Genomic DNA, 144179 nt, shown 5'->3' on the forward strand with positions numbered 1-144179 from the left:
ACATGCATTCTAAATGACATTACCATATCACACTTCACTGCATCCTAATATGTATAGAACAAATGCAGATATCTTTAGCTTTCCACTCTAAAGGGATCCTAAACCAACACAAGGTTGAAATTTAGTCATGGTGTGGCAGCTATGTGTGACTCTACAATGGATGCATAGCCGTGATAACTTTTCCATATGTTGTCGCAATAGTAATGTTACACACATTGGACGATACAAAAGAGGTCCTCGCTTATTTCGCTTTTTTTCGCTATGCTTCTTTCTTGTCTCTTCTTGCCATGTGCTCCTCCTCACTGTTCAAGGCGCAAGAGTAGTGGGCAAACAAACACGTATTTAAAGAAAGTTTTGTTGTAAGGTGAGCACTGAGGGGCTGAATACTTCCAAAAGGCTCAAAGAGGTAAAGGTATTGTTTGTACCTGCTTTTTGGGCACCCATTGCTATTTTTACTGCTGCAGTTGTCATTGTTGATCAGCACACTATTTTGAAGTCGTTGCACCCATTTGCTTGAAATGTTAAAAAAATAATTGGAGGTGGTTTGGCACCCTTTATTGCAGTTACATACAGAACTAGGTTTCAATGTGTAAGGCAAATCTGTTCACTATAAATCAATCCTATTGATATCGGAAATTCAGGAAATATTCACAGAAAAGCTCAGGAAAAGGCTAAGTGGTTGTCCCTTGAACATGAAGAAGATATTCTTCTTCTAAAAGGTCAATAGACAGTCTAGTAGTCTCGATAATACATGCACTTTGAGATATTCCGGTGTGGTGCTTTTCAGGCATGTAATAATGAGAGGAATTTTTAATAGAACTGTTGTCACTTTGCCTTGTGTTGCTGAAACTGTTCACATAGTTATAATACATGAATCACTTCACGCCTTTTGATTTTATGCAAATATTTTGGTTACCCAGTCCGTATAATTTGATTTGGATAAAATCATAAATGCTCTCAATTTTTTTTACTATACAGCAGGTTTATTTTTAAAGTACGCGACCATATATATATGTGAATGCAGTTGGTGGCATGCTTGATTATTGCTTCTATATCAGCACTCTAACTACATCGGCTACAGTGCATAGTGTGACAAACATCATGGTACTTAACATTACTGGCACCATACACTTTTATGTCTCAAAATGTGTTAGAAAGCCTGGTAAAAATGTGTGTACTTTTTTTGCTCCAACTAAATAATAAAGTCTACTGAAAGCAGCTTCCGCTCTTTTAACGTCCTCAAACTATTTGGTGTTCAAAAGAAGTATCAATGCCATATCCTTCCTTTGTCGGCCTACTCACCACTCTAATAATGAGAATTACCCGACAACATTACCCAGGAATATATATGGGGATGTTATAAAAAGTAATGTCAATTCAATTGTCAAAAAACGTGAACCCATTAGTAACTTGTCGCCAAGGTACGTTTTCGTTCACTTTTGTTTTCACAATTTTGTTAAAGTTATTTTTGATAACATGCCCTACAGCTTGTTTGGCATCATTGTCTGTTAGTTCTCATGAAAGACATGTTAGTGTTCAGGAAAGACAACGAACCCTGAAATTTATAGTTCTTTCCTTTACTCGTGATTCTGAAACAGTGAATCTCAGTAATCTTAGCAGTGTGTGACTTGTTTTTTTTATCAGTTGTACGTATGTTCGTGTACGTGCATTTAGGTGGGAGGGCGAACCATTGCCACCTCCTATGACTAGCAGATTTTCTGAGAACTAACAGATGCATAATGCTGCCAAAGAAGAATAGGGATATTGGAAGTAATCGTAATGTAATTGTCAAGAAAGAAAATTGGAATAAAAGATAACTTGCCATGGCGAGGGACTGAACCTACCACCTACGAATAAAGCATGCGGTGCTCTACCAACTGTGCTACGTACCACAGCAGCTATTGCCCCTTCCGTTTGGCAAGGCATATATGTGTACCTAATTGTCGGAGAGACAGTCAGCCCCGCTTGTTGCCATCATGGCTAGTTTGGGACACTTTTTCTTTTCTATTGGCATCACGTAGCATGTGATGTTATTACAAGCTGGCAGCTTGACTAACGCCCCTGTGCTTAATGCACATATACACCCCATAAGTGGACGGGTAGATAACTGTCACAGTTAGTAGTAGGGCATCAGATGCATTATTCAAAAGTTTCTAGATTCGGTTATTCCGCATGACTAGTTACCTTTATTCCACGTTACTTTATTGTGAATTACATCACAAATACTTACATTATTATCCCTAGTACTTTTTGTGGCAGCATTGTCAATTCTCAATAATATCGTTTCTAACAAAGAAAAACGAGCCCTTTTATTTCCTTCATTCGTAGTGAGCCCCGCCGCGGTGGTCTAGTGGCCAAGGTACTCGGCTGCTGACCCGCCGGTCGCGCGTTCAAATCCCGGCTGGGGCGGCTGCATTTCCTATGGAGACCTAAGTGTCGTAGGCCCGTGTGCTCAGATTTGGGTGCACGTTAAAGAACCCCAGGTGGTAAAAATCTCCGGAACCCTCCACTACGGCGTCTCTCATAATCATATGGTTGTTTTGGGACGTTAAACCCCCGCAAATCAATCAATCAATTCATTCGTAAAGAGGAACTTGTTATGGAAGGCTTGGTGCCATGAGGTTGTATATGAGGGATAGTTAGTCTGCTGTGGGCTCATGTAATAATAGCGCGTGCTGCGTGCCGCCAGTAGGCAAAAAAAAAGGTGTCCCACACTCGCCATAATGTTAGCAGGCAGCGCTGACTGACTCTACCATGATGAAATGCACATATATACCGTACAATGTAAAAGGGGGATAGCCGCCATGGTAGCTCAGTTGATAGAGCATCGGGCATGTTATTCGAAGTTCGCAGGCTCGGTCCCTGTCCAGGGCAGGTCATCTTTTTTCCTTCTACTTTTCTTTCTTCACAATTACAACACCTCTATTCTTCTTGAAGAATTTCTGGTGTAAAAAAGGTACCTTATAATCTGAAGAGGCAAACAGAATGTGCCAGTGTACGAGTTAGCTCTTGTAGTGGTTACAAGTGGGATATGTTTTGAAGAATAAATCATTCTGCCACTTGCCTAAAGAATGCATACAGGACGTGGTGCTGGATGCACTTTGTTATTTTTGAATCGAGCTATCTTGTATTCTATTTTTATACATTACATGGGCTACACATGACGGTATCACAAAATTTGATGCCACAAAGAATATGCAGTGAGCAATTTTATAAATGCGAAATTGCATAAGGATAAGGGGAAAACTGCACCCTCAATGAGAATGTACAGGGAGCAAAGGGTGCAGGAGTCATTCCTTCTGCCCGTCCTTTTCAAGTGCGAGCTGTTTTCACCTCGTTTTGACCAACTAACTAGATTGAGATGTGTTGTTATAGTGCAAAAGGATGCTACACGGCAAACTAGGTTTGTCTCAAACTCTGTGTGTGTCTTTCAACCTATATTGTGCCCGGTTCAAGAGTTCATGCAGACCAGACCATGTAAAACCGGACACTCATTTAACATAATAACATGGCTTAAAGCATGAAGCAGTTAATGGGACCGAATATCAATTTTTATGGTAGCTGTTTTTTTTTCCTGCAGTAGAAAGCTAACTGGTCTAAGTGTATGATCATGCCGTGAAAGAAGAGAATTTTCGGGACTTGTTTCTTTTTGTGTGACATAGCTTTCATGATTACATTTAATGGTAGCACAGAAAGTGCTGGAAACATTTTAAGAATTTTCGGGTCTCTGACTGCTAAGAAGTGTTACACAACACAGGCTGCAAACAGTGGGAGGTCAGCATAAGAGCTTTATATGTTTGTGCATTGCAGTTTGCTGCGAAAGCATGCATTTCACGTGCGTGTGAAATGCACATAATTCGCACTGTTTGCCACGATGGCAGTGCTGCTTTTTGAGGGTTGACTCCTCTGCATAGGCAGCACAGAATAATGTTGACACAGGTAATATGGATATATGCTGTAACTTTGGCCAGTAATCTTTTTGCATGTTAAAGCATCAAACTATTTACAGTGAAAATACAGGCTGCATGACATACTGATTTTCAGGATTTCTAAGTGGAATTTTAAAAGGAAACGCCACTCAACTTTTAAAAAAGAATGCAGTCCAATTCACGAATTATGATTTCCACCTCCAATCACACATTCTGGCGACTTGTCAGTCTCTATATTGAAGAAATCCTAATCAAAATTTTCAGCTGAATGGGTTAGTAATGATGTTGAATTTTGCGCATTGCTCATGAGTAGAATGATAGATTCGTGCCATACCCTTCAGTACTGCCTGAAATCGATCAGGCAATCTTTGCATATTTTTAGTATCGTTGCACGATCAGTGTCAGCTTAAGCTATGCCATGAAAGCTGCCCACAGCGTCCAGCTAATGTTATTTCCGTGTGCAACTGTAGTTGTGACTGTGCTGAATGACATTTCTTTATATACACTACATAACAAACTTGCTCCTTTAGAGTCAAGTGCATCTTCGGATCGATTGTAAATGTTTGCATATGCGAGGCCTTAAGTTTTATGAGAAATTCCTCAGTATGCCACGAGTAAATGTGTGTTCTGCAAAAATTTGTATATCATTATATACAACTCTTAAAGCCTCGTCTACAACTTTGTGCAGGTTGGCCTTGAGCAGAAAACAAGGAGCGGCAGCAGCCCCCAGAAAAGAGCAAGCACCCTCCAAGCTCCCGAAGCTCTCTTCAACAGGAACAGGATGGTCACTGTGTGGCATTGAAAACCATTGCAAGGAGTGCCTTATCGGTACACTGTGCTGCTCTTTCATCGCAGAAGACGAAGTTGACCACTCCAGAGGAACTTCACGCTGTGTATTGTGAGTGCTTCAGTGGTTTTGGTCTTGTCCAGCCAGCAGCCAAGAAATCATGTGTCAGATTCAGTTGACATGGCCAGAGGGTGTCGGGCAGGCGTGTTTGGACATTTGTCTAGCCAAGTAGTGCCGATTTTCGCACGGGTCCTTTTGAAGTTACTGCCACAAATGACAGAAGCTTCGTCACCTCTGTAAATGTACAGATATGTCGGGGAAGATTAGCTGCGTTAGTTTTTTCTATAACTTATAGCTGCCAACATTCTTCATTGTACAGGAGTTTTGTTCCTCACTTATGGGTGTAAAGCCCTCCACAGAACTAATGCTACACGTCTGTTTACAGAAGGCCCCAAGGCCATACTTGCAGGTTTTTTCGGCTTCTAATCATAAGTACCTCGTTTGGGTGAACATGAACAATTTAAACGTGTACAGCGAAAAAATTTGGGTGGCTGGTCGTTTCGTCATTATCATGCTTCTCGCAATATTATTAAGCATGTTGTGCATTACGTTGTCAATCTGGTTCATGTGCATAGAAGACATTACGCAGTTTCAGGCTAGTTCAAGCACCGTATTGTAGTATAAAAAAGCCTGGAAGCAAACTATCAATAATTTTTTAACACAGTTGCTTAATCTCATGCATTATACATCACTAAACTTTCGTGCGTATTCATCAGTGTGAGCTCGTCTTAGTGTTATCCAAAATGAAGATGCGAGTCCACAGATGACAGCATCTAGTGGGGTAATCAGAGTGAACACTGGAAGTGCCTCAGACAGGCTGGCCGATGTTGCGATAGGAGGACCTATTTTTTAGAAGTCGCTTTGTAATCCTTGGCGTGTTAGTTTAAATGAGGTTAGTAATGACTTGTCTTTTGGCGTAGGCGTGTGTGCCTGTTGGAATTGTTTGCCTGAAAACAAAAAAAACCTATAATACAGAAGAGTGCAGCCCTCGCTTCCTTTCAAGTTAGGTTGCGATGATACAAAGTGTTTTCCTGTCGGAGGTTGAGAGTAAGGGAAGCAAAAAAAAGGTAGAAGAAAGAAAAATGAAGAAAGAAAAGGGAGATGCAAAGTAAAAGTAGTGTGCTACAATGCTACTACTTTGCAACCCCCTTTTCTTGTTTGTTTCCTTCTTTTCTTTTTTCCCCTTTTTTTACATTTGCATTGACCCATCTAGTGCATGAATCAATGACACATGACTTTGCTATAGCAAAGATGCCTATGTGGTATTGGATGAAACACTGCATTTACTTCATTCAGTTTAATTACAGGCTGATCAGTCTTGCAATAAGTGCTTCCTGTCTATCACCACACATGATCAAATGAAAAGTTTGCGCTTGGCTCTTAGTATACTGGTATATAGCTTGTCTCTTGGACTACACAAAATGAATGTTATTTTGCTGCTGTTTATGGTAATGAATTTATCCAACATGAAAATATCTTGCATTGTGAACTTTGTCAGAGCTGCCTTTGTTTTTCTTTCCTATGCAGGCATTGTATGTAAGGATGGCAGTAACAGAGAGGTAATAGCTTGAGCTTCGGAAGATTAAATACTGGCACTGAGGCAACCCCACATCGAACATTCCAGCCATTTTGCCTACCATCCTAAATGTGTTTTGAAAAAAAAGATATTGTGCTCGTTTACTGTATTAAAAACAGCAAAAGGCTAAAATATATCGCAGAGAACAAAATATTAGCCCACCATGGTGCCTTCTGGACTTACCAGGATGTCGCCTGGGTGTTGTTTGTAAAAAAAGTATTTCAAAGATACTGCTTCTTCTACACCAAATTTGGTCTAGGTATTAAGTAAAGGTGATTGTGTGTAGTGCATGAAGCTCAGTAATATTAGTGAAATTTTCTTTGCCACATCAAAAGCAAGAAAGCAGTTCTCTTTATATGGCAAGTTATGGGATTACACTTTTTGTTTTAAAGAAGAAAATAATTTTTAAAGTTTCCTAATGATGGCTGTTTTCGCATTTTATATACGACAGCTTCCGTTCCCAAGTTCCCCATGGCCCTCAATAGGAGACTTCAAAAGTCGTTTTCTTCATTGAAACAAAAATTATAATGATAACACTTGCCATATAACAAAAACTGTTTATTTGCTTTCAACTTACACATAAAAGTAGTTTTCAATTATACAAACACAAAGTGCAAATTGCATCTCAATGTGGACAAAAAGGATTATATAGTGATATTTGTAATCTGAACCTAACTTAAGTTTTTTTTCGTGAAATATACCTTCTGTGGAATGAGTATTTATGGCTCAAATATTCATACAAAGTGCAGTATTGCCATACAAGAAATGCAAAAGATAAACAGTTTGGCTGAATTCTTCAAAGCCTATGTTGCGGAAAAATTGCACTAATGTTACTCGGCTTCAAATACTTTAAAGAAGCACCTTTACTTAATATGTACATCAAATTTGATATGGCAAGAAAAAGTGGTACTTTTAAATTTTTCTCAAAAACAACACCCCCACAACATTCTGCGAAATTCTGAAGGCACCCACGTGACCACTACTTTTTTCTCTTCCAAAGATTTCAACAAATAACTGTTTTCAAAAGAGTAAATTACCACCATTTTTTAAACTATATATCTGTGATGCTTGTCAGGCAGTATGGTTTGGATGTTTGGTGTAAAATGACCCAGTGGGAAAAACAACAAATGTCTGAGCATCCTTTGATGCTCGGGCAATTTAAAAAGCAATTTTTTGTTAGCAGCAATTCAATTAAGGCCTTGTCTACATGCCTAGGCTCAGAAACAAAACACAAGTAACCAAAGTAGTCCTAAGAGTCATGCAGTCTCGCTGTTTCAAGGCTTCCGGAGCCTAATTTAGTGCAAGCTTCACCATTTTTTAAAAAAATCAGATTCAGCCAACAGGTTTGGGAGGCACAGTGCATTTTCAACTAAATTGTTTCACACCAGTTACTTAGATAAAAAGTGGGAAGTAGAGGCAAAAATACCATCTTAAAGGCATTGTAGGTAATAACAAAAAGGTCTGCATTCTTTTTTGTGTGGTGCTTTGCCTGACCGCTGTGCTTTTTGGGGTATAATTCATTGTCTAGTGAGCATAGGCCTTAAAGACTAACATTAGCCTTGTTGAGCTGTATTTCTTGGTTATATTTATAATAGCCATAATAAAAATTATGACTTCAAACTTGATTGTTCTTTTGAAGATTTTTTCTTGCATAATGACATTTTGGAGTCTTGGTCAATATTGTTATAAGAAAACGTGATGTCATAATAGGGTCACTTTTTGTTGAGTCGTTCAGTTCTACCTCAACTTTTACATTCCTAATATAGCAAGTATTTTCAATATCGGTATTTAAAATGGAATGAGAATGCTGTATGTAGTAAGGTGTAAGCACGTATAGATAGCCCACGCACCCAACGTTTCTGTTGGCAGTCTATTTCTGTTATTCTTGATTGATATGTAGGGTTTCACGTCCCAAAACCACTATAAGATTATGAGAGACGCTGTAGTGGAGGGCTCTTGAAATTTTGGCCACTTGGGGTTCTTTAACGTGCACACAAATCTGAGCACACGTGCCTACAGCATTTCTGCCTCCATCGGAAATTCAGCCAATGCAGCCGGGATTCGATACCACGTCCTGCGGATCAGCAGCCAAATTTCTGTTACTCTCGCTCCCCTATTTCTGTGAAGTTCGATTATAGTAGTGTGGCTTGCACAGATTTTTATTGGCACCTGCCTGATCCTGCTTGGTTTTACGGTCATTTTAACCTTCATAAGTTGCATAGTTTCACGTGTCAAAATTGTTCCAGATGCTAATTCTGTACACAAACTGTATAGTTTGAAGGCAGCAAATGTACATGTACGCACTATTAAATGTACATTGAGAGCTTTCACTGGCAGTTCCTAAAGTTTTAGTGTGCAGGAAGCATTTAAACCATAACTTTATAAGGACATATCAATAGATTATCTCTATCATTGATAATCCTGTCATAATAATAAGGTGGTTTTGGGACGTTAAACCCAACAAATCAATCAATCAATCTATTATTGATAATCGTGAAAACAACCTAGTTATTTTCACTGTGATAAGCTTGGTGTTTTATTTAATGTAGCAGGTCTAATTTATACATTTTCTCTTCTAATATTCACATATGCATAACATGAAGGATTGTGTGCCTTACGATTTCAGTTTCATTCTGTGTGTTATATTTCTTGTGCATGTGAACTAAGGTGCCAACATGTGTATCTGACATTATATGTGCCAATTATTTACATTTTCAGGTGCTTATAAAGGACACATAAGTTCTATGGCAATGACCTGCCAAATCTACAGTGCTGCGGGAGCCTCAAGCAGCATTTGCCGATCTCCACAAGGCGTTCATGAGATAAACACAGCGCCACGCTTTCACAGTGCTATGATTATTATTTATGTTTAAAGATTTCGTTCCGAAATTACTATTACATTGTGTTTTGTGCCACCGTCCTGTGGCTTAGGTGGAGCTTGTAAAGTTACGGTGCAGTCACCTCATTTGCGTACCATCAACACTGCAATGTCGCTATTCACAGCTGTAGCATACAGACAAATAAAAAATATATTGATTGTAGCAGGGCTGATGTGTATATTAATGCTTCTATATTGCAAGTTCTTTAAGTCTTGCATAGAACACTGCATTAATGTGTTGCAATGTAACCACCATTTATGATTGCTAGCACGTTAATTCAGTAGCTTCTTAACGTATTTTAATTAAAAGCTAATTTTGCTTCCACATCACGACAATTAAAAAGATGCGATGATTCAATCCCCCATCATGCATCTTTAAAAAATATTGTGATTTCTTCACAGTATTGCATGTACTCAAGATATGGACGTCTATTCAATTCACACATTATATTGTTTTGCACTAGACTCGGACGGTCAGTTCATTTCCGCATAATCAATACGCCTTCCATATCTGCGGAGCTTTCCGCATCATGCGGCTTTCCTTATCTGCGGACCTTTCCGCATCATGCGGCCTTCCTTATCTGCGGACCTTTTCGCATCCTGGGCTTTACTTATATGCGGAACTTTCCCTATCATATGCCTTTCCGTAGTCCAATAATGGCGTATGTGCGGAGCCGCACATACGAAAATTTTCAGTAGGAAATCAAAGCTAATTATGAAGGTAGAAGCAGTCATCGTCAATTTATTTTTAATGTTACCAGCTACAGCGCTGTCACACACCTTACTACAATCTTTTTAATTCATGTAAACAGATTGTACAAACGTGTGGACTTTGACGGATCATATTTTTGTATTACGTACTACACAGCCAGCCGATTAGTGGAAAGTGGAGTCATCAAGGCATGGATGGAAACTCAGAGGGGTGACTGGCAGTCCTGTTTTTTGGCAAAACCAGAAGAGACGTACAGCGCAATGTCTCTTTTCGAGGCACAGTCAGTGTTCCTGCTGTTTCTTCTCACTGCCGGCATGTCCTTCTTCGCATTCCTAGCGGAGATCGTTATCGGAGGTAAATATCGACTTTCTGGTTAACTCATCCAGATAGTTTAGCTGTATTGTAAGTGATTAGAAGCATACCATGATTTTCCATAGGAACCTTACAAGAAAAACAGTTTCATTGTCGCGAAGCGCACCAGAAATGTTTTGTTCGTGTTTGTGACATGAAGTGTGGACGCGCGTCGCATCGGCTCCGAATATTTTTATAGTTTACGGCATTTGCTTGCTGCTATTTTGTTTACACACCCTACTGAAACGTTCCGCATATACGGATCCGTACATACGCAATTATTGGACTACGGAAAGCCGCATCATGCGGAAAGATGCGAACATCCGCAGCCCTCGGTAAGCGCCATATCATGCGAAAAGATGCGGACATCCGCAGCTTACGGAAAGCGTCATATCGTGCGGAAAGATGCGGACATCCGCAGCTTACGGAAAGTGCCATATCATGCTAAATTACCCGATAAGCAGCTTAAGGAAATCAGCATAATACGGAAACCATGCAGCTATCTGCTGCATCATGCAAAGATTAAATGGACATCCTAGATCGAGTAAAAACAATTGGCCATTCACGTTGTTTGCAAAAGCAAGTACTGTGTAGAAATGTATATGAATATTTCATTTTTAATATGTTGCATGAAGGAGAAATATGTTTGCTATCTGAAACAGCCTTGATGAGTAAACAAAGGCTTGAAAGAAACAAATGTGTTATGAAGCTACCTAATGAGGGATTGAATCATCGGCATCTTTTAATTGTCGTGACGCGGAAGCAAAATTACCTTTCAAATAAAATACATTACAAAACTACTAAATTAACCTGCTAGCGATCATAAATGGTGGTTACATTGCAACACATTAATGCAGTGTTCTATGCAAGACCTAAAGAACTTATAAAGTTATTATTATCAATAGAGAAGCCTTATTATACACACCAGCCCTGCTACAATCAATATATTTTTTTATTTGTCTGTATGCTCCAGCTGTGAGTAGTGACATTGCAGTGTTGATGGTACACAAATGAGGTCACTACACCGTAGTTTTACGATCTCCACCTAAACCACAGGAAGGTGGCACAAAACACAATGTAACAGCAATTTTAGAACGAAATGTTTGAACATAAATAATAATCATAGCACTGTGAAAGTGTGGCGCTGTGTTTGTCTCATGAACGCCTTGTGGAGATCGGCGAAATGCTGCTTGAGGCTCCGGCACCACTGTAAATTTGGAAGGTCACTGCCATAGAACTTATTTGTCCTTCATAAGCACCTGGAAATCAAAATAATTGGCACAAATAATGTCAGACACACATGTTAGCACATTAGTTCACATGCACAAGAAATATAACACACAGAATGAAACTGAGAATGTAAGGCACACAATCCTCCATGTTATGCATATGTGAATAATAGAAGGAATGAGTGTATAAATTAGTTCTGCCACATCAAAGAAAACAGCATACTTATCACAGTGAAAATAACTAGGTTGTCGCTATTTTCAATGGTAGAGATAATCGATTAACATGTCCTTATGAAATTATAATTTAAATGCTTCTTGCACAGTAAAACTTTAGAAACTGCAAGTGAAAGCTCTCAATGTACATTTAATAGTGTGTGAATGTACATCTGCTGCCTTTATACTATACAGTTTGTGCACAAAATTGGCATCTTCAACAATTTTGAGAGTTAAACCTATGCAACTTATGAAGGTTAAAATCACCATGAAAGCAAGCAAGACCAGGCAGGTGCCATTAAAAATCTGTGCAAGCCAGATAACTATAACCGAACTGCACACATATAGAGGAGCAAGAGTAACAGAACTTCGGCTGCTGACCCGCAGGTCGCAGTATCAAATCCCGGCTCCATTTCCGATGGAGGCAGAAATGCTGTAGGCACGTATGCTCAGATTTGGGTGTACGTTAAAGAACCCCAAGTGGTCGAAGTTTCCAGTGCCCTCCACTACGGCGTCTCTCATAATCATATCGTGGTTTTCGGACGTGAAACCCCACATATAAATCAAGAATAACAGAAATAAACTGCCAACAGAAAAGTTGGGTGCATGTGCTATCTGTAAGTGCTTACACCTTACTACATACAGCATGCTCATTCCATTTTAAATAACGATATTGAAAATAACTGCTATATTAGGAATGTAAAAGTTGAGGTAGAACTGAACGACTCAACAAAAAGTGACCCTATTATGACATCACGTTTTCTTATAAAAAAATTGACTAAGACTCTGAAATGTCAATATGCAAGAAAAAATCTTCAAAAGAAGAATCAAGTTTGAAGTCATATATTTTTAATATGGCTACTATGACTATAACCAAGAAATCGACCTCAACATGGCTAATTTTAGTTTTTAAGGCCTATGTTCACTAGACAATGAACTATACCACAAAAAGCACAGCGTTCAGGCAAAGCACCACACAAAAAAAGAAAGCAGTCCTTTTTGTTATTACCTACAATGCCTTTAAAATGGTATTTTTACCTGTACTTTCCGCTTTTTATCTAAGTAACTGGTATGAAACAAGTTAGCTGAAAATGCACTGTGCCTCCAAAACCTGTTGGTTAAATCTGATTTTTTAAAAAATGGTGAAGCTTTCTCTAAATTAGGCTCCACAAGCCTTGGAACAGCGAGACTGCACGACTCTTAGGACTACTTTGGTTACTTGTGTTTTGTTTCTGGGACTAAGCATAAAGACAAGGGCTTAACTGAATCGCTGCTAACAAACAAATGCTTTCGAAATTGCCCGAGCGTCAAAGGATGCTCAGACATTTGGTATTTTTCGCACTGGGCTATTCTACACCAAACATACAAACCATACTGCCTGGCGACCATCATAGATGTATAGTTTAAAGAATTATGGTAATTTACTCTTCTGCAAATATATATTTGCAGAAATGTTTTGAAGAGAAAAAAGTAGTGGTCACGTGGGTACCTTCAGGATTTCGAAGAATGTCGTGCGGGTGTTATTTGTGAGAAAATTTTCAAAGTACCGCTTTTTCTTGCCATATCAAATTTGATCTACATATTAAGTAAAGGTGCTTCTTAAATATTTGAAGCCGAGTAACATTAGTGCAATTTTTCCTCCACATAGGCTTTGAAGATTTCAGCCAAACTGTTTATCGTTTGCATTCCATGTATGGCAATACTGCACTTTGTATCAATATTTGAGCCACAAATACCCACTGCACAGAAGTTATATTTCACAAAAAAATAATGTTAGGTCCAGATTACAAATATCACTATATAATCGTTTTTGTCCACATTGAGATGCAATTTGAGCTGTGTGTTTGTCTAATTGAAAATTACTTTTATGTGTAAGTTGAAAGCAAATAAACAGTCCTTGTTACATGGCAAGTGTTATCATTACAATTTTTGTTTAAATGAGGAAAATGATTTTTGAAGTCTCCTATTGAGGGCCATGGGGAACTTCGGAGTGGAAGCTGTCGTATATCAAATGCAGAAAATAGCTATCTTAAGAAAACTTCAAAAATTCACTTTACTTTAAGACAAACTGTAATCCCATAACTTGCCATATAAAGAGAACTGCTTCCTTGCTTTTGATGTGGCAAAAAATTGCACTAATATTACTGAGCTTCATGCACTACACACAATCACCTTTACTTAATACCTAGACCAAATTTGGTGTAGAAGAGGCAGTATTTTTGAAACACTTTTTATTTTTTTACAAACAACACCCAGACGACATCCTGGGAAGTCCAAAAACCACCAACGTGGCCTAATATTTTGTTCTCTGCGATATATTTTAGCATTTTGCTGTTTTTAATACAGCAAACGAGCAATATATTTTTTTCAAAACTCATTTAGGACGGTTGGCAAAATGGCTGGGATGCTTGATGTGTAATTGCTTCACTGCCAGCATTTATTTTTCTGAAGCTCAAGCTATCACCTTTCTGTTACTGCCTCCCTCACATACAATGCCTGCATAGGAAAGGAAAAGAAAGGCAGGTGCGACAAAGTTCGCAAGGCAAGATATTTTCATGTTGGATAAATTCATTACCATAAACAGCAGCAAAATAACATTCATTTTGAGTAGTTCAAGACACAAGCTATATACCAGCATACTAAGAGCCAAGCACAAACTTTTCAATTGAACATGTGTGGTGATAGACAGGAAGTACTTATTGCAAGACTGATCAGTCTGTAATTAACTGAATGAAGTACAATGCACTGTTCAATCCAACACCACATAGGCATCTTTGCTATAGCAAAGCCATGTGTCGTTGATTTATGCACTAGATGGGACAATGCAAATGTAACAAAAAAAGGTGAAAAAAGAAAACAAGGAAAAAAAAGAAGAAAAGGGGGGATGCAAAGTAGGAGCAGTGTAGCACTACTTTTACTTTGCATCCCCCCTTTCTTTCTTCTTTTTTTCTTCTTTTCTATCATTTATGTTTTTTTTTGCTTCTCTTACCCCCATCTCCGACAGGAGAACACTTTGTATCAGCGCAACCTAACTTGAAAAGAAGCAAGGGCTGCACTCTTCTGCGTTATAGGTTTTTTTTTTTCAGATAAACATTTCCAACAGGCACACACGCCTACACCGAAAGATGATGTCATTACTGACCCCATTTAAACTAACACGCCAAGAATGACAAGGAGACTTCTAAAAAATAGGTCCTCCTATCGCAACATCGGCCAGCCTGTCTGAGGCACTTCCACTGTTCACCCTGATTAACCCACTAGATGTTTCCATCTGTCGACTCACATCTTCATTTTGGATAACACTAAGACGAGCTTACATTGATGAAAACGCACGAAATTTTAGTGATGTATCATGTATCAGATTAAGCAACTATGTTAAAAAATTATTGATAGCTTGCTTCGAGGCTTTTTATACTGTAGCCTGAAACTTCGTAATGTCCTCTATGCACATGAACCAGATTGACAACGTAATGCACAACATGCTTAAGAATACTGCGAGGAACATGATAACGACAAAACCACCGGCCACCCAAATTTTTTGCTGTACATGTTTATAAAATGTTCATGTACACCCAAACGAGGTGCTTATGATACAAGCCGAAAAAAGCTACAAGTAGGGCCTTGGAGCCTGCTGGAAGTAGACGTGTTGCATTTTTTCTGTGGAGGGCTTTACATCCATAAGTGAGGAACAAAACTCCTGTATAATAAAAACGTTGGCACCTATCAGTTATAGAAAAACCTAATGCAGCTAATCTTCCCCGACACATCTGTACATTTAGAGAGGTGACGCAGCTTCTGTGATTGTGGCAGTAACTCCAACAGGACCAGTGCGAAAATTGGCACTACTTGGCTAGACAAATGTCCAAATATGCCTGCCCGACTCCCTCTTGCCATCGCGGCTGATCGGACACATGATTTCTTAACTGCTGGCTGGACAAAGCAAAACCTCTGAAGCACTCACAATACACAGCGTGAAGTTCCTCTGGAGTGGTCAACTTCGTCTTCTGCGATGAAAGAGCAGCACAGTGTACTGATAAGGCACTCCTTGCAATGGTTTTCAATGCCACACAATGACCATGCTGTTCCTGTTGAAGAGAGCTTCGGGAGCTTGGAGGGTGCTTGCTCTTTTCTGGAGGCTGCTGCCGCTCCTCGTTTTCTGCTCAAGGTCAACCTGCACAAAGTTGTAGACGAGGCGTTAAGAGTTGTATATAATGATATAAAAATTTTCGCTGAACACACATTTCCTCGTGGCACACTGAGGAATTTCTTATAAAACTTAAGGCCTCGCATATGCAAACATTTACAATCGATCCGAAGATGCACTCGACTCTAAAGGTGCGAGTTTTTTATGTAGTGTATATAAAAAAAGGTCATTCAGCACAACCACAACTACGGTTGCACACGAAAACAACATTTTACACGATCCTGTTTATTTACATGGTTCATTTTATTTTATTTACACGGTCCATTTTACACGGTCCTGTTTTACACGATCTGGTCTGCATGAACTCTTGAACCGGGCATCATATAGATTGAAAGACACACACAGAGTTTGAGCGAAACCCAGTTTCCCATGGAGCATCCTCTTGCACTATAACAACACATCTCAATTTAGTTAGTTGGTCAGAACGAGGTGAAAACAGCTCGCACTTGAAAAGCACGGGCAGAAGGAATGACGCCTGCACCCTGTGCTCCCTGTACAATCTCGTTGAGGGTGCAGTTTTCACCTTATCCTTATGCAACTTCGCATTTATAACATTGCTCACTGCATATTTTTTGTGGCATTAAAGTGTGTGATACCGTCATGTGTATCCCATGTAATTTATAAAGATAGAATAGAAGATAGCTTGATTCAAAAATAACAAAGTGCATCCAGTGCCATGTCCTGTAGCCATTCTTTAGGCAAGTGGCAGAATGATTTATTCTTCAAAACAAATCTTACTTGTAACCACTACAAGAGCTAACTCGTACACTGGCACATTCTGTTTGCCTCTTCAGATTATAAGGTACCTTTTTTACACCAGAAATTCTTCAAGAAGAATAGAAGTGTTGTAATTGTGAAGAAAGAAAAGTAGAACGAAAAAAAGATAACCTGCCCAGTACAGGGAATGAGCCTGCGAACTTCGAATAACATGTCCAATGCTCTATCAACAGAGCTACAATGGCGGCTATCCCTCTTCCATTTTGTACGGTATATATGTGCATTTATACATGGAAGAGTCAGTCAGCCCTGCCTGTTACTATTATGGCGAGTGTGGGACACGTTTTTTTGCCTACTGGCAATTACATTAAGATTGCAATTACGTTACGATTACTTCCAATATCCCTATACTTCATTGGCAGCATTATGCATCTGTCAGTTTTCAGAAAATCTGCTAGTCACAGGAGGTGGCAATGGTTCGCCCTCCCACCTAAATGCATGTACTTGAACACATGCACAACTGATAAAAAAAAAACAAATGACACACCGCTAAGACTACTGGGATTCACTTTTTCAGATTCTTGAGTAAAGGAAAGAAGTATAAATTTAAGGGATTGTTGTCTTTGTTGAACACATCATAATGAGAACTAGTAGAAAATGATGCCAAAAAACTATAGAGGATGTTATCAAAAGTAACTTTAACAAAATTGTGAAAAGAAAAGTGAACAGAAACGTAACTTGGCAACGTTTTTTGACAATTGAATTGACATTAATTTTTATAACATTCCTATATTTTACTGGGTAATGTTGTCGGGTAATTCTCACTATTAGAGTGGTGAGTAGGCTGACAAAAAAAGCATATGGCATTGATACTTCTTTTGAACACCTAATAGTTTGAGGAACTTAAAAGAGCAGAAGCTACTTTGAGTAGACCAGAATATTCAGTTGGAGCGAAAAAAAAAACGTACACGCATTTTTACCAGGCTTTTTAACACATTTTGAGACATAAAAGTGTATGCTGCCAGTAATGTTAGGTGCCATTACTTTTGTCACACTATGCACTGTAGCAGGTGTAGTTAGAGTGGTGATAGTGAAGGATTAATCAAGCACGCCACAAACTGCGTTCACATCAATGGTCGCGTATTTTAAAAATAAACCTGCTGTATAAATAAAATAAAGTTTAGAGCATTTATGTTTTTATCAAAATCAAGTTAAGATGACTGGGTAAGCAAACCATTTGCACAAAATCAAAAGGCATAAAGTGATTCTTGTATTATAACTATGTGAACAATTTCAGCAACGCAGGGCAAAGTGACAACAGTTCTATTAAAAACCCCTCTCATTATAACATGCATGAAAAGCACCACACCAGAATATTTTATAGTGCATGTAATATCGAGACTACTAGACTGTCTATTGACCTTTTAGAAGAAGGGTATCTCCTTCACGTTCAAGGGGCAACCACTTAACCTTTTCCTGAGGTTTTCTGTGAATATTTCCTGAATTTCAGATATCATTAAGATTGATTTAGAAAGAACAGATTTTGCTTACGCATTGAAACCTAGTTCTGTATGTAACTGCAATTATGGGTGCCAAACCACCTTCAATTAATTTTTAACATTTAACTTATTTTTATTTGCAGCAGCACAACTAGCTATGGGTGCCCGAAAAGTAGCTAGAAACAATACCATTACCTCTTTGAGCTTTTTGGAAGTGTTCAGCTTCTCAGTGCTCACCTTACAACATTTTTTTAAAATACGTCTTTGTGTGCCCACTACTCTTGCTCCTTGTACAGTGAGGAGGAGCACATGGCAAGAAGAGACAAGAAAGAAGCATAGCGAAAAAAAGCGAAATAAGCGAGGACCTCATTTGTATCGTACAATGTGTGTAACATTACTATTGCGACAACATATAGACAAAATATCACGGCTATGCATCCATTGTAGAGTCATACACAGCTGCAACACCACGACTAAATTTCAACCTTGTGTTGGTTTAGGATCCCTTTATAGTGGCAAGCTAATGATATCTGCATTTGTTTGGCACACATTGAGATGCAGCGAAATGTGATATGGTAATCTCATTTAGAATGCACGTCATGTGGCTTCATTGTATATGTTGCCACAAGTAACTCTGGTTGCAAAGCATAATGGCAGAGCCTAAACAGACGTCACCCACCACTCCAATCTGAACTTGCCTTTGCTACTTGCCCCATATCATCCCAGCAAAAAATGAATAAATGAATCTGCTACAGATATGTGCTAGCTTATGCTAAGGACCAAGTATGAAGGGTGTTTTGTCATTATTGAGATCAGTTATTTGTTCAAGAACACTTGCTGTCAAACACAAATCATTGCTGTTGAAGCATCAAGACTCAAATATAAAGCAAAAAGAAGTGTCTCTTTAAGAAAACAGGCCACAAGGTGCAAGGTAAATATTTGATATACTTGGGATGTAAGGCACGCACAAGAGGTGCTGCCATATTATACTTTTCCTTGTGTTGAAACCTGCTTGCTTACTCACCAAACACATCTGTAAAGATGCCGTGAAAACACCAAGGAGCTGATGCAGCAAGGTTGAACACATAGGTTGAGCTCCTAGAACAAGAACCAAGTACGGAAAACAAAGTATTGCTTACCAGGTACCTCAGGTTTTCAATACCCTTGCAGATCAATTGAACTTTAGGGCTAGTAGTGTGACTTTCAAGAAACAAATAAAGAACTTATTCATAACCACCGGTCTACACTATCGAAACTACGTAATGGAGTCTCATGCCTCTGCAAATGCTTAAATTGTTCATAAACTTCTATGTCAATTATACGAGTGTATACAGCGGAATTCATTGTATCCGCATGCGTTTTGTGTCTGTTTTCGATGTTGTTTCATTGATATTGTTTAGTTGTGAATTATAACGAGAGTGACCTCTAATTCTTAAAATGTGTTATGTAAACTTCTTGTGATATTTATGTTTGAATTTTCTGTTTACAATTTCAGGTTGCTTGAAACCAATGTATTGAATATATATATTGTTTAAGCTTTGCACTGTCACGGACTGCGGAGGGACAAGGGCCTTTGTCAGGCTGTTCGCCTTTAGCCCTTTGCCCCTGCAGTGAGCTTTGTATCCGGCTTACTGTAAATAAAAATCCTACTACTACTACATGTCCAGAGATTCTACCATTCCTAAGCAGCCCTACAGCCTCCACACTCCTGCAACCATTTGTAAGATAAATATAGTTCTACTCAAAGTTCTTGGTTTACAGACACATATGCAAGCGCATAACCACTCTATAGGAAGTTTGCATGATAATGCGCTGGGTACCAAAACGGATGCCAATATCAAGTATCCCAGCCTGCCGCTTCTTTCTTTCCCTTCTTAAAAATTAATCAATCCATGGTTAATAAATGTTCCCACAATGTGAAGTATACTGGCAGTCCGGTGAAGAATTGCAATGTATTTCAAACACAGTCCAATTCATGGCAAGTAAGCATGCAATAGCGTTTTGTCAGCTGTTCGAGAAAAGAGCATGAAGTTTAGCTAAAACCCATGTTTTTTATAAACACCATTTAATTTGATATAAAAGTTGTGAGAATTATGTGAAGGAACACGGATTAATGTTTAATCAATGATTTCTTATAATGTACTCATATGAATGCTACTAACTGAATATAAAACGTAAATTTTTGCTAGAGAATTTAGAGTTATGAACACTATCGCACTTGCCAGCTGCATCTTGTTCAAAACAGCAGCAAGATAGGCTAGTTTCTGTAGGTGAGCAGTAATGCGCAGTGCAAAGTAACAACAAGAAACACCAGTAACAACAGTGTGGAGCAAGCACAGACTGCCAACTGTATAATTTATTGCAGAAAAGTTCGCCTGAATATCAGTCAGACAACTCGTGCAAATAATGATCCAGTTGGGAATGAACAACTTAGGAAATCAACAATGCCTGCTTTCACTAACAGGACCCTCATTCACATAAAGTATGCAGCGATAGGCCCCTACCGAAGTACGTCACAGCATGATGTCACTGGCACATGTAAAAGGTGTGGTAGGAAAAACACTCCCGCTGGTGGCTGAGCCCGGTACAGTCCTGCGGTGTTTGGTGCAAGTTTTAATTTTTCAAAGCTTACACTTCACGTTACAATGTCGATATTAGCTGTAGTATGTGTCAGCAAACATCTAGCTGTGTGGTAAACTGTGTGGTGAAATATTTGCCACGCTGTCTGTTTATCTTGAAGAAGTGAACACTCGTGGTGGCCTGTGCGAGGAACAGCGGCATAGTCTTCAAAAATGTGCACTGTTGATCGCGGCATGTAGTGTGCATTGAAAGGTATTGAGAATATCGGTTCAACTGAGAATATTGTGTGTGGTGTGTGCAGTGTCAATAACAATGTGTCTTGTTTGCGAAGACGTTAGCACTCATGGCAGAGACCGGTCGATGAAAAAACTTGATTCGACATTTTATTCAAGGTAAATATGCACTTGACGCGACCATCTGCGAGTAGGTACATCTCGGTGTTTGCGCTCTGCGCAGAAAAACATTGCATAGTCACCGGGCTGGAAGATATCATTTGCTGATGCTGCATGTATGAATCGCCCCGACGAGTACGCAAGCCCAATAAAGATATAACTCGTTTTATCGAAGGACTCATATGTCTTCATGTGATAAGCAGAGATTCTTGTTTCACATATATTCTGTACCTTTAGCGCTCGATATTCATGAAGTGACAATGCAAACAACAAGTTTGTGTGTTAGGTCCTAAGGGAGCAATGTAAATATGCAAATAAATTATAGGTGACAGATGCAGCGATGTAACTGCACAAAAGATTACGTATATATTAGGCTACAGGTTTAGAATCGCATACATCTCAGTGGTCTATCAGGAACGTCACAAACAACTTCTTTGCCAACCAGCCCTTGCACAGAGGGAGGGAATGGCTGGCACGGTGCTCGAAGTGACGTCACACTATTTGCAAACATAGAGAGGTTTCTTACTTAGGCAACATTTTGCACAATATAATTTTTAGATGCAAGACTGTATTCGTCCACATTGATCATACTGATGTCTTTTGTTGTTACTTTGTGCTGGGAATTACTAGGCATTTAGTCACCATGATCTTTAAAAGCTAATTTCAGTGTTCTCTCTCATATTGCTGACAACTGTGTTGTTGCATAAATTGGGCAAAAAAGCAACACAGAAAGGCTGTCACAATAAATACACCAACATGGGTATTCTCCTGCAAACAAAAGTCGGCACTGGTCCTGTCATTACCCGTCTTCCTTCTCTCTTTGCCTTGTTTGTGCTGAAACAGCCAAACACCTGATGAGTTAGATGAGAAATATTAACGCATCGAAACTATAAGTGCTTGCATCAGCAACTACACAACAGCGTGATAACCGCAACCCTGCCACACAGCAGCGAAACATATTTTGAACATGCTGGCAGTGTATTGTTTTATAAAGAGCAACTCTGGCAGATTACAAAATCTCACATTGTGCATGCAAGTTTTCTTCAAAGTCAGGCGTACAATGTAGGTGCTGGCCGGTACATTATTCGTTACAAGCAAAAGCGTCTTGCAGGTACATATGCAGACAGCACGAACACCTCTCTCTCTCTCTACACTAGGCACACACATTATATCTTTTAACAAGCACACGCCACTGTTTAGGGGCATAATAACGCTCTACCGTGAACGTATGCTTATCGACCCACTTAGGCGGTTGGCTAGGTGAATCGAGCCAAGTTACAAATTGTATCGCCCGCGAACGTAAACAAAATGCTGCTTTGCATCAAATGGCACTGCAGGCTTCGTTTAATCAACAACGTAGCAAGCGCTGTATGCGTCTTCCTCACTACATTGCACATATGAAAAAATCGATCACCATACACATGCATGTTGCCGCAGTTGTCTCGAATTAGCTCCAGTAAGGTCGCGCTGATGCGCCATGGCTCTGCTGGCGTTAGCGTTGTCAAAGCAAATCGGCAACCGCACTCGCAAAGGCGCGTAAGGTTGCCGTTTCACGACGCCTCGTTCGAGTGCAGCAACACAAACTTGCACTGAGTGACATACTTGGTCTACATAAAAAAGTGTCCCCCTTACCTTTTGTTTCTTTCACACTGTCCTGAAGGAAGCAATCACAGGCGTCAGCCGTCACCTCGGAATCCTTCGACTGCCCGCCCAAGCCGCCGATTCCTTGGACGACTCGCAATTGATCCGCACTCGAACAACCGCGGGAATAGGGCGCAATCTTAGCACATCACACGAACGAGGAACGGCGCTTCCTTGCGTAAATTTAACATTTCGTGCTCTCGTGTGTAGCAGCGTGAACACATGAGAGACGCACCGAAACGGCATCCCCACGGAAACAAAGACAAACAACATGTGGCTTTAGCTGCGAATGGATTGGGCTTGGATATGTGTGTGAGAAAAAAAAACATCTGTCGCTGCTCTGAACTGGAAAAAAATGTATGTTATCTGGCAAAATAACTTTAAAAGTGATAAACGGTTATTCAAAAAACAAGTTACAACTTATGAATATTTTCGCAGGTCTTTGTTTTGTTTTTGGTCTAGCAGACGACAGCCTCCTACTGCTTCTACGACAGACGTAGTGCGGTTTCACGTTCGGTGCGTGTCGCCGACGCAAAGCTCTACAGTAGTGATATCAGAGTTATCAATTCTCAATGAATCATAGCATGGCTACAAATCAGTAACATTTTGACATAGTGCTGTACGCAATCTTTCAAGGTATGACATTTCTTTGCTCTGAAGCAAATCGAAGCAAGCGGGCCGGCGCAATCAGCTGATGTCGCCACTACGCGAGGCATGGTCGTGCGCAATAGCGTCGCGCTCCGCGCTCGATTTGTCATCAAGCGATAGAGCTACGAGGTGGAATACAGCTAGATGCAGGGATTAATAGCGTATCACTCTAATTCTCTGTGGTGGCCGACTCAATCGCAAGAGAGCCTCGTGAAACAACCGTCAACTGCTCAAGCTTGTGTGTGGGTGTAAAAATACTTGTTTTCATCCGCGGCGGGGCAGCAATGTATAGTTGAAAGACATGCGAAAAGCATGTGACGTATATACAATCACAAAACATATGCACACAACAATAGATACGATCGCATATCGTACATAAATATGCCAACACATAGCGTGTAAAAAGCAAATTTATATACACAACTTAAACTCACGTGCACTGTTCAGCGCGAATAGCTTAGCAAACATTCTTTCGCCGGCACTCGCACGCGCCGGACGCAGGAATCATGGGCTCCCGCGGAGCGGCAAAGGCGGTCCTTGTTGGCCGCGAAAATAGGATTACAGACGAAAGTGACAAGGATTTTGAGATCATCTTGCCGAATCTGCCAAAAGGACGTATTGTTTCGAACACAGTGTTTTTGTACGGTGATATTCGAATGAGGCCTTTCAAGGTCGAAGATTTCCGAGACCCCCTAGACAAGGAACGACTGCTTCCCGACGTAATTGCATTGAGCTCCTACTAGACCAACCATGTGTGGGCCGTCACCTTTAGCAGCCAGGAGGCGACGAAGAGGTTGACTGAACTGAAAGAACTCCAGGTCAAGGGACGCCGCTGCCTCGTTATCGACCCTCAGGCGCAGATGGTGAGGCTGCGGCTTCACTGGATGTTACGCGACGTTTCGGACAAAGCTGTCCGCACGGCGTTGGCAGCCTTCGGGAAGGTTACAGAAGTGACCCGGGAACGCTGGCGTGTGGAAGGAGTAAATGAGAAGAATTCGACAACCCGCACTGTTTTCATTAAGCTGAAAAGCAGTATGAAAGTCGAGGACCTGCCTCATCAGATACGAGTCGCCGGTGAATTAGCCTTAGTGGTAGCCCAAGTCGGCCTATGCAATGCCTGCGTTTAGCGGAACAGGACATATGCGTCGCGAGTGTAAGGTGCCACGGTGCTCTCGCTGCCGGCGTTTCGGGCACGGGGACGCGGAATGCGTCTGTTCGTACGCCGCAGTGACCGCGTCAGTGGAGGTCGAAGATGCGTCAGAACACATTATGGACGTGACAGAAGCAGAGGACGCGGCTGAAGGTTGCGGAGATCAAGTCGCAGAAAATTTGAACTGCACATTTGCAACATCAGTAGACGAATCTACAATGGCACCTGTGGACACTCGACCAGGTTCTGCAGCTGTATCGATCGAGACAGCTGACAATGCAGTGACAGACGCAGGCTGTGAAGTAGCCGGAGCGTCTTCCCAAGCATCGGAACAAGGTCAAGTAGTCGATGGTGCCTCCTGTAGCGTTGGTTTCGACATGAACATAGACGGAAACGCGTGCAAGGCCAGCTGCGTCTCTTGGCCCAGCGGTGCCGTTCAAGCCATTAAAAGACCATTGGAAGAACCTGTGAAGACGAGAGACAAGAACAGTGCAAGTAGCGTGGAAGAACCACCGGAAAAGACGCCGACTTGCAGACGCACCAGCATGAGAGCAAGAGCTGGTGGCAGCACGGACAAGAAAGCTGTGAACAATTCAATTCTACTGTGCAGTGAAACCGGGCGGTCAGCCGGTTCTGGAAGCGTCTAGCGTGGCGCTGGACGTTCAAGGTAAGCGCCATGCTCCGGGCCTAACGCCACGCTGAATGTTAGAGGCTTGGCATCAAAGAAGAAGCAAAGCCAAGTCTACCGGTTGTTATTGGAAGAAATTCTGGATGTGCTTGCAGTGCAGGAGACGAAAGTTGAAGGCGAGGAGGAGACTGGAAGAATGGTGCCTAAGTTTAAATCATGGTATTTTGCCACTGTGAGCCAGGCCATAGGCACATCAGGGGGATGTGTTCTTTTCGTTAGAAAACTGCCAGGATTAGTCATAGAAAATGTCTTTTCTTGCTCTTCAGGCCGAGTAGTACGGTGTAATATTGTTTATTGCGACACTGAATGGCGTAATATATGTGTTTATGCTCCAACTATTGGCCAGGAAAGATCGGGTTTTTTTCAATTTATGACAACTTACGTGTACCGGTAGGAAACTCTTATTGGTGGGTGATTTCAACTGTGTCTCGAAGGAAAGTGATAGATCAAGCAGGCGCAACGTTAAAGATAGAAGCAGTGATGTCCTGGCACAGGTGATTATCGAACACGAATTAGCAGATGTAGCGGAGTGTTTGCATAGCTCCCGATATGTGAAGTATGCCCACTTTCAAGGCACAAGTAATGCCCGATTGGATCGACTTTACCTTACTGCAGATGCGATATCCCAATGTAGCAGTTCTAATGTAGTCCCTGTTTCCCTTTCCGATCACTGTCTCGTAAAATGCAATATCGGATCAAAAAAAAAGGAATGCCTTTTCTTGGGAACAGTGGAAAAATGAACTCTAACCTCTTAAGGGATGAGTCGTTGAGCGCATCAATTATTAAAGAAATAAGTAAAATTAACATAGAGTGTATGGACAAACTAGGAAAAATATGGGAGCTATTCAAGCAGCGAATCAAAATAAAAACAATAGAGAGATCTAGCGTTTTATCTTTTGAATCTAAGAAGAACGATAAAGAGCTTAGACGAACACTTGAGAGGCTAACAGCTCTTGAATGTGAAAAACCTGGAGTATATGGTGACGATTTGCGGAGTATCAAACAGAGGATAGAGGTATATGAGGAGGAACGCTATCACCAAGCGCTAGTGCGAGCCAGAGCAACATCAATGACTGTGGATGATCGCCCGACAAAGCGAGCGCTAGGATTAGAGAAGAGTCATGCCAGACGAAATCATATAGATGCCATTGAAGTCAACGGTATCAAAGTTTCAGACAATGAGAGCATAGGACGAGCGTTTGGCAAACACTACGAAGGACTCTTCGCTGCCACGCTCATTGATTCAGAGGCATTTAAGCAGGAGTTCTATAGCAGAATGCCGAAGCTCTCAGATAACACCAAATCAGCTTTAGAGCTTTCTATAACGCCAACGGAAGTAGAAAGGGCTGTAGATAAAATGAATCCTGGTAAATCTCCGGGGCCGGACGGGCTTTGTGCTTCGTTTTATAGGGAGTTCAAAAATGATTTATCGCAAGTACTTGCAGATGTCTTCAATTAAGCTTATAAACTTAATGGCCTCCCTAGGACCTTTAGTGAAGCACATACAGTTTTGATACCTAAGACAGAACACTCGGAGAAGTTAAAATTAGTTTCTTCGTATAGACCGATATCACTAACTAATTGTGATTACAAAATTTTAATGAAAGTACTAGCACGGTTACTTGAAGGGGTAATCGAACAATTGGTAGGGCCTCACCAAACATGCGGGATTATGGGACGCTCCATTGTGACTAATATACACAAGATGCGCTGCGTGCTCGAGTGTAGCGATGCCAATCAAGTAGAGGTAGCCATTCTACAGATTGATCTCGAGAAAGCTTTTGATTGTGTTTCCCACAACCTTCTGCTTGCCATTCTTGACCATGTCAACGTTGGTTTTGTAATCAGAGATGGAGTATCTATGGCATACCGGAACTGCACAACCCGACTGGTAATCAATAAGACGCTAGGAGATACAATTAACATAAAGCGTTCTGTCCGTCAGGGCTGTCCGCTGAGTCCCCTACTTTTCAGTTCATATTTAGAATCGTTGTGCTTAGCAATAGCTCAAAACAGTTGCATTCGTGGCTTTAGATTACAAGAAACCGAAGTTAAAATTTTGGCATATGCCGACGATGTGGCTGTTTGTTGTATCGATCAAGATAGTGTTACCACTACCATCAGTGTGGTTAAAAGGTTCTGCAAGGCAACTGGCAGTCTAGTGAACTGGGAAAAGTGTTTGGGTTTCTGGCATGGAGAGTGGTCGTCAAAACCAGACCATTTTGCCAATGTTAAATGGGTGACCACACCTGTCAAGTACTTAGGGGTGCCACTGGAATTTTATAGAGATAATGAGAACTACTGGCAAGAACAAGCGACAGAAATCCAGACGAAAGCTTACAGATGCAACGGTAATCATCTGTCAGTGTTTGCTAGGGCGACTGTCTGTAATCTTTTCTTTGCTTCAAAACTTTGGTATGTGATGCAAGTATTGCATTGTTCAAGGGCAAACATACAGAAGTTCCATCGCATCTTCGCAGTGTTTGTGTGGGCTTCGAACTGGGAGAGATGCAGTCGAACTAATCTGTCTCTAAAAGTGAAACATGGAGGGCTTGGTTTAACACATCTTTTCATAAACAAAGTCGTAAATAGGTTCTTTTTTTTCACTACACAATGGACCCTTTCTTACGTACAGTGTGCCAAATGAGACTGATGCGGGCTTTACCTGGATATGTGGTTAGCAGGAATGACATGACCGGTGCTGTGCGCGGGTATCTTAAAGAGGTTATTCTAAGTTTACGGTTGTTATCTGTTAGATTTTCCAATGAATATTTGTTTTCAGTGACTCGAAAGAAGTTGTACAAAGATGTATGCGATGTTGTTTTACCTGAACCGCTGTACCCTGCCATGTACGCCGGAGGTGAAGGGAAAGATGTGCTTAAACGACTGAAGAGAATGCAAGTGGCTTTTGGCACGAAGTCTTTCTTTTTCAAGCTGCACACAGGTACATTATCAGTCAGGACATTTACACCATACCGTGGTTTTTACTTACCTTGGGGGACAAATTGTCTTATCGGTAAAAAACTGGAAACTATTGACCATGTTTTCTTACATTGTTGGGAGGGAGTATATTTTTGAGATGTACTTCAAAGGACGTTAAAGACGGAATTACTTTTAAATGGTATAAGATTTCTGCCAATAGTGGACGAAGAGGGTATGCCTTTTGATTCAATTAGGCTATGTGGGCTTCACTGTTTATGGCGGGCCCGTATGGTGGGTTTCTATCGCGATCAGGATGCACGGCCTGCACGAATGTATTTCCGTGAATGTACGGCCAAGTATGTTGAACTGCAGAAAACTCAGGAGATTTTACCTGAGTGGTTGTCGAGGGTGAAGCCCTTGGCAGCACTTAGGGAATTTTAAAGTTCTGTCAGACTGTTACTGCTAGTTTTTGTTCTGCTTGTGGTTTGATGTATGCGCCTATAAACAGTTAATAAAGCAAAAAAAAGTGAATAGCTTAGCGAGTTAACGCACTCAGTTCACGTACGCGAGCACAACTGAGTAGTGCAGGTTCTGATCCCGCCAAGTCTTAATTTATTGTGTTTTTTAAATGTTTTTTATGTACTGCTATCTTTTCTACAGCGGTAGGTACTAAAACAAAATAAAAGCAATATTGCGATCAAGTACGTATGTGGGACTGTGTTTTTTGCACAACAGTTATTAGTATTTTCATTTTCATTATTACATGTTTTTATTTTTTTTTCATAATATAACAAAATTAAGGACGAAAGGGAACATTGGGTCTGCTTGATTGTGAAGGGACTCGAGAAGTGAGAAAATTCAAACCAAAAAACTTTATTGCAGAAAAAACTGAGCATTTCACAGCCGGACCAGCTTTTTCAAGGGTGGACCCTAGGTATGCGCGAGACTTGCTATGACTCATCTCAAGCTGTGGCAGTTGAGGGAAGGCAATATCACAGAGAAGCAGTTCCAAAATATATTTTGGTTGATGTTTTCTGATTCCTCCAAAATAAGGGCTGCACAATTGTGATCGAGCCAAATCAAGAATGGCGGGCACGAAGTCATGAGACAGAAAATGAATAATGTTGATTGTTTCGAAAATTGGCCTTAATAAAAGGAAGAATCATGGAGTGCTACGTAGCGTAACTCGCAGTAGGAATTTTAGATATACATATAGATAGTTTAAAATGGACAATGTTGCACACACAAACATTGGTTAAATTTCTTTGCAGCACAGTTGAAGCACCCATGTAGAACTGAAGCGTCAAAAGAAGCTCATGGGTCCTCACTTTATCGCGCTTTCCATTGCTTGTATGCGTTCATGCAGCCATGATATATTTTAAAGCATTTGTTTCACCTATAATCTTCTTATTCCTTAAAGCTGGCCCATAAGTTGTGTCTTATCTAGCACTACAATTGAAGCGTAATCTGCATGGTGGTCTGAAACAATGCTTTCGAAAATCTCAAAATGACCCAGCTCTATACACGACCATCTGAGCATCAATCATAATCACCATTATGTGTCCGAACATATCAGTTGTGCTCTCATGCCTAATTATTTTTCTGACCACTCCCTCTACCCCTACCTACGCTGTAGGGCAGCAATTTAAATCATCAACCTGGTTGAGATACCTGCCTTTCTTCTGCCTTCTTCCTCTCTTTTTTCTCTGTTCTACTTCATTTTCCTGTGTACTTCAGAGAGGCATTATTCATGTGCATGAAGATTCACTGCCTATCGTAAAGTAAAGCAGAGAGGCAATTTTGCTTTATGCATCTGTATTTTAAATTTGCTGTCTTGATAACTTGCATGAAAGATAATAACCAAGTAGCTCGACATGTGTGCAGTCGCACCACAAGATACCAGGTGCTTATCTGTTACTTCGCGTTCTAGAAAACCTGAATAGACCCGAGACGTCCATTTTGCCATTTAGTTTTTTTCGTCACGCCGCGCACACCGTGTTGCTTGTGGTTATTTTATAGGCTGTGTGTATACTGGTTCAGCGGGTCATCTTGGCTTATGGCCACCATTTATTCTGCGATATAAAATTTCTATGTGTATTTATTTAGCGAATTAGCATGTTTTAAGAGAAATAACTAAAAAAATAAACTTTGCAAGTGAGCTCTCGTCCTGTAGGCGTTTTTTTTTTCGTTTATGTGCTCGTCATTTTGGCACGAGACTAATTATTTCTGTATATATTCACTTTTTTACCACTCTACATTTTCCTTCTTCAATTTTTGCGGCCATTTATTTCTGGACTGTCGACATTGACATCACGTACAATCACAATGACATTACTTTTTCTGGAAGCGGTGTAGCACCACCACAGATCGAAAGTTATTCGTATCTCAGACTCCCATTTGAATGTAGTGACATGAACATCTCCGGTCTTATTAGTCGGCTCGCACTCCTTATTTTGCCATATTTCCGTAAGAAAATTTGCGTATGCTCCATAGAACTTCCTTAAAGAAGTTTCCGTATACTCTATAAAGCATTCCATATTTTCACATATTTCCATATTTTCCGTAAGTAATATTCCGTATATACCACATGACTTCTGTATCGTTCCATATCTTCCATAAGAAATTTTCTGTATGTTCCATGTAATTTCCGTATTCTTCCATTTTTTCCTTAAAAAGTCTTCCGTAGACGCCATACAACTTTCGTATGTTTCCATAAATCCGTATCTTTTCCGCATAGCTCATAAGGAAATCGTAAGGAGTCCATCTGTCTACCGGTAAGATTTCATACGGAATTTTTCAGTAGAGATTTACTCGATCTCGACCCACATACGAGGACGTCGTTGCTCAGAAGAACTTCTCTATCCAGTCGCCGTCACCTCATGGTCGCCAATCACGTTCTCCTTGGCGCAATTGTACTCCGTCACCGACTCATTCTAGTCATCTCCCGGAAAACTTGCAAGTGCAGCTCCTGGAGGGGGCGCTGCACTGACGACGAGCACCCGAAACCCTGTACCGACACCTAACCCGAAACGAAGTTTTCTGGCTCTCCTCATCGATGGTCTGGCCGTTACAGCACTGATAGACACTGACGCTCATTTATCTGTGATAAGTTCTAAGCTTCGATGCCGCCTCAAGAAAGTCCTGACCCCTGCTGTGTTGTCAACAGTGCACGTATCTAACGAAAGCCTAACACCAGTCCTTGGTTTGTGCACTGCCCGTGTTACTGTTGCCGGCCTCTAACTTTCAGTACTCTTTGCTGTTTTTGCCACTTGCCCAAACGATTTTATTTTTGGTATAATTTCTTGACCAGTTGCACTGCCCTCATCGATTTCTCATCCGGTTTTTCGAGGCTCTAATGGCCTTTGTATGATGATGCCCCTTCTGCAAGTTGCACGTGGCTACGGCCTATGGTGTAGGCCGTAGCCACGTGGCCTTTGTATGATGATGCTCCTTCTGCAAGTTGCACGTGGCTACGGCCTATGGTGGTACTACGACTTCCACCTCAAGCTGCTGTGTACGTCCCTATGTCAACTTTTCCGTCAGTCCCTGATGGCGACTACTTTGTAGCTCCCTTGATTGACCGCACTCTTGCCCGCAACATAGCTCTTCCATGTACTGTTGGGGTTGTCACCAACAAAAAGATGCTACTTCCTGTCCTAAACTTCTCCCCGTCAGTCCATGTTTTTTCCCAAGGCATCTCGCTAGCACAGCTTTCAACTGTCGAAGAATGCACAATTTTTTCTTTCACCCCTGATGCAAACACTGTGTCCAAAATGTCGTAGCCTCACACAATTAGGTATTCTTGACAAAATGATATCTAGGTATTTTTTTCTTTCACAAGTCGAAGCCCTGTGCAGTGGTTTGCGTTCCTACATCAATATTTTTGACATTCACGAGCATCCACTGGGACACACAAGTGTTGTAGCCCACCATATCGACACTGGCGACGCCTTTCCCCTTCACAAACGCCGCTACCATGTGTCGCACGCTAAGTGGCATGTTGTTCAGATGGACGTAGAAAACCTGCTCGAAAAAGACATCATAGGGCCTACATGCAGCCCTCAGGCATCTCCTGTGGTGCTAGATAAGAAAAAAAAGAGAACAACTGGCACTTTTGCCTCGACTATCGTCATCTAAATGAAATCATTAAAAAGGACGTCTATTTCCTGCCTCGAATCGACGACGGACTCGACTGCCTCGCCTCTATGGTACAGTGTATTTTTCGTCAGTCGATCTTCAATACGGATATTGGCAAATTTCAGTAAATGACCACACCATGATAAGACAGCAATCGTCACACCCGATGGCTTTTACCAATTAAAAGTCATGCCGTTTGGGTTGTGTAATGCTCCTGCAACTTTCGAGCACATGATGGACTCTCTCCTACGCGGTTTTAAATGGTCAACCTGCCTTTGCTATCTGGACGATGTCATCGTGTTTCCGCCCACATTTGAAAGCCACCTCTCACGTCTGTTGGTCATTCTTAACGTATTCCGCCGTGCTGGCCGCTAGCTTAAATCACATAAGTGCGTTTTTGGGCGCCGTTAAATTAAGCTACTTGGCCACCTTGACCATGCTGCTAAAGTCCGGCCTGACGCCGTCAAAGTCCGCGCCGTTCGAAAGTTTTCTGTTTCGAGTTCTACAAAAGAGGTACGCAGTTTCCTGGGACTTTGCTCGTACTTTTGCTGTTTTGTCGCCAGCTTCGTGGATATTACTCGGCCCCTCTCGAATCTTTTCAAAAGAGACAGGGCTTTTTCTTGGGGTGCGAACTAAGCACATTCCTTCGCATCAATAACTTACGCTCTCACTTCCCACCAGTGCTGGCACACTTCGACTCAGCTGCACAAACAGAGGTTCGCACTGACGCAAGTGGCCTTGGCATTGAGGTTATACTCGCACAGTTACAGTGTGGCACAAAACGTGTAGTAGCATATCCCAGTCACATTCTGTCACAGTTAGAAAAGAATTATTCCATTACCGAGCGGGAATGTCTAGCCTTCGTCTGAGCCGTCACTAAATTTCATCATTACCTCAATGGACGCCCGTCTGCAGTCATCACAAATCACCACGCACTGTGCTCGCCGTCAAGATTGAAGGACATTACTGGAAGATTCAGCCGCCGGGCATTAATACTGCACGAGTACACGTTCTCGATGATGTACAAATCTGGAAGTTGCACAGCGATGCGACTGCTTATCCCGCCAGCCGGTGGAACCACCCGACTCCGCTTGTAGTGGAAGCTCACGCCTGTATTCTCGCCATCACAGACTTTCTGCACGTGGCGTTAAACAATGGCGAGATCCAGCACTACTCCTCATCATCCTAAAAGCCGGCAATGCCAACCCTTCTTTCAGCATGTTCTTGCTACAAGAAAACGTTTTGTATCACTGTATTTACACCCAGAGGAGCACAGAACCTTTACTCGTCATTCCACTTCATCTGCACAAAGGCGTACTTCAAGAGCTTCTCGACGTCCCGACTTCAGGACTCTTAGGCGTGACCCAAACCTACGACCACGCTCTGCGACAGTTTTTCCGAAAAGGCCTGTATCGCTTCGTTCGTCGCTACATTGTGGCTTGTGACCTCTGCCAACGTCAAAAGAAACCTACGACTCCCCCTGCCAGCCGCTTCCAGCCTATCGAAGTCTTAGCTGAGCCTTTTCATCGACTGGGATTGGACTTGCTTGGTTGTTTTCCAACTTCGACAACTGGAAATAAATGGTTCGCTGTAGCCACTGATTATGCCACTCGGTACGAATCTTTCGAGTGCTACCGACCAGTTAGGCGACCAGTGTTGCTGAATTTTTTTCATTACGACGTCATTCTTCAGCATGGTGCTCCTTCTCATCTACTCACAGACCGTAGTCGCTGCTTCCTCTCTTGGGTTGTCGACGACCTACTGCGATCTTGTGCATCTCGTCATACCTTTACCACGTCTTATTACCCCAGACTAAAGGGCTGACTAAACGCCTCAAACGTACATCGACAGAAAAGCTGTCAATGAATGCTTCCGACGACCACACCAATTGGGACATTGTCCTTCCGTTGATAACCTTTGCCTATATTTCATCGTGCCACGAAACTGCCAGCTACTAACCCATTTATCTTCTCTTTGGGCGTGATGCTTTGTTATCATTTCATACTCTGCTTCCACTTGATTTAACATCGACGATTCATACGCTAAGGATGCCAACATCCGAGCTCTAACCGCACGCACGGTAGCCCATACTCACACTCACTGTCCCTGGCTAAACAAAATACCCTCTAAGATAGTGGACACAGGGACACTGATTTTCCTCCGGGCTCCCTCGTCCTACTGTGGCTCCGATCTTGTCGAGTTGGCCTCAGCGAGAAGCTTCTCTCGCGATACGTCGGTCCCTACCAAGTAGTGCGCTAGGTGACACCTGTCAGCTATGAGATTTCTCTGAAAACCAGATCATCAAACTCATCAACCACTGCTCTCAAAACTGGCATAGTACACGTCTCTCACCTGAAGGTTTACAATGGTGGCATGCCCTTTTAGTCCTAACTGGCACCGAGACGGTGAATTTACATGCCGACGTAATGTCACGGGTGTGGAAATGCCTCTCCCGTGGGGCAGCTGAAATGGCAGCAGCTGAAAGAAGACGACGACATTGATGTTGTGGGGCTCAGCCGCGGTTGCCCTGTTGTCTGGCCATCTGTGCCCCATGTGCGTGGTGATCCCGCTCTCTTACATATTAACGACTGCTAAATAAGTGCTCGCCGTGACAAACTCCCCATATATATATATATATATATATATATATATATATATATATATATATATATATATATATATATATATATATATCGGCTTCCGCTGACATGTAGGCGGCAGTAGTGGCAAAGACTTGGAGAAATAAACAAAGATCCCGGTCTGGCTCCGCATATTCCCAGCCGAGTGTAGGGCTGAGCAGCCCCGAAACGCCTACATTTGACTCCCGACGTCAGGCACCTTAAAATCCTACATGCCCTACAACCCCTACAATGTAGAAAAATAACATATCTTATTCCATAAAGAGTGAGACTTGAAAGACGCTATAAAAAATAAAGAAAGAGCGCAGGACCACGTGTGTTTACATAAACATTTTAAAAATGTTTATGTGAAACTTCGGAGAGGCTAAAAAGATTCATTGGAAGACTGCGATGGAAAAGAAGTTTGTTCCTAGTAACTGCCTCCTAGGAGACAAGACAAGACAAGAAACGGCAAAGCCGAAAAAAGCAGGGAGACGTTTCATGATAATTCAAGGAGAAGCGATTTGCTGTTCAAAGCGAGGTCGGGTTGCATTAGAACGCGTAGTCACATGACGACATTCACTAATGAACAACAATATGCATGCTGTGGGAAGCTAAGAAAACGATGGAACATGTTCCATTATAGTTGACGATATCTACGCAGCTATACGTGTGGGCAATAGCCTGCATGGTGCTGTGTGTTTAAAAGACAACCATAGAAATTTGAACGCGCCCGCTATAGAAGCAAATAAAAGGCAATTAGAATATTGGTGGTAGAAAAGTAGAGACAAATAAGAGAAATAGTGTGACAATGATTACAGTCTGTCCGAAGAGGCTAAGAGATGGACCATGAATTTATAGTTTTCTTTGTTATAATAAGATCAATTTGGTCGAAGTAGATAAGCCGATAGGTCAACACAAAAAGAAAGTGTTTTATTGAGAGCCAGTTGGCAACCGTATCACCGCCACGTTTCAAATAGAACAATCAAAGCATCTATTCATCCACTTTTAAATAATATCAATAGATGGCATCAGCGGCTTTCGTATAGTTGATTTAGTAGAGTTGACGGATAGAGTGACGAACAGGCAGACAGACAGACAGATGAACGGACGAGTGGACGGAATATTTTGTGTAGTTCACAGACGAACAGAGAGACGGACAGATGAACGGACGGACAGATAACAGGAAGATTTTGTGTAGTTCACGCATGAACGAGCGAACGGACAGACAGACAGACAGACAGACAGACAGACAGACAGATAGACAGACAGACCGACAGACAGACAGACAGACAGACAGACAGACAGACAGACAGACAGACAGACGAATGAACGCTTCGCCCTAGTCATAATCATCCTCTCCGTGTAAATGCAGTGAATTTTCTCATTTAGCGTTTCACAAAAAGATAGCGTTGAACCGAGTTTCAGATGTTTGTATGTAGTGTGAACAATGCGCAAGTTGTGTAGTGGTACAGTTTTTCTCCCTGTGAATGGTGGATTCCACAGCTTCAAAGAACCTAAACCGTCAAAAGTTTTAGTTTGAATGCATTTTATTGACTCGTTCACAACAAATGTGAAGTAGTCAAAGCGAAAAACAAGAAATCAGAAAGTGGCAGAAACTTCCTATCAATGCGGCGAAAGCGGGCAGTAAAAGGGGCTCTGATTAGCATCACTCGTGGACGAACGTTTACCACCCGTCGAAGGTATGCGCCTATCCATAGCAAGTACGGACACTATGCGGTGGTGGCCCTGGTGGAAACATCCGGTGGAGCTACATCAGTGCAGGTAGTGTCTCCTAGCCATTATTTCGCTTACAAGGTAGGTACTGGAGTGAGTCAGCGAGATATCTTTAAATCATGGTTATAAGCATCGTGCCTCGTATAGTCGAAGCAAGTATATTACCAGTCCTTCAAATATGAATAACATATCAGCGAGAGGTGGTAGATGGGCCGAAACGTGGCCTCTAATATAGCCTGGTGCTCCATTCAGGCATCGCGTGGGAGTAGATCTGAAGCATTCGTTAATGAGGCTTTTATTCTTTTCATGTGAGGCTAATGATAGACGAAGATGTAAAAAGGACGCTAATTTCTGTCTCCCGTCGCGGGGGCATGGCTCAGCGCCATTTATTTGTTTTGCAGGCTGTGCAAGAAGTCAAGTGTGACCTCGATCATTATTGAGTTGATACGTAATGAGACGCGTGTAATCGGTAAGCACATCACACGTCATTGAGGGGAAGTGAAAGCTATTGTTGACTATTGAGGAGACTTGTGCTTATGGTCGGCAATTACGCTGCTATGCGTTAGTGAGCACTTGTGAATCTATCTATCATGATTCAAAACAAGGTGCATGTGCGCTACATGCGTGGTGTATGAAGGTGGACTTAGCAACAATAAGCAATCACTTCCACTCCGATTTTGGGACCACTCTCTTGCTCTTTGTAGTCACCGCAGGTACCGATCTTTCGGCTGTCTCCATTGGGGTCGGGTTTTCATTGGTCTCTCAATCCTGGTACGTTGACTTTCTCGGCGATTGTGAGGGACCCACTTTATTCGGCGGACCACATTTCGTTTTCTGCTTTTGAGCATGTAGGCTGAAAAAAAACAAGTAGAAAGAGAGTGTGTGCCAGAGAAAATGCAAAGTTACCAAGTACGTCGAATGGCTGCGAGAATGATTGTGCCTAGGTGAATTTCTTCTGCAATGATCTGTAAGCAACATGCCAAGACAATTAAGATGTTTTCAAAACAGATTCAGTTTGCGTGTACAGTTTAAATTTTCACAAGAAATATCTTGTTTGCCTCCCTTTGAAAACAAGCTACAGCCACTAATACCAAGGCAATAAATGGGCTTTATACAAGTTTTTGAGGGCAGAATTTAAAGTTCATTCGCATTTTTTTGCAATTCGGGTAATCTAAAAAGTTTTTGTTTTTCTGCACGTGATCACGTTTAGCCGGATTTGAAAAGCACCTCTCTCCCACGGTCTTTGCTGTTTTTGGCAATTTGAGCCCACAACACCACTTTTGAACTCAAATACTTCTTGCGACATCGAATGATCTAGCCTAATAATGCATCCGGTTGACTTAACCAGCTCATCTGAAATAATTTGTCGTCAGGAAAAAAATTAGTGCCCCCATTATGTACCCTGCCTAAATGCGACCATGCAAAGTGTTAGACGAAAACATGTATGATTCGCATATATTTACCGCGTCTACAAAGACATGATAGTGCCCATTTCATGGCTAAGTGACTTTATGTAGTTTACGCTGAAGAGAACGCAACACTTCATGTTGGCAGTAAATAGTGGTAGCGTGTTCTTTGCTGATGTGTAAATTGTCATTTGTGCTGGCAAAGCAGCAAGTCTTTTTTTTTCCAGAAACACACTTAAGACGGTACACGATCGCCGAGTAGTGATATGGCATTTTTCACCTCCAATCAGAAGCTCGCTGATGAACACGATGATCGAAAAAGAGGCAAAGGTTAGGAAAAGAAAAAAGACCGATTGCACATCGGATAGAGAGAGTGCGCTGTAGTTCTCTTCGCTCTCTTGAAACAAGCACGACTGCCAGTCACCAAGCTGCTTTTCTATCCACGCTTTCAGCACACCGGTTTCGAAGAGCCAGCCAACCCTGCATAAAGCAGTTGAATGATTACGTACAACCACTGTGTAAAGAAAGCTGCAATGTAATTAAAACGTATCTTTGTGACTTTGCGAATATTGAAATCTCGTGAGTTGCTTTCATGCATAACCCGATCAGTGTTTGAGTGTAATGACAAGAAAGGAAAATTGTACTTGCTAGCGAGACATCTTACAGTCTTGTTAGTCGTGCCCCAGAATGGGAATAAAAAATAGAGCATAAACACTCACAAACTAGAAGCATACCATCAAATCGATGCTTGCACATGGTCGGGCGTGCTAATGCGCTGCACTACTCATGAATGCCTCCAGATGCACACTTTGCGTGGCTGGTTAGTCCTTACTCATGTAGAAGCCACAAGTGTGGGGCCATGTTAGCGCCAAGAAATAATCAGGAAAGGGGTCAAGGAGGGCTGAAATTTTAGCTGTTTGTTCGTCCTATACTGTATTTCAATATATAGAGACAGCCATCCACAGCATTCCAGGCACACATCGAGCGCATACCACGCTGGCAATAACCTGTGCTTTAACAAGTTGCTGTTCACCTGCGAGAGAGACAATACAGTATCACTGGTATATAAGGAACGCCATACTTTTATGTGGAATCCTCTAAGAGTTCCCGAGCCCTAGTATCTCTGCTTTTACTGAGGATGCGAGCTTTATTCAGGCCCAGCTCTCTTTCATGTCTATTGCAGTGAGTTGGCCAATGTGCCAGTTTTTTATCTATACCGAAAGCTCGTGTTCGCGCACTCACTAATTCGTGCATATTTTAATTGAGAAATTCTTGTGCATACTACGTGAGCATGACCTTTAAAATACAGACTACAAATAGGGTAAAGCTATGGTGCTTTCACAATTTTTATTGCGGCGACTTCTACAACAGCAATTTTTCTGTACACCTGTAGGGCCAACAAGTGTGACAACAATGCAGGACAATTTGTAAATATATCAACTGCAGTGAGCCACAAGCTGGCAACTAGTGTGTAAACACCAATTCCTTCTCGAATCAGGAAAAAGCCACTAAAGAATTGTTAATAATGAGATATATAATAGTAGTTAGTTGTGCTAAAGTATTAAAATGTCGATTTATCTGAAGCTATCGAATATTTTATACCAATAGAAAGGTGGGGAGGAGCATGGTCAGTAAACATAGGAAGAAATCGCACAGCACAAGAACGATGCAAGGGCCTATAAAAAGGCTTTGTTTATGGACATAAAAATCTGTATTAAAACATATATACTGTCTCTAAAAGCTCAAGAAAGAAAGTAAAAACTGCAATCATGCCCGCTCCTTTGCTAGGAGCAACAAAAGCATTCTCGTCTCAGCAATATACTCGTTAAGCAGTCCATTGTGTGGAACAGAATAATATATGTCCTGAACATTAGTTGATAACATCTACCATGTTTAAAGATTCGTTTCAAGAGAATGGGAGGCAAAAAAAGCATTTTAAGTCCAAAATTATTGATTCCTTACAACACAGTTTAGCTCTTTTATTAAACACTGACTTATGAAATTCTCCTATGTACCTTATTGAATCCCAGCCACCCTGAAAGGAACGTCCTGTTTATGCATCTTGGCCTTAACTAACGCAAAAAAGGCATTTATGCTAGCTGCAATGGACCATGCAAGTTTTGCATGTTGCGAATTTTTTCACACAGCCACTACCTTGATTTTCATTGCGTAGTATTGGTTTTCATCTTGCAGATCTTGTTGACGGCCCATCGTGCTGTGAAAGTGCACGAATCAGCAGTTTTGCCATTAGGCCACCGCTTTCATCCTGCTAAAGCTGAAACAAATTGTTGCATTTAAAAAATGATGCACCAGCTGTCACAGGGTAATTATAACGTAAAACCAAAGGCCTCTACTAGAGCTTCCATACTCACTTGTATGTAACGCTACCAAACTTCCACAACGACTTTTGCAGCAACGCAACGGTTCATTACCAGTGATTCCCGAGCCTGCAAGGAGAACTTATGGCCAAATGTCGAGAACGCACCTTATGTTTTCTGCAATGTGATCATTTTTCAGAACAACGAGGTCTTCAGAGCTGTATGAGCAGGCTTATTTGAGATTCAACGACTAAAAATGCTCAACGACTAAAAACGACTAAAAATGTGAGCTTGAAAATCCTCACATTTCAGAAAATCTACGCTTTGTAGTCAACTAAAGTTTCAAATTTAGCCATGACCTAGCAATGCCGGCTCATGAACTAGAATGAAATGACGAGCTGCTGAAAAGGCTGATGCTGAAGTTATGGTCTATTCCTTACAACAGGGCATGAAACTTCAAGCCAGAACCGGGCAACGAACTTTTGCTTACGTCACAAGGAGTGCACGGCAGCTGTTGTGTCAATCATGTGCAACGATTTCTTCTGCTTCCAGCGAATAAAAGTGGTAGCTTTGTGGAAATAGAAGCATGCTCGTAAAATTTCTGTGCGAGACAGGCAGTCGACAAGAACTTCGTCGAAATAAGAGTCATATAAGGTGGTGGCTTTGTATAAAGATTTTCACTCAAACATTGCACTGTTTATTGCAGCTAGTGAGAACAACGCCCTTTTGTATACATTACCTCCAAGACGCACTTGCTGGATGTTCCTTTAAGAACGATTGTTAGTGAACAAGATAAGTGACTGATTGTGATTAGTGGGTTTTTCATGAAGCGTCTTAGCTCCGTAGCCATAAAACAGCCGTTTCAGATTGAAAATTCCACTTCTGTCATTCCCTTGCACAAATTGAATTCTTTTATAGTGTACTTTTTCTCAATTTGTGTTACTGACCTATTTTACTTTGTTCTGTACAATAAATTGTTTTTCCGCGTGAAAACTTGCATGGACAACAGTTACCCCCTTCAATTATTCACTCCGGCTGCCAGCTAGCGCACAGCCCAAGACATTTGTTTTTTCTCGGGCACTTATCGGGCAGCCCAGAAGCTCCACCCACCCTCCGGAACGCCGCCACAAACGCGTTCATTTTTCCATCTCCGGCAGCGAGCGGGCTGCCCGCGGACTCACTCTCCTAACGGAACGATTTTGCGCTGGCAGGATGCTGGCAGCGAGCAGACTACGCGCTTTTGCGTATTTTTTAAGAATATCTTGGGAACCTTCAACGCAAAAATTTGGTCTCCGCCCTTAACAGTACCCTAAACGGCACCAAAGTGGCCAAACGATGTTTCAAACGTCCAACCCCATCCGCAGCGCCCACCAATATTGCTCAAGGTTCAGCGTACATACTTGTGCGATTGTTAAATAAAAACCAATTATTGTGCACATTTGAGGCAATATAACAACACGTAAGTATTCTGTATGTGTGTCTCTTAATAGAAAAGGCACACATTAGTAATTCTAAGCACCGCTATGTTTATCATGTTGCACTGACCATGCAACGCTTGCACGAAATGGCGAGTGTTTCAAACGTTTTGCTAAGAAGACACGGCAGTGGCACCTACCCGTTACCTTGCGTTCTACACCTTATCACCTCCAAGACGGGTGCACAGAGCACGCGCACTTCGTTTTCCAAGATAACTGCCCGATAGCACGCGTGTATCACGTGTGACGTGACTTGATGCGCTCGTTCACCTCCGCTGCACGCTCAAGGCACTCTAACGCAGTGCCTCCAGAATGCCATTCTCTGATTTTTTTGCGCAGAACTTCAAATAAGCGTTTTGTTCACTCATTCCAGACGTAAGGCGGCCGTCCTTTTACGAGATTTGCAGTCTAACTGCAAATAAGGGGCCAATCATTTTTTTTTCGTCACGTCATCAGCTCGTGAGCGTCGTCTCTGCAAAAGTTCAGCGCTCGGTTTGAGAACCTTTTTAGATTTGCTGTTTTTATGTTTGTTAGACGTGCATTTAAGTTTTAGCCTTACCTTGTTATGATGTCTCATAACGCCACAAAATATATATTTTTAAACGAGATACATATCAAAGTGTGCCTTGTCAGTAAAAACGGAGGCTTTGTGCTGCTCGATGGTAGCGCCAGGTATGTGAACAAAGGTAAGACATTTCATTGCCGCGCGAGTAATTTTCCTGTTGTCTAGGTTTAATTCTTGTCCTCTGACTGCGATCAGGCTTGCCTTGGTTATAGCTCTACTCCAAATCTGGTGGTTGGTGTATGTGAATGTGACAGCCGTCCACATCCCTGATATGGCGTCTCGAGTGCCCTCTTCCACCCCTTGGCGTTGATACAGCACACCAAATGCTCGCTTGTTTCGTGCGATGCCGTTGCTGTCCAGCCTTTGTACCTCTCTCAGGCTAATAGGCAAGAGCCCGACGCATTGCGACGTGACCACTCGGATCTCCTCAAGTCGAATTTGTCCAGAATTCTATGAATTGTAAGTTGAGTGGCGAGATAGCTAGCTTACTCCCATCAGCACAGCCTTCTCAGCTGACACTCTCATTCATCCGGTGCGAGCATTGAGGATAAAAAACACACCTTTCAATTTCTTCTGCAAGATCTACAGATGTGCTTTTGGATAGTTAAAACATTTTTCTGAACTCTAGGTCTACATACGCTGGCATAACCCGCTCGACGTATAACGAAACACGGTGCCGTTCCTGCCTCACTACCAGGGCCAACAACAGGCTGATAGTGTGATGCTCCCCTCCATACTGTTCTATCGCGCCGTGAGCATGCCATAACAAGAATCTCGTCCACTGAAGCTTCCGTGTATACAGGCCGATGATGTAGCAGATGACACAGCGAACACGGCTGCGCTTGCGCGACTACGATGATATGGCGGGGGCAGCGTGGGCTGCCCTATGCTCGCCCGAAAATTTTGCCGCTCGTCATGCTGACGCATAGCTGATGTCGTTTTTTGTCCAAAAGGAATACTCTGGCTGCCGTCAGGCTGGCAGAAAAGTGAAAATTGAAGAGGCTCAGTGGTGCTGTTGCCTCTTGAAAAGCCATGCCACTGGCATGGCTGTAGAGACTTTCAAGTCCCTTCTCAAATTCTACGTTAATGTTACCGCCCTCAGTTTCAATCAAGTTCTTATGACCAAAAAAGAAAGCATTTGCTCAAGCTTTGTATCGCTCCTGTTTTTTAGTAATTTGTTTTATTGTTTTATCGGTTGTACGTTTACCGGCTGTACATGTTAGTGAGGGACGTATATGCTTCAGATACACTGTAGAATTTTGCTATTTTAAAACATATATTCAGTGTTGCATATCAGCCCGATTCTAGCAATGTCTTTGTAGCATTTTTATGACTCGCAAAGCCAGTGCTGTTTTCAAAAGAGTTGCCAGCTTGTCACTCTCGGCAATTTCTGGTTTTGAACATTACCCTGAAAAGCTGCCAAACTGCTCGTTTTATTCGCCAAAGAATGCTTTCATCTTGCCATATATAAAAACTGTAAAGTGCCATTGCCAAATAATGATGAAGTTTGCTCTCACAAGGTGATGCTCTCACAATACGGGAAAGGAATTTAAAAACTAATTGGAGTGGATTTCCTGGCTGGTTTTCCTGACATGCTCGTCATCGCCGTGACTGAGTCGTTCGTCCAGAAGTTCAAGAAAGAACACCCCGGTACTAGGGTAGAGCGAGAGGTGAGAACAGTGAGACCTGAGCTCATGTACCGGGTTGCACACAAGTGGCAACATGGTACAGACATGTTGCAAACAGACACAACATGTTGCAAACAGACATTTTTCTCGGCCGCGGAAGCTGTCTCGGCTCTACGGACATGTAGTACTATCTCGTAGCCGCAACTTACGTGGTTGCGGCAAGAAATACGCAAAACGTGCACAAAATGTGCTACTGGTGTTTATGAATACATGCTATTCGCTGGCAAGCGCTATACCTGTAAGAAAGGAAGGTATAGGTTTGAGCATGTGGTAACTTGAGCTCTTGCTGAAATATAAAGGTGGACCATATTTGCTTAATCACTACAATTCGCGTATCTGTGAGCCGTGCCTGAACAATAATGAGATTGTCCGTAAAAGCAGCGACACCAAGACTCATGCATTGATTGAAGGATAGCATTAAAATACAAGGATTTCTTATGCATCAATGATACTTCATTGTTTGTCTTGCAGGCAAAGAGCAATTTATTAAATCGCAGATTGGTATTCGGATTGTATGTGCTCGATGTGTGCCTAGCTTGCTCCGAATCTCTGTGCCATTTATTTTATTGTAATGCGTGATGAATAAAGAGTTGAAAGTTTTTGTTTCCCATGATTCCTTCTCTCATTATTTTTTCATGAATAGTCAAGCTTTTGCAGTTTGTACACGTTCAATCGATGCACAGCCTAATACAAATACAGAAATGTAAAATATGTGGTGGAAATGGCCTGGAATGAATAGTAGCGGAAGAGCATGCGTGAGCTAGCTCTAAATCATCCTAAGTAAAAAAAAATATCAGATTTCTGAACTACTGTGTCTTATTTATAGCCTACAGGATCGATAAGTGTTGCCCTAATGTTGTGTCTGAGCAAAGGAAATCAGAGCATGGCCGGGACGGACCACTAAGATCTAGTCAGTCGTGGCCACCCAAAGCATCATCACCAAAGCACCAAATCAAAGCCCAGCATTGCTTTGAGCGACCATAGCGACACAGTCAGAATCGGCCACCAAAGACAATATGTGTGCTTCATCGACGACCCCTGCGGCACAGCCAATGTCGTCCGCCCGAACGTATTTTGGGAACTTTCTCTGCACTTTGGCAGCGTGGCCGAGTGTAATGTATATGTGGTGGAGCTCGGGCATGGGAGCGTGTGGGGCTTTGAGGAAAGAAGAGAAGAACGAAGCAGAACAAAACAGCCGGCCCGCAGCAAGGGTGCGGTCCCTTGTTTCTCTCTTATAATGTATACTTTTCTTTGACTAATAATAATTATGCCACAACATAGCACAGAGTTTCAACAATGTATGAAGCAGCGTTTTCTCCTCTGCCCTTTCGCCAGGTGCACGCCCATGGTAAATCTTCTTCTTCACTACAAAAGCCTCCATTACAGATGACCAGGTGTGAACATTTAGAAGACTGCTGAATAACTGGGCTCACAAGCATAACGAGAAAACAATTGGCAGATCCCACCGTAGAGTGAGAATTGATGATATGCAAAGCACGAATGAGGAAGGTTGATGAGTCTCTTTGAGATCAGCACAACGTGCCAAGTGTGGCCGTAAATCATGCCGCAAATGACTTCTATGCCACCATTATCATGGTTGCGCCTGGTATTTTTGTTCTTCGCCCAGTCACGTCACGTAACACCAAATTTTTTATATGTGAGATTAGCGAAACGGCTGCCAGCGCACTATGAGTGTAACATGTCATGTTTTACATGACACGCTTGTCATGATTTTCATATTTCTTCATGCCATTTACCTTCGTCGGCTATTTACGTCACTTATTACCAAATTCAGTATATGTGAAGCTAGCAAAACGGGCGTGCGCTATGAGCGTAGCATGTCGTCATGTTTTATATGCCATGCATATCTAGAATGTCATGTTTGAAGATGCCATTTACCTTCATCGTATATTCACGCGACGCAATTGCAAATTTAGTATATGTGAAGCTAGCAAAACGGCCGCGAGTGCATCATGAGCATGGTTTGTAATCATGTTTCAACATGACATGCATGCCATGGTTACCATGCTTGCAGAACTGAGATACCTTCGTCCTCCACTGACTTTGCATAATACCAAATTTGATGTATGTGAAGCCAGCGAAACGACCATGAGCATTTTACGAGAGTAGCATGTAGTCATGTTCTTACATGACACGCATGTCATGATAATCATGTTTGCACCTGTCATATACCTTTGTCATCCATTCACTTCACGTTGTACCTAAATTGATGTATGATAATCCAGCGAAATGACCGCGAGCGCATCATGAGCATAACACGTAGTAATATTCTTTCATGACACGCATGCTATGTATATCCTGTTTGCAGCAGTCACACACTTCCGATAACCACTGATGTCCCGTAACACAAACTTTGATATACATGAAGATAGCGAAACGACCATGAGTGCATGATGAGGGTGGCATGTAGTAATGTACTTACATGACACGCATGTCATGATTTATATGTGAGGACCTGTCACTTATGTTCACCATGCAGTCATGTCATACCAGTTTTGCCATATGGGATATGTGATCAAAGCCACTGCAGGAGAAAGGTGACCATGACATGTAAAGGAAGACCACGACATGTACATCTCGAGATTTACATGCCATGATTTTAATGTTATGACTTGTCAATTATGCTCGTCATACAGTCATGTTATGCCATACCAAATTCAGCGTAGGTCCTATTATCTTAACGATCAGGAGAGCTAGAAGTCGTAGGCGACTAGATAGATAGATAGATAGATAGATAGATAGATAGATAGATAGATAGATAGATAGATAGATACGGTCAAACTCGCCGAAGTAGGCTAAGAAATGCTTTGCATTTAAAATCTCGCACTATATAAATCATGCTACGAGCTCTACCGGATTACCTTTTGTCGATGAATTCGCGAAGTGTTGGATTATTGGATCTGTGCGAAGCCATGGTGAGTGGATGGGGGAAGGTGGACTCCTTGGCCAAATAGTACCTTCCAGCAGCAAGTGGCCGGCGGCAGGTACGCGAAGCGTGGTAGGTCAGTGTGGTGACGTCGCTGAGGATTACGGCTTTTCCTTCGAGAACCATGCGGAGATTTTCGTCGTCATAGAGCTTCGCTTCGTCTCGCAGGCCGTCGCGCCTAATAACCAAGTTCCACACACCACGGTATTCTTCCACGTCGGTGGCTCTCTGCGCAGAGCGTTCCCATTGTAAAAGGTATGCGCAATCCCATCAAGTGCTGTGATAATATTGCCTACTAGACAAGTACCCATCGCACGCTTCACAAAAACAGTAAAAAACAAAGATTGCTTGGTCGCTTGGGTTTTATAATGTGTTTAAAACCTTATCTACAGGTAAGTACTCAAATAAAAAATTGTGGGACTTATAAGCTTTGCTTTCAAGAGTTCAACGTGAAAGCGATACCCTGTCCCTAGTACATACTTTAAACACTGAGTGCATGAAATCGCTCCGAACTTGCTATGCACCCTCTAAGTGGCATCAAGGGAGTCGGTGCAGTAACGTGTGTGCCTTTTGTAGTGGCTGACTGGCATTAAAAATTGAAGTCACAATGCTAATTACATGTTCTGATGCGCGAAGGCATTGTACGCGTGTACCTTGCATTATATTGTAACATTTCATATTGTGTTGTGAAATATGTACACAGGAAGTGTGTTTGTAAAGCACGAGTTAGTTTCATTGCATCTGCAAGCAGAGGAAGCTATGTTCACCGTGGTCACAAGCAGATGCGTCGCTCTGTGGTAGAACATCCGCTTGCCATGAAAACGACCCGGCATCAATCCCCACTAAGAGCCAGAGAACCCGAATTTGATTGCAACTCTAACCCAAGATTATTTAGTCATTATTTTATTTGCATCACTCTAGCTTTTTCGGCCATGATGAAGAGGACTTTTCGCTCACAACCAATGACGCTTACACTGATGCCGACGCCGGAATTTTCACAAAACGAGTTCTTTAACGCTATCGCGTTAAAATGACAGAACGGAAATTTGTTGCGTGGAGGGCTAACAGTCACTAATAGAGGTGCAACACCTGCCCACTAACAACAAGAAAAGAAATCAAGCACCGTATTTACAAAGCACAAAACAAAACGAACGAAGAATTGCGGAAATCCTACAGCACAACCCAGACAAATAGACAGGCCGTTAAGGGGTGACCACAAGAGCATCCAAACGTAAGCGGCTAGATAGATAGATAGATAGATAGATAGATAGATAAATATATAGATAGATAGATAGATAGATAGATGCATAGATAGATAGATAGATAGATAGATAGATAGATAGATAGATAGATAGATAGATAGATAGATAGATAGATAGATAAATAGGTAGATATGATGATTTTGGGATGTTAAACCCCACAAATCAATCAAATCAATCAATTACGCTCAAAGCCGCCAAAATTCGCTAAAAAATGCTTCGCATTTAAAATACTAGGTTCCGTCGAGAATCGCACCCGGGCCTTCTTCGTGGTTAGCAGGCGTCATATCACAATGTCATGACATTGCTTTTTTTTCTTGCATGGCCTGTATTACAAATGGGCGTAAAGTACATACAAAGACAATACAATGTTCAACGGCGCCTCTGCCAGCGTACATTGAGCGTTGCACAGAAAGAAGCTTGACGTAACAAAGCATTCTAAAATCGAATCAGAGCAAAGAATTTCATGAGCTGTGGTGACTAGTGCAGCTGGAACTGCGGCTAGAACTATGGAGTTGATAAGTGTTTCAGCTCTAAAGCCATTTCTATGAAATGCATCTGTGATGGTATGATTAGTTAGGCATGGCTATATATCATGTGAGTGTTGCCTATAAACTCTGCATACCCATTATAAGGAGCCTGTAACCAGCCACCGAATCGCTTTTGAGTTGAATGATATTGTATGCTGTATTGTAGTAGTTGTACTTGAAATATAGTAACAGTAGTAGTAGTCATAGACATAGTAGTATAAACATTATTATATACAGATAGTTCCCGCAACATTACAGAGGGGGCAAATATTTGAAGCTACAACGCTGCTTCTGCTTCTTCACCAGGCCCATTACCATAGGCCAAATGATTTAGAACCTTATTTTTTTTAACCAAGCCGAAACGACAGTTCATTGAAAGCATGCATATCGAGCAATAGTGTTTAATAAGCGCATATTGACGCCATTTTACGTTGGATTCATTATATGCAGTGTTCATTTGTATCTAACTCATAGAGCTATCGCAAACGTTCATTCGTCATCAGTGATATTACTCAGAGGGATGTATATGCACCACAAGAAATCCTGTGGATGTGCCCGCCTTAGCAGTGGTGTATCGAACAGACATTTCTCTCAGATATAGGTGCCCAATAAGCCTTAAACTACATCTCAGAGGACATACTTGACACTTTGGTTATACTGAATTCAATGATGGAGGAATTAACAGTTCTGCATTTTTCCCGTCACCGCATTTCCTGTTCACAAAGCTTTGTAAATAACTGAATTATCCTTATTATTAGGTTCGAGGTCTATGATAGCACTATTAGGCATATAAAAAGGCAAAATTTTCGATTGCCCTCTAATCATAAGAAGCAACAAAATCATAAAACTTACTTTCAAAAACCAGCTAATATATCTGAAAGAATCGACACAACTTTACCATTATAAAATCGATAAAAAATTATGAATTTTTAACTCCACAGTGTGTAAAATACGTGCACTGATAGATTGATTGATCAATTGATTGATTGATTATTAGGTGAGGTTCAACGTCCGAAAACCACCATATGATCATGATTGATGCCGTAGTGGAGGGCTCCGAACATTTCGACCACCTGGGGTTCTTTAACGTGCACCCAAATCTGAGCACACGGGCCTACAACATTTCCTCCTAAATCGGAAATGCAGCCACCACAGCCGGGATTTGATGACGTGACCTGCGGGTCAGCAGCCAAGTACCTTAGCCACTAGATCACCGCGGCGGGGCCGTGTACATCTCCTGAAAATTTGGTTCAGGAACACGGGATGAGCAGTTGCTGTTTGGGGATGGTGTTTCATTATTCGGTGTTTCTTTTTTATGTTCTATGAAACTGAATCTTGGTGAGAATTTATGCAATTAGGGCCACAGCCTTACCTTCAGAAAATCTTCATAGGCACCCCCTTTCCACAGAATAGGCGTTATATCTTCCCGCTGAGACAAATCAGTAAAACTGTCTATACGCACAGGATCTGGAAGCAGCATCATAATGGCCTTTATGTGTCCTGTGAAGGCATTCATCAACACTAGAATTGTGAGCCACCATGCGCCAAGCACAAGTCGACCTGGTGAGCTGTCTGGTGTGTGCATCGGCGCTGCAACAGAAATAAATGGCCAAGTGTTATTGTGAAGGCACTTACACATGGCTCCTAACGTCATAAAACTTTAAAAAGTATCTGTGAGCATCGTTCGTAACCTTTATATAAGGTAATAATACAAAAAGAGTTCACGTACACAGTACTATCAATTTAAGTTTGTTAACCAACGTACAAACTAATATACAAAAGAACCAGACGCAGCATAGAAAGATAAACGTAAAATGTTATAAAACAAGTATTCAGTCATTAGCAATGAGGCAATCTACCTCAATAAGGTGTAACAATATCAATGTTCTTATGTCAAAGGTATCACTACGTCCGTAAATTTGAACACGTCTTCGATTTCTCGCTCCCGCCTTTTCGTTAAATCGGGCAAGCACGCTTCCTTCACTCAGTTTTGGCAAGTTGCCCCAATAGACGTCAAACATGGAGTTGCGCAGGCATGTAGCGCCACCTGTCGACGCAGTTTCAGGCAGTGCAAAGTGCGACTCCCTCGCACTACTTGCTGCCCACAAGATGCATCTATGGTGGGCTAAACAAAAATTGAGCGATATATTGTGTGAGTTATCGCGTTAAACACTCACAAAAAAGAGCAACGATTTTCTCTCGGCTAGTCGGACGCATCACCGAACCACCATGATGTGCTTGCTGGTCCACTCGCTAGAACGACGGCGAAAACAAGAGCAGACGAAACAGCTTCGCGATCAACGAAGAATTCAAATCTCAGTGAATGCTGTGGTTGCGCATTGAATTGCCACGGACGTAAAGGACTTCGGTTTTAATGATTTACGTAGCTGTCGCGAAGCAGGACTACGACAGCTCTGGATACGGGCCGTCGCGAAACTGTTTGGTAAGCGAATTACTCGCGTTCTGCGCAGTCGGTTGCATGAGAAAGTTCGATAATGTAGGCCTCCTGTTCTTTTTTTTTAGTAGTCTGGACGGAGAAACATGAAAACAATGATTATGAAGCTCGCCAGAGCCTTTGAATTTGGTGCCCGCCTTGTAACAGTACACTGGTAACGCGTGCGATAAATGTCGCGCACACCGCGACTACCGATAATATGAAGTGGCCGCCACCACACAACACCTTTTTGAAGGCTCTAAGTTCCGGCTTAATATAGCAGATGCGAAAACGTACGTCACATAGAAGTAAATAAACGTTGAAATGCTGGCCGTGGCCACAATCAGGTATTTCTTGTAGCTCGTCTCCGCGATTGCCGGGTCTATCTCAGAGGCCTTGATTTTGCCTTTCGTCGTACACCAAGAAAATGGACACGCGAGTATTCCTATCTGCAGCGTTTACACCTGGAAGGCAACTGTCAACAAAACATCCGATGACGCGTAGTAAAACAGTTAAATGCACAAGAAGCGAGGGGTGGGTGGAGAATGCAATTGAAATGGTGACAATCGCTGGAGCCATTCGCGCCAGATAAAGCAAGCTCCGTATCCTTCATCATAATATACATTGCTCATGAATGCACTTCATCGCTTCGAAAATATGTGTATGTCCCAATTCACGCATTCAGGCGTTACATGGCGCATGTCGAAGTGCTTGCGTCAAACTCGTTGTCATGCGATGCTCGTTCTCAATTAAATTACGAGTTGCAGCTCACCTAAATGACTGAAACATCGTTTGCATTGCACCCGCAGTTTGCTTTTTAATAAGCTCTCTACTTTTCTGAAGCGAGGTTGGATTGACATAAGCAGCTTTCGAGGTCCTTGATCTTTAGTAAACCATGCATGCCTCAACACCGACGAGAGAGAAGGGCATAGGCACGTTCGCTTGCGAACATCTCTCTCTGCGCTGCCCAAGTTATGGCACGTGCGGCGATAAGGGCACTGGTGGCAGCGTTTTTTACAGCGCTGCTTAAGCAGGGTCTGACATAAATACCTGCAATGCAGCGAAAGGTTCGAACGTTGTGGTGCACACAATGGCCGACGTGTTTGCGTTTTATGCGCTAATGGCGCAAAAGCCTTGACAGGATTCACCGTATTGAGTTCTTACTGCAAACGACAGGACCTTTCAAGCGAGGTAAACACAACCCAGACGGGTGAAGGTGAGAAGTTTATTTGTGTTTTGTACTGGTTTAGATGAGATTTTGTGTATAGTTTTTCGGGTTGGTCAGGTGGTCACAAGCCACTTTTTACCACGTTGGTGTTTCATGTTCTTGACATATTTTCCAGTGAATCTGCACTCCTGGGCTATAAAAACTATTGCAAATATCGTTGATCCGTGGATAGACTAATACGAAAGCTTTTTATGGCGCGTTTCACGAAAAACTCACTAACGTATTTCTGCCACACAAATATTGTCGACTTTTGACGGAAAGATTGATGTTCATCAGACTTTCCCAGCATCTCTGCTGGAGGTTGGAATTGACAATACCTGCCTGCGCAATAGAATGTAATGTCTTACAACGGAATACATATGATGCTAGTGTTTTCTTTTTTTTTCAGGAACTCTTATTGTAGCAGGATGCCTGTTAAACGAATGTTTAGGCGGCTGCTTTAGTGGCTTTATTCCCCATTATATCTTGATTGCTTGGAGTCTAGTCCAGGCAACGATAATAAGAATATATTTCCCGTTTAATTTTGAGTTTTGCAAGATTATAACCTCTAGCCTAGGGACCCAAGCAGCCCTCTAAACTTAACATGCGCCAAGGGAATCTCTAATGATACGTTCAGATCGGGGACCCCAAGCATCTAGGGCGACAGGTTCATCTTACGCTCGTGTTCTGCCAGATGCGCTGATAGTGACGCCTTTGACTTTCTTAGGCTCGCGGATAACTGCTGCCGTGTACCGCCTCCCCCGGCCTGCGCCAGGCCCTTCCACGTAGAAAGTTCCGTTAATATTGTGAGTGTGACGTTACAAGGCATCCACCCTAACCTAGCAATGACCACCATGGTCTTTCTTATCTATCTTTGCTCGATGCGATGGAACTCCTACGGCGCATTTTCACAGTTAGGATACTCCGACGCGCTCCTCAACGGGAAAACCACGTTGCAAGTTAATTCTGTCAAGCAAACACCGTACCGCTTTGTCTTTGGTAGACGCCTGTCTTATATTCATGTGGTGCGCTTTCCTTACTACCGGCAACGTTCTCACCCCTCCTAAGATGAGAAGTGTCGTGTTGAACGTTGTGACAGGGAAGTAAATTACCCTCTTCTACATATTTAGGATGGTTACATCGACTTTTTCTTTATGAAGATTCCGCCCAGAGATACGGGACTGTATATAAAATTTGGTGGATTTAAAGAGATGAGGTAGGCGCAGAGCGTCTTCGTTTCGTAGTCGCACTTCTTGCTAGAGACAAGTCAAACAGTTCGGCTCACTTGGTCCTACACCTTGTGGAAATTTAAGTTGTTTCAACACTTATTGGATTGTGTACGAAGAGTCCGAGAAATCAGGTTTTCTTGGTCTGGCGATTGGAGCCGCTAGCTGAAAAGAGGTGCAATTTGGCCGACAAAACCATGATCAAGGGATTATTAAATAGTAAATATCATTCAGGACACTCAAGTGTGTACCAAAGAGGGAAGGATTACAAGCGAACGAAAAGTAATTGCGACAGGGGTCTGAAACACTTTCAAGTTCCAGTCACAAAATAAGCGCCATCTAAGGCACTGGAACGGCGCCATTTTCTGAAAAATGGCACAATGACAGTGGGCTGCTTCATTATTCTGTACTTTTTATATACGACTGCTCAACTTGCATAAGAAATTTTGTGCTTGCAGAAGGATACTTGATGTGCTGTGTTGCGAAGGCGAATATAGTGTGAGACAAAAGGCCGAGATTCGGTTGCAGTTATTCACACAGATAAAATAGCGTAAGGGTTTGCTAGAACTCGAACATGTCTTAAAAATTAAAAACACGTCTTTTAATTTTATAATGAAGACATCTGCATCCAAAGAACAAATGTATCCTGGAGTTTTCGGTATAATATTCAAGCAAATTATGACATAACTCAATGTGTACAATCGGTTAATAAATGTAGATATTTCTTCGCACTTACGTTCCATAAACATCGCTGACGTGTACGCCCACCAGTTCTGCCGCACTAGTTTACACATCGGTTTGTTCGTCCGGTGGATGCAGCTTGTGGCGTCTGCCAAGACACTTGCCATTACGCAGACCAGCAGGCTACAGAAAAGTACCACCCATACCTAGGATATTAGAAAAATATTTGTGTTTAGCAAGTCTCACAGATAAAAAATACAGTTGAAAAAATTGGCAGATCACACGTACAGTGGGAATCGGTCGTATGCGAAGCATGAATGAGAAATATTGATATGCCACTTAAAAATCGACACAACGTTATTAGGTGTAAGTAAATCATGCCGCCCATAACTTCCGTGTCATTATTATAATGTTTGGGTGTGTCGTTTACCATCGTCATGTATTCACGTCAAGTGACTCCAAGATTTAGTATATGTGGAGCTAGCGAAACGGCCGCGATCGCACTTTGAGCGTGGTAGGTTGTCATGTTGTTACATGACAAGCGTGTCAGGATTATCGTGTTTGCACCAGTAATATATTTCGTCATCCATTGATGTCAATTAACACCAAATTCGGTATATGTGGAGCTAGCAAAACGGCAACGAGCGCATCATGAAGGGCCCAATAGACACCGATGTAGCGCTGACACGCGCGCATGCTGGGCACAGTAACGCTACGTTAGCAAAACGCGAGCACTCTATAATCTGACGCCAAGCGCGAACAGCGTCCGTCGGCGTGGACCGACGGCAACCGGTGCGTAATGCGACATGCTGCTTTTCGCGCCAATGCGTTACCCAGACAACACTTCGCCATTCTCCTTTCATGACAGAAGGAGGCCGGACGCGCTGAAACGCGCACGCGTCAAAGCAACGCAGCGCGGGGCGTGCCTGCCAGTATATGGCAGGGCCGGCGCCTGGTGTAACAACGCTGGCGTGACGTGACGAAATGAACACCGGCGAGCACGAGTACCTTTTTACGTCAAAATGTATGGGTGCCTTGAATGTAGCATAAGGTCATGTTGTCACATAACACGGATTTCATATTTATTATGTTTGCACCAGTCACATACCTTCGTCATCCGTTGGCGTCACGTAATACCAAATTTAGCCATGGTGAAGCTAGAGAAACGGCCGCTAACGCATAATCAGTGTTGCCTGTAGTCATGTTGTTACATGACACGCATGTCTGATTATCATGTTTGAATACGTCATTTACTTATGTCTTCTGTTCGCGTAATGTAATACCGAGTTTGGTACATGTGAAGCAAGCGAAACGGCCGCGAGCGCTTCATGAGCGTGGGATGTAGTCATGTTGTTACAAGATAGGTATATCATGATTTTCGTGTTAGGGTCTGTCGCTTGTGTTCGCCATGCAATCTTGCCTTACCATAACACTCTTGCAACATGCCATGGGAACGAAATCACCGCAGCCCCGCCGCGGTGGTCTAGTGACTAAGGTACTCGGCGGCTGACCCGCAAGTCGCGGGTTCGAATCCCGGCTGCGGCGGCTGCATTTCCGATGGAGGCAGAAATGTAGTAGGGCCGTGTGATCAGATTTGGGTGCACGTTAAAGAACCCCCGGTGGTCGAAATCTCCGGAGCCCTCCACTACGGCGGATGACACCTCACTGCAACAGACGGTGTCTCTCATAATTATATGGCGGTTTTGGGACGTTAAACCCCATATATCAATCAATCAAATCATCGCAAGAGCTTCAGGACCATGGAGTGTAAATAAAGACAATCATGACATACATGTATTAATTTTTATGTTGCGACAAGTCAAAGATTTTTTTCGTACAGTCATGATATGCCATATAAAGTTTGGTATCGATACCATTATCATAACGGCCAAGAGACCTAGAAGTCGTTGGCGGCTAAATAGATAGATAGATAGATAGATAGATAGATAGATAGATAGATAGATAGATAGATGCTAAAATGTCTGCAGCACGCGAAGAAATATTTTACATTTATTAAACATCCCTCAATAGACACCAGAAAAAGTCAAGCCCCAACGTTCTTCGTTGCGAGAGTTCCACCACAGGGACACACCAGGTTTCAAAAGTACTCTTCAAATCGATTCTAGGGATTCTGAAGTGATGGTTGCAGTGCTGGCTACATACTTTTTTAAACGTAACATACGTACTTCTATGATACAGCCATCACGTAGGGTTACCGTCTGTTGCAGTGAGGTGTCATCCGCTGAAGTTTTTTTAAGTAGCAGTGATTGCGATACAATCATCGCGAGTAGCTGCGCTGCATATGAGCTCACCACTTCTGGTGTTGCTATGATGCATGATGCTGTTGGGATGTTTGTGCAACTGTAAACAGGTTGTTGTATAAAAAATGTGTCTGTTGAACGTTGGTCAGTATCTGTATTTTTACAAATTGTTATGATCATCATCATTATCATCATATTTTATTTTCTTAAAGACCCCACAAGGGGGTATTACATAAGGGGTGGATGTACAGGATATAAAAAAACATTTGCCACATAAGGGGTTGGTATACAGGATATAAAACTTTTGCTACATTCAAAGTGTAAAATATTGCTACATAGGTGTGGGTATATACATTGCCATAAAGTTTCACTGACAGAGATGAGTTGTTACATTTTTAGCGAAAGTTGATAGGCAGGTGATTGTGACGACGTGGTTTGGGAGGTCGTTCCAGTCCTTCACAGCACGTGGAAAGAAGGATGCGGAGAAGGTAGCAGTCCTAGTGCGGTAACGGGAGACTTGGAGGGGGTGGCTGGTGCGGTGCGAAATGTACGTCGGAGGGATGACGTATGGAGGATGGTTGAGGGGCGAATGAAACAGCTTATGAAACAGGGAAAGAGTGGCTATGCGGCGTCGAAGGGCAAGTGGCTGCAATCCAGATTGGGCTTTTAAGGATCAAACACTGATGTCATAAGAATATGACGAATGTATGAATCGGACTGAGCGATTTTGAATTGATTCAAGGTCATTGATTAGGTAAATTTGAGGTGGATTCCATATAGCAGAGGCGTAGTCCAGTTTTGGCCTGATGAGGGATGTGTATGCGAGAAGTTTTACGTGTTGAGGTGCGCAACGCAGATGACGTTTCACGAATCCCAATATTTTGTTTGCAGATGAGATAATGTTTGTGACATGCGCATTATAAGTTAGATCGGCGGACAGTGTGACACCTAGATATTTGAAACACTGTACTATTTCTAGAGGGGCGTTAGTGATTTGGTATGGGAATAGAAAAGGATTTTTGTGGCGAGTGAATGAGACAACCTTACACTTGTTGGGGTTAAGTTTGAGAAGCGAATTGTCACACCATTCTTGAATGTTGTTCAGATCGTGTTGTAGGGTTAGTTGATCGGAAGCATTAGTTATTGTATGGTAGATCACGCAATCGTCGGCGAACATGCGGATTTTGCAAGACACAGTTAGTGGTAGGTCATTAAGGTAGATTAGAAATAGCAAGGGGCCAAGGACGCACCCTTGCGGTACTCCTGACGTTACTTTGAGAGGTTCAGAGGATTCATTATTTACGTGCACGAATTGAGAACGATTAGCTAAAAAAGATTTAATCCATCTTAACACGTTAGGGTCAAGATTTAGCCCGGATAACTTCTGTATTAGTTTGTTGTGTGGAACTGTATCAAATGCTTTGGCGGCTGGAGGAACGGGACAACCTCGTCCCGTTCCGTACGAAAAAATTACAACGCTGTCACCTTCCGTCGGCGTGCTTCGCCTAACATGAATTCTCACGGTACGTGGGATCTAAGATTTTTTCCCCTAAAATCAAGAAATGCACTTTATTTATTCCAAAAAGCACACTTTCTTGCCACCGACAATCTTGTTGAACTGCTCAAACAATGTTTCGCCAGTATGTTCTTGTCCCCTTAAAATATTCATGATTTTAAAACGAATCAAACTACGCCATAAAAGTATTTTGCTATGAAATTACATCATCCGTGTGCATGCGTCGGTGCCGTGGATCGTCACATGAGCGTGATGACGATTACTAGTTTTGAAGAGTGAGTGGTTCTTCCTGACAAAAGGCGCACTATTCAGGACTGTCAGCAGCCTTTTCTTTTTGTTAGCGTCTAATATAGGCCTTGTAGAGTCATCCAGATCATTTTATGCCATGTCATTTCAGACCACGTCTTGCTTAGAGAATATATCGGCACCCAGTATTTTCACTTTCTAAGGAATTATATGAAATTTACTGTGTAAGAGCGAATAGGGGACATGATACTATAGTGCTAAACTCAAAGATTGTTACTAAGAGGCGAAAGAAGTGAAAACGGTGGCTCCCTATACTTTGTATTTGAGCTTTTTTAGGTCACACTATGTCCTTGAGTATGTGCCAACTAGCCCGAGAAAAGCAAATCGCGGCACTTAAACACGATACCAAAACAAGTGCGCAAATCAAGCAGTTCGAATGAAACCATGCCGATTGTTTTAGCCACGGTTGTTGACGAAGTGCCAGATTAATGAAGGTTGCTCTACTTGACTGAAACAATTGGAGTATTTGACTCACTTTTTATTAGAGACTGCCTTTTTGAGTTCCTATTACATTCACAAATTTTCCCTTCATATATAACACTGCTTTAGAAATTGAACATACTAAAGCTCGCTTTATGTTCTCAAGACATTCACCCCAGTTCCCGCTGCTACAACTGAGAAAAAAACGTCATATTTAGGATTTTTCAGATTATTACTCACTTCCCATTCAAACACCATCAACGTCCCAAAAGCATTGACTTCCATTTCATCGGGGAATCCTGCCAATATAGTCAGGTACTCTGTGAGGACTTGAGGCGTAAAGTGGGCAAGCTGAATCCGGTGGTATGTAATGGCCATTGGACCCAGGGCCAGATCAGCTCTCTGCAGCAGGAAGGAACACAGAATCACAAAGCAGGTTAAGATAATTGTGATGTAAGTTTCTTGATTGCCAGACGAATGAGTGGTAATTTTATTGCGGTAGCAACTGCATGGACACTCTCGGCTGCATTTCACCCCCAGCGTGAGCGTAGGCTCACAATTCCTCACGCACCCTTAGCTCCCGGCGGGGAGGATCATACGTCTTGGCTCGCGTTGAGCTTGCACCCAAACAATTTCGTTGCAGTCACAGGGTGCACAAAGGTAACTGAAATTGTTGCACAGCCTCCATTTACAAAAAGTGCGCACTTTTCAGGCACAGCGAAGTAACATTTGAGACGCTTATTCCTGCTCATCCGTACCTTTGAGTACGTTCCATACTTCATTTGTGTGTGAGATACATGGGGCATGTTTTCATCTGCTCGCCATTCTGCGCGTTACCTTCCAATTTGTTGATATCGCGTTGGTTGCTTCGCAATCGCGCCAAAGCTGCGACTTTTGTTTTTTTGTACCACCTTTCATAACATACATTAAAGCATTAAACCCCACATAAGCATCCTTTGGGCATCATTAAAATAGTACGTAACGGCAGTACTCGTCTCACATTTGCTTGGAGCTCTCCGATGAGGCCAGTCCAGCTCCCATTAGGAAAAGCCATTCCTGTGCCCCCTTGTTCTGAACAGGTAACGTCATATCTGAGAAATGAAAACAGATAATCGTGAATATTTACATATGCTGCGATATATTTAGACAATATAGTTACGTTTACACTCTATATTAAATAGAAAAAAGGGCCAACTCATCATGTTTGCAAATAGAAATAGAATTGTTCTGTACAAAAGATATTTTGCGATATTGGAATGCCAGGTATAGATACGAGAAACAAGAAATTACTTTGTCACACTATTGACATCAGATGTTTTGCTGTCAATATTTCTGTTTAAAAAAGTGACTTCAGCTATTGCTTGAATACAACTAAAGATAATTTCACATTTGATTGTCCAAGTGGTCAATGCAGATTTTCTGATCACTAGAGTAAGGTTAGGCGTCAGCATCATACCTGGATGTTACGTGAAAGTATACAAGCTAATCTAATCTTAACAGCATGGCTGTTGAAGTTAGGATTAGGGCTCGCGTTCATGACATAGAAATCGTGAGCTACGCACCATAGAATGCGGACTTGTGTAAGGCAGCTCCTAGCCTGACGTTGCTATGTCTACAATAGCACACCAAAAAAAGGTAGGTTAGAGCGGGTAAAGTATGGCAAAGCCTCGCACATATTTTGTGCGCCACATAGAGCAAGTGTGTCCAAACGGCCACTGTGCTACCTCGCCCAATCACCATGGGGTCTTTATTCTTTGGACGGTGAAGGATGCGGAAAATTGTGCAATAGGTTACGTCACCGGCTCCTCTTGTCACGAGTTGCCGTTGCCCAAGCCTTTCTCAGCAGCCAATGGTGAAACCCCAGAAGAAGCTATAACAAGATGGTTGTACTGGGAACTTTTCAGGGCCAATGGTTCCCCTCGTCGAAACATTTTTGAACACGCCCGACGGCCCGATGGCTTAAAAAGAACTATTTTCAGCTAGAGCTGCTTGGAAACTGTGGGAGCCCCAGCGTTTGTTTTTGCCGCAAGGTGCGCTGGACAATGAGTGGAGCGCCTGGAAACTGTCTTCCGCTGCGTTCTCTACAATCAAGTGGCCTGCTCAGTGCCGCAGAGCCTAATAATGACTCAACACGGCACCGGATAACACTTAATCCGAACGTGGGAGACAACGTCATTGCACTGTGCTAGTTTGTGCGTATTATTGCATTGTGTACTGTATTGTCCCTCGCCGTGCGACGAAGAGGGCGTGCTTCTTTATTCTTTCCTATGTTGAAAAAGGGGAAGTGCTTGAACTGGCCATTTCTGGGGCTGAGATGACGACCAAGTCTTCATTGGACTGCTCGGGACTACACTGTTGTTCCTTGCGGGGAGTTTTGGGAAGCCCATGTATAAAATGCTAGAGCCAAGGCGCTTGAAGGAGGCTACCATCGTTCACATAGTATTATGCTAAATTCATTATGTAAATTACTTTAAATATTCATTCCTTTATTCAGGAACGGCTCCTCTACTCGTCTTTTTACTGAAACTTGGATGGCTTCGGGAGCAGAATCAACTCGAGGCCCCGCGATCCACGCTACCGAAAACGCATCAGTAGTTTGCAGTACGAGAAATCCCCCCCCCCCTCTCTCATCTAAATTTGGAACGATTCCGGAATCGATGGTATGCTCTGACACCTCATTCCCAAAGAAACTTGATTTAACAGACATATGCCTAGTATAGTATTGCACGGGGATGCCAAAACGAAGTTTGCTGCTGGGAAAACTTACGTAAGGTTGAGGGGATTAATGGGGGGAACAATTGATGAAGTGAAAAGAAAAGTAAGAGCATAATCATGTACGTTACAGCACCTAAAGGGATTGAAGAGAAGAGTGATGCTAAGGAACCTTGCTGTGAGAAATTGAAGTGGACAAAGCAGTGAGAGGGTAATACAAAAGTAGACAACAGAAAAGATATATACAGAAAGGTAGAAATACTACTGAAAAAAAATGTTGTGAAAGTTTTGAAGAAGTAACTCAATCACCATGTGCTTGCACCTGTATCTCGGCTTTACTGTTCACTAAGATATTACAAGCGTGCACGATACTTTATTTTTCTACGTCATTGCTTATGAGTGTAGAGTTACTGATTTCGTAAGAAGGTGATTTGTGCTGGTACTTGATGACGCTTCCCTGGATACGACCAGTTATCGTGAAAATAAATGCGTCTTTAAGTTACAACAGTTTGTCTTCATCTTTGCGCTTGCATGCCATCAATATTTTATTCTGCGATGCGCCAACAAGTGCGATACCCTGCACTTGTTATTCTAATACCCAGAAAAGAAGGTGCCGCCGAATCAAAGTGCTCTTGAAAAGTAATAAAAAAATCACGGACCAATTTCTCTATGAGATCGTAGTATATTTATGGCTTCATAGCTTAAGATCGCATCAAGGCACGCAATCGGTTCGTTTTCTACAAAGTCTTTCACGTTGAGGTAAAATCAATTTCATTCACAGACGCTTTGGTGATGTCATCTCATTTATTTTTACATTAGTAGATAAGTCACCACTAATACTGCCGAAAGACTTGTTACAGAGACGCTATAAGAGGATTAAATTGAGGAAGTGCTTACGTGAAGCCTCCTTTTTCGGATAGCGCTTCAATCATATTTGCCATCGGACCATACATTGAGTTCCGAAGATCCTCATTACCACATTTCAGCGTTATCCAAGGTGGCCACTACAGCGGCAAGTAGGAAGGAAGGAGAACAAAAGCAATACAAGAAATATTACTTTAGTGGATACGTATTATCAACCTTACAAAATGCTGCTATGAAACATTGTGACACAGTGGTGTATAAAATATCCTTTTATGTTTCATTTTTTGCTCCACTTCTATGCCTTTCAAATGTTTTTGATCTTGACAAGATTACTTTTCGAGAAATCGCATTATATATACATCGGCCAAAATTCCTAAGCAGAACTGGCCCCGCCGCGGTGGTCTAGTGGCTAAGGGGACTCTCGGCTGCTGACCCGCAGGTCGCGTGATCGAATCCCGGCGGCTGCGGCTGCATTTCCGATGGAGGCGGAAATGTTTTAGGCCCGTGTGCTCAGATTTGGGTGCACGTTAAACAAGCCCAGGTGGTCGAAATATGTGGAGCCCTACGCTACGGCGTTTCTCACATTGATTTGTTGGTTTTGGAACGTTAAATCCTACATATCGATCATTACTAAGCAGCACTTTGGTTTGTGTTTGAAGAAAAGTTTATAAATGAGGGCTCGTTTTTTAGACCGTACTAATGAGAACTAACTGACTATAATGGCAGAGAAAGTATCGGGGAGTTATTAGAAGTAACTCTATGTAGATGTGAAGAAATAAAACTGGACCAAAAGATGACTTGCCACCAGCAGGATCTAAACTTGCAACCTTTGAATAACCTCTCCGATGCTGTACAACTTAGCTACGGTGGTGGTTATCCCCTAGTCTATTTCATAGGATGTATATGTGCATCAAAGGTAGTGTAAGATATCTTGCACTCTCTACAGAACACAAGTTCACCACAGCGTGTTCCCCGCAGACCAACGAGCTTGCGGAGTGGTTCAATAGAAGTCTGAAAGACATGCTCGCCATGTATGTTTTGCCTGATCATCGTGATTGAGACAAAGCATTGGCGTTTGTAACACTTGCCTACAATACGACTCGGCCTGACTCTGCGGGTTTCTCTCCATTTTTGCTCTTCTACGGACGCGAATCTACGCAGCCATTCGACACGCTCCTTCCACGCGTTCTTGATACGACATCAGAATACGCTCGTGATGCCAACGCTAGAGTTGAGGTGGCACTCGAAATGTCCCGCTTTGATCTTAACACTTCGCAAGAAAAGCAACGACAAATCTACGATTTTACACACCAGGGTGTCCATTTCAATTCTGGTGACGTGGTTGTTTTTTGAACACCATCACTGCGAGTTGGTCTTTGCGAGAAGTTAACTTTGCGAGAAGCACGATTATCTGATATCGTTCACGTCACGCAACTGAAGCCGTTCTACTACAGCCAGTCGAGCAACGGCTCGGTGCCTTAACTGCCAGGGTGAAACTACAAAGCGCCGTCGAAGATAAAGAGGAAGAGAGCAAAGAGGAAGACGACGTTCGCTTATATTCACAAGGACTTGGCTTCACCTTGTATGTCTCGCGTTAGGTGTGTGTAGGTAGCTTGTAAATATTTTGGGACGCATTTTCTCCCAGTTAGACAATATATGTGCATTAAACTATCATCCATTTGCATATGGGTGAGTGCGCAATCTATGCTTAAGTTTGACAAAGAAAAAATATTTATGAGAGAGTAAAACGATTTGACGAATATACCTGGCTAGTCATGGCGTAAGTAACAGTAAAATAGCGTCACGTACGTCATGAATCACTTTCCTATACATTCGTGGCACATAACCGTAAACCACGACCTTCTGTAGGCGCGTATGAGCCAGAGAGGGCTCTCAGTTTGTATGCGTCCTGCATTGGCGAGAACAGACATTGGGGAGGGGAAGATTAATGCATCAACCGAAGAAAAACAATTCGTCGGGCTTGCACTTTTGAGTCATCTTAGGCGAATGCGTAAAGAACCCCCTGAGCCTGGTGTCCTGCAGTAGTTTACGTTGCGTGAAAATCGACTTCAACGACTGCAGCACATTTTGTCTGTTGAAAATTATCGACAAACACTCTGTGGAACATGCGGCGCGTGCTGGATGAATTGACAAACACGAACGTCCTTTTGTGTACGTCGTCAGTCCCTGCAACCTAGTTTTTAGGACGCTATAATTTCCCCTTACTCTATTTGTGAACAGGACTACCTAGTGCTAAAAATAAATGTCAAGGCCTCCCAAACAACAATTAAAACAATAAACACCAAGAAGTATGCACGCCTGGTGTAAATGCTGGCAGCGCACTGCTGGTCAAGCTACTGCTATCTTCGCAGAATAGACGAGAGCCGAGAAGAACAGGGTCCCTAGTTTATGAAACTTCAGGGGCTTTATGCGGCACACCAGCGTGCTTACGTGTCATGGCCCTGTCGGCTGCCTATGTTAGGCAAAGCTGATGACTTATTTCGCATAGAGACAGCCAAGAATTTCGTTCCCTAGACCGATGCAAAATGCAGTGTTGCTTACAACCACTGGGTAGGAGGCTTGGCGTTTTGAACATGCACTAGATGCTGGCTTGCGTGATGCACATTTCATGCTTACATATACTCTCGATTACGGGAGACCCCACCAATTTTATTTTATTTCGATTTTCGTCAGTGAAACGTTTATCAATGACGGCTGTAGCTATTTTGGCTTGAAGCATGCAAAACAGTACTTACGTTCATCGATGTCACACGGAGATGTGTTCCCCTGAAAGGCCGACCTTGTGAGAAAGAGAGAGGTAGGTGGAAATTTTCAGAAAAGAAACAAGTTGTTTCGACCTTCTTCTAGTCATATTCCTGAATATACAATTTTCTGATTTTGTGAAAAAAACCACACCTGTATCACGCTAATGGGTTAGTGTTGTCATGAATGAGCCCTTAGTTTCTGGAAACCAACTTCGCATGTGTAATCTGAAAGCCGATGCGAAGTAATTGCACATGAAGCCATCGATGAGAGAAAGTGGCAGCACTAGATACAGTCAAGCCCCACACAATTCACTGTTGTTCTAATTTTACAATTTTGCGTCCCCCCCTTCTAGAGAACAGTACTAACACCGAAATTGAATGCGGAGCACCACTAAATCTTTTCTCTATTGTCTGGACACGTTAATTTAGCATACGTAACCAAATTGTGACTCCAAGTTGCCGAAACAGAGTTTCAAGGGGACCGTATACACAGAAAAAGAAATAATGTAAACCTCAAAGCCTACAGATTATCCCACTTCTTTAACAATCCTCTGTTTGAAAAATCACGCTGTAAAGCTTTAGCAATCACAAACACCTCCAGGACAACGCAGCACAGTCAGAACGAAGGCTCCAAAAGCTACTTTTATAGAAAGTTTTTGTAAATTCACTCGGAACAACACACTCTTGTACTTCTTTGAAAAAATTGAAAACGCGAGAAATGGCACACTCCCACACCTACACAGCCACACGGCCAGGCTCCTAGCACGTACAGCGTTCACTTTACACTGCTTATTCATCACAATATTTCTCTGAAGATATACGTATGGCACTGGCGCGCAAACATTATCGAATCTTAGAGCACATTGTATGAAGACATACATGATTTTTCTGTCTTTTCTTGTTTCTTCGTACAGCATACAGCCGACAAATTGGATTTCACCAGTGAAAAAACAGCGTGAAGATGCAGCTGTGCTTATGTCTTTTTTTTCTGTAAAATAATACCTCTAACACATCGCGTGCTGTTTTAATTGCGACACATTTTTTAGAGAACTTCAGCGACATTGAGCGTATCTATCTATCTATCTATCTATCTATCTATCTATCTATCTATCTATCTATCTATCTATCTATCTATCTATCTATCTATCTATCTATCTATCTATCTATCTATCTATCTATCTATCTATCTATCTATCTATCTATCTATCTATCTATCTATCTATCTATCTATCTATCTATCTATCTATCTATCTAATTGCTTATGCCTTGGTCCTCAGGCTCGGGGTCCCTTAACATGGCGTAAACCAAAATTAGCATGGGAGGGTAAGATGGTTTGGCGTATAGGACGCGCTGGTCAAGATATGAATTATTTCACAATACCATCGTGTACGTCGTCAAACACTTCCCGTCAGACAGTGGCACATACCAATGCCAGGGTATGTGACACTGGTATGCGGGTATGTGCCACAGATGATTGACACTTGATATCTCCCCAGGAACGACGAGAACACACCTGAGAAATTTTCACGCGGGAGCATCCAGAAATACTCGACATCGAAATACCCGACGAATGCAAAGAATGAATGTCAGGGTCGCAACTGGAATTTAACCGAAGCATTCTGCGTGGCCATAAAGCATCTTACCACAGAGCTACGACATGTTTCAGAACTTCTTTTTCGAAAAGACGCTAATTTTCGCGTTATATCAATAGTGGTTTCAGTGTTGCCTAGCCAGTTTTATAAACATTACTTATATACTCCTTTGGTACAGATGTCACGTCGGGTGAATGTAAATTGTGTTTGTATCCATGCGCTGAAGTTGATTTATGTAGCATTGTCCAGAGCCAGCATTCTCACGAGCATCAGCGCTTCATATCAGCTTCCGGTGTTGCTAAGACGCATGTTCAAGTTGGCATCGTTGCGCAAGTGCACACAAGTGGTTATATGAACATCTGCAAATCTTCAACTTATGTCAGTGCCTGCGACATTTGTACATATATTTAGTGTCATTTAATGACGTGTCGCTCAATACAAAAAAATTGCAACATGGTCACCTTCCGTCCGCATGCTTCACATAACGTCGATTCCCAGGTAGGTGGAATCTGCCGAATCTTTTTTCCTTGAGGCTCTGCTTATATTCTTTGTTTTGGAAATGGCGTCACCAGGGAGACGCTACATTTGAATGTATTTTATGCCTTTAGAGTAGGATCACCCCAAATACCCTGTCTACAATTTTTAGACCTGAAGCTCACGTGGAACAAACAGCATGCTTTGCCGATTTTTTCATTACCGAGGGAAGAAGGAGCTATCGCCGTACAATTCCACCCATAAATAATTATTGACAGGAGTGTAGCCTCTCTCTGCTTTAAGTCGGCGCTAAGGAGGTTGTTCCCATACAGCATGCAAATTCGTTTTATAATCAAGTGAGCCGATTAGAGGCTGCCGGCTTCCTTCGACGGGTCACTACGGCTGCTGCCGGACCACTGCTGAAGAAGTTCAAACGTGGAACATGGAAAGCGACACTTGCTGCCCAGCCCTGGAGGGAGGAGTTGTTCTTGAGATTGCAAATTAAAAAAAAGTGAGCCCCCACCTGGCTACTGCTAAGTGCGACACCTAGACAGAAGCTCACAAGGGTATCAGATGAGGAAAAAATAAAAGAAAAGGCATAAAAGTAACAAATAAACAAACTAGGAAATTGCGACATGGTCTAAAGATTCTGAAGACGAGGCACCGATTAGAGAGAGCTACACGCCACCAGGAGTTCGTGAACAGAGGCTCGATCGGTGACACCGACGTTGGCACTTACAAGACAGGGCATGACGTAACCACCCAGCACAAAAGCCACAGAGCGAGTCCCTATCCAGCCGTCAAGAATTAGGCAATAATTTGTGCCATATTTATGAGCTCTTGCACTATCTCAAGAAAAGTGGGCAGGTAGAGAGGTACCACTGGTGTTTCTAACACCCTAGGAAATCGAAAGCCTGTGCTAACGCATTCGGAATAGCAAAAACGCAGCAGTGAGAAGAAGACTGAGAGAGCTTTTGTGATATGTCCACTGGGGTCATGTACCCGACATCTTTATCATGCGACAAATGGTCATCGGTTGAACCGGGAGGCGCATTTACTCTTTAATGCCTGAATAGTGAAAGCGCCGTGCAAAATAAATTGTCTTCATTTTCCAGTTTTAAAAAGCAATCTTTCAATGATGATGCAGTTAAATTATCTAAAATGCAACCTTAGTAAACACTAGCGTGTAAGTTGCGAATTCTCTATATGCCACAAAAGCGAGGGCCTTGCAACGAAAAACGCACTTCAGATCTACGTAACATGTTGGGTGCCACCTCTTGAGTGCGCACACATCAGCTAAACCACATGAATAAAGATTGATATCAGGTCACCAAGGCAAAAAGAAATAAAAAAAGTGAGAGCTGTTGCACAAGCTTCTCGCTTTCCGCCATCAGCTCCAAAACAATTGGATTTAGCTTACAACACTTTAGACGAGTCAGTGCTAAAAGTTTCATGGTGAAAACTACGTGTCCCGCGAAGACTCCACAGCTGGCATTAAAGATGGAACGCATTTCGTGACTCACATGCTCGAAGTTGTTCGGCATGTCGCTGACTCGCGACATCCAGCAGTAAAGCCTTAATGATTGGTTAAGAGAAACGCCCAAAAATTAGCTAAAAGAGACGATAAGTAGCTGCATCTGGTGGTGCATGCTGTATTGTGTGGCTGTGATGCATTATTCGCCAAGGCTAAAGATTTTAGACAGAAGCACACGAAAAACAGCACACGAAAATGTAGAGGCCTTCTTTTATGGAACAAATGAGCCCCACTGTGTAGACGCAGCTGCGCTGTCTTTGTTCCCCGGTGAAATTCATTTTATCGACTCTATGCTGTAAGAAGAAGGATGAAATAAAAGAGAGAGAAAAATGTATGCCTCGATAATGCGTGCGATTGGTTACAAATATACTTGCTAATGGGCGCCACATGTATACATTTAAAGGACTTGTTTGCCAGCCGATCTAAGAACAGGAAAACCCCCATCTGCTTTCACACATTTCTTCTCCGGCCTCAAAGAATTCGTGCATTGATTAACAGTTGGAAGTGAGCGCGCTACGTATTTGGTGCATCCTTGTAGGAGTGTGTGCGTGTGTCATCGTGCTCCGTGTTTGGGCTTAATTCTCAAGTTGACAAAGTAAATTGTTCTTATTTTTCTAATCTGTTCATGTATCGAATTTTCTGAAGGCTTATCACTGCCGGTGTGAAGAAGGTCTTGTTGGCTTGTTTATGAATATTGAGCTCGTAAATTTGGGAGGCGTACGCAGGATTCTAGCACTTCCTTGGCCTTTGTTTGAGAACGATGCTCGTGACAATTGCTGTTAACCTTGCGTGAGGAATGTGCAACACTTTTATATGTTGTGAGTGTTGGCCTTCGCGTTTTGAACCGAGATGGAAAGGTTACATGTAAAGGCAGTTATTGAACATTTGGCTTGGCAACTCCCCAAGTTTTGCACGTCTAAAGCCATAATACAATTCAATGTAGCACGAGCATTCGCATCCTTGTTTGAACACTCACCCATGTGTCTAACTCTCCGTTAATTAACACAAGTGCAAAAGCAGATTCCAATGCAGTCGCTGCTGCTTACTAACGTTCGAGATTGTACCGACCGTATGCCAACGTTCCTGTAGTGCAATATATCCGAAGATGAAAAATAATAACATTCTTGTTTGTGCCGACGCATTGTTGACAATAAGAAGTGGATTGCGACAAAAGTGTTGCGGTTGGTCCAATATAAAACGCACGTGTATTAATTTGGACAGTGCGCCGTAACAGAAGATTCATACAAAATATAATATCTGGACCGATAGATGAAAATGTAGATAGGCAGATGCCTTGTGCTGAAGTACTGAAATGATGATCGTAGCATGAAAATATTTTAGCAATAGTACTCTGTAACTCAAGTGCACATAAAATGCGTTTGTGTTATTGTGGCTGCTGCTATTTCAGAAGCTTTCTTTAAAAAATAAGGTACAAATACGCACCAGTAACATTCATTGTGGCGCAGCACTGTCGGTATAACCTGCCTCGACAAAACCTCCCAATGTACTGGATTATTGTGGCACGTTTCTTTCCTTTTTGCAACTTGCCAACAACATTAAACGAAGGCTTGCAAGTCAGGCACCGTTCTGAAAACAAAAAAAAAACAGTTCAAATAGCAAAGAATCTGCAACTAAGATTTTTGTGGAACTTTACCACAGCCCTGTGTGTTGTCGGTTGTGGTGTGTAAATAGTTATTTTATAGAATCTAATCAAATATAAAATAAAAAGCGATGACACCTAATCGTATACAAATACAAACCACTTACTGTTCAAATAATTTTAAACGGTAAGACTATTATTGTGAATTTAGTCCTGGCCTACTAAGAAAGAAGTTATCAATGCATCCCACCAAAATCAGCACATATATTTAAAAGAAATACTCACAAGCCTCAACAAAGGGCCTCAAATCTGGAGATTATTTAAACCTAAACAAGCTCGTATACAGCGACAACTAAAGCATTCGAAATGCTTTCTAACTGCAGCATGAAATATAGCATTGACTGTGTATACGAAGCTTTACGTTGTCAACAGCTAGAAAAAAAACTGATACGCCATTGCTTAACAAGTTTTACGAATTAGCTATATTATGAAAGTTATGGTAATGGGTGATCGCAGGACTTCCGCTCAGGCGAAAGGGGGGCACGAGCGTTATTTGCAGCCCCCCCCCCTTCATTACGATTGGGTAAATGTATAGGGCATACTTTTGACGCGAAATCCTAGATATCTAGGCATGTGAAAAATCCAAGCCCTAAATTCAGAGCCCTCCTGTAGAACGTTTCTCACAGCCTGAGTATATTTTGAGCGCTATAGCTGAAAAATCAAACCAAAGAATTCTGAGACAATATTAGTACACCTTACAGGGCTGGAAGTGAGAGATTTAGCAAAACTAGTAATCAGGCAGTAAGCCTACTGTGATCAGCACAATGTAGAAATAATTTATATGTGAAATCGGACGTCCCAAAAGCACCTGCTGCTTATAAAACCCCCGGTGAAGAGAGGACAATAATGAAATATGCATGCTTAATATACGAAATCTCTACCATGACTATGAAGAACTCAGTAACGTACTTAGTCTATGAAGACGGCAGTCGGTCTCACGATACGATGACTTGACATCGGCGGCACACACTTGTTATGGCGGGCACTCCGCTGCCTTTACCCCAGAAACGTACGTACAAAAAATAAATTGCATGTCTACATAGAACGTTTTAGCTTCATTATCGTACATGCGCAGTGGCTTTCCCTGTTTTGGGAAACGGACGAGGGAATGTGCACCGGTATACATTACGCAGTGATCAAGCCCAGGCACACGCGAGGTACATTTGTAGTCCTACACACGATCCGCGCACGTGCCTGGGCATACCTGAAACAATGGAACACTAAATACAGAAATGGCATGTGGAGGTAATGGTAATGGGTCAAGTGGAGGACGTAAGTGTACGCGTGGGTTAGTGTCGTTTTCTACCATTGTTTTCAGGTTAGCCGAAAGTGGTACAGCAAGAATCTATAGGCTGAAATATTGACGATTATGTTTGAGCGCGTTCTGATCTAACATGACGTAGATGTACAGTTCTCAGCGAAAAAAAAAACACAGTAGTCAAAACGGGTTACTCAAACCTCTTCTGCCATTTATGAGCAGTCGTTAAAACACGTTTTTGCACTGCGACATACATACACGCCAAAAAACTTCAATGAGCAGAGTTAGTGCATTGATATCGATAGCGGTTGTGTTGTGCTTAGTGGACCAAGACAGGCCTTGCAGGAAAACTCAAAGATACTGCCGGTCTACAACATGCGATATATGCAGACGATATTACGGTATGGACAACCATAGGCAGCCTAGCAGAGCAAGAAGATAGGTTACAACTGGCAGCTAACACCATAGAAGGGTAGGCAAGGATACGGGGTCTTCAGTGCTCAGCCGAAAAGTCAGAGCTCATTCGCTAAAGCTGGAAGTCAAGCTCGACGGAAATGTCATTCCGAAAAAAGATACCATATGCATACTAGGAATGTGGCTTCAACCTAATCAGAGATGTCTGCACACACTAATCAACACAAAACATCAGTACAACAGATCTCACTCATGGTGTCGCGAATAACAAACAACCATAAAAGCATGAGAGAACAAGATACCCTAAAATTGGTCAAAAGCCTCGTAATCAGTCGCATTACCTACTGGCTTCCGTATCAAATTATGAACAGGGAAGAGAGGAAAAAGCAAACCAAATAAGTAGAATAGCCTCCAAGACAGCCCTGAGATTACCGCGGAATACTTCAAACGACAAGCTGCTGGCTCTTGGTCTTCATAACACAATTGAAGAATTATCCGAGGCCCAGTTATTAGCGCAAGAAAATCGCCTTCTCCAGACCCCAACGGGCAGAGCAGTTCTAACAAAACTAGGGTGCGATACTTTATTACAAACACACCAAGAAACTAAAGAAGTACCAAGCGAATTCAGAGAATGGTACACCGTATTGCCAATACCAAGCAACATGGATCCTACTCTGCATGCTGGAAGAAGAAAGGCAAGGGCTGACTACATAGACAAAAAGACAAGATTTTTGAACACGGCCAGATTCACTGACGCCGCGCCTTATCAGACTAATGCAAAGAGATATGTGTGTGTAGCCACCGACCATAAAGGGAAAATTACAGCCTGCGCTTCAATAGATCAGGCGTCGACAACACAAGCAGAAGTTGCCATAGCACTCGCAATAAAAGAGGGGAGAACGCGAAACGCTCCATTAACAATCATTACAGATTCGCAAAAAGCTTGCAGAAACTATCTAAAGGGCGAAATTGGAGCACAAGCGCTCCGTATATTGGTTGGGACAGGATGGGACCCCACAGTGAAATACTTACAGGCTGTTACTTGGGCACCGGGGCACGAGGGCGTGACAGGAAACCTGCGCGCGGACGAGGCGGCTCGAGGCTTCACAAATCACCGGGCCACTCATGCCAATGCAAGTGATGACCCTACACCACCTGGACCCTTGCTTCGCAACAATTTTAAAGTACTACAGAGAAAATAGGCAGCTGTATCCACGTCCTCATAGCAAGCTCAGCGCTGCGGAGGCAACAGCGCTAAGAAAAATACAGAATAACACTTACATAAACCTGCACACTCTTCACCTGATGTACCCCACGGCGTACAGAGATATATGCCCATGGTGTGGAGCCACCCCAACACTCTTTCTCATCACGTGGGAGTGTGCAGAGCATGATGAAGAGCACGACCTTACTGGCACGTGGGAGGAATGGGAGGCGCTGCTGTCTAGCCCAGCCCGAGTGGATCAGCTGCGACTGATCCAAAGAGCTTAACGAATGGCTCGCGCCAGTGGGGCCCTGGAATAGAGGCACCACCCTGCCGGACAGACTTCGCTCTCCAACCCGTATATTCCTCGGGGCACTGGAGTTCAAGCCTGTCTGGATTATGTATATAATAAAGTTTTGTACTACTACTACTGCTACTGAGCTTAGTGGAGGACAGATGGAGCCGTGGAAGGCTGCTTTAAATGCGGTAGCAATTAGGCACATTAAGAATACTTCACCGAGGATTTTACCCAGTAGTCCCTCTCTCCACAGCATACTGCGTTCAAACACTCAGCCACACGCCATGCATGTGCCGGCATAAATAGAAAATATTACAGCGGCACCTAACAAACGAGAGTCACAAAACAAATGCAAAATTTGGGGCAAATATTATTGCAGCAATCAAAACACTTCGTTGTCCCGGTAGTGTTAGAATAAGAGCTCGTGGAATATACATATGCTGAATAAATTGCCGAGAGGTAAAACAACGCGAAAAATGGTAAAACCTGGTAATTGTAAAAAAAAAACTTAATGCGCAAAAGTAACTGTTTTTAAAACTAAATTTGTAGAAGCATAGCAAAAACATAAATAAATATCAAAAGTGTAAATCAAACACTTACCGTTATTTGAGATGAAACTCTGAAGAGCGATTTCGAAGTTATTCGTGTCAGTTACGCTTGTAAATGTTGCAGGTAGGTTGTTTCCATCTCTTTTTGTTTGGGGAAAAATGAATATGAAACGTTAACCGTGTTACTGTGTGAATTGTTTACTTTTTCTCAATGGTCTATGCGCGATGAAGTGTATGGTGGTAGCTGAATGAATATATAATCTAAATGTGAGTTGTGGTGACAGTTGAAACAGTTTTCCTAGGTATAATAGCGGCGGAAGGTGTAGGATGTTTTTCATGTTTGTAACACTGCAAGTTCTTTGGTAGTTGTTCAGAATGAAAGAGACTGAGTGATTTGGTCTCTTTTCCAGTAGTTTTATAAGGTTATTATATGCGGTGTCCTATACTGACGACGCATCTTGAAGCTTTGGACGAATGAAAGTTGTGTACAGTTGTAGCTTTAGTGATAATAGAGCTTGACAAAGCGTCCGGCAAAAGTATTCTAATGTACCAGTGGCTTTCGTAGCTTTGCGATCAATATCAGTTGTTCATTGTAGTATGTTAGTAGTATGGACACCTGAGTATTGGTATGATGTTGCGCATCAAAGTGTGATTGTGCGTAAGTAGGTGAGGTCATTGCAGAACGGGATATCCTCATACTTTTACAATTTTTAAAGTTTAATTCCATATGTCATAATTGACACCACTTCGTTATAAAATTAAGATATTTATAGATTATTTAAACGTCTGTGGCATCAGTTATTGTTTTATACAAGACGCAGTCGTCTGCAAACAGGCATATTTTCGAGGATACATTATTCGGCAAGTCATTTTTATAACTTAGAAATAGTAAAGACCCAAAAGAGACCAGGTCTTGCGGAACGCCAGAATCAACAGGAACAAACGAGGATTTAGCGTCATTAGCAGTGAGAAATTGGACGCCTGATATCAGAAGATTGATAGATATGTGGGGTTTAACGTCCCATAACCACTATATGATTATGAGAGACGCCGTAGTGGAGGGCTCCGGAAATTTCGACCACCTGGGGTTCTTTAACGTGCACCCGAATCTGAGCACACGGGCCTACAACATTTCCGCCTCCATCGGAACTGCAGTCGCCGCAGCCAGGATTTGAACCCGCGACCTGCGGGTCAGCAGCCGAGTACCTTAGACACTAGACCACCACGGCGAGGCTGATATCAGAAGAGCATGTATCTAAATAAATATAGTTGAGTCGATATTTAGAATCCTTAGTTTCTGCAGAAGCAGTGCATGGTTCACTTTGTCGAATGCTTATAAATGTCAAGAAATAGAGAATCTGTTCAAAACTGCGATCAAAGTTTGCATGGAGAAAACTGGTGAAGGCAACAAGCTCAGTGTCACAGAAAAAAAATGTTTGTGAAATCTATGCTGCATAGCTGTAAATAGGTGGTTTCCAAGGAAATCAACCATATGTGTTTAAATTATATGTTCCATTACTTTACAAAGCCCTGATGTAAGAGTAATAGGTGTATAATTACGTGGATCATGGGATAGTCCTGATTTGTGATATGAGATTACTCTACCACTTCTCCAGTAATATGGTAAGATGCTAGAGTTGTATGATTGTGAGTAGACGTTTTTTAGTAAGATTGAGCAGTATTCGTCGGTGTTTTCAAAAGAATGGAATTGGTTTATTTCGACCCATACGATGCTTTAGAATTTAGTTTGTGAATGATGGCTTTGATACTAGCGGAGTTAAAATTGTGGGATTCATTAGGTCGTAGAAAGTAATACTTATATCAGTCATCCGACCAGGATTGCTGGGGGAGGAGAATGACAAAGCAAAAGTTTCGTTTAGCGAAGTAGAACATATTTGGCAGATTAGAACATAAAAGCATATTTTTGTGACCGAACTCTACTACATTTTTTTTTATTTTGAAAACTGTCTTTAAGACGCAAAATGGGGCCCCATTCTGCACCCACTCGCGATGTGAAAAAAAAAGCAGGAATAAAACACCGCACACAACTTGCGTCAGATGCCTCCCCGTTGCACGAGACGCAAACGGTCCTTCCGCACGCCGCAATTTAGATGAAAAAGAAATTTCTGAGGCCACTAAGTTTCGCTCAATCTTTGTTAATTATGTTTAAGTGTATCTAACTGAAAGATCTTGCAGCCCGGTTAATGGTCCATCCCCCTTAGTGGGTGACGACAACCAGCAAAACCATAAGACCATGTCAACTTCCTGACATCATCATCATCATCAACAACAACAACAATGACAAGAACACTTGAATTGGGTTGTTGAAACACAGAGTTGTTGAACCTTTGTGTTTCAGCAATGCACTGCAGAAGAAAAGCAGAAAAAGGGACGACTTGGGTTTTAGGCTTACGCTCGGTTCCCGAAAGGGTGCTTCCCTGCCGTTCCACTCAGATGTGGTGTGCTCCTGTGATGGTACTGGTTGGTTGGCTAAGTACCAGTTAGCTGGGATAATTTACTTGTAACTGTACATGTGCTCTTAATTTTATGCAATATTTGTTTTTCTTGACTCTCTCTATTTGAGGTCGCAGTGATGTCCGGAATTTCTCCTGGCCAGGATTGTCCAACGTGGACGCTCTGTCTGCAAAGTGATGACCTACCGCTCGACTTACTTCTCCGCAGTTGCATGAACAGCATTCCCGTCCATCTGGTACCTTGGTAGGCACATAATTGAATTGAGTAACCCTAAAGCAATTGAAGAAGAGCTCCATGCAGTCACTGGAAGCTACCATACCATTACTGACGTGCTGCAGTTTGGTCATCGTGAAATCGCGGGCCGCTTGCCAGACCAGACATATGCAAAAGACCTTCTAAAAGGTTAATTCTCTGCATCGATACCGTGAGTTCGTGCATATCACCACATTTGGCTTGTTCTAAAGTAGTCTTTAGAAGTGCAGATGCACATTTTAGCCCTGCCTAAACTTTTGAGAAGCTTTCTGTGTCTGGCATGGTGGCTGTCTAGCGATGCAATCAAGCTGTAGACAAGAAGCGAGTCCCTAGGGAGTCGGTGATTGCCACTTTTACTGGTACATCATGTCCACCTGAAAAGAAAACATGGCCCTTGGTATTCTTAGTGCCTCGACTTCTGCACGTGCATTACAATGTCGCAACTGTTTGAGATTCGGGCATTGTTCCGGTTGGGACGAATCCAATGCGCGATGTTGCAAATGTGGTGAAGAACACTCTGATCGAGAGTGCGTGGCCTAGAGTAATTTGTGCAGCCTTTGTGGTGAAAACCACGCTGCTCACAATGCAGATTGCTCACTTAAACATCAAGAAGTGCATCTGTCCAAAAAAGTAGACAAGCGGCGATTTTCTAGGAGGGAAACCATTGCAACTGTTAAGTAGAAGGCTCATGATTATGCTGGTGTTGCAGCCAGCCAAACGTCCACAGAGACGTCTATTGCGCAGTCCGTTGAGGCAGAAGAAGAAAAACCTAAACTGGTGCATTTAGCAGATAGCAACACCAAATGCATAGCTCAAGTTGTCCGTAATCAATTCGCTAAGCATCGAACGCCATCAGCCCCCCTCAACAGCTACCCCCAAGTCTCCTCAACTGCTGCGTGCAAAGGCCGATGCTTCAGTTGGGAACGATATGGTGAATACTGCCGCTAACAGCCATGGCTTCTCAGTGTGTAATTCGGTCCCTGGTCAGGAACTTGTGCTAGACTTACAGGTGGCCACAGATGTCAATCTTGGCGTTGGGGCTCAAAACCACAACCTGTCCTCGTTCAACCTTGCTAGCCCTCTTTCTCCTCAGTGCAAGTAAAAAAGTGTTCAAAGAGAGTATTTTGAAGAATGTCTTTGCAACTATTATTCTACGAAAATATCTTCCCTGAATGTATTACAGTGGAGGTGTCACTGGATATATATTGCCATTACTGATTCACATTGTTTTATAGTTCATTTTTATCATGACTGAATTTTATTAGAAGAATCTTAGCTCCCTCGAGATCGTAATTTTTACTTTAAAATTACCGGTTGTATGGCTACACTGCCCTTCAAGAGGTAGTGGCCTAATTAGATTGATATCAAACAGAATCTGCCATAATGCAAAGATCACTATAAAACTGCTCTCTTCAGATTGTGAAACATTACTTATAAACATAACACTTAGAACTGCTCAGGACTTTTCAGTAGCCAATGCTTACTTCCCTTCAGGTGTCCATGACAGCCGCACGTTGGACACCATAATTGGCACGTGTTGTAGACGTATTCTATTGGCAGGAGACTTCAATGCTCATGATGTTACTCGGAGGTTAAAAACTGATGCGTGTGGCAGACGCTTGTGGGATCGGGCATGACATAATCATCTGACATGCTTAAATTCGGGCAGCCCTACGTACGTGAAAGTTCGTATTGTTACAGCCAGAGATTTGACTTTTGCAAGCTCCAGCCTTAATGTTTTAGTTTGGTCAACGGTTGATTGGGCTACGTATAGCGACCACTTGCCAGTAACATTTGAAGCAATGTGTTCAGTTGCCCCGCTAGCTTCTAATGTATGGAGGTTTATAAATTACTTTAAATTCAAACAATCATTGCTTGCCTTTTCACTTCTATAGCAGATACAAGCTCAAAGTCACAAGCTTTGAGCAACTGTTCTGTCCGAAAAGATTCCAGCGAGAAAGCTGAATTTGTGGTTTCGTCTGCTAAGCAGAACTCCAATTTTCCTTTGTAGACTGATGAGTGTTCGAGTGATTACTGGCACCGTAAGGCAGCTGGGAAGACGTCCTGTATATTCAGTGCCCTCAAAATTGAAATGAATATCAGTTCTGCGCAGGTACGCTTAGTCGGATATCTTCGAAAGCAAGACAAAGTTACGACATTAGATATTTTGACTATCTCTCCAAGTCGAACAATAAAAATGCACTATATAGATTTCTGCGTAAAAAAGAAATGAATTAGATTATTTTGTTTATCCCCGCAATAAATGAGACTCATTGAAATATGTGATTTGTCGGGGGTTATAGCATCGTTATCCTTCCCGATTATCACCTCCTTCCATGAATTCAGTAAGTCATGAGGTATTCACTAAAAGGTTTGGGGCTAAACTATCAAAGATGCTAGCTAGCCTTACATCAGCCGCTCTGGACCCGGGTGGAGTCATGAGGTCTATGCTGAAATTGCTATATAAAGAATGCCTAAATTATTCGTCAGATGTATTAATTTACTCTTTAGGAATTAGGTGGCTTCTATCAGAGTAAAAGATTGCGAAGGTGATACCTTTACCTAGAACTCCGGGCAAAGAATATGTTTCGAACTATATTTTAGGGCCTATCACACCAACTTGAAATTTAGAAAAAATGGTCAAACTTTTTTAACAATCGCATCTACAATTTCATTATAGAGCATAAAACTATAAATCTCTCCCGAATTGGCTTCAAAGCAGGACGCCTAATATGGTCGGTCCACATTAACAATAAGACTCGCGTTTATATAGCTAGGCGTAAAAGAAATATGCTAAGTAAGTCACAGTGGACATCTTAAAAGCATACAATAATGTAGAACACGCAGTATTAATTAAGCGGCTCCACAACCTTAAAATCCCGAGATATCTTCAGGCATGTTTTGTAGAATTCTGGCGAGATAGAACGTTCTACTGTTTTTCAAGTGGCATCTCATCTGCTACGTATGTGCAAACAAGAGGCATCGCGCAAGGGGCAGTCCTTTCCCCAGTGGTACTTATATCCTAATGAGCTCTATTCTACCACATACGGACGTGCAGACAATGTTTATACTAATGACGTACTTTGTTGCATCAGTAGATGATATTCACATCTATATGCTATATTACATGCATACTTAACAGCAATAGAAAGTAGGATCAGTGATATGCATTTGTACCTAAATGTTAGCAAATGAACTTTACTAACATTCTCTTTAAAATACTCTATTTACATGACGCTCTATTGTCATCTGACATATATCCACAAGTAGATAATGTTAAATATTTTGAAGTAATATAGCAGTAATATTTGTCGTAAAAAATAAAGCACGTTGAATATACCGGAGCAAAGGATAATCGCTTGGCTGGATTATTCAGGAGTCTGGGCAGTTGTCGGATAAAGGTATGCGTAGAAAAAGGCTTGCGGCACGCGTCCCAGTGTCGCGCGCCTCAAGCCGTTTCATGCGCGTTAACAAACTGAAACAGTGTATTTTTGTATTATTATTGTACTGTAATTTATTAATTTTACTTTATTGCATTATCGTTGTACCTTCCTTTTAGTTAAATCATCGGGACGATGCCTTTCTCAGAGGGGGGCAATGCCACGTTCCATTTCTCAAGTTTTGTTATTACCACAAAACACTACACAATTCTCCGCGCAAAACGCGCCTGCAGTTTTCGAGAAGCTTCCGGACTTTAGTAAATCATTTCGATAAGATCAAGCCCACTCTGCGAACTGTACAGATTGTTCTGGAACCTACGCCACCGCCAGCGATAACGCTAGAACATTCGATGGCAAGAGCATAAATGCCAACGCACTTCGCCGCTTTTGAGTAGTTGATCGACGGCCGACGCTCCGTTCGCCGCTATCAGTCCAAGACTGCTACTGTAATCGGACTTTCAGTTTATCGGGCACAGGTTCGCCCAAATAAAAAGTTAAATTCCAACACAAAGTCTCCTGTCTTCGGCTACGTCACGACCCCGAGACAATATATTACATATACTGCGAGAATTTTTGTGTTTTTATGCATATTGTTCACTGGGGCGTCTACGTATAAGCTTCATCTTCTCGTAGTGACCGAAAGCCAAGCCTTGAGGCTATGTATAAGTCTTTCTAAATTTGTAGCAATCAAGGTTTTGTATATGAAAGCTTGGATACCCTGACTCGCTGCCAGGCTTAAATTGTTAGCGGTGCAAACGTTTCAAAGTCTGTACAAAGCCACTAAAATACGTTCAAAACTCATTGTTAGTTTTCGTTCACTCCTATTTTTCGGATCCTACTGAATAAAAAAAAAATTGTATGTCTGGAATTCTGGTTACACAGAGTCTTCTTGGCGCGTTAAATGTTCATGATAACTGTAACTCTATGTTAACATAGTTGACACGAATATAGCACCACCTGCAAGCTTTCCTATGAAGAAAATAAAAAAGAGCAATAAGAGCGTGCAAAGTAGTCCACTTGCGCTTAGCGGGTGCAAGCCTAACTTATGCTACGGGGTGTCATGCATCTACAGCAGCTGCAGCAGAGTAAGCTCAGCCAATTCAATGTAAACATAGTTCCCTTGCGATGCATTCGGTGAACATTCTTAGTATGAGCTGATCCGTTGTCATAAGAATAAATATTACTTATTGAATAAATCAGCGTATAGGGGATTCATGCGAAATACTTGAGCGTGATGAAAACATGTGCATCCCTTTGTAAATAAAACTGTTGCTCTGATAAGAAAGCCTAATGTGATTTTAAATGACTAAGCACCCATGATGGCCCGTCGAAAGCAGCGGGAAAACGTTTCACGCTTTTTTAAGCGCAGCATAATGGCTTTTAGGGTTGTTTCATTGAGAGTTAGTCACAAATTAACACCAGCAATAGCGAAATAATTTAAGTAAGAATTAGTCAACTCATGATTTAAGTCATTTAACGGGTGAGAAACGTTGTGAGTAATGCAAATAGGCAATGTTATAATAGAATTAGTATGTAATGCTGTACATGTTGGCGACTGAAACGGGAAAAGAAAACAAATTACGAAAAATTGATTTTTTCACCAAAAAATTGCCATGTGGTTTGATTGCATTCGTTGACATGTGACATTGACGCAAGGTAGGCTGGCAATTATTGTGGCCAGCCTCTGAGGAGGATAACGAAGTAGTTCTGTGGGCGTGTGTTCTGGTGTTCGTGCTTTTGGCCTCTGGTTACGAAAGTAAACGCCCTGTTTTGTGCCAGCGTCTCTGTGTCTTTGTGACATTTTCTGGTGGAAGTGCGGGGTACGGTAGATGATACGGTCCCCAGAGAGCACTCCTAACGCAAGTCCATCGAGTAGCTCAGCCGAGCTTACTCATGTGCACATACCTTCCAGCCGTCGTCTCGAGGGAGTCAAGCCACAGCATGGTTTGCTGCCTGAACGTGAGAGGACTATGAACCAAACACCCCATAACGGCACAATGCCAGCACCAGCGCACCTGGTTGTCAACCAGCTCAAGACGCCGAAGACATTTCACGGAGCTGCTTTTGAAGATGCCGACGACTGGCTCGAGGATTTCGACCGGGTTGCCATCATCAACGATTGGACCCCAGAGCGTAAGCTACGCTATGTGTACTGCTTTCTGGAGCATTCCGTGAAAACGTGGTTTGAGAACCATTAAGCAACGCTTACGTCATGAAATTAGTTTCACCGGCAGTTGCTCAAGGCCTTTGCCCGAGAGAACTGAAAAGGAATAGCGGAGCGTGCTATAGGGGCAAGGGTTCAAGGCCCTAACGAAAGAGTGACGACTTTCATAGAGGACATGAATCGGCTTTTCAGGCATGCGGACACTTCTATTACCGAAGCCATGAAAGTTCACTAGTTAATGCCTGATGTTAAAGAAGAGATTTTTACCGGCCTGATTCGAAACCCACTTGCTACACTTGCGGAGTTCCATGAGGAAGCCACTGCCATGGAGAGGGCCCTTCAACAGCGTGCAAGGCAGTATACTCGTAGTTTACAACCAAGTGAGGTCACTTCTATCACTCTCGGCAATGACATCAGAGCATTGCGAGAGCTCATCAGAGCTCTCATTAGGGAGCAGCTACAAAAGATGCAAGTGATTGCTTTACCTGTAGCGCGTACTATCTCCGTTGCGGAGATGGTACGCGCCGAGCTACGGCAAGCCGTTCGCGCTCCCCAACAGTCCGACGCGCCACAACAGAGAGAGCGCGTGGAAATGAGCTACGCGGAAGCATTGTGACGTCCTTCATCGTGCAGTTCACCCAGCGTGTCTTACCCCAATCAGCGACGCGCTCAGCAAATGGAGGTAGCTTTCCGTCCTCGCAGCCCACCGTTGATCGCCGAAGCATAACCAAGGAAGAGTGACATCTGGCGTATACCCGACCACAGGCCCCTTTGTTTCCACAGTGGGGAAGCCGGACACGTCTACCGAACATGTCCATACCGCCATGTGGGTCTCTGTGGAATTTCGCCTAATGCCCCTCGTCCACGACCTGGCGAGCGACCACTGGAGATGGAGAGTTTCATCTCGAATCGTCGCAGTGTCGAACATCGGTCACACGAGCCCCGCTCGTCATCGCTTGCTCGCTACAGGTCACCAAGCCCAGCCTATCCACGCGGTGCTCCGAATCACCGTTCACCCAGCCCTCAAGTCGGCAAAACCGAATTCAGCGACCTACGGAGGTGAGACCACATACGCTGACTTGATGCAAGATCCTCCACTGCGACGATAGCAACGGCAGCAAAAAGATGTACAGATGCAGTCAAACGTGGTACAAAGAGTGGTGACATCGAACACTGCGGCAACCGTGGACGACGAAGAAGTAATGGCGCTAATCGGCACTGGAGCAGACACTTCTGTTATGAGCATGGGTCTTGCCTGCAGGCTGAAGAAGGATTTTACTCAGTGAGCTGTGTCGCAGATACGTACGGCAGGAGGCCATCTTCTCACTGCGGTAGGATGGTGCACAGTGAGAGTCAGTATTCACGGATTTCCGTATCTCGAAGATTTTCAAGTATTGCTAAGTTGCTAGAGAGACCCAATTCTTAGACTGGACCTTCTGCACGATAACGGATCTGTGATTGACTTGCAAAAGTCGCAGGTGACGTTTTCTACGGCACACGCTTTAGCACGCAACCCCCACGGAAGTTAGTTTAATGCTTTGAGAATTGTTGACGATGACGTCATGTTACCACCGAAGAGTAGCATGTTGACCTTGGTAACCTGTGACGTTTTCGATAAATTTAACGACTATGAAGGTAGTGCAGAGGTAAATATTTCGCTGCTGCTTAACGAAACATCTGCATAGCCCGATGCCTTGTTTTGTTAGCGAATAAACGCTCTCGAGTTCTGCTGACCAACTTCACAAATGAGTTTCAGCACGTCTCTAGAGTCTCCATAGTCGCTTTCTTCAGTCAAAATTGCCGACTTTGCCGATGTCGGCATACTGAATACGACTTCGCCGCATGCAAAAGCTTGTGCTGACCTGGGCAGCAACATTCACGTTATTCCAGACTTGCCATATTTACGAAAATAGCAGCTGCTAAACCTTGTGACGGAATTCTCAGAATGCTTCTCGACAGCATCGAAAGTTCAACGTACTACCGTTACAAAACCACATTGTTACCGAGGAGTCAGCGCGGCCTCTTCGCCAGCATCCCTACCGTATGTCTCCAACGGAAAAAAAGATGATGGAGCGTCAAGTACAAGAAATGCTGAATGATGACATCATTCAACCCTCGACAAGCCCGTGGGCGTCACCTGTTGTCCTAGTAAAGAAAAAGACAACATACTACGCTTCTGAGTCGACTACCGACGGCTTAACAAAGTCACAAAACGTGACGTCCACTCCGTGGACGTCACGTTTTGAGGACGCCTTAGACCGTGTATTGCAGATTGATGACGCCTTAGACCGTGTACGTCATGCCCAGTTCATTACATCATTAGATCTCAAGTCAGGCTACTGGCAAATTGAAGTTGACGAGGGCGACCATTAGAAAACCGCCTTCGTGACTCCCGATGGGCTCTACGAATATGAAGTACTGCGTTTCGGTCTCTGTTCCGCTCCCGCCAAATTTAAACGCATGATGGACACTGTACTTGCTAGACTAAAGAGGCAGACGTGTCCTGTATACTTGTATGATCTCTTTGTGTTTTCAAGCACGTTTCACGAACATCTTTCAAGGCTAAAAAGCGTCCTCACAGCAATAAGGAGAGCAAACCTTACTATCAAGCCCAAAAAGTGCTACTTTGACTATCAAGAACTCTCGTTTTTCGGCCACGTGGTGAGCCCGGGGGGTGTCCGACCAGATCCGGAGAAGTTGGTGTCCGTTGCCGATTTCCGTCTTCTCGTAGACAAGAAGGCTGTTCAGCGATTCCTCGGACTCTGTGCCTACTACTACCATTTTGTCGAAGAATTTTCGAAAATTGCGGAACCTTTCACAAGGCTGACATGGCCAGATGTGCCCTTCGAAGGGACGCAAGAACAACAACAAGCCCTCGTACAGCTACGCAATCGACTGCTTACACTGAGATTCACATGGACGCCTGCAACGTAAGAATCGGAGCCATTCCAGTTCAATGGCAGAATGGCACAGAGCGTGTGATCGCTCACGCGAGCCGCAGTCTCACAAAAGCAGAAGCTAACTATTCAACCACAAAAAAAGAGTGCATAGCAATAGTTTGGGCCATTAGCAAGTTTCGACCCTACCTGTACGGCTGGCCATTTCAAGTGGTCAGTGAGCACCATTCGCTCTGTTGGCTTGCCAATCTATGGGATCCATCAGGCCACCTCGACCGCTGGAACCTGCGCCTTCAAGAATACGACATAACGGTGCTCTACCAATCAGGACATAATCATACAGATGCTGACTGCCTGTCTCGTGCTCCTATTTCTCTGACGTCATCTGACACAGAACAAGATTTACCGTTTCTTGGCATCGTCGATATGGTGCGTATGGCTGAGCTTCAACGTGAGGACACTGAGCTACTTCCTGTCATCCAGCATCTTCAAGGAGAAGACGTTATCGTCCCACGCCGGCTATCACGTAGATTAACATCGTATTGCCTGCGAAACAATGTTCTCTACAAGAGAAATCTTGAGAGCAGCCAGGAAACTTTTCTCCTCGCTGTTCCAACGGCACTGCGTGCGGAAGTTTTGAAAGCGTGCTACGAGAATCCTTCTGTCGGTCACTTAGGCTTGGCTAGGACTTTAGCGCACATCCGACAAAATTTACTACTGGCCACAGCTGTATTCGTCCGTTAAGCGCTATGTCCGCACCTGCCGTGACTGTCAGATGCATAAAGTTCAACCCGCAAAGCCCGCCGGCTTCCTCCAGTCTTTAGATTCACCTCGAGCACACGGTTTCAGCGAGTGGGAATGGATCGTCTTTGTCCATTCCCTACGTCATCTTCATAAAATAGGTGAATAATCGTCGCAATGAATATCTGACTCGCTATGCAGAAACCAAAGCTGTGCCCAGGGTAACTGCAGTTGAAGTCACCAGATTCTTCGTCCACGACATTGTTTTGCGTCATCGTGTCTCTGCTGTTCTCATAACCGATCGCGGAGCAGCATCTACGGCAGAGTTATTGCTACAAGTCACCAAGATGACGCACACCAACCACCGGAAAACAACAGCTTTTCATCCCCAAACGAACGGGTTCATGGAGCGGTTAAACAAAACACTAGCCGACATGCTATCTATGTATGCTGATGTAGAGCACAAATCGTGAGATGAAATTTTCCGTACGTCACGTTTGCTTATAATACCGCTGTCCAAGAGACCACAGACCTAACACCATTCGAGCTTGTTTATGGCCATCGCGTCACAACACCGTTAGACGCTGTGCTCACCGTAGACCAGGACACCAGCGGAAATGACAGCGTTGATGACTTTGTTGAGAAAGCAGAGGAAGCCCGCGAACTAGTACGAAAGCGCATTCGCACGCAGCAAGATACCGACGCACGCCGTTACAACCAAGGCTGAAGCAACGTCCACTATTGACCAGGTGACTATATATGGGTGTGAACCCCAGTTTGACATCGTGGGCTTTCGGAGAAATTATTGCGATGCTACTTCGGCCTTTACGAAGTTGTGCGCTAGCTCAGTGACAGAAATTACGAGGTAGTTCCCCGAAGCTCTGATACCAGTTTAAACCAAAGACGTCCACGTCCATAAGTAGTCCATGTAGTACTCATGAAACTGTACCACGCCCGCGAATAATGAACTGTTCGAACTTTTTCTTATCCACAACAGAACAGGGTCATTTTTATTTTCGTTGAAGTGACCATATTTTCCCATGGCCGTCTCTAGCATCTTAGTCTATCGACCGGGACGACGGTCGCTCTTGAAAGGGGGAAATGGACGCAAGGTAGGCTGGAAACTATAGTGGCCAGCCTTTGAGGAGGATAACGAAGTAGTTTTGTGGGCACGTGCTCAAGCGTTCATGCTTTTGGGAACATGTAAGTTGCGAAAGTAAACGCTCTGTTTTGTGCCTGCATCCCTATGTCTTTGTGACAATATTATTGATGCTCCGAAGAAATAAATATATGTGAAAGGTGCAACATTCAAGAAAACACCTTTGTGCGTAATTTGTGTACATGCACCTCCAGTACATCAAAAAATCAAAAGAGGTATGTAAAGAGTGGGTTTACGTAAAATTACAATTTTTGGTGGTAACGTAATCCAGCAACACTTCTTCAACCGCCATGACTACATATCTTGTTTGCCCAAATAGAACACGCTTTCTTTATCTGCCAGTTGATGGCAGTTTAGGTTGCCGCGGAAGAGTGCAGGCCACGCACTCGTGCGTTTTCTTTTATAAAAAAGGACACTGTACATGCTCTTCCAGGGCAAAGTGGTGGCTCTCTCTCTCAGGATTCGCTGGAGCCTGACCGTTCCTTGAGAAAGATTTTAGTGATTTTAATTTATTATTGCTAGTACTTTTGTATTTTAGGGGCAAGACGCCTTAGGCTACGGGTCATTCGCTCATCCGTATGTAGTATGTAGCCACAATTAATTCCATGACTTGCTTAATAAATGCATCGTGCGTATATGCCATTCGGAATAATAAAATTAGAAGACTTTAGTGGTTTTCACAAGATATCCACAAAGTGAATGATGATGAGTGGTGCCAAGTGTCCATGCGTCTATCCGTGTATCAAACCATCGGTACGTACGTGCTTCTGTCCGTTCCTCTGTGCTTCCGTCTGTAGTTTAGTTCGTGTGACCATTCATGTGTTCGTCAGTCCATCGTGCTTTTGTTCGTCTGTACGTCCGTGTCTATGGCCACCCGTCCATCTGAATTCACACATGATTGGCACACGAATGGTTGGACGGACGCTTCGCCCCACTCATCATCAGTCACTCCATGGATATGCGGTGATTTTTTGGTTATATCTAGTATTATAAGCGTTGCTCGTTCATATTACCCGAATGTAAGCTCTGGTAGCCATAAGTCGGCAAATAATGTAGAGCTCCTTGAGACACTTTCACTAAGTATATTTTGCCCTGTAAGCTCACTCAAACGCAGACTCAACAAAATGTTTCTGAAGGGGACTCACTTAAGTTCTGGCTCGCTACATGACCTAAACTACTCGGATTCAAGGTAGCATAAAGTCACTTATTTAAAATTACTCAAATTTACAGTTTAGTTGGAGTCCAAGGGAGCCTGAGTGAGTCGAGTCGCGCATTTGTTTTCACATATTTAGCTTGTGGTAACATATTTGAAACTATCTTTAACAGCATTATCTGGCACAACCAGTGTTGTATTAAGTACCTCTGGGCTTCATACCTTTATAAGCGAGTTGTGAGAGTTAAAATTATGGTAAGAATATGTTTATCGAAATATATTACTGAGATAGTTTAATAAAAAACTTCCGATGAAAAAAAGTCTGGTGGAGCAGAGATAGGTCAGGGCACCTTTCCCACCGATAGCTCACCCCTTTAATTAATAGAAATAGTGATCTCATATATGAACGCTAGTGCGTTGAACTACGTGCGAGTAGACGGGAGTATGACTGCGCGGCGGTAGAAGGCTAGTAATAAGGCTGCACTTGAGTATCACCTCAGGTTGGTGCAAAATGGTCAAGCTTTCTCAGACTCACTCAAGAAATATATTTCGCGCTTTGGGCTCACTCGAACTTTGCCTATCTAAACTTTCACTCAGCAAAGTCAGTCAGACTCAAGCTCACTAATGCACCACTCACCCAGACCAATCCGAGTCTTCATCAGTCTGACTGAGTAGACAGATGAGTGAGTTCACCGATCCTGTGCTGCTAGCTTTGTTATGGCCCGTAGTGAGCGTTTTACAGTGAGCGTCATCACGCCACATGAATGACAACACGCAGAGATTTGTGAATGAAGAACGTGTGTCGCACTTGGATATTTTGTTTTTAACCCATCGACTGCTGCCATTACCAACATTACGACCATGGAAGAGCGTTCATTGGAGGAAGAGAAAAAAATTCCCAATGTCCGTTACTGTTCAATTTCTTAAGCACGATCTTAGAGCAGTTTTTCGGGAGCAACCTTGTGTTAAAAGGTTTTGATTTTCGCTTGGGTTGTGAGCCATCATCAGCAAAAAATTGCTAATACTTGACCAGCGCCATCAAAAGCAGTAAACAATGGGCAAAGACTTTGCTTGGTTATAATCCATACCGAACAACATGACATAATATGTTGCTCGTTAATTTGCTATTGCTAGTAGCCCGACCCAAACAGACAAATTTCCCGCTTTGGGTTCGTCTAGTTTCCACGTATTCGCTGCACATACGCACTTCCTTTTTTATGGTATAGACGCAAACACTTTGTCGCAACGCTCACGCTCTTGAGGTGGAGGCATAAGCAGTAGCGACCGGTATTTTGCTCAAGTGGAAAAGTGCAAAATATTTTCTTAAGCCATAGTCTCTAACCCTAAAACCTAGGGATTGATTTATAAGGAAGCACAGAAATAAGTGATTGCTTTGTATTTGCGATCATATTGCAGATGTGTAGGACATCTGCGAGCAAGACGCAAGGAGTCAATCGTAGAAGGTGGTCGTATCGCGCAATCTCACTGTAATTTAGGGATCAAAGTTAATAATCAATAAAGGCTGCAAGGCGGGCTTCATCGTAAGACGATTCGGAATAATGAAGGTAACGCAAAGAAGAAAACAGTACACAAGAAAGGAACACGGACACACACAGGTAACGAAATACGTGTGTGTATCTCCATGTTGCTTTATTTTGTCCCATTTCTGTGCGCTATCTATCATTGTTATTAAAAATGCCGTCTCAAAATTCTATCATATCTACAAACTTTGCGGTCAGCACAAAGTACTACTGTATTCATTATGTACTCATACTTTACGTACAGAAGACACTCAGATTTGCTGTGAGAATGACCCATAATCTTTATCTTGAACATGTTCTAAGAAAACTGTTGATGTGCAGCTTAGACCAAACGTAATTTTTTCCGTGTTAGTGGAGAGAGGGTCATTGGTTCTTGCTCTGTCAATGGGTAAATACTTAGTCAAATCAAATGAGATAATTCAGCTTATGCAAGAACTTCAGCTAGTGCATGTGCACATTTTTAAGTATGTCGTTTATCAGGCAAGAATCGAGAGCAAAAACTTCACAACCTAGAAAAGTGTGGTTTAAGAATGCAGCTGAAAAAAAGAAAGTATTCGAATAAGGAAATGAGATATGAAGCAAATACAAGAGCTATAAGGGTGAACACATTTACGCATGATTTCTCACTGCCATAAAATATGTATAATAGCGTTTTAAAGTTTCCGTTGATATAAATAAAATGTGATTTGCAAGCCAAGCCGAGGTGACCAGTTTTTGTCATTTGCAGGAACCAATCTACCAATCCAAAACACACATTTGTGCTCGAACTGGACGGCCATCTGTTCAGTGGCACGACTACGAAAATGCAGGGCCCAACGAGCACACAGAACTTTGGTGACGTACGTATCGATCTTACGTAGATCACAAATAGCAGACGAAGGCGAAGCTCACGTGCGCTCGTTATTGCTTACATGAATATAAGCTACTTCGATACTGAGAGATGTCAGCTACACGTGCATGCGATGGTCTCTGCTGTTTCCAATCGATACCACATAGTGTGATGCCTACGTTCTATATAGATCAATTGCAGCAAAAAAATGCCTCGCATTATGCTTGCGTTTTCATTAGACTTGCAAGAAATATTGTATGAAGAAAACCATTTCGTGCAACTGAGTGGTAGTTCTGTCAGCTGCTGTTTTTTTACCATTGATTGCCTAGTTAATATCACAAAAACAAAACCCTAAAAAAAGCGTACGAGGGAATTGTAAATTGTGCCTTGCAGCACACCTTCTTGTATTATTTCATTTCTTACGACTAATGTGATTTTTATTTTCTCGAATATAAATTCTCGTACATAAAATGAAAACACAATAGCCATCGCTTCTGTTAATGTGTCTAGTGTTTTAAATTGTTGATTGTATGGTATACATCTCTCATTCTGTGACTCATTTGGATTTATGACCTTCGTTGTTTTAAGTGAGACGAAGACCTGTAGTGACCACGCATATTTGAACAGATTGTTGCATGAGTGCACGGCATCGGCGAGGCTTAGTTTGTTCAAGTTGGTCCTTGAACGCTGATTTTGAAACCAGGCGTTATCAACTAAGCTGCTTTCCCGTTAAATGTGATGATGAAGACCCAAACAAATTGAATATTTCTTGCACAGTTAGAAGCCCTTTTTTATGCATATGCCTGTCTCCAATCAAATTGCGCGGCATGGTAGTGCCACATTGAAATTGGGCTCTGAAGTAGTAGTTTTTCATTGCTGAATGTATAAAGGAGTGGGGCCACCATTAGAGAGAAGATGGGAAAAACGATCACAAAGTTCTCAAGTTACACGCGACTTGCCGAAAATTATGAAGTTTGTAAAGGGAAGTTAGTCCTTCAAAAGGCTCGTTGTTTATTTTGCGCAATATGAGCCGTTCATGACGGTGAAAAAAGGTGCTCCCTTGTGTTGAGCCCACGCAGTTCAGGCGGAATGATGCTGTCATCACTGAAGCACCAGAAAGGCCACAGCTTGATGCAACCGCTCAGAGCACCTGTTGGCTACCTGAGACTGGACATTGCCTAGAAAGAGAGGAACATGACGGGCATAGTGAGCTACAGGCTGATCACGGGTGCCTAGTGCAAAAGAGTGGCGAAGGCTCATCGCTGGTTTGCACCGCTAATGCTTCTTCCTGAAAAAATGTTTCGGTGACATGTTTTAGTTTAGTAGCACCTGCAAAGCTGTAAAACAGTTTACATTTAAAGGTGGTCGTAATGCTGACGTCCTTAGATTTTGTGTAATTGCCATGCTTACGCTCAAATATTTATGTTAGCATTTCGGGAGCTTGTGTACTCTCTTTTCATTAGGTCACACATGAACAGCAGCGAACATTAGAAATGGTACAGCGAGCACCGTCCAGTCCACATCAGAGACAGACACACACGAATACTGTTTGAAAGCATTGGGCATGTCCATGGCGATGACTAGACAGCGCTATGTACGAATGGTTGCTGCTGTTTTTGTTTTATTTGACACTGACACCACACGTTGGGTTTGAGAAATTATTAGTCCTCTTTATAGGTTGAGTGAATTGTTCATTTCGGGCACTTTGCTTGACTGCTATGGCTCGCTAGCAGTCTGATTATTACGTTGCATCAGAGATCTGTGCTCATGGGAAAACCAGCCCTAAGCCCGAGGAAAATGACTCAGGACGCAGCGTCTTTCAGTTGTACCACCTGGCAAAGCGGGAGGTAAGACAGGTGCTGTCGCTTCCCATCCTCGGCCAATTTTTCGTTCTCCCGCTCCCACTTATACACTTCACCGACACAGAGAGTCGGCGATTGACACAGATTGAAGGACATGCTGTGTTGAGAACCCTTATGGCTAGCAGTTGTGATTGATCTACCCCAGCCTGATACCGATTCGATCAATATTGTGAGCAGGAAGCGTCACTAATTTCGTGAGAAAGACACACTTGCATCCTTGCAAAGAGAGCGGGTTCCAACAAGGTTGCAGTCACTGAGGGCTGCTTCGTGATACTGGTTGACCATAAAAGCTGCATGCGCAGGTCCTTCGAGGACAATAGCAGCCTTCTCGAAAGAGCGCACTCCACTCAAATGTTCGAGGTAGAATCGCCCGAGAATCACCACTGCGTCAAGGAGCCCAAAGAAAGTAACCACGGGACTGGTCGGAGCGTGGACACAGGGTATGCCGGTTCTACCAATTTTAAACGCGTAGTATTTCTAAGCGAACTTCGGCGACTTTGAGTGTATCTATTTATCAATATATCTAGCCGCTTATGTTTGGATACTCTCGTGGGCACCCCCTTGACATGGCGTGAACCAAAATTAGCATGGGAGGGTAGGATGATTTGACAAATAATAATTCTGCGAAAGATCATCACCGTCTTTCCCAATCGCTCATTTCTTTCAGCTCTTGGTGTGAAACATGGGAGATGAACGTCAATTGCATTAAAATAGTCGTAATGTCATTTACCAATGCACAGAATTCGTTTTCGTTTGATTATTGCTTGGATGGAACACAACTTAAAAGAATCTCATAATATAAATATTTGGGTGTGATTCTGACAAAAAATCTTTCCTGGACCAATCACATTGAATATATCAGCGCAAAAGCTTTAAAAAAGATAGGTGATTTGCGCCGTACTTTGGCTACACCCCCCCCCCCGTAATACAAATTACTTTTGTATAAAACGTTGATTCGCCCTATTCTAAAATACGCATCTGTCATTTGGTACCCTCACAAACAAGGTGACCTAAAAATCCTCAATAGCGTTCAACGTAAGGCCATTCGCTTCATATGCCGTAACTATAGCCACAACTTCTCACCAACACAGGCTCTGCAACCACTGAACGTTGTATTATTACATTCTCGTTATTGCATCGAATCTTTAAAACTATTATATACAGTCATCAACTCCTCTCCTGGCATCTTTGGTGGTAACTACATTACATTTATGGAAGAAGTTTGCACCCGTAGCTCCCACATCTTGAACACAAAGCCTTTATTTGCTCGTACTAACACATCCAAATTTAGTTTTTTCCCATGGGCAGTATTCGTTCACTATCATTACAAAACTTCATTGATGCTGCTACTGCCTATTTAGAAAATACGTAAAAATCATGTTTGTAATACCTTAGTGATGTTTTCCTATGTATTGCTGTAATGTATTTCAGTTTCATTGTTGTTTTATTGTTGTTGCTCCGTGTGTATTAGCTTTGTATACATCACCACTCCTGTTACAGCCTTGCATTAAGGGTGCAGTATATTCAAATAAATAAAAATAAAATAAAAAATAAATAAATAATGCGCTGACCAAGACATGAATAATGTCACAATGCCGTCGCGTACGTCGTCAAACGCTCCCCTCCAGACAGCGGCACACACTCGCGGGCCGGTATGTGTCGCTGGTAAGCAGGTATGTGCCACAGGTGATTAACACTTAGTATCTACCGAGGAACGACGAGAACACACATGGGCGATTTGACATCGGCAGCGTCAACCCAACGGAGGCATAGAATAAATGTCAGTGTTAATAAAAAGTTTAAATAGGCAGCATTGGCCACCCGACGAATGCAAATAATAAATTTTAGAGTACAAGCTTGAATCGAACCCAAGCATTGTGCCTGGCAGTCAAGCATTCCCCCCCAGTGCTACGCGAGGTATCGGAACTACTTTTCTAATAGACGCTTATCTTCGTGAAACGTCAATAGTGGTTGCAGTGCTGCCTACCCAATTTTATAAACATTACATATGTACTCCTTTCATACAGCCGTCACGTCGAGTTAACGTCAATTGTGGTGAGGTTGCAAGCACTGAAATTCATTTATGTAGCAGTTTCAAGGGCAGCATTTTCACGAGCATCAGCGCTTCATATCAGCTTCTGGTGTGCTAAAACACATTTGAAGCTGACATCGTTGTGCAATAGGAAAACTGGTTGTATAAATATCTGCGACTCTTCAACACACATGTTCTCTTCAACGTATGTCTCTGCTTGCAACATTCCCACAAATATTTAGCGTCATTTTATGACGTGTCACTCAATAAAAAGTGCAACACGGTCACTTTCGCTTCCCGTGCTTCGCGTTAAGTTGATTCCCAGGCACGTGGGATCTGCCGATTTTTTTTCTTAATTTGTTTACCAGCATAGACGGCTGCCACCATTTCGAGGTGCCTGTGAAAACTGCGGGTGTTTAGGCAGGGTCGAGGTGGTAAGTTGTCCGCCACTAAAAATATCACTACAAAGAAGTTTGGACACTTTTAGTATTTTTTTCTCCTACAACAGTAAATGTACAACTTCCTTTGGTTTTCTGCTTCGAAAACTAGACACTCACCTATCCCCCCCCCCAAAAAAAAAAAATCTTAGGGCGAACCAACATGGCTCACGCTGTTCGGAACCTGAGGGTTCAGGACGCATGGAGTCAAAACAAGGAAGGAAACATGAGATTGTTGTATGATTTATTGAGTAAAAATAATATGTCTCACATTATATTCAACTCACTTTAGTCAGTACAAACAGTCTTTCTCTTACGGCAATATTGTTACTTTTAGGACATGTTCAGTAGGCGGAATATAAATTTACCCATGTTCTGTGAAAACAACATTTATCATGCAAGACGAAGGAATGTACTTTTGCTTAGTGCAGATATACACGCTGCTGTATACCACCTGTATTACGTCACTTTTCTACTAAACACAATACCAGTCATTTCCCTTATTGACTATGCAATGTGGAGTACTAGGAACACAAGGCTGCCATCGCACTATTTTATTGCAGACCTGCACATTATTGATATCATATGCTCTACAGTGATGTGTTTAGGCGACAATTTCAAGTGAATCACTACTAGTCATAATGCAGTGTAGCCTTTAGCATTGTATTCGTAGGGAATAATAGGTCAAGTTGCACTGGTGATCAATATTTGTGCATTGAAAAGAGGCAATTGCAACTTGTCAGGTTATTGTCTTCTACTGCAGTATGCCCGAAGAACCTATTTTTCCTTCATTCAAAAATAAGGAGCATGACCAATGCTTCTGTAATATTTTGCCGCTAGAGGTTAAGAACGCTTACAAATTCAGGTCATGTTGTATACTTGCTTTTCTTGAAAAGCAGCGTTTTAACAAATTATTATAGGTAAGTAATAAAGCACATTTCTTGAAATAACTTGCTTAATATAAGTCACCTCACGTACTAGAGACAATCAACTCCCGATAGTGCAGTCATTCATTTATCACTTGGATGAGTGTTGCAGAGGCTCTTTAAAAGTACAATATATTACGTACGGTTGAAAATAACACTTTTAAGCTCGACTACAAAGTAAAAATAGCGGTTGTCTTTATCATGTCGAATAAGTTATTAGCGCAATGTATCCTATTCGTCACCTGAGCCTGTGCACCAGTTGTCAATTGAAAAGCATTGTATGCGAAACAGATTTTAGCAGAACTTGTCTAACTTGTAACTTAGGGCTAAATGACAGGTTATGGTGACTAGTGTTTTCTACGTGTTTCACTGGTTTTAGATGTGGGCTAGTGTAGCAGTGTTATAAGCCTAATACTTGCCTTATACCAGGTCCGTACCCAAAGAACTTAATGCTAGAAATGCTAAAGGAGGCCTCCTTGAATATGTTTGCCATGAAATTCGCTTCCATGCTAAATATTGCCCGACAATCCTCTCGTCTCTGTTCTGCTTTAAGGTTTCTTTCATGCAAATAATAGTAACAGAAAAAATTTTTAGTGGCATAATAGTGCAGCCTTGTGACGCCCACTGTGTAGTTACATATGTGTGCAAAGTTTCTTAAGAATCGCGCTACCAACAATTAAGACGCCCGTTGCCAAGTTGCCGACCTCCTGGTTGTAGTCCACAGCAGTGCACGAGGTACTTTGTCAGTGCGATTTTCTTTTGTGGATGAATACTTCAGTTTCAACACCTTGTGCATGCGACGAGTCTTTGGGCCTGGCTTTTTTGAACCTAAAAGAGCAAGAACGGTTGAAAACTCCTTTTATATGAAATGGTTTAAGCAAATAACAATTACGAGCTCCACCAACAGCCGTCCCTCTCACACGCAGAAAGAATTAGCCTGGAAGCTTTAGCCAGTAACATCTTTTCGTGACGTGCAACAATTTTTTCAAGTTCTACATACTTGTTTAGTCGCACACATACGGGCGTTCGTGCTCCAGTGTTAAGTGCGAGAACGTGAATTTCGGACGTATAGGTTATACTATCTTAGGCTATGATGTCGCTAATTAGCCCAACGTAATTATTTCTGTTGGAACGACGGAGTTCTAGCTTTTGATATGCATTCACGTTAGTATTGAAAATGCACCTGTGGTTATAATCAAAACCAGCTTGCACGACTATTTTACATATGTTTTTGACAAGCACATTGCTGTTTTGTGTGTGAAGTTTGTATTTACTAATAGCGTGTAACTGACTAAAAAAACGATATCAGCTATCATATATGCTATAGGTTCATATCATAAACACTCTTTTCTCAGAACTGGAATAGCAAATTGGGCTATAGTTAGGGGTAAATCATCATGAAGGAGCGGCCCCACTGAAAGCATAGCAGGTTAATGCAGGACACGACACAGAGCTGACTCGCCACAAATACATTCGAGCTTCTTCCTAATAAATGTTATTGTAGTGCAATCTGGTTTGTTTTATAGGGTGCATCTTTCATATATATGAATGAGTGAGGGATATTGTTTGTATACAAACGAGTCAATGATATTTTCGTGCAGCTGGTGCGAACCTCGTGCAAGTTTACCAAACTAGTTCCAAAAAAAGAACTCGCAGGAAGACTTCGGCGGAATAAAAACCCAGATATTGAGTTGGGCGTAAGACCTTTTCACGTCTATTTTTTTGCCTATTAATCTTCTGCATTATGACTAACACATCACTTATTAGCTTTGTACGGAACAATAATGGGTAAATAGAAATGGGTACAGTGGTGCAGTGCAATGGAAACAACAGAATAGTCACCGTTTCCACACCTAAAGCATTGTGCATGCAGAAGCAACCAATGCATACAATGAGCCTAACTGCACCCACCACGGTAGCCTGGTTCTTATGATGCTCGAGTACTGGCCTTAAAGCTCACAGAATATAGTCCTGGCTGTGGAAGTCATTTAGATGAAAGCAAGCCAATAGATGTGTGTGTACATGGATATGTTGCATGTTAAAGAACCACAGATGGTAGAAATTTCTGCAACGCTCAATTAGTGCATCTCCAATAATTTTATCCTGCTTTTTGGACGTAAGACTTGAAAGTTTTTGAAATTATTCATGCAGCAACAGTAAATATATTTATTGCCATATACTTTAACTCACAAGGATTCTTTTCGATAGCACCATAAATATTTAACCCCCTCTTACCACAATAACTGTGGTATCTACAATAAATAGGGGATTCACTGACAAAACGTTCGTGTTATATTTTCAGGGGCACAGCGCCAATCAAGGCTCTAAAGCTTCAAAGGTGATTAAGACAAAAAAAACTTTTTTGCAGCCACATTATCAAGCAAATTGTGCACGTTTCTGCTTTCCATTTTACCAAGAGATTGTTCATGCCAGGGTCCACGAAAACCTCCGGGAGTCAAGCCTTAATGTCTGCAACAGTGGAAGCCGGGCACACCATCCCTTGCAACAGACAATCACAAACGGTGGAGGAAAGACTAAACACGACTTATATACGTCACACTTTTCTCTCACAATGTTCTTGCTCGGCCAGGTGATGCGGCCCTCAAAGAGCGGATAAGTAATACATCATTACCATGGACTTAGCGAATAGCACCTGCAACACCTAGTTGTTATGCGTCCGCTCATTAGGTGCACCTTCATGAGGAAAAGAGCAATTTTGTCAACGCCTTAAACACAACGGTAGCAGCGCAGCAGATAACTGCTGCAAGTGGTGAGGCAGTGCTTTAAATTGGGATTAGAGTGCAAGTTTTCGGCATGGAACCTGGGAGGAAAAGTCTGATGTTTTCGAAAATGTGAAGTGAAGCTTTGTGCCGACGAAATACCTCGGTGTACAATTGCATACTTGTATTGATTCCACTGAATGTTTGGAAGAAGAGACGGAAAACCTAAGAGACAAAGCAAACGAGTGGGAAGGGAGAAACCTCTCGATATTTGCGAGGTCGACGGTTTCCAATATATTTTTATCGCCCAAATAATGGTATGTACTTCATGTTCAGTGCATGAACCGTTCAAGCGTACAAAAAGTACACAGAGTTTTTGCCACTTAGTTTGGGCCTGCAAGTGGAAACGCTCGAGTCGTTCATTTTTTTCCGCTCAGTGAAAGCGGACAGGCTGGGACTAGCCCATTTATTTATCAAGCAAATAATTTCAAGGTTTTTTTTGCGTGATCAGAGGCATCTTTTCTTACGTACTATGCCTCAAATTAGATTATGCTGTTAACTACCCAAATTTGTTGCATCTTGCAGTTGTGCTGCACGCATAGGCATTTATATTTATGGCAATCTGCACGAAGTTGCGTTTGCTTCGAATAAACTAAAATTACCTTTCAATTTACAGTATCCAAGTGCGGTGACAAAAAGACAACTATATAAGGACTTTAGAGACGTAGTGCTACCTGTGCCAATGACCACAAGACGTACGGAAAGGGCCCTGGCAAAAATGTCATAAAAATGGTAAAAAGAATGGGAGTACGACCATCAGCAGAGACTTTTTTTCTCTCAACTTGCCACCGGTAAGCCTCCGGTAAAACCATGGCTACAGGAAAAGGTTTTTTTTTGTTTCATGGTCTCGTAATTGTCTTTTGTGTCACAAGCCAGAGAAAATTGATCACCCATTTTTAGATCGTTTAAACGCTACATTTCGTAGGGACATTCTGCAAAGAACTTTAACAAAAAAACAACCTAAACACCTTATAAATTCTGTTCTATACTTGTATATAGTGACACTGGAATACCATATGATATGTTTAGGCTGTTAGGTATGCACACTCGCACGCTCTTTGAAAAGCATAATGGCATTTCAGCATTTTGATGTTAATGCATGATCTGCCAAAGAATATTTAATTGAAAGCATAGCCTATATAAGAGATGCATATGATGCAGGCGCAAAGCAGCCAGAGTGGCTACCTCTATCTAATGAACTTGCAGCACTTACACGCTTTTATTCTTACTACACCGAACAAACTGTGTTTGGCGCTTTTAATGTTTTTTGTGCTTTTGAGAAAGTGTTTGTAATATTTTCGTACAAGATGCACCTAACTCTGCGTAAAGGAAACAAAAGCCGGCTAGCTCAGTCGGTAGAGCGTGAAGCTCTTGATTGCAGGGTCCTGGCTTCGAGCCCCACGTTGGACGCTAGCTCTTTTTTTTTCTTTCCAAGTGTTTCCATGTTACATCACGCGTCACGTCAGAGTCTACAACTATTTCTTCCCAGTCATCATCATTATTTTTATTTTTGGTAAACCATGCTGATCTTGAACACGCGGGATGTGCACTTGATGCCGTTTCTGCGCGGCAGGATAGCTCAGTATTTAAGGGGCGAAGCTCCTTAGGGCGTGGGCTGTGCGTCCCCTGTAGCCTGTATGTAGCCACCTCTAGTTTAGTTCTTGCAGTGTTCACTAGATGGCGGTACCTTGCCCTGTATGTAGCCACCTCTAGTTTAGTTCTTGCAGTGTTTACTAGATGGTGGTACTTGTAGCTGATGATGAAAAGATGCAAGATGTTATAAACTAGAAAGCGGTACTTGTAGTTGATGAAAGACGCGAGATCTTATAAAATAGGAATGATGTCACATACGGCGCGTGTCATTGGTTGAAGGCAATCGTTCGATTTAGTGCGGCGACGTACGCTAGGGGGAGTGATGTAATAAAATCGAGTGGGCAAAATGTACAGAGGATTCATGGTTTACCAGGTTTACCTCCGGAGCTTCGCCCACTCATCATCATTCACTTCGTGGATATGGCGGAATTTTTTTATTACTTTTTTGACCATTCAGTAATAATACAGTACATAAACAGTGCATTCAGGCGTAACAAGTATTATGATTACATAGTCATTACAATTCCTTTATACCAATCCTTGGCTCAAGTTTTTCGAGCTACTCCAGTATCTGGTCTCTCATTTTACAGTCATCAATAGATTTGACGATCATTTGGCGAACATATTCACGTCTAGGCAGAGTATTGATATCGCTAAGGCCGACTACTATTTATTTTTTCCAAATACTGTGAAGGCCGATGATGATGATGATGATGATGGTGATAATTCTCGGAAAAATGGCACTACCAAAGAGCAATAAAAATTGCTGGAGTAGAAACGATTGCCGAGGAGTGAAGCCATGCCTATGCAGAGAGATGGCAGCTGTGGCAGCCATCTTAGTAGGGGCGTGATAAACTATCGCCGTTCAGTGATTAAGGCAAGGAAGTTTATTGCAAACTGGTAAAAACATTTCAGGTGAGTACAACTGTCTGGTGTAACAAAATCCCTTTGGTGGCGTGTACGAACTAGAGAACATAGACCGGATGTAACACACAGCACTTGAATATTCTCACAGATTACGAATCAATCAAGAAAACAAAGAGAAAAAGAAACGCAAAAAGCACAAAGTTGGAAGAGATTCACATATTACGTGCGACGAGAAGCAATTTTTCTGCGAGTTAAAATGACAGTAAACGAAACTCACTATTCCCTTAGAAGTGTGACAGCTTGTGCTAGTTGGTATGGCATGACGATAGTTATAGCGCGAGAACAAAACGACGACACAGAGACAAGAAGTGTCTTTCGTGTCCTTCTTGTCTCTGTGTCGTCGTTTTGTTCTCGCGCTATAACTATCGTCACTATTCCCATTCCGAACTCCAAAAAAAAAAACGTACATACCACATTTTGATGAACGCGTCTTTACCGTGCATTTTTATTTGGTCAGTAAGGTACCAAACCAAGATCATTTCAATCTTATGCAACGCTGGGTTCACAGCTCGTTGGGGTCACCGGGCTTCAGCCGTACAGAGGCGACGCCACAAGATAAACATTGCGATGTACAGCACGAGTTGTTCAAATAAGCCTCTTCTGCACTGCCGACCCGAAGCAATCGACAATCCGAATTGACAACGCACGATGTGCTACACGCCTTTGGCCGCTACGCATTCAAACATGGTATGGTGGATCGTTTCTCTTTTACCCACAGTTTTACCCACAGGGGGGGGGGGGCAGTAGTCTTGGGAACGACGTCCCACTTTGACAATCCCTGACGAGTGGGCAACGCGTCCCACCGCCTTCAATGCAGCGCGTTTGGAACGCGTTTGTGCTTCATGCCTAGGAAACCAGGCCCCATACCGAATTTTAGTTAGACAGTAGAAGTTGTTGGGTGTCCGATGAGGAACGTTTTGCCACAAAAGTTTTTCTAATCGGTTCATTACGAGCGGAGAGAGAGAGAGAGAAAACATTTATTGAAAGAAGCTTGTGAGTGATGGTGGGAGGGTCCCTTATTCCAGGAACCCTCTGGCTTGAACAGCCCGCCGAGCTTGAGCGACGAGTTGACGCTGCTCGACCAGGTCCGGCTGGGAGATCGCAGCCTCCCACGCTTCACTGAGGAGGTCTTGGTGCGCATCTGGTGCTGCTGCTCGTAGTCTTGGGACGCTTATATTGCACTGCAGTAGGAGATACGCCAGAGTTTCTGCCACATTGCAGTGAGGGCAGATGTAGCTGTGCAACGTTGGCCTCATATGGTGCAATAGTACGCCGTGGGTGAACGTGTTGCTTTGAAGACGCCTATAGTCAGTCCCTTCGTCCCTTATGATTTTTGATTGTGGCGGAGGGTATAACCTGTGTTCGAGCCGATAATGTTGCAGTAATCCGTGGTACGTTACTGGTATGGCTTTCTTGCCTCTGATTCTGTTGTTGAGTGGGAGGTGCCTCGGATCTTGTATGGGAATGCCCGGTTGACACATTCGCGGGCTGCGGTGTGTGCCGCTTCATTTCCCTCGAGACCTTCGTGACCCGGAATCCACACGATGCATGTGTAGGGAGGAGGATTGTCCGTGCGCTTTAGTAGCCTAATCGCCACCGCAGAGACCCTGCCTTTGAGGTAGTTCCGTGCCGCTGTTTGTGAATTGGTAAATACCACGATGGGATCCTCACTCGTCTGGGTTGTGAGTGCTATAGCAGCCTCTTTAGCTGTTTTCGCACGTTTGGCGAGGACAGTCGCCGATGCCAGTACCACGCCCTTGTAATCTGCGATGGTAATCGCGAAAGCATTACTTCCCGGATATTTGGCTGCGTCCACGTATCGCACCTGCGGGTCAATGCCATGCTTTTTCCGGATCATGTTAACCCTGGCAAGCCGCCTTTCTCGGTGATGTTGAGGATGCATGTTTCGAGGGATCTGCGGAATTTCAAGGCTTTTTCGCAGCTGTGACGGTATTTTGCCTTTGCATTCTTTGTTGGGTGCTAGGGTGGTCTGGTATCCTGTGCATCGAAGGACGGCTTGCCCTGTTAGTGACAGCTTGATTCTGTCGACCTGGTTGATGAGGTGTGCTTCGGTGAGTTCTTCCCACGTATTATGAACTCCCATGCGAAGCAGTCGGTTAGTGGAGGCGGCTGGCGGCAGTCCTAGGGCAAGCTTTGTAACCTTTCGTATCAGCAGATTAGGTTTTTGTTTCTCCACTGTCTTCAGGTTGAGGTAGGTAGTTTCTTACGTTATGCGGCTGTAAAGGAGAGCTTGTACCATTTTCAGGGTGTCGTGCTCTTTATGCCACTGCGGCGGTCAGCCACCCTTTGGATTAGGTGGGTGAGCTGTGTCACAATGTTCTGCAGCCGGGGTAGGGCAGTGGAGCCAGACCCATCTTTATGTATATGTAGTCCAAAGACTAGAAGCGTGTCAACTTGTGGTATTTGGACTCTCTGTAGAAAGACTTGTGGGTCAGGAGTGTCGTAGCTTGGTGGTCTACCCCGATGCGTGCTGCAAGTACTAACAGTTCCGACTTTTCCGGAGCACATTGGAGGCCGCAGGTCTTGAGATATCCTTCAGTGATGTTAAGCGCCTCTTGAAGTCGGCCCTCCTGTTCACCCGTGCTTGAACCTCTTGTCCACATAGTGATATCATCGGCGTATAACGCGTGATGTATCCCAGGGACAGCGTCCAAGAGACGTGGGAGCTTAAGGAGGGCCAAGTTGAAGAGCACTGGTGATATCACTGAGCACTGCGGCGTGCCTTTGTTAGGGAGTTGAAAAGGCTCGTTCCAGATATTGGCGATCCCTACAGTGGAAGTGCGGTTGGTGAGGAAAGCCAGCATATAGGCGTATTTCTTGGCACCGCAGCCGACAACTTCCAGGCTACGCAGAATGGCTTCTTGGCTCACATTGTCAAATGCTTCCTTTACGTCCAAAGCTAGAACAGATGACCTACTGTGCTTGCTCAAGTAGAGAAGAATATCTTCCTTTATCTCCAGGAGGACGCTTGTGTGCTGAGCATTTGGCGGAACCGAACATGGTGTTTGGGTAGTGACCATTGTCTTCGAGATGTGTGGTTAGCCGCTAGTTTACCATGTGCTCAAAGAGTTTCCCAGCGCAAGATGTAAGGGAAATGGGACGAAGATTCGTAACCGAGATTGGCTTGTTTGGCTTGGGTACCATAGTCACCTCTGAATGCTTCCAGGCTTGTGGTAGTTCGCCCTTCCTCCAGCAGTCGTTATAGTGCCGAAGGAGCGCTGTCAGTGCCCGGGGCGGTAGCTGTCATAGATGCTTATTGGTCACTCCGTCTTTTCCCGGGCTCGTGTTGCGCGTAAGCTTAGCGAGGGCCGCATGTAGCTCTGCCAGCGGGAAAGGCTGGTCTAGTGCTTCGTTTGGCACTCCTCGGTACTCCATGGGTGTCGAATTCTTGATGGAGGTAGCTTGCCGGTTAAGCGAGCTACGCAGTTTTGCTTGAAGTTCTTGGAGTAGCTGGTGCTCTGTGCCCTCATAGTTGTGCATGAGCCGCTGAATTGTCTTTCTTTGATTATTTTTGGTGTGGGTGTCGTCAACGAGGGCTCGAAGAATGGGCCAAGTCTTCTTTGTGCTCAATGTCCCTTGAAGTTTGTCGCAGATGGACCGCCAGATCTGGCTCGCATGGTTTTTGGCGTACTCCTGTGCCTGTCTAGTGAGTACGGCGATGCTGCGTTTCAGCTTGCGGTTGAGCTTTTGCCATTTCCATCGTTTACTAAGTGATCTTCGAGCTTCCCATAGGTGAAGGAGATGATTATCTACTGCCGGATTGTCCTCGTTCAAGTGTATCGTTTTGCTATGCCCGCCAGCAACACTTACAATACTGTTTAACCAGGCTTCAATGTCTTCGATAGTCTGATCATAATCAAGGTCATTCCTGTAGGCGGTCCAGTCTGTGAGCCGAGCCTTTCCTGTCTTGAGCGAGCGGTGAGCCTGTTCGACCTCTATTTGAATTATGTGATGGTAACTCCCTAGAGTGTCTGGTAGCCTTGTCCACGTTGCGATGTGCACGTCTCCAGTGAACTTGAGATCAGGATTAGTATCCCTCGACACGCTGTTGCCCACTCGGGTTGGATGGAGCAAGTCATTCCGCAGCGTCAGACCGTGTTGCTGTGCAGCGTCGTGAACAAGCGCCCCCTTCTTGGTGGTGCTGTGATAGCCGCAGGCCGCGTGTGGAGCACTGAAGTCCCCAACTATGACGAGTTGGTTGTCGTTAACCATTTGATGGGGCTCGTGGGGGAAGTGGTCGTATTGTGTAACTGCTCCAGTGGAGGGCTGGAAAGGTTGGCCAGGTATAAGCTTTGTTGAGTCCTCCGAGTGGGGATTATCTCCACGATGGTGTGTGCGCTTAGAGTCTTCTTGACTAGAATTGCGGTGCGGGGTGAGCATGTGAGTGTGCTGTAGCCAGGGAGCTTGATTTTTTCTGTGTGGGTTTCCTGCAACGCGATCATATCTGGAATAATTGTTTTACCGTATTCTTGCAAGTTTGCAGAACGAGGTCTGTAGGATCTGCAATTCCAGTGCCAAAATCGAAGAGTGGGGAGTAACTCAGACTGTCTATGTGTGGGAGCTGCCATTCTGGCAGTTGATTCCCGCCTGGTGCCGGTCGTTTGGTGCTGTCGATCGAATTTCCGCTGCAGTTTTATCCCCTAAAAAGTTTCGCTCTTTCCGCTTCGTACCTGATTGCTCCACCAGTTGCTCATGGGTAACAAAATTTTTGTATGCATATGTTCTTGATTTACGCTGATATGCCATGAAGCCATCAAGCTTGGCGTCGAGCGTGCTTACAGTACGGGTCAGTGGGTCTACCTTTTCAATAATTTTAGTAACCACTTTCTCTATATTTATGTCTGTGGATGCGAGGAGTTTCGCAGCGAGCGCTTTCTCGAGAGCTTCAAGGCGTCGTTCGACGAGGTCGAGCATCTTCGCTTCATGTGCTTGCAGCCTTTCTTCTACCCGCTTCATTATTCTTGCTTCCGTCTGTTTTAGTATGCTGTCGTCAAGTTCTAGTGTTCTACACTTGGCAGGTGGGCGTTGTTGCATCATCCGTTGTAGATCTTAGACTTAATTTTCTAGAGCTCGGATGGTCGCTGTCTGAGCAGGCGAGATGGTCGAGGCACTTGTAGTATTTAGAGAACTGGGCCCGTCACTACCGGTCACCGCGGCGGCGTAACTGATTTCCCTGACGGAGCGAGACCGTGATGGCGTGCGGGATCCAGAGCGACCTTTTTTCTTAGAGCGAGAGCGACTGCGGTCAAATTTTGGGGGAAAAGAGGGGGCCCGTGAAATTACTGGTGTGATAACTCACCCGGGTAAATCATTGGTGCAAGCACTCCAGTGATTCTCACGGGCGCGGGCGTTATCGAGCTGCTGGCGTCTTACTCGATAAGGAGGGGGGTTGCTGCGTGATTTCTTCTTGCATTCTTTTCCAGCAGTCTCATGGTATTCTCCATAGATCTTGCACATCGGTTGGCAGTCATGTGGTTCTGTGTCCCTGTCGTGGCCGCATTTGTAGCAGAAGTTCGTTTTCGGATGAGGGCTGAAGTCTTGTCGGTGACCTAGGGCGCCACAGGTTCGGCAACATTGGATGTACTTCCGGTATGGCTTGCATCGGTAGTCTCCACTGAAGTACGTTGCGTAAAATGAAACGTGCTGCCAGTCGAAAGTGATATTTGCAGCTGTAGAAGATCCCAGCATGCGCGCGCCAAAGACGTGGTATCTTGGGTCTACGCAAAGTCCTGAAACAATCCCTGTGGGGTTTGTTCCTGGTTCGAGGCCGTAGATCACTCGACAATACACATCATCAGGGATTCACTTGATATATTACTCCACTGAGCTGTATAGCATTTATACTTTGCAGTTTGAAGCTCGTTCAGTACTTGCTGTGCTTGCGTTGATCACATCATCTACTTTCTGCACCTGCACTCGCACATGGTCATGGAAGTCCTGCCGGGCCAAGCCACTGGATCTTTCGATGGCATGTGTAACCTCGCTGAGCGTTCGTTTTGAAAGATCTAGTCCTGGTTGCAGGCGGAATACAATTTCGAAGTCATCAGTAGGGAATGGCCGCATCCTAGTGCTGCGTTGACGTTGCGGTTGAGATTCGGTGTCTTGCTTCACAGGTTGCGTGGCTCGTTTTCGGCTGACTTTTCTTCTTTGGCTGACCTGCCTTTACGGCCAGCTTGAAGCCACTCAATTCGGGCTATGCTTGTCGTTTTGCCACTTTTTCATCAAACGTCCATTGTGATGCCGTTCTTGAGTTACCATCCGTGTTGTCCACTTGCATCGTATTCGGGTTTTCTTGACGTGGGTTAGACGTCTGCGTTTCCATGAGAGCATTAGCTCTTTACCTCAGACGCTGTGTCTCTGTGTTGCATGAGCAGCGTGCTCGTGCACCTACGAGACGCTGGCGTTCAGCTCGTTTCGCAGGCCCATCCACGTGCCACAGTGGCATTCGCGTGTAGCGCGGCCTCTGAATTCCTTGGCGATGTTGCGTCCCAGCGAACAGGGCACAATATGTCTAGAGTTCAATATCTAGTAAAAGAATACACGCACTGCGATGAGTCTGGTGTCTAACGATGCCCTGCAACGTGAGGAATTCCAGGCCATCAAAGGCTAGAAGTGTCCAGTCAAGGTTGCACAGAAAATAGCAATAAAAGCAGGAGCCCATGTGAGGTGCCACTACACACCTTAGCCCCCTGGCGGCTTTTTCACGAGTAGAGAAAACAGGTTTTTTGAAGCCGCGCGAAACGAGGATGAGAGGAGGTAAGCTCGAAATCTTTGCCGCTCTTCCGCGTAGCCTTCGCAAGCCAAATATCTTCCCCACCCTCTCCATATCCAACCATGAGGTTACGTGCGCATGACGTGCCCAACCAAGTCAGGCCCCCAATCACATGAGCAGCGTTGCCTTGTTGACCAGAGTTATTTTGTGGTCTTCTGCCTGTTTCTGTGAGATGGTTTTGAAACGCTGGCTTAGACACGGTAGTGTAGATGAGCACAATAAGTGTGCGAACGCGTAGGAGCGTTCCACGGTGGTCATCTGCTTAATGCGCTGACCGTGGGGACACGGACGCATGCGAAACGCTGGCACATTAGCCTCGCATCTCGTAGCATTTCATGGTAAATTATGATAGTAAAACGCGCACATTTTTTATTACGTCTCATTATTTATTCCAAGTTTTATCAATTTTTTAAAGCAACAAATACATAAACTACGCAGGTTGAGTTAAATAATTTTTGCCATGCCGCGTGGTATACTTTTGCTAATGTCAGAGCAGACTCGTCTATGTAGAGGACCAACGTCACTGCATAGCCGTGTACGTAGGGCCCATTTCTACGCCTACGTCATGCTCTCATTCTCTACGCGTGCGGTGGCAGAGGGGAGGGTAAGCAGCTTTCATCTTGAAATTTGACCCATTTACGCGGTGCGTAGCGTTGCAAAGTTTGGTAGACATGAACGCCTCGTCTGGACATTGCGCTTGTCAGCTCAAAATTGTCAAACCTGAAGAAAGGCCCTTTAAGACACCACGTTTGAGACGCGTTTCTGCTGCATTGGAGGCTGTGGCAAGTCAAGATGAATTGAAGAGCGTTTCTTAATAGGTACGGCTCTCGAAAATACTCCTCGTCGTCTCAGCATAGCTCGGGAGGTAGGTGGCTTGCATGGCTTGCCAACTCTCGCAATCGAATGGACGGTCACACTCACCACAGGCTTTCTGTCTTTGGAGGCATCTGTGCTGCCAGCGCTAACACCATGAAACAGTGCACCACCACAGTGACAATATCTTGTTCTACGCTTGAATTGAACTACTTGATGCTCGTAAAAACACTGTGCGACAATGGACGAAACCAATAAATGCTGCGCGCTCAGTTTATTCCGCTCACTCAGCTGGCGGCAATCAGCTGATCGGAGCCAGTCTCCGAAAACGCTAAGAGTGCGCGACGAGAGCGTATGCGCGTCGCATCGGCTCCCGCTCTATTCGTGAGGACCGGTGGAACCCTGCTTCACACTTCATCAAGATTGATCTTATCTTCTTCGTGACAATATTCTGCACTATAAGACACCTCTCTCATCCAGGTGGGCCAATTTCGGGGCATCTAATGTCCACTTGTTGACCTGACCTCGTGGGAGCTACGCTCGCCTGACCGAGCGTTGCACCGAACACTGACGGCGTCGGAACTTCTCCACGGCCGCAGCCACAGGTGGCTGCCACCACTCTCCGTGGATATGATCCCACGACGTTGGCGTGGAAATAAATTTCTACCCCAGTGCCAAAAAACTCCGTTCCACCAATGGCTATCGTGGATGAGGTACTGTTCAGCGTGGTGGCCCTACGCAAGCTTCGCCAGCAATCTAAAGCTACCAAGGCATCGGCTACCAAGAAGGCCGCGTCCACGAACATACCATCCGTGAAGAAGACATCCCGTGTATTGTGGCGGCTTACTGCTATGCCCCGCATTGCTGCACAAGACTTCACCATCGTGCTGAAGCCTCGTGTCACGGTGGATCTCAAAACTGCTTTTCAACCAGGTGAAGTAGCCACGAAGCTCACCTCATACGTGACTGCTACCTCAAGTGACTCTATCAGTTTGTGGCCCATGTGGGAGCAAAATATCATTTATGTCTCAACAGAAAACATCAACTCTGCGAACCTTCTCTCTCGAGAATTCTCACTCGAAACATCACAAGGTGCCCTACCAATGATCGGCCACACCAAGATCAGTGGGAATATGTGCCGTGGCTTCATCATGGTGCACGAGCAGGAGACCTCCACCTCCTTGAAAGCAAAGATCCATTGGCGTGGTGGAAGCATAGCTTTCATTAGAAAGTTTGGTAAGATTTCGGTGGCCTTTATAACTTTCGAGGACCACCGCGTGCCACGTTTAGTGTGCTACAACAACGTTGTGAGACGAGTACGCGAATATAAACGCACCATTCCAGCCTGCTACCGCTGTGGTACGGTGGGCCACTGGGTAGAACTGTGTCCACACCTGAATGACCAACGCGGTGGCCATTGTGGTCAAGTTGTGGAAGCTTCTGAGGAGGAGATGGCACCACACGAGTGCAAGTGATCTTGCCTGTTGTGCGGTGAGGGACACCTCACCGGATCCCAGGCCTGCAAAGCAAGGTTTCGCAGCCTGCCGCAGCCGGGCGGTCATCATGGAAGTCACGGCTCGTGGAAGCAGCGGCCAACGCCCAATAGATCTGGCGTCATGCCAGAAGGACGTCAACCGGCAGCTACCAACCAAGCCATGAAGAACTCGGCTACTGGAGGGACCAGTCAACAAGCACCACCTCCACTTGAAACACCGTCACATGTAACGTCATTCAAGACATCTGACCTGGGTACCCTGAGCAGAAATCTGGGGACGTTCCAACTCTGACTGATCCCGGCACCCACAAGCGGCCGAACAAGAAAACTGCTTCTCAAGTAGGCAACGAGGCGAGGGCTGCCTCTTCCTCTTTGTCCTCTTTTTGCTCTTCCTTCCGTGCCTCCTCCCCTGAATTCCTCGAGCTCAAACAAGAGCTTGATGCGCTGCTGGTACAGAACGCGCAGCTTCAAGCCAAAATTGCCGCCTTCGTGACCGGTAGTCCACCAGTCCCTCCCACTTCACTTCCCACCAATATTACCATTCCCGCTTCAGAACCGATGTCCATGTGCACCATTCCTTCTGTCTCGGAGCCTTTTAACACTGAATAGCAATTTCAGGCTACTGAAAGTACTATGACCACTTTAATTACACAATTCACCGCCATAAGCAAAAGCCTGGAAACATTTTCCAACACTGTTACCCAACAGGTGACGAGTAACAATAAAACTTGACTCCTTGGCATAAACCCTCGAAGCCGAAGGGCTAATCCTCTGAAGGACGTTAATCGTCCCTTTAAGTTTTCACACGCCATCAGCCTCGCTGAAACCTCCAAGGACTCCGAGCTCCCACTTGCACAGGGCGCCGAAGTAGGGGTAGAGTCCCTCTCAGCCACCCCAAATTCTCTATATGGCGACTCGTCTTAACTGCTCCACATCGCCACACCCAAAACCTCGATTACGCTCTTTCATTCAATGGAACTGTAAAGGCTTCAAAGATAGGGCCAAACAGGCCCATTTCCGCCTATATCTTGAAACACATGAGCGCCTGTGCGCTGTCATTTCCCTTCAAGAGCCCGGCAATGCCGCGCGCCTCTCAGGTTATATTATTTTTCAACGGAACTGATTCACCTGCCTTCTTGTTCATAAAAGCTTAACTACGGAAGAGGTCGACCTTGAAATTTCTATACAGTACTCGTACACTATGGTCACGGTTCTTCCCCTGCGTAGAACTGACCCCCCCGTGCGCATCGTCAATATTTATTGCAAACCTAAACTAAAAAACATCACATTCGCTGACATCTTCAGCACGGCACTGAAGCTCGTCGGGCATGACCCCCTTTTAATAGTGGGTGACTTCAACGCCTCTAGACGGCTTTGGGGCTATCACAAGGAAGGGGCGCGTGGAAGGAAACTTAGGGAGCTAACTTCCACGCTGAGCATGACTCTTCAAACAAACCCAGCACAACCAACTCGTGTAGGTAACTCTGTCAGCCGGGACACCTGCCCCGACCTAACATTCACGAAAACATCAGACATGCAGACTGCATAAATACGAAGGAAACCCTCTGTAGGGACCACTGCATTCTCAACACTACATTTTCTACACGACCCCTACAACGATTCATCGCACAGGCTCACCTACCAAACTGGGAAGCCTTCCGGTAGTCCTTACCTGATTCTCCCGTTATGAAGATCGGTTATTCCAAGTGGGCTCACACTCTGTTCGAAACACTAAGAAAACACAAGACCAAAACACAACTCATGGATAGTCATCCGGATGTAGATAACCGCCTCTTTCATCTTCGGGAGGCCCGTCACAGCCTGACAAAGAGATGGCGCTGACAAAAACACAACCGTAAACTCCGCATGCCGATGCTGGATCTCACCCAAAAAGCGGTCGAGTACACTGCCTTGCTTGCCGTATCAAATTGGGTAGATCGCTGTAACACTGCCAGCAGGCAAATGTCCAGTCGCAATACATGGAAACTCTTCCGCAGTCTGATTGATCCCACTCAAACGCGAGGTGAAACGCAAAAACAACTGCACCGAGCCTTTCAAAATTTCCATGAATCGACAACACAACTAGCTCTATCACTACGGGACAGATATCTTTGCACTCAACAGGACACGCGAGGCCCCGCGTATCGCTATGCAGGTAGAGAGAACTCGGCCCTGGATGTCCTTTCCAGGTACACGACCTTCGCGCCGCTCTTGCCAAAATGAGGCGAGGTACGGCTTCCGGGCGAGACAAAATTACCGTTAAAATGCTGGCAAATCTACCCGATGCAGCGCACCAGTCGCTTCTTGACAATATTAATGCGATCTGGTTCGGAAAAACACCCCTACCACTAGATTGAAAAAAGCCTCAAGTAACCTTTATTCCAAAGCCAAAACAAACCGATCAACATTGAGAATCTCAGACCCACTTCTATCACTTCTTGTGCGGGGAAGCTAATGGAAACTATGGTCACGGATTGTGCCTCTCTCTTCTTGGAAGAGAGCCACATTTTCGCCGATTCTATGTGTGGCTTCAGGCCCAAGAAATCTCCACACGACATACTCCTACAACTACACCACGAAGTACCTAATTCTGTAGAACACTCTCACAATGACAAGATCATTTTAGCGCTTGACCTTAAACGAGTGTATGACCACGTCAAGCACGAAGTCATTTTAGCTCACCTAAGTGCCACCAACTGCGGCGAGCGCACCTTCAACTACATCCTAAACTTTCTTACTGACAGAGCGGCGTATATTCTCATCCAAGATCAGGAATACGGCCCCTATCCCCTGGGCATGCGAGGTACACCACAGGTCGCTGTGTTGTTACCTCTGCTGTTCAACTTAGCTAAGGCAACTTAGCTGTTCAACTTAGCTACCTACACAGCTCCCGGTCCACTTGGCTGCTGTTGACGGGGTAAAGAATGCGCTTGATGCCGACGACATCACTCTGTGGGCCACACTGGGATGCCTGGGCAGCATGGAGGACAGCCTCCAAAAAACAGCCCATATAGTGGACGAATATGCGGCGTACTGCAGCCTCCAGTGTTCCCCACAGAAGTACGAATTTGTGCACCTTCTCCGTCGGTGAAGTGCACTTCGTTCATCAATCTTTCTCTGCATAGTGGACCTATTATTGAGGCACATGAGATACGTGTCCTTAGATCCGTGTCCTTGAACTCCACATTCACAAACACCGCAGGGTCGAGGCAATATTTCACAAGCTGCGTAAGCTTGCAGAAAAGGTGGGCCGCATGGTTTGCCGAGTCTCCAACAAGTGGAAAGGTCTCAAAAGCGAGGATGCGCTTGATCTCGCACATGCTTTTGTCACTAGTCGCATCTTGTATGGGACTCCGTACCTGCACTTACTGAAGCACGATGAAGATTCCTTGGAGGTTACCCTTCGCAGAATTGTCAAGAAAACCCTAGATCTCCCGATCACTACTTCCAATGCAAAAATTCTTGCGTTGGGACTAGTAAAAACCTATCGCAAGCTCCGGGAGACTCACCTAACAAATAAATACACGTGTCTGGTGCAGATCCCGTCAGGCATACGACTCATAAATCACCTACACATTCGGCATGAAATATACACAGAAGAGCGGGTGCAAGTGCCCGAACATTTGAAATACGCGGTTCATGTTCCACCCCTCCCCACCAATATGTCACGTGAGTCGCACGCTGGCCGTCGAGACGCGCGGGCTCTTGCTCTCTGGCGCCAAATCGGCTCTAAAAAACGTATTTTACACGGACATCGCCGGCCCTTACGGCGGGGCTCGATATACGAACGCCGTGGTCCACCAAGACATGCAGGCGGATGGTGTGTCCTTCCGCGCAACCAATGCTACCCATGCTGAGGAGGTGGCCATAGCTGCGGCTATATCACACGACAGTTCTCAAATTATATTATCAGTCTCCAAAGGAGCTTGCCGAAATTTTCAACTGGGATGGATCACACCGCTAGCTGCAAAAATTCTTAAGTCTTGTCCGCATGTAGACTACTCATTTCCGCGTTCAATAATCTTGACTCCTTGCCATGAGGGCCTCGCAGGCAATGAGGCGGTGCATGCTGCCCCCCGCGCTCGCGCACTCATACCCCCGATGACCCCTGTGTTTGAGAAGAAAACGCTCGCCTCCTAACTTATAGAGACATAATTAACTATTACCGGGACTCCTACCACCGTTTTTCTCCACCCTGCAAAGGACTTTGGAAGGCGGACGAGAGAATTCTTCTGCTATTCACCAATTTATTTATTTATTTATTTATTTATTTATTTATTTATTTATTTATTTATTTATTCATAATACCCTCAGGGCCAAATGGCATTACAGAGGGGAGTGGATTACATTGAATAACACATGGTACATGGTGGGGAGGGAAAAATACAGCGTTAGTACGAATATAAGCAAAAGTCAGCGAACAACCAAAAAATACTATAAATAGGTCCTGCGTATACAATCTTAGCTACGGTATCACGAAAAAGATGGTTGTCATTAATAGCAACAATTTCAGGGGGAAGGTGGTTCCACTTGCGAGAAGAACGAGGCAGGATCGACTGCGCAGCTGTGTTAGTACGATAGGTGATAATTCCAACCTTGTGATGGTGATCGACACGGTTGAAAAAATACTGGGGTTGCAAAATAAGTTCGTCGCGCAAGATGGGGTGGTGATACAATTTATGAAAAGTTGATAGGCGGGAAACTTTTCTTCGAAGTGACAGAGTAGGCAGGGACAGATTATTTTTCATAGCAGATATACTGGCAGTGCGATTGTAGTTCGATAATATGAAGCGTGTGGAATTATTCTGAACTAGCTCAAGCGTTGTAATTAAATTAATGTGGCTGGGATCCCAAATCGAAGAGGCATATTCTAGTTTAGGTCGTATTAATGTTTTGTACAGGGCTAATTTCAATGACGATGGAGCTTTGGAAAAGGTACGGCGTAGGTACCCAAGCGTACGGTTAGTTTTGTTGATTATTTGTTCGACGTGCATTGCCCAAGAGAGATTGGATGTTATGTGGACGCCTAAGTACTTGTACGAGTTAGTAGATTCAAGAGGTATGTCGTTTAAGTAGTAAGTAAATTGACTGCAAACACTGCGGACCACGCGCATGACTTTACATTTGTTTATGTTCAATTCCATTAACCATGTACGGCACCAGTTATCAACAGTGTTAAGGTCTGATTGAAGAGTACACGAATCAATTATGTTATTTACCTCACGAAAAATAACGCAATCATCAGCAAATAAATGAATTCTGGATTTAATGTGGCAGGGGAAGTCAATAATATAAATTAGAAATAAGAGAGGCCCAATTACCGATCCCTGAGGAACGCCGGAGTGTACTTCAGTAGAACAAGAATTATACCCGTTAGCGTAAACAAATTGTGAGCGATTTGTGAGAAAACATTCAATCCATTTAAACACGTAATGATCAAGTTTCAGTTGGCTTAGTTTGTGAAGTAAAAGTTTATGACATACTTTATCAAATGCTTTGGAAAAATTCAAAAAGATGCAATCAGCTTGTGATGAGTTGTCCAAAATGCAGTGTAATCTGTTAGTAAATGATACCAGTTTTGTATCACAGGAGTATGATTTACGAAAGCCGTGCTGAAATGACGTCAAGAAGGAATTACTTTCAAGAAAATTTACAAGGTTTGTGAATATGTTGTGCTCTTATAGCTTACAGCACGTACTGGTAAGGAAAATGGGACGATAATTAGCAGAGGAACTTTTACTACCAGATTTATGAATAGGGACTAATTTCCCAATTTTCCTTTCAGATGGGAGAGTAGAAGTGTCGAGTGATTGTTGGAATATCTTGGCTAATATGATGGAACTAATTTCTACAGTATTTCTTAAAGATTTACTATTAATCGAATCATAACAAGGGGAAGAATGGTTGCTTAATTTGTTGATAAGGGAAGCGATACCAGAAATGTCTACTAAAATTGGTGGCATGGGGAGGTGATTGTAGCAAAAGGTGGAAGGAAGTGGAACTTCAGATGTTTTTGAAAAATACTTTATTGTGCCCGGCAGTGCCTAAACAATTTGACTCTTCCTTTTCCGGCCTCTGCCAGTACGCTGTGGAGGTGGCTGACACCTACCACATGGTACGGGCATGCCAGCTGAATGCTTTTTACCCCCGAATCCAAATCCAGCAATAGAGCATTGGGAGGCGGCCCTGCTTGTATGCCAGGACCTTGGGGCCCAACGAGCCATGGTCCAGTGTGCCAGGACAGTGGCCACGACCAATTGGGTCCCTGACTAGGGACTCCACCTAGTACTGCAGGGAGGCTGACCCACTAGAGGCTTGTCTTCCTAGCAACCTCTGTTTTTTTTTCTAAATGATTGTTTACTACTACTACTACTACTACTCCAGGCATCTCGCTGATAACTAGATCCGGAGGTGACTCTCCAGTTTTGCGACTTCCGATTGCTCGCATGCAGTCTCTGCCTGTGCAAACGTAAGTCGCTTTTTTTATCGCCTGTGACGAATGATCACGCGACCGTTGCTAGTCGCCGTTGTGCACCAGCCTTAACTCTTTTGATCCTGCGATCGCAAGAGCAACCTACGCAACGAAGCTTGTGAACCCAGTGTCTTGGGCCTCAGATTCTCAAACTCTCTATCATCGTCTGTACCTTGTCGTTGAGTTTTTTGACTCGCTCGCGGAGTTACTCCTCGCGTTTCTGCGATTTGACCTCAGCCTGCTCCGGGTATAGCGCTCTACGTTTAGAAGGTGCGGGACACGTGTCTTGCGCGTCCATGGCTTCTTGCGTGCTCAGGACGGCATAAGCAGCTGCGTTGGCCACGATAGGTTTAGGAAGAGAGGAAGGTAAAGAAACTGTCAGCGCATCCCCCTTTAACGTGGCAATTTTGTTTCTTAATTCAGGATTCTGCGGCCACAGTTCTTTGATAAAGACTAACTCATCTAGTCGTTTCCTTATTGAGGTTTCTGGTTCACTGATACTACCGGCAGAAGAATTTTCGCGTCGGTGTACATCAAAGTTTTTAATATTGGCAGCATCGATTCGTGTTTGCGGTGTGCGAGACGCATGACCAAAGGCGATGTCCACCCCCCTGACGTAATGAAGATCGAATACTGTTCCGCTCTTGACTGCAGCGGCGTAGGTGGCTTGGGTCATCGACTTGCTGCCAGTATTGCCTCGCTGAACAGGGTCGTGAGACGCTGCGGGAATGCGCCCAAGAACAAGTACCGGAGCGGGTGCGGCTCTCCCTCGAGTACGATTGCCTGTTGCCACTGCGTCGTTTATATGCATGACAACAGGTCGTTTATATGCGTGCCACTGCGTCGTTTATATGCTGCTGCTATAGGTAGCCTCAGCCTCCTCGCGCCTTCTGCGTGTCCACTGTAGTCGCTTGAAAATGTATGGTACCTGGTACTTGGCTTTGCACTTGCGGTCTCCAGTAAGGTGATCCTTTCCGCACAGCAGGCACATGGGCTTGCACCGATCATTATCGGGTGGGTTGCAGCATCGCCACCCACGCCACTTCTTGACTTAGAGTTGGGGCACACGTCGGCTTTATGTCCCAGACGACCACACTAGAAGCACATGTCAAAATGTTTTTTTTTGGTAGAGAGTGCACCTTAGCACCATTCCTCCGTAGTTGAAGTCGCGGGGCACGTAGTAGCCGTCAAACAGGATGATCACGTTGGTCGCGTTTTCCATGGTCTTTCTTCGCACTGATAAAGCTTTCTAAATAAGCATGAACTAACTCACCCAAGCAACAGTTTTAGCAAAGTTTATTCCCATGCTCTTGGCGTGCAGGAAGTTCGGGTTATGGTAGTTAAATACTTCTCACAACGTCCGCTGGCTTTTCGTCTAGTGATATACCCTTTATCAGGCCCTTGGACATGTTTTCCAGCGCTTCTCTGTAGGCATTCGCTTCAAACTGGTGGTCACCAATACGCAGCTTGATGATGCTGGCGTACCGCCTTGCACGATATTCTGATTGCGTGCTTACCACACTAAAGTTCTGTTGCTCATTCAGACAAACGCTGTCCTCTTCGGCTGCTTCATGTCCCACCCCCGCCGCATTGCGTATGCAGCAGTGGACGTGGTCTTTCTGGTAGTGCGATACATTGAAGCCATTCCGGGGTCGCACGGTGATCTTGTAGTCATCCACCAGCAGGTGGGGCATCAGGCTCGCCTTGGTGATTTTCCGCACATGCTGCATTGCTTTCTGTATAAATGCCTCCTTCTTGAAACACGGTGGCATTAATTGGTGGCTCGTCACAGGGTCGGCGTCCACAGCCGCTTTCTTGGTGGTACGCTTGATCTCGCACCATTCTTGTTCTTTCAAGAACTCCGCCGGTCAGATCACCTCTCCGTCGACTTGCACGACGTCCGTTGCAGAAGCCAGCACAGTGGATGGGTAGCACCCGTTTGCGACGCCGACGCGTCAGGCTTACCGTGTCTGTCAACTGGCTTGTCGGGCCAGCAAGACTGTACGGGAATATTCTCAGTGTAGCCAAATTATGGGCTCGCCTGCCTAAATCTTCTATATAGAGAGTCCGCAAGGCTTTCGCAGTAACTTAGAAAGACTGTAAACAAAATAGCAGACAAGCAAATGCCGAAATCTATAAAAATGTGCGGAGCCGATGCCACGTGCGTCCACACTCCCTGCCACATGGTGCACTTCGCGACAATGAAACTGTTTTTATTGTTAAGTTCCTATGGGAAATTATGGTATGCTTCTAATCACTCACATAACAGCTAAACTATCTGGATGAGTTAACCAGAAAGTCGATATTTACCTCCGATAACGATCTCCACCAGGAAAGCGAAGAAGGACATGCCGGCAGTGAGAAGAAACAACAGGAACAAGGACTGTGCCTCAAAAAGGGACATTGCGCTGTACGTCTCCTCCCGTTTTGCCAAAAAACAGGACTGCCAGTCACCCCACTGAGTTTCCATCCATGCCTTGATGACTCCACTTTCCACTAATCGGCTGGCTCTGTGGTACGTAATACAAAATTATCATCCGTCAATGGCCACACGTTGGTACAATCTGCTTACATGAATTAAAAAGACTGCAGGTGTTAGACAGCGCTGTAGCTGGTAACATTAAAAAAAGGAACTGACGATGTCAGTTTCTACCTTTATAAATAACTTTGCTTTGTTCACCATCTGCAACAAAGCAATTTTACACAATGGTTGTGAATGCTAACATGTGCGTGCTATTTACGTGTTGTTGCATCCTAAAATTTAAGATGTGTGCCACCGATGTCGAAAATCACCGGTGAACTACTCGGCATTTTTAGCAGGATAAAAAAAAGGAAGACGACATTGAGGTCCCTATGAATTGCAATGAGCCAATTCTGCTACACTGCATAAGACCTGTGAGTTGTAAGATGCGACTACTTATTGGCTCGCCTAGGATTATGGCCGGGAATGCTCCCGCCTAATATTTGTGCGTTGTTTCCGCAATGGCGCTTTGGTAACAGCGACAGCAGGAGTGGTGGAAACATCGCATTGTATTACAGAACTTGGAGATAAAATGCAGCTTATGTTCCTGTACAATAAAATCATGGGCGAAATATAAGGAGACGAAACATGATACTTGTAAAAACACATTTGAAAAAAAAATGTTATTCATATGGGAAAGCAACGAAAAAGAAGGCCTTTTCTCAATAAACAGAAAATAATTGACAAGAATTTCATATGGACTATCTTGTAATAAACTCTAAATACACAGTGTAATATCACTAGAGTAGTTTTATTCCACGTTCACCCAAAAGTTACTATGTGATGTATCTTTTTTCTTTAGCACAGTAATGAAGTTTTGCGTAGCCGCAAGCATTCGCACCTTTCATTAATGAGCTCGAATAGCTTCGGGTCTAAAGTCCTGCTGACTGCCAGTGACAGCTTTGTGGAAAATGTGGGCTCCTTGGCGAAGTAGTACCTTCCAGCGGCAAGTCGGCGGCGGCAGGTTCGGGAGGCATGGTATAGTGTAGTGGTGTAGTCGCTCACGATGACCGCTTTTCCCTCTAAAACTTCCCGAAGGTTCTCGTCGTCGTACAGGTGCTTGGCTTCACGAAGGCCGTCATGAGTAACAATCATGTGCCATACCTTACGGTACTCTTCGACGTGCTGCGATTTCTGCGTATACCATGCCGTCAGACACTACAATAAACAGAAATGCTAAATTCATGTTGCTAAGAATCGCTAAACGAACGTATGTGCAATGACTGCTGCAAGCATAAAACAAGTGATAGTTTTGGCCAATGGATATCAATAAGGAATGCACCAAAAAGAAAGAGAGAAAATGTATTTGGCACAGTTGAGTGTCCAGCCAAAATAGCAACATGACTCCTGTGTTTTGTTGTTTACTTGTCAAATTATCTGAAGTTCATTTATATGCCCTATAGGGTGTTGCTGAGAAACCGTGGAATAAAGGTTGCCGCTGGACACAAAGTTCCGACATAGGAATAAACTAGCCTTCATAAGGGTTACGAATGTTTTTCAGTAGAAGAAATTTTATATAAGCCGTCCTCGGTTGGGCAGGGTAAGGATAGGCTTGTGCGCTAGGAAAGAAGTGGAGACCCGACACACACGTGTGGCGGTGAGATGAGTGTGTTTTTATTGTAGAGTACAGCAAAAAGAAAAGCTGAATTACATGGTTCTGGGTTCACATTAAATAGATGCATAAAAGTATGCAAAGCCTAAACTGTCATAAAACCTACAATTTAAACCTCTGACAAATCCCAACTTTTGTAATTCTTGTGTACGCGTAAGTGAAAACTTCTGGTTGCAAAAGTTTGAATTGACCCAATATTACAAGTCGGTCTGCGTAGTGTCACAAGGGAGCAATACCAAAATCTAACACGAAAAAAAGACAATACACAAAAAGAAAACAAAATACGGGATAAAGGTGTTTGTCCTCTCGTCTGTCTTGCATTGTCGCTTAGCACTCTAAACACTGCGCATCAACAACACTAGCCAGCCAACGTTTTATGTTGCGCAATAAGTACCCTGACTTTCCCATTTAGAGTGATCTGTACTAGAATATTTGCATACTAGAAATAACTAGCAAGGCAATGCTCTAACTACATTACGTATGCTATTGCTCACGGAACAGAAAGCCTGTAGCATGCAAAACTCGCATCTAACGTATGTTTAAATAAGCATATATTGCTTGGGCACTTTCTTTGCTCATCCTAATACTAATGCTAGAAATAGAAAAGAAAGTGGTAAGAGTTAATTTTTATCCGTACGACAGTGTTTCGGTATTGGCAATAGCACCGACTCCCAATATAGAGCACACCGAAGAGAGTAATAAAACAGTATTACTACGCTTCAGGTTTGAAAGAGAAATGAGCGAATGTACAATTATGTAAATCCATAAGATTATTATGCTAGATGATGACATAGTTTTACAATCGATCCTCAGCAACCCACTTAAAGTGTTCAAAGTAGCCATTGTTTCCACGATTGACTATCAAAGAAATTGCCTATATACACCCCCCACTGTAACTCACAATGTAGAACTGCTCCAATAGTCAATCGTGAATTGACTATACAAAGTTTATTGCATTTATATTTAGCACCTTTCACCCACAAGTTTTCTTGAGCGAGGTGTATTAAAATTTTGCCATCATTTGCGGTTCATGCATTTTACACACTGTTGTTGCCTTTTCTCTTTATTTGACATCTGCAACTACTTTGGAACGACCCCACTTGAAACATCTGTATTGTCTTATAAACAAATAAATAAATAGATAAATATTAAATACATAGGTAAACGTAGACATCAATGACAACTATACATAAAGATATTTTCACTAGTCCTAATTACCTCAATTTATTTGGTATGCAACAGTGAAGAAAATGCAATCGCTGTCAGAAAAAAGAAGTTAGCATGATTTCAAATTTATCTCTAACTATTGTGTTCGTTGAAAGCTCCAATTTTTCTGTACAAACAATTCCGTTGGTCTCTCTAAGCTGACTTGCAAGAAAACATTTTGAATAACGAGATTATCATGTAGAGGCACCTTTAACATTCATGTTTCTTTTGGAGAAACAATTTCCCAGTCAGCACGACAACTTCTTGGAAACTCCTATTGCTTCACCACTATTATAAAATTTGCTCTGCTTGAAAAAAACACCTACTTTGCGTATTATATCAGGACAAAGGGTGTGCAGTGTTTTAGGACGCTTGTTGCGTTCTATACTTTTCTCCGCACTTTGCAACAAGCATGCTGATGTTATTACCTTGAGGAGGTTTTCATAGGCCCCTCCTTTCCAAAGGAAAGGACGTATTTCAGTGTGCCGACCTAGATCTTTGAAGCTGTCGATGCGTTCAGGTTCAGGAAAAAGCATCATGGTAGCCTTCATGTGCCCCGTGAAGGCGTTCATTAGAACAAGCACGGTTAACCACCATACGCCGAGGATGAGCCGTCCTGGAGTACGTTCGGGCATACGCGTTGAAGCTGAAAAAAAAAACAGGTTTTGTTAGATCTTCTACTTTACAACTCTTTTATTGGTGAACTTTTGGATATGTACTCTGTGCTGGCGTTGTTTATGCAGCCAGTTTTCTTTAAGTATTTTTTTCTTTTTAACAGAAGATATGCAAGAGTTACTTCTTGTAACGGGTTTAGGGGGGCCCAAGGCACACGGTTGCTGTAGTATTGTCCTCTGATCAGATGTCGACTTTGCGTCCAGTCAACTTCCAAATGCTCACACCTTTCCTCTTTTCTTCAATGTTGGTATGTGAAAAATAGAGTGAAAATAAAAAAAACAACATGGCTGACATAATAACTTCTTCCTTTTGTTCTTTTTTCGGTCGCAATACATTTATCTACTACACATTTTTCACAGGTAAAATACCAAGATTTAAAAGTAATGGATTCAATGTATATAGGGAAGCAAGCCCTCAGGCAGTAAGATGAAGCATTTCAGTTCGTGAAATTGCCCATGAACACTTTTATGGGTTTACAACGAGAAATCATTTTTTTATTATATAGTGTTATGGAACATAATGACCAGGAACACAATATTACCAAGGGGTATGAATCTAACAACATCCCAAAAATGTTTCTAAGTGCGAATATTTTCATTCAGCTTAACATCTCTGTATTAACCAAAACAAAGCTTGGGTAATACCTATTTGTAGCAGCGTAGTGCATGTGAAGATCAGTGCAGTTAGAAAAATCAATGTGGGGACATTAAACTGACGTGAAAATGGAGAACAAAGCTTGGCGTGTGGGCACCAAACCTATTATTACTAGAGCAGAGCTGTTTATGCTCTTCACAACATCAAAAGCTGTAGATGTAGATGCCGATCCTCAAATCATAAACTGTCACCGTAACGTCCAAGAGCACTCTGCTCACCCTTTTATCTATCTGTTGATTCGTCCCATGTATACAAGCTTCTGTCAAACGTTCTTCCACACCACTGCTTTATCCGGCTTATGATGCAATAACTGGGATAATTCACCGCTTCACATGATAGTTATTTCCACAATTCTTGAGATTGGGAGGTTCTGAAGGTGAAAAGCTTAGATGCTTCATGAAACACGAAAACTCAACGTCTGTATTTCGTGGGGGCGCGGGCATCAACACGAGTGATGCGAAAAATCATCGTTACGTGGTGACGTGGTGACGTCTTCGTGGCTCCCCAGCTGGCCCAAAATAGAGACGTCGCCATGAAATCATGGTGGCGTTACTGTCACATCTCATAGCTTCTCGTCACGTGATGTAATCACAAGACAAATCATTTATTGGTTCAAAACTTAGCTATTCACAGAAACAGTACAAAGCAAAGTGAGCTGCAGAATGTACGCAATATCTTTGACTCTTCTGGAAGCACTAAAAAACCACATCAAGCTCAAAAAGCTTCACATTTATTGTGCCTGAACTACGAAGCCGCTAGTAAAGGCACGCCTTAGAATATTTTAAGCAGTGGCCTATGCCAAAGAGAGACCTAGCATCAGCCAAGAAGGCCACGTTAAGTGATTACCATCAAACAGCTTTGCTCTTTCTTAATAAGCTTTATACGACTAGTTTAAACCACGCACTTTTGTCTTTCCTCTTTTGTGATCTAATAGTGTGCCTCTTATAACGTCGTATTGTTAACGGAGATACCTAAGGTAAGTTTCAGTGAACCCTGACGTATAAAACACTTTTGTGTTGATCAGAAGAAAGCAAAAAAGACAAAAAGAAGCAAAGAGAAAAGTAAAATATCAGAATATAAAATGACAGAGAAATAAATTCACATGGTGAGAAAAATATAGAAACAGACGCAAAACCAGAAACCACGAGAAAAAAAATGAAACAGTGACAAAGGAGTGCCAAGTAAATAAAGGTAGAAAACGTGGATTGAAAAAGTACATAATAGCGAGAGATAAGAAATAGAGTCTGCTGCGGGGGAGGAGTGGTCATGAGACTCGGCGGGTGACGCGAAGTGGCGGGTTGGATCCCGGCCACATTGGTAACTTTTCCCCGAAAGCTAAATTATAGTCGACCTATTAAACATTATCGCGTTATTGAACATAGTGTGGGTCAATGCTAAAGGGTAGAGGTTGTAAAAATGCTGGATGATTAATTTTTCTTTGTTATGCAAGAAGAAAAGCTAAACTTCCTTCTGGAATTGGCACCCAATTTAGATGAGAATTGATGCACACTGTGCTTCTTTGCAACCAGTGCACATCAAGGGCTCTAGAAGGAGTAATGGTAAAGCCATCTAACGAAGTGGTACATACATTCCATAAACATGGCCGAGAAGTAAATCCACCAATTTTCTTCAAAGATCTTCCCGAGTCTGATTTTCCCTCCATTCTTGATGTGATTGCCGATGTCCACCAGAACGCCAGTTATGACACATGCTATTAAGGAGCATATAAGGCCCGCCCATACCTTTGGTGGAAAGGAAAGACCGATTAAACAGAAAGAAGTCAAAGTTCCTAACATGAAGCTTGCATATTTGAAAAACACTCGCGCCTACACCGATCATAGAAGGTAACATTTCCTCACCTCATTGAAGCCTCCTTTCTATAACTAAGACATAAAGCGAATACCCGGTGGCTGTTTGATGTTGTGCATGGTTGCTGGCATTGTCCTACTTCAGCTCATTGAAGAGAAGTTTGTATCATTTCTAATAAACAGCTTTACCGTAATCACTGTGATGTGAACTATTTGCGGTTTACTAGAAGAGATGAAATATGCCTTTTGTGTTGTGTATATATATGCCATGGTTTAATCTTTAATATCAAGGAGAAAGCTTTAGGTGCCTATGTAAGGCAAAAATTGACCGTTGGCGTCAACGGGAGTGATTTGAAAAATTATCACGTCTTGATGCCATCGTGACTTCACACATAGTCGAAATTTGGGACGTCACCACCACGTTATCACTACGTCAGTATGACCTTGAACAACGTTAAGCAAAATTATGTCATAAAATCATCACTTGATTAAAAAGGGGCAGATCGCGGAGGCAATGCAAAACCAGGTAACCTACCACACGAATTTTGTGAAGCTTTTGATTTTGGAGGCAAGGTGAAACTAGTTTTGGCGCCTAATTTCTACAACCGATACGGGGGGAGATCATTGTAGAGTGAGAAGATCCCTGTCGCCTTTGAGCTACCTGATGCGAATCCAAACGTAACCCTGTGAGTTTTGACTATCCAAGGGCCCAGCCACCTTTTATTCTACTGTTTTATCATGCACAAAGCTGCAAATTATTCACTAGGAATTTCCGCGAAAAAACGTTCTGGGGCCCTGTGCAGGATCGGGCAAGTTTTGCGAAACTAGAGATATTCCTGAGCTATGGCTACACCCCCTTAAAAAACAGCCAACAGTACGAAAAAGTCGAATCCACCCCTCAGCGCGCTGTGTTTCGTTGGTTACAATGAAACCAGTAATCGCGTCAGGAATGGTTGACTTAGTTGGGCACTGCTTTTAATTCAGAGGCATCTTCCACTGAGTCAGGAGTGCACCCATGCAGTAGAGGTGTCAGAAACTTTTCGTGATGGTAATTTTTTAGATACAACGGGTGTTAAAATTCATTTTAGGGGCGAAGCTCTTTATAGCGGCACCCGTTCGTCCCTCGTAGCCATTGTAGTAGTGTGTAATAAGTATAACATTTTGACCCCAAGGTGGTGCCGGTGAGAGATTTCTTCTGTGCGTTGTTGAACAATAAAAGATAGTGCTCAATATACATGCCCATGGCTGCTAAGGGGGGATGACAGACACGAGAATTCGGCTTTCAGTTAACGCACATGCTGTAAACTTTTTGTTGTTCAACAAAGCACAAAAGACAAGAAAGGCTTGCTACGTTATACTCGCTGGGCGTAACCTCCTGGGTTTTAGAAACGTTTAGCGAGCGTTGGGCCGCAGTGCCATAAATACAGTGAACTAGTATATATCATGAACTCGAGATGGTTGAAGGTGGGAAGTAGACACGAAGCGCAAGCTATAAGAAAGTGTGCGTGTGTCACCTCGCGTTCAGTCCATGGAATGTCCGCTGGATGGCGGTGCTTCTATATTAGGAACATATGATGAACAGATGCGAGATGGTGGTACTTGGAGTGTTGAATAGGTGGACGAACGGACACACAGACAGATGCATGGACAGATGCACGGATGGCTGCACGGCGGATGGACGCATGGACGGACGCAGCAGTGGATGCATGGACGAAAGCAGGGACGGACGCACAGACGAACGTGCGGACGCATAAACAGCAGTACGCATAAACGGGCGGATGAACGCACGGACGGCCACACAGACGCACGCATGGAGGGACGGAAGCAAGAACGAATGGACGGACGGATGCTTCGCCCTGCTATCCATCATTCACTCCGTGGAAGTGCTGCCATTTTTTAAGCTTTTAATGCCAGCACTAAGTCTATTTTAGAATAATCAGCATGGTGGCCTCCGAGATGACCTCTGGCCGAGCGTCTTACAACATCGTGACCGCTACTTAAACAAAAGCCACGTGTTAATAATCACGGTCAGCCTGTACATTCCAGTGCGCTGCTCGGCCGGTGCGCGTTGTCTTTGTTGGCATCGCCCGCTAGCACCTGAGCACGTGCGGCTGGCTAATTAGCTATTAGGAGTGAAGCTCTTATAGCCGTGGGTCTGTCCCTCCTAACTTTTGGGACGTGAGTGCCTTGTTAATGACTCACTTAGCAGGTTTAGATGGACGGACCGACAGACGGACCGACAGACAAATAGAGAGACAGATGGACAGACAGGCGGATGGACAGACAGACGGGCGATTCAGAGTTTATTCCGATAAACCTTCCGAAGCTTTTCCCCTCATCATAATTCACTCTGTGGAAGTATGCTGTGATTTTTTTTTGGCTGGATGTTGTACTTGGCTGGTGGCTAGTGAGCCCAAGTTAACCTCTCAGCCTTTCATTTCTTGCCTTCCTCCTCCTCCTTAGTCCAGGACGTGCTATGACCAAGCAAATTTCGCGAAGTCAAGGTAAGGCCGAGGTAAATAAGACACAGCTTAAGAAGAACGTGCTAGTGGGGCCATGTAAAGCTGGAACCGAGATAAGTAAGGCATGCTAGTTGATGAGCTAAGTAAATTATGCTATATAAAGCGTTGTTAATCATTAGCAGGCTAAGTAAAATAATGCTAAATAGCCTTTATTAACATGATGACAATTATTATTCTCCTAATCAGGATTACCTTCAATAGCTCGATAGTGATCATGGCCTCAGTAGCTGGGCCTCAGATAATTACCTTTTATTAAAAGCCTTATCAATGAATGCAAGACAGATCAGTGTTATGATCGTTAAGCCTCAGCCACTTAGTCACGCTGACGTCGCTGCACGTGGTGTTCCTTTGATAACCGCCGCAAATGTTCCACATACTTTTACAACACCACGCACGTAGCCAATTTTATCGATGTCGCTGTGACGCGCTCCACACTGTCTTTATGCCACGGCCACTGCAAGCGAGCTCGGAGCCAACTTAGCTGTCCGAGAAGCTCGGGCAATCCTGCATTGCAACCCTGTAGTTGAAATTTGCTGCCACATGACAACATCTGAGGCGGGAAAAATTGTTATTTAGGTACATTTATTATCTGAGGTTTCCTTCCTTTTGTGCCTAGCTACAAGGTTGTGAATGAAATCTTCAAACTCTATAGGCTTTTAAGATAGTGCAAATAAAAAACAGAAAAAAAATGTTTAGGTAATAGAAAACGCGGCGCAACATCTCTAAATGTTCAAATCTGCACCCGAAAACTAAATCATATGTCCTGATGTTGAGTAAGCAGCTGTTTTAAAAATTATGATGTGTAGAAACTGATGTGTAGAATCTCAAATCAAGCGCTTAGTTGAAGCTGCAGTGATTACCAATATTTCTCAGATGCAATACTAACAGATTAGTTATGCTTGCTAGAGGTTTTTTAATTATACAGTGCTCTCCACTTAAGGGGTTCAATTACATTATGCATTCGCAATGGCACAGTTGTTCTTTGTTTGAGCTCAAACTTTTAATATGTTGCAAGAATGTTAAATTGATATATTCGTTTTTGCAGATCTTCTTCACTGCCAGGAGCCGTTAGCTGCAAAATATAAAGCAACAGAAAGAGTGAGAGGTGTGAAAGATGTTCGTGCCTAATAAACAAGTTATACTTGTTCCTGTTGTTTTAGGGGCTTTGAGTAAAGCATCCTAAGAAGGAAGTAATTATTATTCGTGCAATCGGGATGAATTTCAATGTCACAGTCGACTCGACATCGGAAGAGAAATGGTTATTATTCCCTTTGTCCTAAGCACGATAATGCGCATTATTGAATTTATGGCAGGTATGCTTGTAGTTGCCCTTAGCGAACGAAACAATAGACAACTGTTGCATGACGATACGTTGATAAGCTTATTGCTGAGATAAATGTTGAGTAATTTTTTTCAATTTAATTGAAAGCATTTTGGTGTAATCAATATTTGTTGCTGTTTACACTACTTCTTTTTCTTTGTAAAGATGAATTTTGGACTGTGTGCTTCTCATATGAAGTGTCTTATCACCTGGAGTATCAATAAACTTGTTGTCTATACTTTTGTTATAAAACTGGACAGGGTATATTGCATGGCTCATCAAGCAGATCATTATTCTCATAATGATCTGCTTAAACATTGCCTGAACGTCGCGTACTGGAGCATTTATATTAATGCCAAAGAATGAATACGTGTAGGATCTGACAGGCTTGGCCTGGCGTTCCCGACATAGGAGTCAACCACAGCGTGCTAACTTGTGTCTTGCCAGACAATAATACAGCGTTGAACTTCGTAAACCACTTTTCCGAACGTACAGCAGTATATAGTACTGTACCATTCATTCTATAACAAGGGCGTTTTATAAGACTAATATATTGGTATTGCAACGAATGGTTTCCTAAACAAGTCCACGTAACCATTTCTTATTAGGAGCTTGCTCAGCAAAACTTCAGATGATCTCTCCTGCTCAGGCTGCGATGGCCATGTTCCGGCGTGTATTGTGCAAATGTTGCCAATATACAGTTCTCCAGTAACTGCTTAAAGCATTCTCTCCAGTGGTTTCAACAATGCTCACTAGATGACGCACCGCCACCCAAGTCGGTTTTCGATAGCCCACGTGGTTGCCTCCTCGCGACTACGTCCACCTACTTTCCAGCGTTTTGTAGATACGGCAGCACGTGGCAAGTTCCTACGATGAGTGTCACGCATGGGTACCAATATTCTCCCAAGCCCTGTCACCTGCAAGCTCCCTGTTGAAGAACGCCTGATAACCCTGTTTAAGAATGCCTGATAGCTTCAAGTCTGCAATTTATGTGCGTTAGACATTCGTATAAAGGCCGCAGCCAGTATGGCAGAAAGGAACAGGTGGTTAACGAACAGATCAACGTGGCCAACACCGCACAGCGTCGGCTGCGGAACGGGCCCAACAACACTGCCTTCGACATACACATCATGTGCCAGCTCGTTAACAAGCCTTCCCACAGAAATGGTCTCGCCAAGAGACGCCCCAAGCACCTTAGAGCAAGCTTCTCTAACATCATTCACTTGTGGTTATGGCGTTTTTTTTCAATGAACTTGCGAAAACTTTTCCTGAATCACGAGAGCATATATAAAATTTTTATACCATTTTATATGAGGAGAACATTGCTTATCAACTCTTCAGGTCAATTTTTATTTAGGGTAGGTTATTGAAAATCTAAAATACCAGTTTATCTGGCCTAGTTGTGCTGTCTGTTGTATTTATTGAGCATTTTTGTTCATGTTATTCAGTCCTATGTCGCTTGCCCAAGTAAACTAAAGAGGCTTTCAAATAAATGGATACCTGTTATCACTGAGTGCAACATTTTGTTCTCACCTGCCAGTGAAACGCCATTAGCGATCCAAAAGCACTGACTTCTACTAAGTCTGGGAATCCAGCCAATATGGCCAAGTACTCCGACATTATTTGCGGCGAGAAATTGACAACTTTGGTGCGGTCGTATGTTACCGAGATTGGAGTGATAACAATGTCAGCCCTCTGTAAATAGACAAGTAATAATTATGGACGTAATGAAAATTAGGAAAACAACCGCGGCAAAAAATGAGTCTATGAAATACACTGTGCCTACTAATATTGTGTACAACGAACTTGTGCACGCATAATAATAACGAGAAAACACATACAATACAATACGCGTGAATATTATAAAATAAATTTCAAGTGTAAGCAAATACAAATGCTTGGGCCTATATGAACTATTCAACGACATCAATTACAGAAAAACATAGGCATGCCTAGGAAAATTATTTTTGCCTACACACATAAAACACGTGCATCTGGCGAACGTTCTTCAGGAGACCGATTTAGGCGCTCAAACCTCGATGCATATCAAGGAGCACTGCTGACTCCAGGCTAAACTCATGGCTTTATTGCTTACATGGGCATGGTCAAAATAAAGATATATTGTTTTCCCGAAACTCAGCCCACATAGGTACGTGAAGATCACGTTTTTAGAAAGCATACTTGTCTATTCAGGGGTCAGAAATTGGGGTGATAAATGTCACTGTAAGCTATACTAACAGAGAATAATGAACTGCTTCAGACCTCGAATAAGCGGATATGTTATTTAAACGTTAAAAGCGATTTAGTTCATCGCTATTTCACAAGCAAGATTGGTTGTACCACGTATGTTATGCGAAATATATCACCGCAGATTCAAGCGGGAGTTGAAATGAAGACGCAGGTATTACAGTGAGGACGGAAGTAAAGGTCCTCTTGACGTGCCATGTCAGCAGCTTGACACGTTTATTCTGAAGATAGGTTGATTGCATGGCCAAAGATGATGTGACCAAAGCGACGGAATTTCCTACCTGATGTGACGCGCGTTACTACAAGTCACATCAGGGAGAAACTTTGTGCCCGTCCTCGCTTTACGGTATGCTTGATCATGTGGACTGCAATTAAACTTTGCAGCTTGTTATCTCGCGGCACTTGCACGCTTTGAGAAATTTCCACAGTGGAACTGTATAGAAACACGGGTGACTGCACGTTTTCAAATTACATATGACCACTTAGTGCAGCCAGTAAAAACTACGTTGGCAGATATTAGGCAAACTGCTCATAGAGGTAATTTCCACGCGTCATTGTGTCATCCAGCCCACACAACTAATCAGACTTGCATTGATGAATCTGCCAGGGGATATTATAAAGAAAACCACCAAACTGAACTTAGATCTTTCGTTGTCAAATGATAACTCTGTGTATATTATGCATTGCGGGCTTCCTAATGCACTCTCTGCTCAGGCCACTACAATATATAAAGTTATTGTCTAATATCAATCATCGTCTAGATCTTCTAGAAGTTCTGGGACAGTTTCATGGGACTCACGTTTCGATAAAGGTCACCGACTAGTCCTATCCAAGTTCCATTGCGAAGCGCTATACCTGTTCCTCCTTCATCGGGACAGACCATGTTGTAGCTGGATGGAAAAGAAAGAAATAAGGTCACTGCAAAAATAAATTACGTTTTCAAAATGACATATTTTGTTTTTTATATGTACTAAACATGCCATATTAGCTACGACCGTCTGTACTCCTACTTTTATTTTGTGACCAATCTGGATCGGTGTAGCTTCGAAATTTACCGAGACTAAATGTAAAAGTGATGGCTTGTCTTATTTAAGTGTGTCGTAGTAGTTATCAAAAATAGGACGGACATGTTCAGAAATAAAAGGCTGCCTATGTCCAACAAATTTAGGTGCGTGTCAACGCCATTGGTTGAAATGCTTCGAAGTATTCACTTTTTTTCGAAGAGTTTGTTGCCGATCACGATAATAATAGCACTGCGAACACTTTTTTTTTCGCTTTGGCCTGGTATGCTGAAGTTCCGCACGCCACCGCCGGCATCGACGAGCTGCTTGTTGCATATGGAATCTCCGCAATAAGTGGTTGAAATCTGATCCCCGCACCGGCGCAGGACCAAATGGGCAGTTCAAGATTGTGTCGGTGTACAACCTCTTTGCGCGGATTAAAGGCGTAAATCCACACAAAGTCGGGTACACCGATGAAACTTCAGCTCAATGATAGCATTTAGAATCGGAATGTAGCCCTAGCAACGTTGTGAGGAAGAAAAGTCGTAAGTCATGACTATCTGCGCGCTACCGCAGAGAAAAAAATCATCAAGCCATTGTCGCCGTGATGGTACGAAACCTGAAGAAAGCACGAATCTGGGTCGCATTATTTGTATATTTTTGTTAAGGCTTACATGTCCATTAAAAAGCTAAAATGGAGCATCGGCGTCTGGTGTCTGTTGCGTAAACACGAGTTATACAAAAAATGATAACCTGAAGGTACATGTTGGCAATTTGAGACCTCACAAAGTGTAACATCACATCGTGACGTCAAACATGTTTGCGTGGTCAAAGGCAGGCCAAACTCGAAGGCACTGTTGAACCAGACGAGGTGAGTGCGTGAAATAAGTTTATTTGGGCTACAATAGATAGGAGTTTACTCGGCGTCACCGTGTACTCTTGCGAGTTCAGAAAAAGTTGTTCCCAATTTTAGATTACTTGGTACTCTACTGCGGAGAGCATAATGCCGCCCTGTGGGCCTTACACTTGATGAGGCCATCGTGGCATCCAACGGCTTTGCCCACTCTCGCATCAAATCGACTTTCGTATTTGTGTGACGGAAGTGGACGTTCACGAATATTAGATCAGTGGTCAACTTATCAAAACACATGTTAGTGCCAGTGCCTTTGGGATTAAAACTTTCACTTCCTTTGCGATTTAAGAACAGATTTTGTCATCAGCTTCTATCAAACGTAATGTTTCAAATAAGGGATTCGATCTTTTAATTACTATTGCGCGTTGTATCCGTGCTAGAAGCAAAAAAGTACTTATAGTTGCAAGGGAAACCAAGTAGCATGAATCTATCACACAGATGAATGGCTAATGAGCCATAGTTTTGGGGGTGGCGCTTGCACTTTTATTCATATCTTCATTAGTTTAGGTTGTAATCATCTATTTAGGTCGATACCAAGGTCATGATGTGGTGGCTAGAAGGGGAGGTGTCAGAATCGTCACGGCAAAAAAGGTTTAAAAGTATTGCTCGAGTGGAAATTCTTGCCGACGATTGAGGCTGTGTTAGCCGCGAGATGGCGGCTGTGGCAGCCATCTTACTAGGGGCATGATGAGCAGTTGGCATTCGGCAATTAATAAGGAACGTTTTCTTCATACGCCCAATGAGAGTTTAACGCAGCAACCTTTTCGGGTCAGACAGTGCTCAAAGTGCGTCCTTGCGTTACTAGCTTTTATTAGTAAACCTCGAATTCATGGAAAAACTTTATTGGAGATGAAGTTACCAATACTAGTCACTGGAAATTATTGATTCAGAAACAACTATTTTTTAAATTTAAATTACCGTAGTCTTTGCAATATCAAATAAAAGCCGCTTGATGTGTAAGTGAGCACTACCAGAATATAGCATTGTTCTTGGAATATTTGCAGGGCAAAACCTTGCTTCACTACTGCTGGCAAAGCATTGCGAGAACTTCCACACCAGCAATATCTCTCAAAGCTCATTAGTCTCGGCCCTGTTTTGAAAGGTGGCGTGCTGGTATTTCATTCCGCCGCGGTGCGGCGTGCACGTCGGTACTGAGATCGATCAAGAACCCCCGCCAGCCGCTAGCGCGGCACATTTAGTCACTTGCTCGTGTTCTCGCAACGTCTCCAGCGTGCCTATTTGAAGTTGTTCGGGACAATACGCACCAATGTGACCATGCCACAATGATGTGTAAAGAGCAAAGACACTGCTTTGCACCTAGATGCAATGTAGGGTACGTTTCAGCACGCAAACAAGGAAAGAAAGCGTCTCTCTTCGCTGCCGTCGTCAATGAACGGTGCAAGGCCTGGAAGCCTGCGATTCCTGTTGCTGACAAGGCCAGTGGAAATAAACTGCGTTGTGTGCAAGGCTCATTTTGACGAAGTATTCATTTCTCATAGCTACAAAAGCCATGTGAAACACTGCTATGGCGCTGGATCTGCTAAGGTTACTTCTGCATTTTCCGCTATAATGAGAGACCTCATCGGTGTCGTGGCATTAAGATACCCAAAGCGAGGATCAAAATCAGAAAGTAAAAAAATAGCAAGTGTCAAATGCTTTTTGGAGTTCTTAGCAACTTGGGTGGGTTCCTGTGTGAATCAGCAGGGTGGGCTCTTGCGCGAATCTACTACAGAATAACTCTGCGCTTCTCTTACCAGCACACTTTCTATTCTGCACTATGTAACGAAAACCTTAGGCCATAAGCACTACCCGTACTTTGAGGGTCCTACTCATACCTGCCCGCACTTTGTGGAAGAGTCTTGTTACACCTATCACATGACGTGGGCATGCCTCTCAAATCGCACCTACGCACCTCATTCAACCCGAGAGGACTGGAAAGATGTCCGGCTCGGCTGCTCTGACCTTTAAACGCAACAGGCATTGGTGATAGGGTGCGGGCCGCTGCAGCAGCAGCAGGGATACCTGACTAGGAATCCCTTCTAACCTTGTTAATCCATACCTCTCACTGTAAATATGAAAATAAATGCTTTTCGACCACCACTACAACCAATGTTGTGGTTTATTTTCCATTATTTGTGACCACACTATCGAAAAAAAACAGAGTTCGCAGTGTCCTACAGTGCGTTTCAGCGTGCTGGGTGGCGCTGGAAACGCCTTACAGCGTGTCTCCGAGTACTGCAGCGCACTGGGAGTCGTTGGGACAAACTGTACAGCGTGGCCAGTGCCACCCAGTGAACTGAAACGCTTTGGACCACACTGTACAGCGTGGCCCAGTGTCTTCATGTGCGCTGGGAGGAACTGGCATTGTTTCACAGTCTCTGCCGCACACTGCACTGTAAGCAAACGTTAGCCAAGATGGGAGTTTCTGAATGAAGGAGCGCACGGGCGCTCCTTCATCCAGTGGCCGTGGTACGGGCATATGTTTGCACGTCGGTATAAAACACCATTGCATTGGGTGGCTGACCGTGTGAGCATCTGTCGTCAGGCAAAGAACTTATAAGTGCAGCGACGAACGACCGGTTGGTGTTTACTGTGAACATTAAAATATATTTCGCTCCGTAGAACCACGCTGGACATCGGTCCAATTCCTAAACAAAATGCCGCGAATGCCGCGCTTCAAATGGTCAAGTTACAAAAAATTTCGAAGAATAATTTTGTGGTAGCGAAAGTGAGCTGTTACGATAGTCAGAAATTCCTCCGGAAATCGTCACAGAAAAAAAGCGGGAAACTGTTTGCCATAGATATAGACGTTTTAATCTTAAACCACTTGCACCAACTGGCCCGAAAATGTTGTCACGATGTATGAGTTCAAAAGTAGATGATCATATGAAAGTTGCGAAAATTCAATGAAATTGTTGTACATAAAATCTTGCACAGTGGATAAGTTGCAATATATAGTAGAACTTAACATTATTATTATAATTTTTACACTATCTATTTTCTTTTGCCGCTATCACTCGATGAAGTGCCTTTTGATATGTTTTTCTCATGGGTATGTACAGTCTATGGAAGACGCGTATGGAAGATCGCAACGCAGAACCTATCATTTCTTCGAGTTCACATTTCATCAGAGTGGCTGTCCACCTAAAAGACATTTATGATGAAAACGACTTAAAACCAGACTGGTACCGCATTTGCTGAAGTGTTTGGCCTTGTCACCTGTTGCGTACAACGCAATTTGAAGAACGCTCGCGGCTCTACTGAACTTCATTATTGTCGAGTGTTTCTTCAGTAACACTAAAGCGCTTATTGTCGCTGTGTGATTGTAACTATGTTTCATACTACGAGTGTCAATTTATGTCATTTTAACACACATTGTAATAAATACCATGACAGAAAGAGAATTCAGGTGTGGCATAGTGGGCAGCGTGTCGAACTCGTGAGTTGTCGTTTGATGAGGTGGTAGGTTCAATTCCCGCTCACTGACATTCTAATTTTTTTCACTGAACTTCCTTTCAGCCTTAATTACCTTGTGCGCAAGACCAATATTTCTAAAAAATTTAAAAGCCGGATTTCGACGAATAATGGGGGTCTCAGTGTGCAGCGTGCCAACATCTTGCGTCCCCGCGTCCAGCGCCACACTGGTCCAGTAATCTGGGATGACACTGGGGTGGTGCCACTGGGTTTTATTTATTATGTGGGGCTTAACGTCCCGAAATTACCATATGATTATAAAAGATGCCGTAGTGGATGGCTCCGGAAATTTCGACCACCTGGGGTTCTTTAACGTGCACCCAAATCTGAGCACACGGGCCCACAACATTTACGTCTCCATTGAAAATGCAGCCGCCACAGCCGGGATTTGATCCCGCGACCTGCGGGTCAGTAGCCGAGTACCTTAGCCACTGGACGACCACTGCGGGGCGTGCCATTGGGTTCTGTGATAGGGCAAGGTGCACCATGCTTTCTGTTACAGTAAGCGAAGTGCCACACAAAAACGAATCAAAGTGTATTTATGGTTAATCACAGCATGATAATCCATTTTGTAAGGGTCGGCAGGTCACTTGCAGTGCGATTGATAAAGTATAGGCAAGTTATGAAACTAATTATTCCTGTCTGAAAAAAAGCAGTTAAAGGAAAACACGCGTACATGCACCAAAGGGATTGATTGATATGTGGGGTTTAACGTCCCAAAACCACTATATGATTATGAGAGACGCCGTAGTGGAGGGCTCCGGAAATTTAGACCACCTGGGGCTCTTTAACGTGCACCCAAATCTGAGCACACGGGCGTACAACATTTCCGTCTCCATTGGAAATGCAGCCGCCGCAGCCGGGATTCGAACCCGCGCCCTGCGGGTCAGCAGCCGAGTACCTTAACCACTAGACCACCGCGGCGGGGCCATGCACAAAAGGGAAAGAAGGACGGAAAATAGGAGGGAAAGAACAAAAGGAGGTTAACCAGCCTATAGGCAGCCGGTTTGCTACCTTGTTCATGGGAGGGGGATGAAGGAGATTAAAAATAGAGAGCAAAGAGGGAAGAGAGATAAACACAGCACATTCGGCAGCACACACTCTGTCATAGTCCAGTCTTGTCTTTCGCGATTGCTGCTACAGCCGCTTGTTCAAGTCCGTGTCGCGTAGGAATTTCAACAGAGCTTTTGTCGCCTTCTGTTGCAATGTCTTCTCTCGGGCACTTGACAGAATAGCATCCACAGACATTTGACTGTTGTCAATTCGCGTAAGAACGGACGCCAGTGACTGTCCCTGGATGTCATACAACGGACAGTCGCACAGGGTGTGGTGTAGCATCTCTTCGCAATGACAGGCATCGCAGAGAGCGTTGTCGGCCATTCCTATGACAAAGCAATAATATTTTGTAAATGCCACTCCTAGCCATAAGCGATAAAGAAGGGTGGCTTCTCGTCGGTCGAGCCCAGTGGGCATGCGCAGAGCCATCAAAGAGGACAGGTGGTGTTTACGATTTCTCTCGTTGCTTGGTGGGCACCATAGTGAAAACGTGAATTCACGCGCAAGTCGTCGAAGATTACTGGCTGCATCAATCCGCGAAAGTGGTATGGCTTTTTCTCGTGTTCCTTCAAGAGCTGCCCGCGCGGCAGTATCGGCCTGTTCATTCCCTATGACGCCGCAGTGACTTGGCAGCCACTGAAACGTCACATGATGCCCTTTCTTGTGTGAAGTGTGGAGGAGGCATTGAATTTCGAAAGCAAGCTGTTCGTACGGCCCGCGGAGCAGTGCTGAGAGCACAGATTGTAGGGCAGCCCTTGAGTCACTGAAAATCGACCATTGTTGCGGTGGTTCCCGATTGATCCCACAAAGCGTTGCGTGCCAAACAGCTAGTTACACTGCTGTTGATGCCGTGGAGTGGTAAGTCCTAACTAAATTGGTAACACCTCATGCTGGGACAACTACTGCACCTGATGAACACTGGCGGTTCGTGGAGCCATCGGAATATATATGTACACTGTCTGAATATTTCTCGTGCGAAAGAAGAAGAGACAGTTGTTTCAGCACGGGCGATGAAAGTTCAGATTTCCTATGGATCCCTGGTACACTAAGATGCACTGTGGGTCGAATAAGACACCGAGTGGGTATCAATGGTTTAGATGCAGGCGTGAAGCCCGAGGGAAGTTTCTCGTTGTACTTCACAATCACTTTAGCGAACGATGCTTGGTGCCTCTATGAAGGCAACAGTGCAATGTGATGACAGGGAGCACGTGCGAAGTGTCTGATGTGCGTTCTCAGTACTTCTACAACAATGTGAGTTTGTATCGGAAAGTCACCAGCAGTTGAAATTGTTGCTTCTGTTGACGTACATCTGGGCAGACCGAGGCACACCCTCAGTGCTTGGGCTTGTACTGCGTGTAGAACAGGAACATTGGTCTTCCAGGTATTGCTAAGCACGGGCAAGCTATATCTCATGATATCGAGAAACAGGGCTCTGTAGAGGTCCATATTTGTGTGTACGGACATCTCCCACGTCTTTCCTGCCAGGAACTTGAACAATTCGGAAATAGCGGTCAGGCGCTTCTTCATATTAACCACATGCGGACTCCAACAGACGTCCCTATCAATAATGATTCCCACAAACCGGTGCGTTCAGGCGTGAGAAATCGGTCGCCCGCTGATTGAGATGACATAAGGCGTCATCGCTTTGTGAGTGAAAGCGACCAGCGCGCATTTTCTGGTGATAAGCTGAAACCTTCTTTTAACAAGTAGTCAAGTAGTTGGCAATCATAGTTGCTGCTCTTTGAAGCCGGGAACGTATCTGAGGACGTGTGACTGCTGAAGTCGAGACACAGATGTCATCAGCGTATATTGAGATTTTAATGGTACTTGGCAAGTATTCAGCAAGGCCAATTAGTGCAAGATTGAATAGCGTCGCGCTAAAAACTCCTCTTTGAGGAACACTCCTGGAAGTATAACGTCGCGTAATTGGGCCATCTTCTGTTAACACCAAGATTATCTTGCAGCCAAGTAACTCGACCACCAAGACCAACCACCGCAAGAGTACCCTAAATGACTTCATATAGTAAATTATCATACGCGCCTTTCGCATCTAGAAACAAAGCTGTTGATCTGAAAATCTGAAAGGCGCAATTTTAGTACTCCGGCGTTCCATTGAATGACGTATGCAGCCTTGACTTCTTTACGAAATGATGAGGTGTGAGTAGCCATCTTCCTACTTTAGAGATTCAAACACTGGGCTTATGGCGCCCAATACTCTATGTGCGCTTCGAGCAGATGTGGTCTTCATGTCGACCTATATCGCTCGGATGGCTTCTCTGAGGGAACGCAGCACCAATATCATTTGACGGTTTGCTTTAGGCAAATATTTTATGGCTGTAGATAGCTGTGGTGTGGCCGCAACCAGCTGAGATTCCTTGGCAGAAGAGGGGGTCGGGAGCGTGGGCCGTTCCTCAAGAGAAGGAGGCTTCTCTGCTTCTTTCGTAAAAGTGGAGGAGTCCTTTTATGGCGCTATTGGGTGGAATCGCTAAAGAGAGGTAACTAGTATTTCGGGAATGTGCCTTCTTTGAAGACTTTGGATGATACCGACGTCGACACCAACGCCAGGCGACTTCGGCTGCCTCCCTGTGTGTCGAGTTATCTCGGGCCATTTGTCTCAGAACCGTGCACAATTTTTGGATTCGAGGACAGTCTTTAGACGAGGCGGCGTCAGGACCACTGCAGTTGGCGCACTTCAGAGTAGTCATTCAACAGGCGTCTTCGGCATGAGGTTCAGCGCTACGGGGACACCGTCGTGAGTTGGTGCATACGCCCTTTACGTGTCCTAGCCTGAAGCACTGATGACATTGAAGTGGCTTTTAGATGAATGGCTGAACCGGATGCCGTAAATGTCCAATTTTAACGTGGGACGGTATGCAATCCCCCTTGAAAATCACTTTTACGCAGCGCGTACTTTCAAGGCGCCGCACTTGTCTAATGACAGCTCCCTTATTTGCGGGCTTGATGAGGGTATTCAAGTTGACATTAGGAATGACAATATCTATGTCATAAATTACACCGGCATTGGATTCATCATGTATCAGGATAAAGAGGCGCATTTAATGCCGCCTAGCTCAGTCATTTGCTGCAGCTGTCCTAGCGCACTCACATCGTGCTCGTCTATGGCGAGAATATTCTTCCTTTGGTTCACTCTTACGTCCTTATTTTGATCTGGCACCGTACATTCCAGACCAACGGAAAGGGCTTGCCTGTTCAGAAGTCGTAGGTTGCTGGAAGAATCTTTCGGCATGAAGATAATGACGTGCGGCCAGCGCGCAGGCCTTGACTGTACAGTCACTGTACTTGCAGAAGCTGGTGCTGAAGTATTCGCGGTCTTTCTCTTCGCTCTCTTACCCCGGACAGGTATAAAGCTGTCATCGGATGCGTCGTCTGCTGACATAGAGTACAAATCAGGGTCTTCAGTGTTACTGGGGGAGGCAGCTGGCTTCTTTGTGGTTGACGGGTGTGAGGACCTCTGACCAGGCGGACCCCTGGCATGCTCTGTGGCCATCACCGCAAGACGGGGAGGTGAGGCACACCAAAACACCGATGGTTTCATTAAAAAATACAGAGCGCCGAAACGAGAATTCTTCTAAAAAGACACCTGCACAAATAGATATGGTTAATCACAGCACGATAATCCACTTTATAAGAGTCGGCAGGCCACTTGCAGTGCGATTGATAAGATATATGCAAGTTATGAAACGAATTTATTCTGTCCCAAAAAAAAGAAAGAGCTAAAGGAAAACACGCGTACATGCACCAATAGATTTGTCTAAAAAAGACTATGCTCACGTGAAGCCAGCTACCGCAGAAAGCACATCAACCAAGTTCGCCATGGGACCATACATTCCTTTTGTTCTCTCGTTGCTGCTGCAGTTCAAGGCTATCCAGGGTAACCACTGGAAAGCGCAAAGTGTTAATTATCACTTCCTATCCGGCAACTTTACCACCTAAACAAAACTCACAGCGGTAGAAGCAAGGCAACGAATGCATCTGAGTATGGTTCGCGCAGTAGCTAAAACAAATGTAAAATATGTAACTCTCCCTTAGAGGCTATTCGAAGCTTGCTGAAAATTTTGTTCTTCGAACGTACTTACGAAACTTCAAGATGCGTTTTAAAGGTTCTGGTTGACATTGGTATAGTGTAGTCACCAAACCTCATCGCACAACAAAAAATGAGGTAACGATTGTATATGTGTTTCGTGCACGCACCACCTGCAGCAACCTTTACCAAAGGAGAAAGAACCAGAAGCGTGCCAGAAATCCCCGTAACTCTGCTCGTGCTTGAAGGATTTAAGCAATTCTTGCTGCTGTCGGTATAGGAGGCAATAAGCTTTTTAAATGTAGCCACTCAACATTTACTCGGAAAAGAGTTGCAGGGCTCCTTTAGGAGAATTCTCCCGCGTGCGACGAAAATCTCACTTTCAGTTGTGTGCGGGAGACATGTTTAGCCTTTCGAAGTTGCTTGTTGGTTTTGTTGTAGCCTAGTCTTCTTGATTCCTAAAACGTTTCCCACAAGTACAATTTCAAAGATATTAACTTTCAATAGCATGTACAGCTACTCGTGGCACCAGCAATCCCATAGTAACCTAATCTCATAGTAGTCGATAGGCCGCAATCTATTTCCGTGTAAACTCAAAAATTTTTCGAAAACCTTGATAACACTTCCCGGTAGAACTTGGCTGCTTGGGCTTAGTTGAGAAACTCTGTTTTCATAACTCATTATTGCTCTGTTTTGTACTTTAGAGAAATACATGTTTGTAAGCGGGCATTCACTCATTGGAGGGTTGGCTTGACATAAAATTTGCTTAGCGTGAATAGTACGTTTTAACAAAGTACATGTCGTGCAGGGAGCAAGAGATTCCAATAAATGTACAACCCCCGAGAGCACGAAATGAAATTTTGATACATGTAACATATGGTTACGCCTAATATCAAAAGCATTAAAGGTGTAATTCACTGGAACGTGCCTTTTTATTGGAGTATTTGTGGTTGTGTTCACGCTACGCATTGGTGTGTTCAACAATTCCAGCAACTAAAATACGCCTAGTGTGTTCCGGTGTTTCAGTGGTTAACTATTTTTCTCATTTAGAATATTGGAGTATGGAAAATATCAATACCTTCCTCACAAGATTTGGGAAAATAGGCATTTAGGAAAAAGGAACAGTAAACGCTAAATTTTGACGAGAGAAGTAAACTCCGAAAAACACGTTCTCCTTTCAAAAAAAAAATGAAAACACAGTCTTAGCTGTGTGTTCTAAATGCCTGGTATTACTTGATCACTTAGGCTCCGCAGCACACATAGCTCCGCTTTTCATTATTTGCTCTTGTGAGACATTGCCACTTTTGCATAAACACAACCACCAGAAGAATAGTTGCCACTCTCTAACTATACCCATTAGATTTAAACTTGCTAGTATTTTCGTAACCTCAGCGGAAACTTTAGAAAGGGTATCAAGTGTTTTGTATGTAATTCGAAACTTACATTCAGGGCTGTGACCCGAATATGTGTTCCGGCGAAAGGTTTCACTGTAAAATATATGATACAAAAACATGAGCTTGATGAGCCTACGGATCGTTTTTGTTATACTAAAACGAATATAAAACTTTTTTTTCTCTGAAGCAATGCATATGAAGTTCCACTACTCATCGCTAAACAAAATGAAGTGTCCTTGTGGTTTATGTCGGGATGACGTTCTATGTGACCCCAAGAACATAAAAGAATATTAGTTTTGGCTCTTTAAATATTTAAAATTTGTTGTGATAAACAAAGACTTCGTATTACAAAGTAAAGAAGCCATCACTTTCACGGTAACAAATAAACTGCCATAAAAAAGGGCGCTAAATTTGACTTTGATAGGAAACATTATCAAATGAAGTTTCCCACGTAGTACAGAAAAAAACGAAAAAGAAATGGGGCACATTCCACGTAAAGTTGGAATCGATGATATGCGAAGCATGAATGATATGTCATTTCAAAATAAACACAACGTAACAAGGCGCAGGTAAATTATACCGTACATCACTTCCACACAATAATTATCATGTTTGAATGTGTTCTTTAACTTCGTCGACTATGCGTGTCACGTTATGCCAACTCTTGTAAATGTTGAACTAGCAAAACGGCCGCGAGTGCACTTTGAGCGTAGCATGTTGTC

General features: G+C 43.4%; 2 protein-coding genes across 3 annotated transcripts; one reads left to right on the top strand and one right to left on the bottom strand.

The window, feature by feature from the left end:
* Positions 1-36469: 36469 nt before the first annotated feature.
* On the bottom strand, positions 36470-59303 carry LOC142786382 (ionotropic receptor 93a-like). Of its 2 annotated transcripts, XM_075884053.1 has the most exons (6): positions 59148-59303; positions 54460-54610; positions 50229-50446; positions 47003-47295; positions 38355-38554; positions 36470-37521 (listed from the first exon to the last, which is right to left on the bottom strand). In XM_075884053.1, the coding sequence occupies exons 1-6, from the start codon at positions 59283-59285 to the stop codon at positions 37373-37375; spliced, it is 1149 nt and encodes a 382-aa protein (XP_075740168.1). In that variant the 5' UTR covers positions 59286-59303; the 3' UTR covers positions 36470-37372. The 2 variants fall into 2 exon arrangements, with proteins under 2 accessions (XP_075740168.1, XP_075740162.1); XM_075884047.1 differs by lacking the exon at positions 36470-37521 and having other exon boundaries at positions 37839-38554.
* Positions 59304-113002: 53699 nt separating this feature from the next.
* Positions 113003-113401, top strand: LOC119186296 (uncharacterized). Its single transcript, XM_037434971.2, has one exon. It carries the CDS (start codon positions 113003-113005, stop codon positions 113399-113401), a length of 399 nt encoding a protein of 132 aa, XP_037290868.1.
* The last annotated feature ends 30778 nt before the right edge of the window (positions 113402-144179 follow it).

The sequence above is a fragment of the Rhipicephalus microplus genome, chromosome 2 (assembly GCF_043290135.1).
Source record: "Rhipicephalus microplus isolate Deutch F79 chromosome 2, USDA_Rmic, whole genome shotgun sequence".
Taxonomy (NCBI): Eukaryota; Metazoa; Arthropoda; class Arachnida; order Ixodida; family Ixodidae; genus Rhipicephalus; species Rhipicephalus microplus.

What these genes read in the sequence shown, in the direction of transcription:
- LOC119186296 (XM_037434971.2), top strand. Translation starts at nt 113,003, where the DNA reads ATGGTCACGGATTGTGCCTCTCTCTTCTTGGAAGAGAGCCACATTTTC.
- LOC142786382 (XM_075884047.1), bottom strand. Translation starts at nt 59,285, where the DNA reads ATGGCCATTACATACCACCGGATTCAGCTTGCCCACTTTACGCCTCAA. An exon ending in GTCAGCGATGTTTATGGAAC is followed by an intron (nt 50,447 to 54,459) that starts GTAAGTGCGAAG and finishes TTTCTGTTGCAG; the next exon opens with CGCCGATGCACACACCAGAC. An exon ending in CGCGAATTCATCGACAAAAG is followed by an intron (nt 38,555 to 47,002) that starts GTAATCCGGTAG and finishes TGCTTTATGCAG; the next exon opens with GGTTGGCTGGCTCTTCGAAA.